Source organism: Carassius carassius, chromosome 11 (genome assembly GCF_963082965.1).
Source record: "Carassius carassius chromosome 11, fCarCar2.1, whole genome shotgun sequence".
Lineage (NCBI taxonomy): Eukaryota > Metazoa > Chordata > Actinopteri > Cypriniformes > Cyprinidae > Carassius > Carassius carassius.
The window spans coordinates 13245925-13390103 of record NC_081765.1 but is presented as its reverse complement, the minus strand read 5'-3'; the positions used below and the strand labels follow the sequence as shown (position 1 = coordinate 13390103).

The 144179-nt window shown below is 38.2% G+C and overlaps 1 protein-coding gene across 2 annotated transcripts; it reads right to left on the bottom strand.

Moving 5' to 3' along the window:
- Positions 1-43835: 43835 nt before the first annotated feature.
- On the bottom strand, positions 43836-101121 carry LOC132152794 (zinc finger protein 804A-like). Of its 2 annotated transcripts, XM_059561693.1 has the most exons (5): positions 100479-101121; positions 52247-52390; positions 49619-49749; positions 46635-48993; positions 43836-44028 (listed from the first exon to the last, which is right to left on the bottom strand). In XM_059561693.1, the coding sequence occupies exons 1-5, from the start codon at positions 100587-100589 to the stop codon at positions 44005-44007; spliced, it is 2769 nt and encodes a 922-aa protein (XP_059417676.1). In that variant the 5' UTR covers positions 100590-101121; the 3' UTR covers positions 43836-44004. The 2 variants fall into 2 exon arrangements, with proteins under 2 accessions (XP_059417676.1, XP_059417675.1); XM_059561692.1 differs by lacking the exon at positions 43836-44028 and having other exon boundaries at positions 45603-48993; positions 100479-101120.
- Positions 101122-144179: the final 43058 nt, after the last annotated feature.

The window sequence follows — 144179 nt, the reverse complement described above, 5'->3', positions numbered from 1 at the left end:
TCACACCTGCCGACCAATCAGCCATTAATCATCAGCATTATACGCTCAATGCATCTGCACTGCAGCAGCAGCCTAGTCCTAGTCAGCCTCATCAGAATCTGTCAGTGGAAGTTCAGCGAGGAAGGCTAATGGAGATTCTAGTCCTTCTGCCTTACAACTATAAAGCACTTTATGTAAGCCCTCTCCTGTTGGCACAGACAAGATCCTCTTCTTGCTATTCTAGTCTTATGCATACTTAATTTTTGATCCACTAATAAAGAATTCCATTCCACCAAATTTATCCTTCACTAACTTCTAACTACTAGAGTTTTTTCAGTTCAGTGACGTTTTTGGGATTTTCTAATCCATTGTGAAAGATTATGTAATTTTCTGCACACACATTCTGGTCTTCATGCTGAGGTGGTGGAACAGGTTTTCTCATTGTATTTCATGCTACAATATTACTGTCAATATTAACCCCCCCACACACACACAGTATTGTAGTTGTAGCTCTTTAAAAACACCAAAAGCATTTGCCCAAATGAAGGTGAACCTTCTTCTAAGCTAATATCAATATTCAGGCTGACTCTCCTGGCTGCCATTCAAGATCAGATGTCCATCATCCTGTGACTAACCAAGTTGGATAAACAGCTTGATTTTATGTTTATAAGAAACTGCCCCACACCTACAATGCCTGTTACCTTTGTTCATATGTCTGACTACTTCATCTCAGTGGAACAGACAGTGAAGACAGACACGTTTGTGGTGATACATTTTAGAAAAGCATGTGTGAATAAATATAATCAAATATAATCAAGGGCCAAGAAGCTGTGCAAGTCCACTGGGAACGATGATATTCTCCTCGTCAGAAATGAATGTTGGATTGTGCAGGGAAAGTAGTAGGTCCAGAGGTACAGACATTCATTGCTTTGTATCGGCCTGGACATGGACCTCAAAGGTACTAGATGTACATAGACCAGTAATGGTGGAGACAAAACAAAGATTTGAGGTGAATTGCATCATTCATCATTCTTGCCTGTTCCAAGTCATATTAAGTAAAACTTTCAGATTCCCTCAATTCCATCTCTCCAGTGACACTTATGTTTTCATATCCCTCCCCTCCATTGACTTTTCTAACATATCTGCAGATATTTTGCTCACAGAGCCTTTTAGTATCCTGAGAATTTTCTCCACAAATTGTGGTCATCATTTTGTGTAATTCTCATGGTCTTCTCTACTCATACCCAGATCCATAACAGCCTTGGATGTGCCTTAAATCATGTACTGTGCATCCGCCTGCATTCCTTGATGCCTCTGCCCAATAAAAAAATAAAAAAATAAATAAATAAATAAATAAATAAATAAATAAAAATAATTGTGTGTAAAGATTGTCTTTATCTTTTCTTCTGTGGTTGTAAACACACCCCTTACCAGAAGCTCTGTCACATTAGACTTTAAAATTGTTTTTATCTGTTGAAACCTATTGAAGCTTAAAGCTGGTCTCAGACTTTTTTCCCCTTTTAAGCAATATTTTAGTAGGCATTGTGATCAACGTTTTTAGCCAATCACAACCTGCTAGATTATCAGTGTATGACTTTACATTGTGTTCTACAGAATAAAGAAAGTCATAGAGATTCAAAATGACATATGGGAGAGTAAATGATGACAGAATTTTATATATATATATATATATATATTAAGTCCTTCATTGCACTTTAAAGTAAAACTACAGTATACAGCCAAAGTTGTAAATAAAACATAGATTATTGGAGTATGTTTGCTTCAACACCAAATTTTCAGTGAAGATTTTCATAGATGTGGCATGGTCTAGCCCATACCTTCTTTTATTTAAACTGTACACCTCAGTGTATAGTTATTGAGAACAGCCTCTACTTTCTTTCCTCCATCTTTTCTCCACATGAGAGGTTTTAACTCATTTAGGAACATCAGCATTTAATAAAAAAAGGTCGAGAAATGGCAGCCTGGCCCATCGGCCACAACACATTCTCCTTTCAGACACATTCTTCCTCTTTTAAAGAATGATGCAGCCTTGTAAATCCCTGTGTATGCTGAACAATTTAACAAAAGTTACATTCAGAAAGAATTCCCTCTTTCAGAAAGAGTGAAACATATACTTTTCTGACTTTGACAAAGACACAAAGAATTTGCTCTTTCATCATGTATCAACAACTCTCCTTGATATTTTCCCCATCATGCACACCAGGTATTGATGATTTCCTCAGTGTCACAATAAAAATCAATTTCTCTGTGTACGTTGGTTGAAATTGTGAGTGCCTTGTTGTTGTCTCCCCACTAGCGCTGTTGATGCTGTGTTTCTGTTGTTGTAGTTGGCAGGGGTTCTGTCACTATGAAAAGGCTTCACACCGCCTCTCAGTCTGACCTGCACACAGCACCAGTCCTCTCACAGTCTCGGCCATTGATCTTCTCAGTAGCACGGCTCACCATGACCAAAACTTAGAAACAAAAGACTTTTCCCTTTCTAAGAGACGGCCCTTAACCACAAAATGACTATGACCTCTAAAGACACACAAGTCTGACATTAAGCCCAGTGGCTGTAAGAGAAGTTGTTTTGTAAATAAATATCATGGATTTGGCTCTGTAGATCATTGTATATGTGAATAGGAAATACTTTCTTGTGATCTCATGAAAGCTAATACATGAAATAAAGTAAATAAATGAGAAATTCAAATCCTGAACTTACAATATCGTTAAATCTAGTTAAAAAGTCAATGTTAATTTTACACATTTTAGGGATGCACTGATATTACAATTCTGGCAGATATGTTTTAGGGAGAATAACTCAAATTATATTCGATTCTGTCTAAATAAATTAACTATTGATATTAAAAATGTTTAATATAAAAAAAAATATATATACTATTTTGACTGAATAAATTAATAAAACACTAAAAATACGTATCATTTACACCATACTTACTAGGGATGTAACAGTTCTTGGTAAAAAAAATCAAACCGTGCCATTCTACTTTAAGACCGAATGGAGATTTTTTATAAATTCAGTAAATTTTCAATAAATTCTATACTGAGAGAGAAATTATGGTGAAATAAGGATACTGTTACTTTTTATAGGACAAGGTTTATGTACTTAACAAGAGAAAAAAAAACTTTTTTTGATCATTTATGAAAAGTTTTAACTTTTTTATTTATTTATTAAGTTAATAATTTACTTTTTTTTTCTTTTTCTTTTTTCTCTGGTTTATTTATTCTTATTCCTTTGTCTATTTGTAATCACTCTGGGTTACACCCTCCCCGGCTAACTCTATGCACGTCCCTGTGTTATAATAACAGGCTGTGTTACCACAGGTTCAGATGAATTAGATAAACTGCTTTCCATAATAGAGTCAGTCACGGCTGTACTAAGACTCTGGAATAGAGACTGTACTATTGAAACCAAAGGATTACCCAATTCGGGGTAAGTGAACACTCTCGGTTTCTGTCTAACTCTATTAGACTTTCTGATGAAATTGCCATCATTTTCATTTTGCTCTTGTACAGATTCATGTTCACAGACCATTTCTGTTTCTTTTACAGGTATGCTCTGATCAGTGGGCGTGTCAGAAGTAACTGCAGGTAAATTTTCATTTACCTCAGGATCATCAACAGGAAAGTAATTCAAGACAGGTACACTTTCAATTGTAGAATGCTTTGGCCCAGGTGACTGGACAAGCAAGTCCTCAGTTGGAATGCTATCAACAGAGTCCTGAACTACAGTGTTTGAGGAAACATCATTCTGTGACCCTTTTTCTGTTTCATAAACCTCAATGAATCTGGTATTTGTGCAGTTAAGAGGATCTCGGTACAGCAGTTCTAAACAGCTATGATCATCAGAGTCAGATTTTTGGCTGTTCTTGTACCTCATTACTCAGATTTCTAAGAGTTGGCGGACGTTTCCGAGACCTGGACAAATCAAATACCTCTTCAGGTAACTGCAACAATTCACAAGGGAGTAAAAGATCTCTATGAAGAGTTCTTGAAGGACCATCTTTACCTTCTGGCTTAACAGTGTACACAGGAAGATCACCTGCCTTGTCCACAACAACATATACTAGTGATTCCCACTTTTCAGCCAGTTTATGTTTACCCTTAGGCGTACATTCTTAACTAGAACCCTATCTCCAGTGTCCAGTGTAGTTTCAAGAACATGGTTGTCAAAACGAGCTTTGTTCCTCTCTCCAACTTTAGCAGCATTTCTCATTGCTAAGTCATAAGTTCCTTGCAACCTAGACTTCAAATCACGCACATACTGTGAATGCGTCTTAAACTGCTCTCGGTTCTGTGGTACATCAAAAGCCAAGTCTATAGGCAAGTGCGGCTGCCTCCCAAACATCATTTCATATGGGGTAAACCCAGTAGAATCATGTTTAGTACAGTTGTACGCGTGTACGAGGGGTTTCACAAAACTACTCCAATGCACCTTATCACACTCTTTAAGCGTACCAAGCATACTTAGGAGAGTACGATTGAATCGTTCAACTGGATTCCCCCTGGGATGGTAAGGGGTTGTTCTGATCTTGTGGATTCCCATTAGTTGACAAAGCTCTTTAATAGTCTTTGACTCAAAGTCAGCTCCCTGGTCACTATGTAACTTCTCTGGGATTCCATTAGGGACTATGAAATTCTCCCAAAGAGCTTTAGCCACAGTACACGACTTCTGATTGGAAGTAGGAACAGCAACCGCATACTTGGTTAATAAATCGGTGATAACTAGCACATCCTTGGTATTCCTGGAATCTGGCTCAATAGACAAAAAATCCATGCACACCAGTTCAAGAGGACGAGTCACTTGGATATTAACCAATGGAGCAGCTTTCTCAGGTAAGGACTTATGACACACACATCTAGGGCATGTTCTGATTTTTCTCTCCACATCCGCAACCATTCTAGGCCAATAGAACCTTGACCTTGCTAGATCCAATGTGCGCTCTATGCCCAAATGCCCCATCTCATTGTGTAAACAGGTAAGAGCCATACCACACAAAGAATCAGGAAGAAACAACTGGTATTGGATATGCTTTCCCTCCTGTCTTCTCCGATAGGGGATTCCGTTACGCAACTCCAGCTTCTTTAACTCCCTCATCAGCAATGGAAGGGTAGGAAGTTCTTTCCTCACAGAAGGAGGAATTGTCTCCCCAGTCTCTAATTGGTGAATTATCTCACGAATGATGGGGTCAGATATTTGCTTCTCCATCAAATCGGTTTCTCCAAAAGTTGGAACTCCAGGAAGATTATCACAACCCTCATTCTGATCAAAACTGCATGGAATTGCATCAACATGCATGGCAAGGGATTCAACTAAAGCAAAAGGAGGATCACCACAATCAACTGAATTTGTAATGTACAATGTGTTTGTCGCATATGGCCTGAATAACCTCAGCAGGAACAGTGCAAACATCAACAAGCAGGTGATTCAGAGTGAATTGATGGATTCGCTCCTGCTCCTTCTGAGATGTGACATCATTCCTCCATCCACCCTGAGGAAGTCTGGACAGACTGTCAGCATCCAGATTCTGTTTCCCAGCTCTGTACTGTAGTTTAAAAGAAAAAGTTGAAAGCGCTGAGAGCCATCTATAGCTCGTAGAATCCAGTTTCGCTGAGGTCAATATGTATTTCAAAGGATTACTGTCGGTAACAACTGTGAACTGGTTACCATACAGATAATCATTGAACTTCTCGGTGACTGCCCACTTAAGGGCCAAGAACTCCAGCTTGTGAGCTGGGTAATGGGCCTCACTCCAAGAAAGACCTCGACTGGCATAAGCAATTACTTTCAATTGGCCATCCTGCTCTTGATATAACGCCGCTCCCAACCCTACAGTGCTTGCATCTGTGTGGAGGACATATGGAAGTTTCGGATCAGCGAAACCAAGCACTGGAGCAGTAGTAAGTGCTTCAATGATCGTTTCAAATGCCTGCTGACAACTCGCAGACCAACGGCTACCAAAAGGCTCTTTTGGATTATGGTAGTCTTTCCTTTCTTTGAGTTTACAACCCTTTCGGAGTGGCGGATACCCAGATGTCAAATCGTTCAAAGGCTTCGCGATCATGGCATAATCTTGAATAAACCTCCTGTAGTAGCCCGAGAACCCCAAGAATGAACGGAGTTCTTTCAGGTTCTTTGGGACTGGCCAAGATTTCAGCACTTCAACTTTTTCAGGATCTGTCTCCACACCATTGCTAGACACAATGTGTCCCAAGTATTTTACAGAAGCTTGGAAAAATTTACATTTTTCTGGAGAGAGCTTTAATCGATACTCTTTCAGTTGTTGCTACACCCTCAACAACCTGCGCTCATGTTCTTCTAATGTATCCGAAAACACTATTAAATCGTCGATAAAAACTACAACCTCTTACAGATGGATGTCACTCATGTACCTCTCCATGAGTCTTTGAAAAGGACTAGGAGCACTTGTGGCATTCTGTTAAACTCCCAAAATCTGAGAGGACAGACTTATCTTATCGGTCTTATGCTTATCTGACTCCTCTACCTCGATCTGATAGTAACCAGACTTGAGATCAAGAACAGAAAACCAGCGAGAACCAGTAAGAGCAGAAAAAGTCTCCTTTTGTTTTGCAGAGCATAAGCATCTTTGATGGTTTGCAGATTGAGTTTACGGTAATCGATGCAAAGTCGGACATCCCCATTTTTCAAAAAGAGGACTCTGATTCCCGAATGACACCAGCATCTAGTAACTCCTGCAGATGCTTGCGAACTGCATCATAATCCTGAGGGTGTATTGGTCTAGCCCTATGTTTGAATGGGGTTTCGTCATGTAGCCTTATACGATGTGTCACCTTATCAGTTCTACCGAAGTCAAGATCATGAAGAGCAAAAACCTCTGGCATTGACCATAGTTTTTGTGAAAACCTGTCCTTCCACTCCTCAGGTATTGGTGAGTCACCGAAATCATTAGTGAAAGGCTGGGCAGCTTTCATATGATTGCCACTCTCCGTTACTGCTTTTTTAGTGATCAAACTTTGCAGAGAATGTAATTCGGCAATGACACTTTTTGCAGGAACTGAAATGTCATGCTCAGTTTCATTTTTCATGATCACTGGGATTTTCTGTGATGTCATAGAGGGAAGTGTGACAAGACAAGAGGCACACAAAAGACCTCCTGGCAAAGAAGACTCAGTTGGAGATTCCATTAATACCCATTTATCAGAAGGTGGCTCCTGCGTACTGATTGGGCCTTCCAGAACAAGAGTTTGTCCAGCAGGAACAACTTCAGGCTTTGTACCCAGAATTCGCACAGACCCAATAATGCTATTGGACTTTTGCTTTAATATGTGTCTAAGCACATTCAGAATGGCTCTGAACCCATAAGGTAAGGTCTGACAAGAAATTTCTGACTCAGACTGACTCTCATAGGCTAAATCAAGGGTGTTTGTGCCTATAAGTACAGAAGACTGCACACTACCACTGATATCAGCAGTGACTAAAGCAAGTGTGGAAATTTTGGTCTCCGCTCCAAGGAAACCCTTGGGGAACAAAACATCAATTTCAATATACCCAAGGTAAGGTACGAGCTGACCATTTGCTGCTTCCACCTCAAGATGATGTTCAAGAGGTTTAATTTCCAAATGGGACAGATTCTTTTCATAATATGGCTGTGAAACAGTGGTCACCTGTGAGCCTTTATCGAGAAGACAATTGCAATTTTGCCCTGCAATAATGACTTCAGCTGTGCACTTTGCCCCAACTAATCCTTTGGGCAGAACAAATGGTTTGTTTCTGGTGCGAACGTGCCAATTACAGCTTCTGCTCTTATAATCGTTGGGACCCCTGATACATTCTTCAGCCCCCGTTTGTCCCACAACCGGAGCTGGTTCTAGTTTAAAGGGGCAGGATGGTATGACCCCTGAGTAGTCTCCCAGGTAGCCTGTCTCTCTTTTAGAAGTTTCCTTTTGGATGCTACCAGAGCAGGATTTGCAGCATTATCACAACTAGAGACAATGTGGCCATCCTCGCCACAACGAAAGCAGTACCATGGTTTAAGTTTAGTCTGTTCAGAAATAAAGCTGTGGGAAACTTCAATTAGGGTTGTTTGCACAGACTGTGATTTGCTCACCTTTGCAGCATGTTTAACATTTACAGACTTGGTTGGCTTAACAGCAACAATCTGACTTTGCAATTCTGCTACTTGTTTTTGCAAATCACGAACCATACTCTCATGAGAATCCTTTGTTTGCTCTTTGGCCTTCCTTAAGCTCTCAACATGTCCCTGAAGCAATGAAATTTGCTTCTTCAAGAAACCGAAGTTTGAGCTGACATCATCTCATCCGAAGAAGCATACAAGGAGTAAGATGAGGTGCGCTGCTTAGAAGTACCAAGATGCTTTTTCATACGGGATTCTTTTGTGCTTTGTTTGTCTTCGGCTGTATGCAACAGCAGCAAAAGTTCTGAAAAGGGAGGGGGATCAGTTTTCTTTTGTTCAAGCTGAAACTCTGAAATAAGGGCATTGTCCCAAAAACCCCTACAGAATTGTCTCAGCAAGTGTCGATCAGCCCCATCAGAGGACACACCACCTCTTCTTATGGCCAGCGTCAAAGCTACTTGCAGACATTGCAAAAACTGGGATGGTCTCTCTCCAGCATCCTGTAGAGTGTTCAAGAATTTAACAAACAACTCATCACCATCTTCCACAGCTCCAAAAGCTGAATCTAATAAATCAAGACATGCTCTGGGTGTAGCATGAGAACCCAGTGTCCGCACAATGTCTGCCACTGGAGGCAAAAGACTGTCAAGAATTTTTCGATATCTGACTAGATTAGAAACAGCAGGATCTTGTAGCATAAATTCAACGCTGTTGTGCCATGTATCATAATCCACCTCATTCCCTGGACGAGGGGACCTTCCAGAAAAAAAACTTTAGCTTGAGAGGAGCATGCATGTGAGAAGCAGCATCTTCACTCTTCACAATATGCTCAACTACAACACGCTGTACTTCTGGGGGATTCACATTAGGAACAGACATTCTGGTTAATGGAACAAATGCAGCATTAGTGAGTGTTTCACGGTTCCCCTGAACTTGACTGACCCTGGGAAAATCCGTTTGGATCTCAAGCATGGTATTCGCAATAGTAGGTGGTTGAACAGTTCTCCCAGATTCATCTTCATTTCGAGATACAGGTTCTGTGCATTTTGAAAGCTCCTCATTTAAGATGTCTTCAAAAGATTTATCACTCAGCATTGCAATGCGCTTCAATTCCTCCATATAGCCCTTGGTGATGCTACTAGCGACTGTTTGCACATAAATACTGGACAAAGCTTTAATCTCATACCTGAGATTGGGCTGATGTGGGCTTTCACAATTGAATGGCAGCTGAGGCTCTAAGCTCTTCAGTGCACTTCCACTCTCATACTCAATTATCACATTTTTGTGATATGGGGACTCAGGGTTGTCAATGGCAACAATCCTGCCAATGCACCCATGTCTACTAAGATGCTCAGTCAGATCATTGTCCCTCTCGGTATTTGTAATACCACTCACAATAAGTGAGTTTGGAACCTTAACATTCTCTCGCTCAATGACTTCCATTCTTACAGTGCAATGTCTCTTTAAAATTGTCTGTTCTCTGTTATTAAGATTTCTCTACTCTCTACTTACTGCTCCTGGCTGGCTCGCCAAAACTGTAGTGCCTCCTACAGGTCACCAGGGCACCACGGCTGAATGGACACCCAGGTGAGTTAAACAAGAGGAAACGTGGACCAGTACCTCTAGGTTCATAAGGAGCAGTAGTGAGAGATTAAAAAAAACAGACAACCAACAAAGGTAAGTTCAAATTATATTGAAAAATTTATATCAAGGCAAATGATAAATGAAAATAATTAACAAATTACTTCTCTTTCAGGTAAAAGCAACAAAAATGGAAAATACTGATGATCAACAAAATAATGAAATTACTGATTGATAATAAATGCAAGGAAAATAAATAAACTGAGTTCTGAGTTCTTGTTTTCTTACTAGAATGATCTGTTATTTATACTTCTTTAAAAAATTTTTTTACTTTTAGGACTTATTCCTTTTAAATTCTTTTGAAATCAAGACTTGTAGTATATTACTAATAGTTTAGTGTATAAAGTTTTGCTAGTTTAATTTTTTATTTTTACCTATTTATCTTTTAGATGTTTTAATTATTTATTTAAATCGTTATAGATTTTTAACTGGAAGATTGCTTAACTGGAAACTACACTGGCCTATTTCAATTGTTTGAGTACTCTGTAGCTTTAAATTTTAATGTGATATTCAAAGACTATTCAGCAAAAACAAAAATATTAACTTACATTGCAAATATTTCACCCAATAAACCTTATCTTAAAATTAAAACAATCCAGGCCTACTCTTGTGTTGAACAATCGACCAAAACTAAATGAGACGTTTGATGCAATCATCCATGCCTTCTTCCATCGTATTGAACCGAATAGCACATAGGAGAAGAAAAGAAGAGTTTGATGTTTGTTCACTCACAGATTTTTTTCCTCCGTCCGGGGAAAACTAGCAGTGAATCCGCTGAAATCGTTTGATGGTTTAATTTGCAATTGAGATTCACTGGGAGGCTCGCCATGTTCCATGCGGTGATGAATTCAGTCTGCGTCATCGCCGTGTTCACGTTGAAAAATACTCAAAAATAACTCAAAATCACTTAAGAAACAAAATAGTTCAGTTCAAAGGAAAGACAATGTCTTTCTAGACGCTTTATCTGGTTTCAGGTTTCAATTACTAATAGTTTCACTCAGAATGATCTCTGCCGATCTTTCTATTGGGTCTCCTCTTTCGCGCCCTGGTCACGTCATCCGCTTGCTTCACGCTGCGTCTCTCCTGATAGGTGGAAAGTGAACTCTACCTCACATTCTCTTAAAGGCAACATAACATTCAACAATGTACAATTCTCAATTCTACATTCTCAACATAAGAAAAATAACAAGAGAAAAAAAAACACTTTTTTTGATCATTTATGAAAAGTTTTAACTTCGCATTTATGAATTAAGTTATTAATTTACTTTTTTTCTTTTTTTTTTCCTCTGGTTTATTTTTTCTTATTCCTTTGTCTATTTGTAATCACTCTGGGTTACATGTACAAGACAACATTTTAATAATAAACAAACAAAAAAAATAGTTTTACATTTGTTAAAAAAGGATTTGGTTTTATACTGAACATCTTGCACTTGTAAGTCTTTTCTAGTGTGATCTGAAAATGTGGTGCATACAGTGTTGGACATTGAAGATAAATGTAAACATTTAAACTAGTAACCCTAGATATTCTGAAATGTTTAATGCTATTTAAATGATAGTTTTGGTATTTACAATATTAGTAAAAGTTTAACGTTTCTCCTAAAATAAAACTGAAGACATCTTAAGACAAAGCTGATATCTCAATGAGACATACTGTACAGTATAAGAGATTCACATAGTATCCTGACCATAACATAATCTATGTCAGAGCCATAGCCTTGTGGGCAGCACATTGATGTAAAGCACAACTGCATTTCAGACAACATGGGTTTGAATCGCAGCTAAAGTTACTTTCACGCTCCTGTTCAGTTCTCAGCTGTCCAATTGTTTCTTGTCTCTGACTTACCTGTCCTGGCCATTAAAAGTGAAAAACCCCATTGCAATAAAAAAATCAACAGCAACCTCTGAGCAGTAAACATTTTTATAATGGAGTCTTGCAAGAGATTACAGCAAGACAATAAAGAGATCTCCCATGTTTCTCACACGTTTCTCTCCCATTGTCATTTTGGATTCCTTTCTTTCAAAACTTTCTCATGTCTCAGTTGTGAATTTTTAGGAGAAACATCTGAGACATTGAGACTAAAATGAGAAATACATGAGAATCACAACTCTCCTGAGGTTAGAAAGAGCAACCACTGAGCAATAAAATTTTCCTATAATGGAGTCTTGATAGAGATTGCAGCAAGACTATAAAGAGATATTCTATCTTTCTTCCACAACATTCTGTTTTCAATCTTTTTTATCAAATATTTATCATGTTTTATTTATGTCTACTTCCATTTCTCCTAAGGAATTTTAGGAGAAACATTTGTGTAGTGTCTGCTTAGGATCATTGATGGGTGGTTACACTTTATGTATTAAGAGACCCTTTTAGACTTTTGACATATGCATATAAGTTACAAACCTGGCCCCATCGTCGACATTTATATGGGTGCTAAAGTTAAATGGTTTTACTGCTTTCAAGAAAAGGCTATATAGATCAGCTCTCTCTGGTCTCCCCATCGAACTTCAAACACATTCCAAACAGGAGTAAATGACCCCTGTGTCAGGCACCAATGGCCTGACTAACCAAGTGGTCTCTCTTCACTTCATTTCAATTCACAACACACACACATAAAAACATTTTCTTTATTTTAAACCATAATCAATCTCTTACAAATGCATCTGGTATATGGTATATTTCCCTATTACATTAGTCTAGTTACCACTGTTTATTTGTATAAGTTAAGCTCTAAATGCTAACATATACAGGTGTATGACTATATCTCTGGTTTAATGTCTTCTAGATGTTTCGTTCTTGGTATCAAAATTATCTGCTCTTTATTCCTCAAACCATGATGTACTCTATTTGATTGTGAAATGCTTCATACTATTTGTACCACATTTTGGGTAAAACTACACCAATTCTTCAGGGCAGTCATAAAGCATGCAATTGAGGTGTCACTGGGACAAAGAAACACCTTCCCGCTGAAACTAACCAAAATGGGTGTTACAGGAAAACCAGATAAAACCTCTCCCACACCCAAAAAGAGGGCTTCTCTTCAGTTGCGATTCCCTGGAGACACCCATCACCTTGGAAACCTTGCGATTCCCCTTCCGGCAGTTCTTCTGGCAGTTTAAGCAACTTTGTTGATTCACTTCGGAGCAGTCAACCCTTGGATGAAATGATGAAACTTTTACTCCTAACAGGTTTCAACAGGAATCTACGCATTATACATGCACCAGGACACTTTACTCAGCAACTACAGAACCAACGCAAGTAACCGCTATTTAGATGCACTTCTAGGCTTTGACCTCTTTTAATTAAATTGATGTGATTCTTTGATGGTTCCTAACAGGTTGTGATGTTTTATTTGTGTTTGTTTGTGTCTAGTCAGATGTTGCATGTTCCCCTGTAGTGTAGTTTAATAAACATCCATATGTATTAACACTTGGTTGTCTGTGTTTGCTGCCCACAGGATGAGGTCACTTTAACATTCCTGTTTATTTACATGCTCTGGGAAAGTCAATAGATGATTAACACTGTCCATCCTGGGGACGAACAAATCATTCCATTGTACTATTAATGCTATAACGCTACAAGTAATTCCTGAAGATGAATAAAATTAATAATAGCTCGTTATGATTATGTTCATCTCACTTTGAGCTAATTTGCTACATCTGAAATTATGTTGAAACTAAATAAGAGATATATGAGAAGTCTCCTGATCTTAGGAAAAGCAACCACTGACCAATAAATTTTTTCCTATGGGTACACATTTTTTTAAACATATTTAATAAAGAAAAATAAAGGTTCATTCTGATCTTATTCATCAGATTTCACATGCACTACAGCGTCGCAATTATTAGTTTAGAGCACAGACAGCCTGTGGTGAAACGATCACGTATGTATACAAGCCAATTATCAGATTGGGTTATGTTGGATTAAAACTTCACATTCCATTGAATTTGGAAAATTCTGCTCACAGTAATCGTCAGAATTTCTCTCCTCCTGTTTCTGAAAATGTCAGAATTTTGAAATCATCCCCCAGACTTTCATTTTAATAAGCATTAAAGTCAACTATGATTATGTCAGATTGAAAATATACATAACCGGAAATAACTGAGCAGTATTATTTAAAAATGGAAGGATGCAGTGAGAAGATGGCTGCATCCGAAAAAATGAAAAATGCTGCCTTTGGAGGATGCATTCCGAGTTAGGAAGGCATCAAGGCAAGTCTGAATTCAATGTTAGCTTCAGTTCCTGTCTCCTGAGATGCCTTCATATGGATGATTTTTTTAAGGCAGCATAGATGTATCCTTCACTGCCTTTGATATCCCACAATCCTGTGCATTCAATTCTGTGACAGTTGTCTTTGACACAAATGATTACATAATATGCTAACGATTTACAAATCTGTCAAAAAATAGCATATCATGAAATTATCAAACATATTCTCAGTAAATGGTTAATAAGTTACTAGTTAATATTTTATTAATCACTTATAAATCATTGAAATGTCAACATTACTATATACTGGTGTCAGCCTAAGACGTCATGCCCACGGGCTATTGGCTAAACGTTTAATGCATATGGAACACAAAAGTGAAAACACTTCAGGAGTGTATGTAGAAGTCGCGCTCGGATTGGTTGAATTATACAGGATTTCCGTGTTTGTCGGATTCTTTAATGTTCCACCTGGAAACAAATATAATGTGGCGCCAAACCCCTATACTAAAGAAGAAAGCCATCATGTTTACAACTGTGATGATGGGCGCTCAAGATCAACTAAACAGTGGTTCCTCTTCAGGAACTCGAGCTGCGTCAAAACGCTTCGGGGAACGCGTTAAGCGTGAGTGACTCTGAATATCATATCGAATCTGTCTTATAGAAGAGCGTGACGTCACGGGCGGGGTGACGTAAGCGACCAGGAAGCTATAAAGGCACAAGCCGCGCAGCCGGCATCAGCTTTGCGTTTTTCAGCAAGCGCTCTGTGTGTGCATGTCATTCTGTCTTGTCAGTCTTATTTATTGTTGTTTGTCACTATTAGCTCCTCAAAGAGTAAGCAATAGTCAAAGAGCAAAGCTAAGACGAGACATCTGAAAGGCAAATCCAGATGGGGTTTCAAATTGTGTGTTCCTCGCTACATCACGAGTGGGGATACACGGTCTGTGCGCGGTCTGCCTGGGATCGAGGCACGCTGTTTCAGCTCTTGAGGGAGCCGACTGCCTGCACTGGTACAAGCCAGTGTGCACGCTTCGATCCCGGAGGACTCTTCTCAAGAGGGAGTCTTTGCCAGCGTTCTTCGTGGTGTTGGTCCCGCTTTCGCCGAAGCGGAGCGGCGCCTGCACTCGCTGGGTTCGCAGATAGATCTGCTGGATGGTATAGAGACGGGCGCGTCCCTATCTCCTACCTCACCCGCCAGATCTGCCCGATCTCCGGGTTCGGAAGCCCGAGTGTTGCGGTCCTTCCCCCCCGAGTGATGGCCGTGACGCACCGCCTTTTTTTCTCCGAGGAGATTGAAACGGATGGCGTCGATGAGCTTGCAGTTGCACAAACATAAGCTGCATAAACATCAATTGCACAGACAACAGTTACACAAGCATCAGTTTCACAAGCATATTATGCCTAACTTTATAACGAGCAGCATTAATGAGGAGCGAAGCTCACGCAGTCAGCTCTCAGAAAAAATAAGGGGGCTGACTGTGCTTCTCGCATATCTGAGGACGGGTCGAAGACGGCTCTGCCTATCTCCACCTGTGTTCCCTAGATCTAGAGTTCGTTCTCGAGGTTCGGAAGCACGCACAGCGGTTCCTTCCCCCTCTGTGAACTCGCAGCTGCAGCTACTTATCTCCGAGGAGATTAATACTGTTTGTGTGGCTAAGCGGCTATTCTGAGGAATATAATGACATTTATCTCACTCTGAGAAATTATATATATTGGAGGGGCTGCTGGGCGGGAGCAGCCCTCTCAGTCTATCATCAGAGCGTTGCCGCCCACGCTCCCCCGCGTCGGGACTGGAGGCTGAAGCAACCCTCTGAACCAGGGTTTTCCCAGCCTAAGGCGGATCTGAGGGCTGTATTTCAGGCTGTGAGGACCTCAGCTAAGAAGTCCTGACACGTTTCTGTCACGACTGCAGAGGGCGGCCCCTACTGGGGTAGAGCATTACACGGTGCCCGTCTCACCTCAGTGCCCTCTGGGGGCCGGTCTGCCAACCCTGCCAGAGTTCCAGGGTGCAGCAGCCTCCAGCGAGCAATGTCCTCAGTATTTTCCGCCTGCATGGGTAGCGGAGCTGAGATGCTCGCCACCCCTTCGGGGCCTCTTACACCAGAGGTCAGTCTCGAGAGACTGATTCCCTTAGAAGATTATTTAGCAGCGTGGAAACTACTGGCAAATGTATCTCAATGGGTCCTGCGCACAGTAGAAAAATGCTACCGTATTCAGTTTGGCTCTCCACCGCCAAGATTTAACGGGGTTACTCCGATGTTAGTCAGCCCCGAGCAGGCTCTGGTAATGGAACAAGGAGTGAAAACCCTATTAGGGGAGGAGGCCATCGAGGTGGTCCCTCCTCGAGACAGGGAGTCCGGGTTCTACAGCCGGTATTTCATAGTTCCAAAGAAGGATGGGGGGTTGCATTCAATCATAGATCTGCGGGTCTTAAATCGATCAGAAACTGAAACTGAATTATGAAACTGAAGTTAAAAATGCTCACGATCACGCATGTTGTAGTTCAGATCAGGTCACAATAGATCTCAAAGATGCATACTTCCATATTATGTCAGGCTGATTGGGTTAGAATGGCAGACTTGACATGTTAAAAGGAGGGTGATGCTTGAAATCATTGTTCTTCCATTGTTAACCATGGTGACCTGCAAAGGCAGCTGTGTCCAATGTGATACCTCTTGGCCTGCTGTACATGAGACCCCTACAGTGGTGGCTCAAGACCAAGGGATTTTCCCCAAGGGGCAATCTACTTCGAACTATCAAGGTCACGCGGCGCTGCCTTGGAAATGTGAAAGAAACCTTGGTTCTTGAATCAGGGCCCGGTGCTGGGAGCTCCTTGTCGCCGTGTAATACTAGCAACGGATGCATCCCTCACTGGTTGGGGTGCGGTCATGAGTTGCCACCCTGCCCATGAACTGTGGAGCGGTCACCATCTGACATGGCATATCAATTGTCTAGAGATGCTAGCAGTTTATCGTGCACTGAAGCACTTCCTCCCAGACCTAAGGGGTCACCATGTGTTGGTGCGCACCGACAACGCATTGGTGGTCGCTTATATCAACCACCAGGAAGGTCTGCGTTCGCGCCCCTTGTACAAGCTGGCGCACCAGATCCTTGTGTGATCCCAGAACAAGCTCCTCTCATTAAGAGCAGTATATATTCCTGGGAAACTAAATATGGGAGCAGACATACTGTCGAGGCAGGGGCTGAGGCCCGTGGAATGGATATTTCACCCCAAGGTGGTGAAGCAGATATGGAGAGTTTTTGGCAGAGCTCAAGTAGACCTCTTTGTGACTCAAGAGACATCACAATGTCCCCTTCGGTTCTCTCTAGTTCATCCAGCTCCTCTGGGATTGGACGCTATGGTACAGACCTGGCCGAGACTTCGTCTGTACGCCTTTCCCCCTATTGCTCTGCTCCCGGGAGTTCTGGCGAGAGTACGCCGGGACAGGGTCCGTCTGTTGCTAGTAGCCCCATTCTGGCTGGGCCGAGTATGGCTCGCAGATCTGGTCTCGCTCCTCGACGGCTCTCCATGGGAGATACCGATCAGGACAGACCTACTCTCACAGGCACAGGGCACGATAATTCACCCTCGCCCGGAGTTGTGGAAGCTGTGGGTGTGGCCCCTGAGGAGGCACAACTCATAGCATCCGGTCTCTCAACCGAGGTGGTTGAGGCCATCCTCCAAGCCAGAGCTCCCTCAATGAGGAAACTGTATGCCCTGAGGTGGAAACTCTTCACCTCATGGTGCAGAGACCACCAGCCTGACCCAGCAAACTGCCCAGTTGGTACAGTTCTGGAGTTTCTACAGGCCAGGCTCTCTGCAGGGTTGATCCACTGCACGCTGAAGGTTTACGTGGCGGCCATTGCGGCCTACCATGCCCTTCTCGAATGACAGTCTTTGGGAAGACACCCCTTAGTTACACGTTTCCTCCGCGGTGCTCTGAGGCTGAGACCTCCAGTACGGTCCCGTATTCCCCCGTGGGACTTGGTTGTGGTGCTAGAGGCTCTTTGCAAATTTCCATTCGAGCCAATTCAAGATATCTCAGACAGATATCTGACTCTTAAAACTGCTTTTCTGTTGGCCATTACCTCTCTGAGGAGAGTATGAGATTTACAGGCCCTCTCAGTGGCCCCTACCTATCTTGATTTTGCACCTGGTATGACCAAAGTGTTCATATACCCTCAAGCGGGATATGTTCCTAAGGTGCCCTCTATCACACCACAACCTGTAGTGCTGCAGGCCTTCTTTCCTCTTCCCTTTCGGGAGCCCGACCAAGAGAAGCTAAATTGTATGTGTCCAGTTCGAGCACTGGATGGATACGTCCACAGAGCTGCCCTGTGGAGAAAAAACGGACCAATTGCTTGTATGCTATGCTCACCCCAAGAGGGGTTTTCCTGCTTCTAAGCAGACTATTAGTCATTGGATAGTTGAGACTATCAATGCCACCTATGAGTCCTCTGGTCGTCCCCCGCTGTCGGGAGCCAAGGCTCACTCTACATGGGGTATGGCGGCCTCTAAGGCCTTTCTAGCAGGTGTGTCCATGCTGGACATCTGCAATGCTGCGGGGTGGTCCACGCCTTCTACTTTTGCAAGATTCTATGGCTTAGACATGCCAGTCACTCCAGGCGCTTCAGTCCTCTCGTCCTAAGCTGTGCTCTTTGGATACACACTAGGCAGGGGTTTGGTAGTCTGGCAGCGTTGGTACTCGTCCCCCAAAGCGTTTCGACGCAGCTCGAGTTCCTGAAGAGGAACGTCTTTAGGTTACGTATGATATTCAGAGTCGTTCATGCTAAACGCGTTCCCCGAAGCGTTTCGACGCAGCTTCTCATTCCCTTGAGGAACTAGGGTTACATACGTAACCTAGAGATGATTTTCAAAAGTATGTGAAATATTTAAAGTTTGTGGCATAGAATCTTTCAAATATGTGAGATTTACACACTGGTCTGTTATTGTGGTGACATTTCCACGCCTCGAAATGGGATAACGATCGAAATGAACTGTCTGAAGGTCTGGCTATGCAAGACTAACATTGTACTATTATCTCACAGTGTTAAAAAGTACTCTATGAGTGTCAAAGAACACATCTGTCTACACCCTCAACAGTCAGCCCTTAAATTGCAGTACACACTACAAGGTATTCAAAACCTGTTGTGTAAATGCATGAATGAATCATTAACAACACTTTCTGCATCCCCTATTCTAAAGTGTAAACTACTCATCAGTAAATGTTTTACTCATCATACTTTATAGTGTGTACTACAAAGTAAGGGCTGACTGATGAGGGTGTGGACAGATGTCTTTTCTGATACATGGAGTATTTTAACATGGAGTATCTTTTCTGATACATTGGAGTATTTTAATGGGATCGTTATCCCATTTCAGGCTTGCGATAATAGTACAATGTTGACATTTCAATGATTTAGTGATTAAGTGATTAATAATATATTAAATAGTAACTTCACTAGTAACTATACTGAAAAAAATGATTAATTGAATTTACTTTTTGTGGTTGCAATTAGTTTATTTTAGCTATTTAAATAAACAAATTTAGTTGGTTAACTTTTAGCATTTTGTCTGGCTAAAATATATTGTTTGCAACCACTTACCTGTAAATCGTAAGCCTATTACTTAATAATCATTTGTGAATGTATAGTCATGTTTTGTAAATGATTAATTCATCATTAACTAATCACTTGTAAATGATTTGTAAATTAATTTTACACAAATTGTTGCATATCACTTATTACTTGCTTATGAATCGTTCATCATTAACTAATCAATTATAAAAGACTTACAACTGAACGTTATTATAAAGTGTTACCAAATTATGTCAACATGCCTGTCTTGATGAGTATCCTCACTGCTCTTGATTGAATAGCTTTTTTAACTTTAATTTATACAGTCAAATATGCCCTAAACTTAGGACATACAGAACTGTACTGAAACGGTGACTCAAACCGAACCTTGAGTATTTCAAACCATTAAACCCAAATACTTATATTGTCTGCTCGCTCTCCACGCCACACTGCGCACTTGTCAGACATTTCAACTACTAGTGACAAACATTATACATTATAAAGGGAGGTAATGCTGCTTAAATTTCATAACTCACTGTAGGCCACACCTCTTTCTTTAAGAGTACACCCCCACGTTAATCTGTACTTTGCTGTGTTCAATGGACCCAAGTGAGAACCATTACATACTGTTTTTATGTCTTTAGTAAGGAAATTACCACATAATAGACCCTGTGTACCAGGAGTTTTAGACGGTACACAATAATGAAAGGTATTTGCTTTGCCAAGCACCACTCTTGATATACAGCAAATTCAAAGAGACAGCGCATAGCGAATGTCTCCCGGTATTCATGAACGATTGAGAAGGAAAACATTTGGAGCTGAAATAGACCCTCGGTTCATGTGAGGTAATGATAGTAAAAACAGAAGCTGCTGTAATGAGTGTGGTTTGTTTTACTGAAGTCTGAAACCCCCTGGGAGACTGACAGTCTGGAGGTGAGCTGCTCCTTTGCATTTGTGAATGCCAGTTTACACGCTCATCTCAAATTGCGAGTTTTTGCCTCCCTTTGTTATTGTCAAACTTCTCTGTTGTTTAGTTTGTAAGAATGAACACGAGAGACTTGAGATCTTGACTGTGAATTTGTCAGAGACATTTTTCTCGGTGCATAAAGATCCTTTTCATATTCAGCATCCGAATGCATGACTCATGGCTCTGAATACTGCAGCAGAAAGAAGCTCCTCAACCATTTTACTAATTATCACTGATTGAATCATTTTTTAACAACTGAGCTCGAATGCAGTCAGTAAAAAGGGTGATCTGTCTAAATCATTTGCACCATGCAGAGGAAATGGCACTTTGTTAATTATTAACCTTTCCCCATCAAATGAATTTTAAAATCCTCATTAGTTTGGGTTTGGTAAAATTAACCCAAGTTATAGCCTGATCTGTTATGGCTTCCCAAAAGAAGATTAAATAATGATTGAAAACTATGTGACTTTTCACACTATAAAGAGGGGAATTTTCCCCATGTCGTCATGAAAACAAAAATAGCACCCTAACGGTTTGATTTGCCAAGGATGAAAGAGATGTATGAAGGCATGAAAATAAAGACTGACATTAGGTATAATCTGTAGACATTTAAAAATACACTTTGAATAAGCACATTGGATATGGTTTTTTGAAGTCAAGACTCATGCATTCTCTGCTAGCACTGAGCTGAAAAGGAAGTGACAACGAAGGAGAATTTGCCCTTTTTGATGTGAGCTCAATCAGCCTCCTTTAGAGGGCACTGTTTTGTGGCACGAACATATGCTTGCTATCTCAGCTGACCACATGCCCAGGACTTAATAATATCTGACAGTAAATATATAACCTTGCCATCTGCTCGTATAATGGTGCTGTGCAAACTGAAAGTTATTCATCATTAAGATGTTAACACGACAGTATAGAAGACCGTTGTCTAGACTAGGGTTTCACAGTGTACTGATAATGAAAGAGTTCACAAATGAAACAAATTGCCAGCTGAGTATAAACTTTCATTCTGTCAAAAAACCTATATAAAATAACAGACATTTAGGGCCCAATTTTAATGATCTAAATGCGCACGCGCACGGCGCAGGTGCACTCAGGGCGTGTCCAAATTTGTTGGTGGAAAAGCTGAATGCTTTTCAAGCGTAGAAACCGATCTGCTCATGTGCGAAGTTAAAGAGCGCGAGCAGATCATCTACGGGACAAGCAGGAATCCACCAAATCTCCGCGCGATGAGTCAGTTAATATATATGTGTGTGTATTGGCACAATTGTTCAACACGTCACACTGTGTACTATTTGCAGCCAGACTCTATAATGATGCTAGGTGTAACAAAGGGGATTTCAATAGGAGTCTGAGACATCATCGTAGATTTGAACCTAAAAACATTGAAACACAAGAAGCTTGAGACTCACTGGGAATCAACACATAATACAGCATCGTTACCCCGATTTCATGTCATGGACCAGATGCTCATTCATAAATGCTGAATATTAAGTGTGCACTGTTCTCTCTATTGCTTTGCTCTCTGCAAAATGTTTTAAAACCATCCAAACCAAAACCAACAGACACCTGCATAGCTTTTCCCAAATGCTCTATCCCTTCACAACAAGAACCTCAGTGCTGTACCTATGTGGGGCCAGGTTGTGGAAAGCAGAGACTATAGTGCAACAAAATTCACCCAATGTTTAAGTGGCATTTTAGTATATTTCCAATAAATTTTCTCCAAAGGGAGAAACCGATCCTTCAATATATCTGATTATTCAATAAACAGTTCAATAAACAACCTGCTACACAATGAACCACAGATTTACAAACTTTTATTTGAAGCAAAAGTGCATTTAAAAATGTTAAAGATAAAAGACTCAAGTTGTGTATTTATGCACTATTATATGGTATTTTGTATCAAAAATAGTGCAAGTACTGGGGGCCATTTATCAAGATCCATATATGTATGAATTCCTGAAAATCTGTTCTGTTAATGTAGGCTAATGCATTGCAACTGTTAACAAATGTCACTTTGCAGTTATGATATTTTGTGAAAAGCAAACAGCTTGTATTTATTTTGGCATTTAATAAACGTTTTATATGTGTGTGTGTGTGTGTGTGTGTATGATTTAACACTCCTGAGTGCAAAGCCACATTTGTATCAACATAAGGTAAGATTTGGTTTATGTGCTGACACATGTAGCATAAATTATGAACCCTATGCACTGTTGTAAATGTTCAAATTCTCTAGTGACATTTTGTTTTGCATAACTGGCAAATAACATTATACAACAACCCGCTATAACCAAACACGATATTAAACATGAGATGTTTTGAAGAGGAAAAAAAGGTCATGCAATTATTGTCTTCATCAGTGATCAATGCCTGAGCTGTTGGGCAATCATGCCCATCACTAATGCATTATCAGTGCAATTTAAAATTAGTATCAGATATTCAAGGAAAGCTTGCCTCTAATGTCATTAAATGTAATATTTAACTTGATATGATGTACATGCACAATGTGATTTACACAAGTAGGACATGTTCTTGGAATAAAATTTTTATTTAATTTTATTATTTTTTTTTTTTAGTATAGTTTAGTATAGTTTTCTGGGACAAGATGTCAACGAATCCTACCATATCCCAACTTTACCCCAGAAATGACTGACTGATAGAAACACTGTTCAAGTAATAACAAAGGATGTTGATCGAGTAGCATGTCCTACTTGTGCAAATCATGTTATGGATATAGAAACGTAGAAGGCATAATTAGTAATGAAATTATCTTGCAATATTGTGGTCTCACTGAATTAAATGAGCTTTTTGCTCATACATGCAGGCCTAAAAAGCAAGAACAAGTCAGAAATAGATCAAAGTGGCCTTGGGCTTGGAAAGTCAGAGTGTTTAAATTAAAGTCACTCTCAGTAACTCGGCATCTTTCTCTAAGAAAAAAAACAAGTTCAGTTTTTGAGTTGGTGCAGTTGCTTGTTTTCTGGCCCTTTTAACTCTGGCTCTTGAGTGCAACTGTTGTAGAGCCTGTGTTTTGAAAAGACAGCATGTATGTTGTAGGATGTGTGGTCTGTACAATTGTTTGCATTCACAATGCATGCTCTGAGCCTCTCTGATGGTCTTTTTCCATGAATTAGCTTGATGAGAGTTATGCACTGGGGGCTTGCCATGCATCCATCCAATCACCTAGAAATGTGAATTCATGTGAATTCCCTATGAGGGAAGATTCAACACCTTGGAAAATATGAGTTGGAAATTGGTCTGTGTTGTGCCCCAGAGCATGAGTGGTGTGCAGTGAACAGTAGCTGGGTCTTTATGGTCAGTGAAAAGAGAAAGTTCCATCTTCAGGGCATGGAGAAGCCGGGCCCGACCAGACTAGAGAAACATGCCGCACTCAGCCAACATGTCCACAATGGAGGTTGTTTCTGTAATTGCGGCAAATAGATTGAGTATTGCGAAGGGGGAGGAAAGCACCGCAAGGACCCACATGCCCAGCGTTGCAGCAATTGTAATATTAAGATGAATTTAACAATCCTCTCTAATTTTCTTTTCAGCTGATCTGTCTCAAGTGTTTGGTTTCTTTTTCAGTGCCCGCAAGCAAACAATTATAGTACCTATTGAACTGCATTAAAGTGGCGTAATGTGCCCGATGCAATTACCAATTCTAATAACCTTGCCCATTTAAACAGAGATGGGGAGGAGATTGCCACAAGGAACGGGTAATAGTTTGAAGTTGATCTCCGATTTTTATTGTGTTAATGAAAATGTAGTGCGCTGATTTGCCATTATAGGTCCATTGGTGTATGACATTCAGAAATAAGAGATATCATTTTTAATGGTGCAGATGGCTGGAAATTTGTCATTCTTCGGGTCATGCACTTTTGCCTCTGAGAGGAAATATGAGATACTTTAGGGTGACCAGTTTTGGGACATCTTATCTATAAATGGAGAATTATTTCAACCTGCATACTATAACAGTAAGACTGTCAGCCATGATTCAGTTAGATCATCCACAAGCCTAACACATCTAACCTCTCTTGAACAAAGCACGGAAGGAAGTCACAACAATTTGGATTTACTTATCTGCTGGTGTACAACCTTGAACTACAAAAGAGAAGCATCATCCTCTTCCAGCATTATAACTCCATTAGACAAAAACAATGGCTTCTTGAATAGTACTGTATATCTCTATCTTGACTAATATGATTATTAGGCCATTAGCTACCATATTGAGATGACAAAGATTGTGTGAAATTGCTATTATGCTGTAGACTGCCACTATTTGTAAAATACAGACATTAAGATGAATAATAAATAATTGTGTAATGTGGAGAGGGCTGGGAACATATGCAAGCCTCATTTGGCCCTCGTCTCCAGTTGATCATCAATACTGACCTTCAGCTAAACAACAGGGAAAAGAAGAGAACAGAACAAGGGCATGTTTTTTGCTCTTTTTTGGATAATTTCTTCCAGCATGGGACTAAAAAACATTTAGATAATTTTACTTATTTTATATTTTACTTATTTTAAAATATTAAGTATTTGTCAAAGCAAAAAAAATCTTAAAGAGATTCTAGAAAGGTATATATATATATATTAAAAGGTGTGTATATACACTCACTGGCACACTTTATTACACATTGCTAATACCGGGTTGGACCCCCTTTTGCCTTCAGAACTGCCTTAATTCTTTGTTTCAGGAAACATTTTTCCAATCTTCTATTGTCCAATTTTGGTGAGCCTGTGTGAATTGTAGCCTCCGTTTCCTGTTCTTAGCTGACAGGAGCAGCACCCAGTTTGGTGCAGTTCTGCTGCTATAACCTATCTTCTTAAGGGTTCGACGTGTTGTGCGTTCAGAGATGGTATTCTGCAAAACTTGATTGTAAGAGTGGTTATTTGAGTTACTGTTGCCTTTCTATCATCTTTAACCAGTCTGCCCATTCTCCTCTGACATCAACAAGGCATTTTCGTCCACACAACTTACACTCACTGGATATTTACTCTTTTTCAGACCATTCTCTGTAAACCTTAGTAGATCAGCAGTTTTTGAAATATTCAGACCAGTCTGACTGGCAACAACATCCATTCCACCTTCATAGTCACTTAAATCCCCTTTCTTCCCCATTCTGATGCTCGGTTTGAACTTCAGCAAGTCGTTTTCACCACATCTCCCTAAATGCATTGAGTTGCAGCCATATGACTGGCTGATAAGCAATTTGTTTTACCAAGCAATTGAACAGGTGTACCTAATAAAGTGGCGGTGAGGTATTTATACACACATTTATAAAATGTAAAATGTATTTATATATATGCATAACTTATAACTTATTTCTTACTGAATAATTATTAAACATATTTATTACCAATATTTGTGTTATTTAATTTCAATTAACAAATAATAATAACGCTTATTATATATATATATATATATATGAAGAGTTCAGATGCAAAAGCCTCTAAGTGCCATCTGAAATTTTCATCTAAAGTTAGGATTTTTATCAGGCTCCTATATTTATGTTCAGTTATTTCACTTTAATAACCTGGAAAAGGACCTGCATATTGCAATTAAAGTAAAATGACTCAACCTAAGCATAGGAGCTTGATAAAAATCCTAACTTTAGATGAAAATTTCAGATGGCACTTATATATATTAGTTTTCGTTTAGCTAACGATAACCACACTGGTAAACAAACAATTTAAATTTTACGGACAAAAATTTTTTATTAATATTTTAAATTATAATATTATAATATTTTAAAAATATTTTGAAAATATCTTCTTTTATGTTCTTTTATGCAAAGTCATAAATAAAGTCATACAGGTTAATACATGCTGAAAGAATGCCATTGAAGGTTGCCATTTATTGGGAAGTGCACAAGTAATACTGTATAAAAATAACATTGTTGATTGAAAACAAGAAATAATTTTTTTGAGATTTAATATGGATCACAGTTAATGTGACAGTGCCATTCAGTCTATGTCAGATATGATTACAACTTAAATAAACTTAAACCAGTTTGGAAAGCATACAAGAGTCACCATTTTAGTTAGTGGTTTCCATAGCAATTAGGTCATAGTGGTATTGGCAAATCCTAAAAATATGGCCATGTCTGCAGTGTTTATAAAAGCGGAGATTACTCTCCAGTGCACTGGGTCTAGGAGAAGCCTAGTCATAATGCTGGATTTGCACTAAGAACTCCCCACTGATTAGGTCTCAACACCTCAAGTGACATCCTTCAAGTGTAATTTGCTAAAGCCTTATCTACTGCTGCAGAACAATCCATGAGAGCATTGCTGTTATCTGTGAAAATTCTACAATGTTCGTGTGCACAAATACAAAATGTAATTTATATAGAATAATTTTAACCACGGCCATATCCCAAATGGAACACATGCACTTGTGGTTTTGCAGTGGTTGCCATGTGCAGGTCTCCACAAAGTCTATGGGACTGTATAGTATCCATCCCAATTATCATTTTGTATTTCACAAGTTTCACAAACACAGTGGCCAGTTGCCATTTTGTGTCTTTATACATAGTCTTCCAAGTCTTGGACAACAGATGGTAACATTGCTCAGCAACATTGCTCAAAAAGTTTCCCCAGGTATAATAACCTTCATACAGTAGGTGAAAAGTACCTAAATCACCTACTACTCTATTTCGGCGCAATTCTGAAGAGCAAAGACACATTTCTCAGGCCACGGAAATGGGTGACAACAGAAGCTGTAATGCTGCATTCCATTTGTATTCAGAAGTTAGGAACTTTTAACTGGAATGCCTTCCCAATTTGGTGTGTAATGCAGCACTCATTTACCACAGAAGTTTTATGTCTGAGATGAGAATGTCGTCACACCCAAGTGGACAGTGTTCTAGTAGAGAAATCAGAAAACAAAAATGAACGTGTCTATTTTTAGGAATACCAGTCAATTAAAAACACATAAAAATAGGTATTTTGCACAGATATAGTGCATGTTATACACACCATAGTATCATGTCCACAAATAGAGGTTTGGTAGTACTATGTGTACCACTGAGTTTAAAACACAGACAAACATAAGTGTTCATAAACATATATTACTAAGGTATCTGTTGTGTTGCTGCAAAGAGCAAAAATATTGGATTCTGAAGTTGGATTTGTTGTGATTCCTCAGAGTTTATGTGTCAGACTCCAAAATGCGAGGGCGTTCCAGTTAAAAATGCATACTTGGAAACAAATCGAATGTAGTATTTATCTGGATTTTGTTTGTATCACACACATTCAACATACTTTTCCCAACAGTCACAAAGTTATTCAAGTGTAGTAATTACTCAGACAGTTTGCGATTTCAGACAGAGCTCAAAATGATGAAAGATTCATTGAAAAATTCAGTCAAACCGTTTCTTTAATACCAGAGATTCGAAACAACACCTACTTTGTGCATATGCAATGATTCTTCTGTAACTTACATTTGATTTCATTGGCAGAGCAAAAGTAGACAAAATAACTGGTAATATTGTGTATTGTGTATAAAATTGTGTATTGTCACATATTTGTGTATTGAAATATTTATCACATGTTTGCCAGAGTGGGACTGAAACACAAGTACTCAGTACTCAGGCCAGGCGTTACCTATTTAGTTTCCTTAAACACACTGATTTTTCCATCATCGATTTCTGGATAATTACACATAATTACTTTTATCTGAGCAGTCCTGACAGCAGGACACTTTCTGGCTGGGACTTTCCTCCCTGGGGCAATGGGGCAAGTTTTTTGAGTGCTTGTTTTTTCACACAATTAATTAAATGCAATAAAATACTTGAAGTGCTCGTGGCACAAAAGTGTGTTAGAAGAACTCCCAATAAACACACACAGAACTCACTCTTTTACAATCACCCTTGATGGATGCTCTCTCACACTTCATAGGTCAATCATAGCGCATTTCCCCTTAATCCAGCCAACTACTTGTACTGCAGTCATTTATGCTAAGCTCTGTTATTAGTAGACTTAATAGGAAATGAGCTAGTGGGAATCACCGCTTAGTAATTATGATTGTTCTTTCAAATGAAGCATAACGATAGGCACGTTTCAACAGATCTTCCTGAAGTTGCCATGTCAATGCTGATGGAGTTAGTTTTTCATTTATTAATGCATGATTTGTTAAATTAATATGTGATAGTATTGTTAGAGGATTCAAACTACTGCTTGCTTAAAAAATTCCCTTTGAGTGAAAAGCTATCATAAAGGTTTGTGTAATAGATCTGCAACAGCATTTTTATCTCTGCAGCCTTTCAGGAGCAATTGGACCAAAATGAAGGCCATCAGCTACTGTTCGGACGCTCTTTCTTACTGCTCTGTAATGTACTTTTCTTTGATTTTTCTAAGATTTTTTACTTCAGCAGATCAGCACAGTGCTCAAACAACACATTTTTTTGGCATAAACATTAAACTAAAATCATTTTGGGACTGGAATAATACTACAAAAAAGAAGACTCTTTGCCTCCCACTGCCTATGGCTATGACAAGGCTTGCATACACTGGTATTCTACCACCAACTATATACCTTGAGAACAGATTTGAAGCATTAATAAATGTGGGTGAGCAATCCCCAAATGAGACTGAACATGGATCGTATCAGCCAGCAGCTAACATCTCTACTAACAGGTGATCAAGATCAAGCAGACAGCAGCATTCAGCTCAGAGCACAGCCAAGCCTAGGACTCTGATAGTGGGTGACTCTGTGATCAGAAACATCAGTAGCAGGACTACAACTACTGTACATGCTGCTTTCCTCAAGCGACCATCTCTGATATGAACAAGGAATTACTGAACATTCTAATGAAGTACAAGACTCCAAATCGGATCATCATCTATGTGGGGAAGAATGATATCCGGAAAGAGCTGAGCATATCACACCAGTCCTCAGGTCCTTACACTGGCTTCCAGTTATATTTAGGATTGATTTGAAAGTACTTTTACTTGTTTATAAATCACTCAATGGCCTAGGACCTAAATACTTTGCAGACATGCTCACTGAATATAAACTTAACAGACCACTCAGATCATTAGGATGGTGTCACGATCATTAGATGGAGTGCCCATGAACTTCAGTAGAGGGCACTCCAATCAGGAGTGACCTTTGGATTGTTTATACTGACTCTGATTCTCTGCTGCTTGCCCCCGACATTTGTCTGTTTCTGTTATCGATTCTGGTTATCCCTACATACCTGACGCCGTTACTGATCATTGCCTGTCTGACCATTCTCATCATTAAAGTTCTGCACATGGATCCGAACGTCTCTGTTTCATCATTACAGAAGACTTCGCCAAACCAGGATCCAGCAGCTTTATTGAACCCCAGACCAGGTATGGAGCCAGCTAAAAGTTCATTCAACCCTGTAGGTGTGCTTTGCTCCATTTTTCAAGATGGCCGACCAATCGAGCTCTTTGTGGAGGAATTCATTCAGTATAGTCACCTTTTGCCTGGGGATGAGGATCTGGTAAAGGACTGTTTCTGGAGTGGTCTTGACGCTAAGATAAGCTTAAGTTTACCAGAAGAAGACCCTAGCTGGACCCTGGGACAGTTTATTGACTTTGTATTGCAGTTTTGTGGCTCTCCCTTTACACTTGAGGAGGTCACTTCTCCAAGGTATCCAGCTCCTATCCGTTCGGTGGTCCCTGTACCTGAGCTTCTGCACAAGATGGCCGCCAGCTCAGCGCCGCTGCACAAGATGGCCACCAGCCCAGCGCCGCTGCGCAAGATGGCAGCCACGGTCGACTTTCCAGAGTCAAGTCAGGTCCCCGTGGACTTTCCAGAGTCAAGTCAGGTCCCCGTGGACTTTCCAGAGTCAAGTCAGGACCCCGTCGACTTCCAGAGTCAAGTCAGGACCACGTCGACTTTCCAGAGTCAAGTCAGGTCCCCGTCGACTTTCCAGAGTCAAGTCAGGTCCCCGTCGACTTTCCAGAGTCAAGTCAGGACCCCGTCGACTTTCCAGAGTCAAGTCAGGTCCCCGTCGACTTTCCAGAGTCAAGTCAGGTCCTTGTCGACTTTCCAGAGTCAAGTCAGGTCCCCGTCGACTTTCCAGAGTCAAGTCAGGTCCCCGTCGACTTTCCAGAGTCAAGTCAGGTCCCCGTCGACTTTCCAGAGTCAAGTCAGGTCCCCGTCAACTTTCCAGAGTCAGGTCAAGTCACCACTAACACACAAGAGTCAAGTGAAACAACAGTTCAGCTTCATGAGTCTAGTCAAGTCTCCGCTGACCATCCAGAGTCAGGTCAAGTCACCATTAACAGCCATGAGTCAAGTAAAACCACAGTTAAACTTCATGAGTCTAGTCAGCTCACCGTTGATCAGGTCCCTGTTGATTTCCCGGAGTTGAGTCAGGTTCCGGTTGACCCTCCAAAGTCGAGTCAGGTGCTCATGGACCCTCCAGAGTCAGGGTTAGTCACCGTCGATCTTCCAGTGTCCGGGTTAGTCACCGTTGACCTTCCAGAGTCAGGGCTAGTTCCTGTGGACCTTCCAGAGTCGAATCAGGTGACCGTTGAATTTTCAGAGTTGAGTCAGGTTCCAGTGGAACCTCCAGAGTCGAGTCAGGTGCTCGTGGACCTTCCAGAGTCAGGGTTAGTCGCTGTCGACCCTCCAGAGTCAGGGTTAGTCGCCGTCAACCTTCCAGAGTCAGTGTTAGTCACCGTTGACCCTCCAGAGTCAGGGCTAGTTCGTGTGGACCTTCCAGAGTTGAGGCTAGTCACCGTTGACCTTTCAGAGTCAAATCAAGTCACTGGTGATCTTCAAGGACAGAGTCAAGTCACTGGTGATCTTCAAGGACAGAGTCAAGTCACTGGTGATCTTCAAGGACTAAGTCAAATCACAGTCGTTCTTCAGGAACCAAGTCAAGTCACAGTCGATCCTCAAGAGCACAGTCAAGTCCCCAAGGATCTTCATGAGCCAAGTCAAGTCACAGTTGATCTTCATGAGCCAAGTCAAGTCACAGTTGATCTTCATGAACCAAGTCAAGTCACAGTTGATTTTCATAGTCAAGTCACAGTTGATCTTCATGAGCTAAGTCAAGTCACCATTAACCTCCTTGAGTCAAGTCAAGTCACAGTTGATCCTCAGGAACCAAGGCAAGTCACCAATGATCTTCATGAGCAAAATCAAGTCACCATTAACCTCTATGAAATAAGTCAAGTCACAGTCAATCTTCAGGAACCCAGTCAAGTCACAGTCGATCTTCATGAATCCAGTCAAATCACCACTGATCTACCAGAGCCTCGTCACATCTCAGCCGCACTTCCAGAGCTCTCGTCCTATTCTGTCACGGCCATGGAGGTCGTCTATGAGCTCTTATTCGTTCCGGTCATGGCTACGGAGGCCCTCCATGAACTCACTGCCTGCCCTGTCACGGCCATGAAGGCCAGCTACCATCTCATCACGGCCACGGAGGCTGCTATTAACCTGTTTATTTTCCCTGTTTCAGTCCCACCTGACCAGACTTGCTTTCCTGTGCCATCAACTCCACTGTGGTGGTCCTCTGCTCCGCCCTGGTTGGCCTCTGTCATGTCTGCTCAACTATGGTGGTCCTCTGCTCCGCCCTGGTGGGCTTCTGTCCCCTCTTCTCAGCTGTGGTGGTCGTCTGCTCTGCCCTGGAGGGCTTTTGTCTCCTCTTCTCAGCTGTGGTGGTCGTCTGCCCCACCCTGGTGGGCTCCAGCTCCACCTGCTCCGCTCTGGTGGGCTCCCACGCCACCTGCTCTGCCTTGGTGGACCCCTGTTCCCGAGTTAGGCCCACGGTGGGTTCCTGTTACCGAGTTAGGCCCATGGCGGGTTCCTGTTCCCGAGTTAAGCCCATGGCGGGAAGGGCCCTTGTTTCCCATGTCAGGTCCAGGAGAGGCTCCTGATCTCCATGTTAGGCCCAGTTCTGCCTGCTCTGCCCCGGTCCTCGACCACTGCACTTCCTCATGGACCTGGCCCTCCGTCCCTCCCCCTGTTCCGCCTCCGCTCCACCGCCCTCCTAGATTGGGGGGGGGGGCTATGTCACGATCATTAGATGGAGTGCCCATGAACTTCAGTAGAGGGCACTCCAATCAGGACCATTCCACATCAACCACCAGATGTCACTCGGACTCTAGCACCTCTCATCTGTTGCACCACACCCAAACTACATTCCCCATGAGTCACTGCATCACAATCACCCTGCCACACCTGCACATCATTCATCAGCCAATTTCCTTGCCACACCTGCACCTCATTTACACACACATAAAAGCAGCACACTCACTCCCACTCTCTGCGAAGTCTTGTTTAGCCAGTCTGACATTTCCGAGCATTTTCCTTGTGTTTTCCTTCTGTACCTGACCTTTGGATTGTTTATACCGACTCTGATTCTCTGCTGCTTGCCCCCGACATTTGCCTGTTTCTGTTATCGATTCTGGTTATCCCTACATACCTGACGCCGTTACTGATCATTGCCTGTCTGACCATTCTCATCATTAAAGTTCTGCACATGGATCCGAACGTCTCTGTCTCATCATTACAGATGGAGTCAGTTAGAAATACCAAGGGTTCACACAAAACAAGTGGAGTTCGCCTTTAGCTATTATGCCGCTGGATTATGCATAGCAGTTGGAATTCATTAGTCAAAACATTAGTCATGTATTTTATATATAATCATTTCCTATTTTTAAGTGGCCTAGTGGCTAGAGAGTTTGACTCCTAACCCGAGGGTTGTGGGTTCGAGTCTCTGCACATGGATCCGAACGTCTCTGTCTCATCATTACAGATGGAGTCAGTTAGAAATATCAAGGGTTCACACAAAACAAGGGGAGTTCGCCTTTAGCTATTATGCCATTGGATTATCATAGCAGTTGGAATTCATTAGTCAAAACATTAGTCATGTATTTTATATATAATCATTTCCTATTTTTAAGTGGCCTAGTGGTTAGAGAGTTTGACTCCTAACCCGAGGGTTGTGGGTTCGAGTCTCGGGCTGGCAATACCACGACTGAGGTGCCCTTGAGCAAGGCACTGAACCTCCAACTGCTCCCCGGGCGCCGTGGCATAAATGGCTGCCCACTGCTCCGGGTGTGTGCACTGCTGTGTGTGTGCGCTTTGGATGGGTTAAACGCAGAGCACAAATTCTGAGTATAGGTTACCATACTTGGCTGTATGTCACGTCACTTTTTTTATAATTATTTTATTTCCTTTTATGTAGAGCACTTTGAATTACCATACAATTATGAAATGTGCTATATAAACAAACTTTCCTTGCCTTGCCTTGCCTTGCCTTAGCAGGACAAGCAAAGCAGGAAAGCCTGAGTCATACTGTTGATTTTGTGATATTGCAAATCTGCACATGTCACTTGCACCTGCTTCCATCACGCATTACCTCAAAATACATACACAAATTTATCTGAGACTATTTAAATCAAAGTGTGTTTGTGAAATAGAGAGAGCGCTTAAATATATTAAGGATTTAGATGTAATGGAACAAAGAATATATTAAAGTAGTGAACATCTTGGCCCTTTCTTATTATTATTACTTTTATTTATTTATTTATTTTGGATGGCCTTGACATTTTGATGTTTTTCAGCTATGTACTGGAAGTGATGAATGTAAAATACCTGACCATAAAAGGGATAGTTCATTCAAAACATGTTGTTTCAAACCAGTATTTTATTGTTTGGACAAAATCAGTTTAAAAATCCTTCAAATATCTTCTTTTGTGTTCCAAAGAAGAAAAAGTCACATATTTGGAAGGTCAAAAGGGTGAGTAAAAAAATGACATAACTTTCATTTTTGAGTGAACTGTCCCTTTAACGTGTGTTGTGTTTGTTCAGAATGTGACGGATGCTGCACGAGTCATTCATGTAGAACATCTGATGACAGCTGTTCTCTTGAGGAAATGCAGAAACCTCCTCATGACCTGGAAATCAATATGTCCCCACATTGCTCCATAGTAAGATTCAAGATAAATGCAGCCAGAAACATCATTTCTGTTCAAACTGAAAGGGCCCCATGTGACTCACTCAGATTTTGTGCTAGGTCCATGGTGTTCATTGATAAAGTGCGATGACATTTATCATTGCTTGACAAATATTTGTGGGTGACATCAAGTCATTTCAGTGGAAGCTTATTTCTTCCAGAGAAATCACAATTCACAGTTCTTGCAATTATGAGATACAAACTCAGAATCTGATTTACGTGATCTGATTCTGAGTTTCTATCTCATATTTGTGAGAACTCTGAATCGTAATATATAAACTTAGAACTGTGAGATGTGTATATTGTATTTGCTGATATAATACATTTTTGTTTATTTTAAATTGAAATGCATGAATCTGGTGCATTTTGAAAGCAGAATCAAATGACTAGATCCATGAAGAAATATGTGCTCTTTTTTTTAGTAGTAGTAATTTATTTATTGGTTGCATAGATGTGAATGTGATGGTAGGGAACAATTTACACTATAAAGAATTTTATAAAAGCAACAAATGCCATTCTGTCAAGAGCAGGGAGTGATTTTTCTCCTCGTCTTTTGTTGTTTGATTATCATTAATGCCGACAGTTTACTCAAGACACAAGACGAGACAAGATTTTTACACATGAAAAAAAAAATGATAAAAATAAATAAATAAATAAATCTTCATGATCAAATACATGACTGGAAAAATTTATTCAATTAATCATCTTGTAATAAATGTAATTTCAGATCTACTTTCTGAGTATGAATTATCCTTAATCAGTAAAAACAACAACACTCAAGCACTGTAAAAGGTTTCGTTGAATTGACTGGCTTTTCTCCTGTCATTTCTTTTGAGTCTCTTCAGACCTTAGAACTGTACATAAATTATGAGCTTTGACCTCCTAAATGAACTCCTATTCACAAATTGAACATAGAAATAAAAACAATAACAAATATATAACAAAAAATAAACAACAGTTCTTTCTTAGTCATATTAAGTGCGAAAAATAAGTGCTCTCTATATTCAAAGTGCAAACAGAGACCAGTTTTTTCAAGCATGATGCAGAGCTATAGACAACAACCTATTATAGCCTACATACTAATAACAGCCTAGAAATGTTATGTCGCTCTCAAACCGCGCGGTATTAAAATCATTTTTGAATGCGTGTGCGAGTTTTACTTTAGGTTTCGATTTAACGATTGCGTGAACTCTCGGTGGTGCTGAGCGTGCATTCTACCATACAAGATATAATTTTTTTTCAGAAGCTCTGCAACAAATTCTCATTTGATGTTTCTTATGGGCAATGAGGGTCTTTTTCGTTCCTGCTGAAAAATAAATAAATAAATAAAAAATATTCTGGCCAATCCGAGGCCCCTGCACACATGGGGCCCCTTGGCTACAGCCTAGGCAAACCTGTGCGTTAATCTGCGCCTGTGTGTGTATATATATAGTTCCCTCAAGAGAAAAGCTGTCATTAGATGTTCTACATGAATGACTCGTGCATCATCCTCTCAGTTCAGCTCAGAGTTTATAATGTGCAATTGCAAGATATAAACCTGAAATTTTGAGAAAAAAAAGTCAGATTAATGAGATATAAAATCGTAATTGTGAGAGTTTATATTTTTATGAAGTGCCACAAATAAGATTCATAAAATACATTACAGGAATCTATACGTTCTGGAATTGTGCCTGATATTTCTACATGCACTTTTCCCATCAGGTTCAAATTTTTTACAAGAGTTCCCAATTTTATTAGTTTTTAATTATTTTTTTTCTCTGTCTCTTGTCTAGGCAGGTGAAGCAGGACAAGTACTAGTTCCCTGTCAAAAAGGCAGATGTATGATGCCTGGTTTGGAGTCTATATGAATTTCACATGATGTGGTGCTTGTTATTTTCATCATATTATAAAACATGATTTACAGTCAGCTAGATCCTATTTTCCATATAAAACAATAAAGGAAATGGCTGTCAATCCGTAGGAATGACTCCATTATGTTGAATTGGCCCTATTAGAGAACATTAAGCATATTCAGTCCTCTCTGAGTCTGTGTTTATGACATATGCATTCAGCCACTTCCATTCTCGCTGAGCCTGTTTTGTGGGGGAAGGAGATAACAGGCATTCCCCAGTTAATAGCTACCTCTTGCCCTTTCCCTCATCATATAATGGTGAACAATGCTTAATCTTGGTCCACTGAGTGAATACACTGAATCCCTGGGAAGCAGAGGTTTTATTTATTTATTTAATAATCTTTGTGTGTGTGTGTGTGTGTCTGCGTGTGTGTGTGTGTGTGTGTGTGTGTGTGTGTGTGTGTGTGTGTGTGTGTGTGTGTGTGTGTGTGTGTGTGTGTGTGTGTGTGTGACAGTTGCGAGGGCAAAGGTTAATTGAGTAATGCATTTTTTTTTGAAGCAGTTGAATTCTGTTCTGGCATGTTTGGGACAATTATGGGAGCAGTACTGGGGAGAAATTAGTTTGCAGTGGTCCTCTTAAAGAGCACTGCATGTTAATCAGTTTGGCCCAGTTAAAATGGCCCTTTGACTTGCACTTCACCAGGACAATGTTGGTTTTCACTTTGCCTGCGTGATGTTTTTTAATATGCAAAAGCATTCTGAAAGCATTTCATTATTCTTAACTATGAGAACGTCATATGACGAGACTTTGCATTGGTATAATTGCAGTTTATCCTTACATATACAGTTGTTTTTGTTGGTCTTGTCATGACCATTTTCTTGAGTTACCATGTGCATATTTAGGCACATATCTACAATTTGTTGTTCTTTTCATTCTGTATTCTCATGGTACATAAAATATCAGTGAGGTTAACGGGACTATTTTTAAACCTTAAGCCTTCAATTTTTTTTTTATTTTATTTTTTTTATTATGCTGCACGATTTTAGCCAGAGAAAATTCACAAGAGTTACTGTCAAAGCCAGTCAATGACACATTTGTAAATGAAGCATAGCATTACTTAAGGCAACACTATTTTAAGGATACTTTCATATTTTCCCTCACAGTTGAGTATTATTTTGCCATTTAATTAAAGATAGCCTAAAGTACTGTTAGGACCAACAGCCATAGGACTGTCCTTAGCGAGTGATATCAGGTTATGTGAAAAACTTAAATGATCTTAAATGTAAATTGTCTGTGATCTGAAAATGAATAGAGATAACAGCCATGTATGTTCCTGACACACAGTTGTAAGAGGAAGTACTTTTGATTAAATTTACTCAAGAGGAAGTTAAATGGAACACTTTAATTACTTTAAAAAAAATTATGTGGAATTAACCCAAAACAATGGATACAGCAGTTACAAAAAAAAAAAGAACAAAGAAATTAATTATAAAATGAATTGCACTGGTGTTCAGAAAGCTAAAAAATAATAAGAAGAAGAATATATAGGCCAGTATTTGGAACAGTGTTTACTTGCCTAGCACTTGATTGTTAAATCAGCTAAAACAAGAAATATTTCAATTCAGATCCAAACCACATCTCGCAGAGGTTTTCTAATAATCATGGGTAATCTAAAGGGTTTGGTGAAAATTTTAGCTCTCGAAAGACATTAAAATTATGTTATTAATATCCAGCTAATGCAATATAGATGACCCTTTTTAATGCCAATTAAATTTGTCTCTGAGTTTAGAGGAAAACTTTGATTATTAAACTGCTTCACTTGTCAATCACAAGATGTCAGAATATCTTTGATACTGTGAAATTTTCAAAAGATTGCAGACATTAACATTTGACCGTATCAACTAATAAACTAAACTAATATTCAAGAAATCCATTCGATCTCACAGGCACAGCTCAGCAAATTAACGCTACATGAATAAATGATGACACATACACTGGATAATGAAAAAAAAATCACTGAATCAAAATTTCTGAATGGCAATGTATAACTGAGACTTGTTATTGCACTTATATATCATTGCTCTTTTTGTTGTTTTTGATTGCTTCCACTGTCCTCAATTGTAAGTCGCTTTGGATAAAAGCGTCTGCTAAATGAATAAATGTAATGTAAATGTAATATGCAATATAAATTTTGCCTATTAGGTTGAGACATCTCTACTGAAAAGCTTAGTAAAATTATTAGCCCCTGACCCCAATTTTGACAGAAATCATCTCAGTATCAGTGCAGCGCATTAAGACCAGTGACAGTAGGATCAATAAAGTGATCTAAGGGGACAATCAATGCAGGGCAGTGTGAAGATAGGCTGTGCCATGAGAGCAACAAGGCAATTCATAGCTATCACAAACCATTCAGTGTTAAGACTCTGTGACCTTCTTTCTCCTCACATGGGAGATGTCCACAGCTCTCTCCTGTGACTAAAACAGCATAATACATTCCCTCCTATATAGTAAGCAAAAAAGCATGTCAAATGAGTAGGGCATATACTCAGTATCCATGATACAGTATGCAGGTTAAATCTGGATGATGCACTTCATTTGAGTTATTTCATCAGCCCTACATGGGGCTATGGAGGTGTTTCATGGGCCAGTAGGCCACAGAACACAGGACTCAAAGGAAAATGCTTATCCAAGCTAAAGCAGATAAGCAGGAAAGCATGAATATATGTTCTTTATAACAAATCATAAAAAGATTTAAGTCTTGCTGATCTGATAACACATCACACAACCTTATTTAAAATGCAAAAAGCATTTATGGTCTACAGGGGCATTTTTATAAGGCTACTATTACTGTAGCAGTATGATATACATTAATTTTATTTTCACCTGGAATTATAAAAACTGATTGTTGAGACACTAAATTCTGATTCAGAAAATTTGTACAAATATCAAGTGAGCACAGTGTCACGGCTGGTATAACCATCGCCTCTGTTGATCACTATGTGGGTGGAGTTTTGTGTCTCTCTCGTCAGCACTGATCGTTTCATGTGGTCGTCTCCGTTAATTGTTCATCAGCAACAGCTACCACTCATCACCTGCTCCCTATTTATTGCCCTGTCTTTTGTCTTGTGTTTGCAGAGGTGGGTAGTAACGAGTTACATTTACTTCGTTACATTTACTTGAGTAATTTTTGGGGGTAACGAATACTTTTCGGAGTATATTTAAAGATGGGTACTTTATACTCTTACTTGAGTAAATTTTTTGGGGAAAATCTGTACTTTTACTTCGTTACTGTGGGCGACGCTCCTCTCGTTACTTTATCTTAATGCAATACATGTTATAAATGTTTCAGTTTGTTCCAAACGCGCCGTCTACTTTTCTCTGGGCAATGAGCGATGCCCATTCGCGAATGATTCATTCTTTTGAGTCAATACTGTTCAAAGGCTTGATCAAACCAATTGGCAAACGAGTGAATTGGTTCATGAATCAGTTTGAATGAGTCGTTCAGTTCCCTGCCGCACGCGCTGAGCATCTGAAGTGGTTCACTCGGAGTTGTAACGTTTAAGAACATCAGCAGCGTTGAAAACGTGGCTGGAACTGCACTGAATTGAAATCTGCAAAGGTTATTATTTGCTAGCGATGGAGATCCTTATTAGATGAACACCGCGTGTGCTGTCTACTGTTTAACAGGTAATAACTTGGGCTACATTCGATTACAGTACACGATACCACTGTGACATTAGTTTGTTGTACGTGTGTGGCTTATAACAGAGGGGAGTCAAGTTGAATGAAGCTTCCAAAAGACAAAAAATAACCGATTAAGATTTTATTAATTTTAATACAATCACACTGGTGCAAGTCAGCTGCTAAATTCAGATTTGTGATCGCTTGCTGGCGCTGAGCCAGAGATAGATGCGTTTATACCGCGCTGCGCATTATAACAAATCACACATGATTCTTTTGAGCTTATTAAAGCATTGGCCAATCAGAGGTGTTCAGATGAGTCATCGCTAAAATGCCGGTGCTTCCTTCACTCGCTCGCTGACTGAATACCTCTTTCTGGTGAATTCTCTCGTCAGAAACAACAAAGTGCAGATGTGTGTACGAATCTTTAATTAAGATATTGATTTCACAGTGTTAACAGTTTCAGTGATTTTAATGGGAGTTTCTGAGAGTGATTGAAATCTAGACTGTCAGTGAAAATTCTTTAATAATGTAAATGTTATTTGCTCTCTTTCTGAACAATGAAAGATTAGTAGCACTATTTAAATCACATTAACTTTCAATGTTAAATTCACATTTAATATAAAGTCAGTCGTATTAAAAATGTTATGGCATGACACCTATATCTGTTACTTAAGTAAACAGACAAGCTTTTATAATAAATTGCATAAATTGGAGTAAAGAATGATGAAATATATACATTTATACACACACACACATACATTACATACATTTTATCTATATATCTAAATAAAAATAGGCTCAGTATATATGACCCAAAGTAACTAGTAACTAACTACTTGAGTAGATTTTTTATCCGATACTCTTTTACTCTTACTCAAGTAACTATTCGAGACTAGTACTTTTACTTTTACTTGAGTAAATATTTCTAGAAGTACTTTTACTTTTACTTGAGTACAGTTTTTGGGTACTCTACCCACCTCTGTGTGTTTGTCAGATTGTTGTTTGAAGCTCCCTGTTACATGCCTGGTTTCTCGTCCCTGTTTCTACTTGTTCTTCTCCATGCTGGAACCCCATCCACTCCTCTCAACACTGGATCGCTCATCTCAATTCCCGCGTCACGTTCTCCTGCTTCCTCATCTCACTACTTCCTGGACACCTGTGACTTCATCTCTCTCCATCCCGTTGTCCCTGCTGATTACTACTGTTTATTTGTGTATCTTTTCATTAAACTATTATTCACTTGCAATTGCTTCCTTGACCTTCTTACCGACCATTACACACAGACCCTACCAAATCTAATATTAATATACTCTACTGTTCATGTAATCTAAGCCCTCCCCTTATGTAGTCTTCTGTATTATTGCTATAAGTGTTCCTAGGCAATTGGAAAGCACCTACTGTTACTATAATCGACTTTGTGGTGGAAAAATAGTTTACTCCAGTAATTACTAATCATAAATGTAAGTCTTTACTGAACATAAGTCAAGTGAGTTAGTATATTACAGTGCTTTTACATGGATAATGGGTTTTAATGCACACTAGTTCATTTGCTAAGAACATGTCTTAGTCGTAGTAAAACGAATGGCCTATCAAGGCTCATTGCTTTCATATTCATTAGCCATGCAACACTGATACTTGAATGTGTTTAGATGTTTATAGTATTTGATATTTCTTTATATGATATAAATTTTTCATGCAGAGACTTCAGGCAATGCAATTTGTAAGATCGCTACTGTCAAATTTGCTCTTATTGAGGTTAGCAATAACTTTCTTGACAATTTCTTTGACTTACTGCTGGATTCTCTGTAACAGGAGCACTTTAGAAGTGCCAGGCAGTGCCTATGAAGAAAAGTTACAAAGTTGAGGTCAGATTTAAATACACACCACAGAAGGTGTGTAATAAAAACTGAAGCCAGATTTAAGTGTTTACAGTCCCTAATTCGGATGCTTCTCTCGCCATTCGAAGACGCACATACTTTCTTTTGATTCTATAATAATGAGAGTGAAATTATCCAGGAGCTCATCTTCGTTTAGTAATAAAATCCCTTCTCTAAGAGAATGGAAGCGTTAATTAAACTTTATTTAACAGCTTGACAGTCCTACATGTGTCTGCGTGTCTTGCAGTTTCCTGCATCGCTCTTTTGTGTATCCTGCATCATTCTTTGACCTTGTGAGGAAAATAAAAAAGGCAACAAACAAAAAGGATAACGAGACGGCACAAATGAGATGACTGGATTGTTAATTGCATCCCCAATATAGAATCCATCCTCTGAACATGAGACTGTGATCAACAAACAAACTAGATGACTGAGATAATGTGAAATGGTTTGATGAATACGAAACCATGATTAGACCGGTACAATGCTCAGACTGTAGAGAATGCTTTTGTCTGAGCCAGGAATTTGTTTATCCCTGTATTATTCTGGCTGTGAGAGGCAGTGCTGTACGTGGGTGTTTGTAAAGAGATGGTCCATAAGTCTGCAGGCTAGATATGCTCTGAGGAAACACTGTGTTCTAGCTTGCAAAATGTTGTAATTTGGCACATTTATATAACAAAGCCTTTATGCAAATGCTGCATGTCATTGTATGTAAAAGGAAATAAGTATGGACGTTAGTTGTTTGGCTCATTTCTCACAAGGACACACGCCCGGTAGGCATCATCCGGGTTGTCCAGGTTCAGGGAGAGGTGATTAAACACGGCGCCCAGCATGTGGACAGCAGGAAGACCATGTTTTAGCTCTGTGGGATTGAAGTAGCGGGTGCAGAAATCATACGCATCCGTTCCAGGGAAACAAAATGGCACAAGGCAGTGCTGTGACTGGGCTTATGAGTCACAAAGTATGAGGAAATCTACAGAGTGCTGTTCTGTATAAAAAAGGTCGGCACACAAAACAGCTCCTAGAGCCTGCAATTGTAGTGGAGCAGAAAGAAGGTAATGCTAACAATGGAGGAGCCTTAGAGAGAAGTGACTCAAGGACTGGAAGCGAAATAACAGCGGAACATCTGAACTAATCAGTCTTATACAAGGATAACAGAATAATTTTGCATAATGATGTCACTTTCACAGAGAGGTGAGGGCATTAGTGCTGTTGCAGGAAGTTGCCGAATTTTATGCCACGTGTAGTAGAAGCTCAAGCTTCCAATGGTCTGGCGAGCAATGCCTGAAAGTTGCTAGAAAATGACCATGGCTGTCTAGCTTAATAACCTCTGCATCGCTTGTGCGAGACCTTAAGATGAAATATTCAACAGTTTTTTCCTAGCTGGGACAAAACCCTGGATTTTCCCAGGCTTCAAAAAGCATTCATGTCTAGTGTGTTTATAGCCATATACTGTGGACATTTTCACCTGTGTATGTGGTGAACCCAAAACCTGTCTAAGGCACATCTCAAATGGACATGAAAGCAAGAAAGCACGAGCTTGTTTCTTGTTTTATTACATAGTACTTCGGCATCATTCAGTTGGCAAAGTGGCGTTAAAAAACATAGTTGTTTTATCTTATCTAAATAATTCATACATACAGAGTACCTAGCACAATAAAAACAAAAAACTGTACATGTACATTACATGATTTATAAACAGTACTGATTTACAGCATATACAGTTTTCTGAAGCATGTTTGTTCGACTGCAGAAAAAAAAAACGTAACAGTAACAGTGTTTATGATTCAAGAATTGACATTCTCTGCACAACTTCTGAATGTCTCTGCATAACCTTTTTGTCTTTGAAAGCATATGCATTTATTAAGCAATGAAATTACATGTTTTTAGGATATTCAGAAAAAAAATTCACTTAGATGCAGTTCTGATGAAATTTCTCTACTGGTACATTTATAATTTATATAATTTATAATTTAATTCTTTCTACTTCACAATAAAAATGTATTTTAATTTCATTTTTAAATATTTCTGTCTTATTTTAGACTGGACCTGGTACTCACTAAACATTGAATACAGCCTTTATCTGTTCATATTAATTATAGTTATTGTTTTTTTTCGGAGCCTTGATTTCCAATTCTTGTTCACATCAGTTCTTGTTAAAATCTTCTCAACAACAAATCCTTATAAAATGTATCAAAATGAATCAGGTAGGTGGGTTATATGTCCTAATAAAAATTTTTGCAGTTCTTTTCTGCAAGAATTTTTACTGACATCATGTGCCACACCAGTCACTGAATGCTTGTTAAAGATCTTTAAGGGGGTTTGTGCTGCTTTAGACTCAATACCATGGAAGTTACTATTCTCCTTTGGTGGCTCCTTCGAGAGTTTCGAATCTTTGCAATGTTATTGTGAAGCTGTATAGCTTTTCATTTATTAATTTAGTTTTGAAAAACAAAAACATACTGTATGGTAGCATAATTAGCCAGAATTAAGTAAGTCTACTTCCCATATGGCTATTTGCTAAATCAATGAAGCTGAGTCATTAATTATCACTTATCCTTTGAAAATGAAAGGATTGTGAAAATTCAAAGACACACAATTATATATTTTATTTTCTAACTGACTAGACTTGCTTCTGGAATCAAGTACCTTAGCAGTTAGTATTTTAAATAAGTAAATGAATCCTTCTCTTGAGTTTAGCCTCTTTCATCTGATGCAAGCAGAGGAAATTGAATCCTTTGCTAACAATACCGAACTTCTGTTTTGGAGTTACCCCAAAGCAGAATTTAAATAATTTTCAGTAAAATATTTGTTAGAATTAATCATATTACCAGCATTTTATTAACAAGGCTTGTAATGTTTCCACCATTTGTAATATGCAAATCTAACCAATAATATTAATGAATGTATAAGGAGAATTGCCTTAGTTATAAATACTTATTTTGAAACAGTAAATTTGTTCTCTCATTTCATTTTGTATGTCTTGGGTATAAATCATTCAAATTCAGAACCATTCTGACTGGGGGTGGTGGGGTGTGGGGGGGGGGGTAGTTAGGAAAAATACAATTCCCTAATAACTGCTACAGGGTGAGGGACTCCATGTCTTACAGATGTTTTCAGATAGATCTAGCCTATATTCTCTTAATCCAAGAAGGTTATGAGGGATACAGGAAACACCCACATATGAATCTGAACTTGGAAATTTTTGTGCTTCTTTTCAAACAATATAGGCAACATCTTGTAGCATCTACAATTGGAAGTACATGTCAAACCACACGTGACACATTCTCTGAGTAAGGACTACCCCCTTAACCTCTTAAGGGGTAGTCCAAACTTAACGGTTATTATGTGTTTGTTTATTCACTGTACTGAAGTTGAAAATGCCCATAATTAGCAAAATAAGAAATATAATTTGCCAATATCACCTATTACATGCTATGGGCTTTTTGATTTGCATAAAAACTACTCATATAAATGAGCACTATGGATGTGTTCAACACAGCGCTGTCGTAGCACATGGTGCATAGCACTATTTTGCTGCATTCCGCTAGCCTTCAACAGGCACAGCAACATTATATTTAAAGTAATTACTATTGTACAGGAGTGCCAGGGTGATTCATCTGTCACACGATGAATGTCTGTATTACATAAATTCTCTGAAGGTTTACTAAGACCCTCTAGGACTTCCTATCACTACAGTTTGCAAATATCAACCATGATATATTCTATTGTTATTTTGTTTATTATAATTTATTATAATTTCTTTCTACAGAGATGTGCACATCGAATGACCATGACCTTTCTGCCCTTGATCCAATAAAACTATTGTCTTTAACGGGTAATTAAAATCTGTTCAAATCTTCTGAACAACAAATTCTAATAAAATGTATCAGAATGAATCAGGTAGGTGATTATACAGCTTAATACAATTGTTGTGCAGTTATTTTCTGCAAGAATCTCTACTGACAACATGGCAAAGAAACAGCATCCCTTCCAAGCCAAAAAAAAAAAAAATCTTTTGTATGTTACCCAAGGACTACTTCCTATCTCAAAATTCTAACTAAGGGAGCAACGTTGCAGATATTTATCTCGCTTTTGCAGTATAAAATGCATTGTGTTACATACAGAAATGCCTGTAGAGCTAGAAGAGAGGCTGCAGGGGAATGACAGCAGAATGAGGGGGCAACATGGATGAAAACACTGCAGGGCGTGGCAGGGTGTGAAATGTCACAGTCATTGGGTGAATACTAGGAGGGACCATCACCGATGGTGTCACAAATGGAGGTGTCGTGTGCGGACAGATATCTGGCCCCAGGGGGAGTCGAGAAACAGACACTAGCTGTGGGTAGATAGGGGGTTGTGGGGGCATAAACGCAGCATGGTGCTGTAGTATGGTGTGACGTATTGTGATGGAGCCAGAAGGCATGGAGGACGGCAGGTGAACTGGATGGAGGACAGCAGATGACATAGGCAGATGTGCCCTGGGCAGGACAGATTTGAGCTTGGTAGGGAACACCTGCTGGTGTAGCACCTGTCCATGGCTCTGGATATGCAAGAGGCAGTGTCTCTCCATGCTGCCTGAGGGGGCCTGGAAAGATGGAGAAGGTTGGAATAAGCTGGTGGTGTGGAAGCACTCTCTACTTAACTTCTCCTCAGCCTGAATGCCTAGGTGAGATCTCTGGGGTGGTATCTGAAGGCTGTGCTGACATGATTTGTCGTGAGTGGCTTTTTCAGTCCTCTGCAGGGCTAACTCTTTCACATTGAGCAGGCAGGCCTGAGCAGCCACCGAATACTTGTTACAGCTCTTTAAGGGGGTTTGTGCTGCTTTAGACTCACTACTGTGAATGTTACTATTCTCCTTTGTTGGCTCATTCGAGAGCTTTGAATCTGTCTTCAGTAGAGTTAGACTGCCCTTGGTGCATGAAGCATTGTTTTGAGAGGAGGAGCTCCGCTGCCACTCACTGCTCTCCTCCACAGTATGACCCAGGGCACTGCTAATGGAAGTAAATGTCTGTGGATCAACCACACTGCTGTCTCCATCATCAATACTGCATGAGATTTGGTCTGACCCGTTTGAGCTGACACACATGCTTTTTAAAACAAGGCATTTCATGCTCGACTCCTCTACAGCCTTGTCCTCTGCCAGAACACTGTTCGTAACAATGGAGCATTCATTTGCAAGGCATGGGGTTTGATCTTGAACACGTGACCCCCTCTGTCTCTTCCTCCTCGTCTCATGCTCACAACAGGTAAAATCTGTGCACCCATAAGAAATCTCTCCCGGTGATTGAAGTGGGTCGTAAGACTCATCTTGCTCACTTACAGAAGCTGTGTGTCTTCTTTTCAAAGTTTGCCCTTCACATGGTCCATCTCTGTTAGTCTCTGGTAATATAGGTGTCTCCTCTCGGCGCCCTTCGGCTGCACTGGATCTCTGAGAATGATATAAATCCTGGCTGTGGGAACACTGTCCTGTGGTCGTTACCTCCCCTGCAGATGGATTATCAGGCTTTTCCCGGCTGTTCCCAAGCACCTTTTCACCATCGGCACAGAACTCATCAGAGAGAATGATGCAGCCCACTGAGCCATTTATGTCGGCTGCTGCACCTTGCATCCTGGCTCTCACCCCTTCCTCAACTACAGGAGATGTGCTGCTGTCCTCAGCCTGATTTTGAGCTGATTGCTTTGACTTCTCTAATGGATGCACTTGCTGTGAAGTGGTGCCTCTAAATTGGCTATCAAGTCCTTCCATACACTCAGGTCGTCTGTAGAATTTCTTAGATTTCACCATATTGCTCTCTGTCTCGCAGTGTCTGTCTCTCCTCCTCTTCCGCCTCCTCCGCTTCCTTTTGCAGTGTGTCCTGTAATGACGTTGATCCCTGGCCCGCATTTTCTCATCTGCCCTCTTATTTGTGTGGATCCAATCTTTGGAATGTCTACATCTGTCATTTGTTTTCAGCCTGACACAACTATCTGTGTCACTTGAATACTGATGACACTTTCTGACCTTGCCCTCAGGTCCTTGGCTGGGACTGTTTCTGGGACTGGCTGTGGATTCCTCAACGTGCTTGTCAGAGTGACAGGATTTGAAACCTGAGCAGACAGATAATTCCTCATCAGTTCTAGGCTCAGTCATCTCCTGAGTGTCAGCAGACCTTCTAATCTGTGACCTCTTGAAGTCAAAATGGAGGGGGTTGCAACTGAAAGACAGGGATGGCTCTGTCCTTGTGAAGGTCACCATCTCTGAGGGCCACTTGAAGATGGTGTAACCATCCCTGCTTAGGACAGAGAAAAAAGGTTGGCTGGGTTTTGTGAAATGGTAAGGTGTCATTGCAGCTGCATCCTCCACTTGCTCTTGTTGTTGAAGAGAATCATTCTTAGGTGACACATCCATCTTTTCTGAAGGCTCAATGAAGGTGGAGTGTCCCTCCTCTGAAATGCCACTCTCCTCGACTGTCACATCCTCAGAGGTCTCAGGTTTACATTCAGCAATGTTGCTTTTCAGACTCTCAACAGAGTCCTCAGAGTCAAGAACAATATCAGTCCTGTTTAAACAAAAAGGGGAAGTGTTTAAGAGGGAGACGGTGGGACTGGGCACATCCTCTGAGTAAACGAGCAAAGCACACAAATCTGAGGCCATTGATGAGGGGCTCTCCGTCACCACAGGCATATCTGATGACCCCTGACTTACAGCATTGTCACTTTTTTGGAAGTGCTTGCCCTGCTGTGTGCCAGTGCTGTAAACTGGCTCCTCACAATTTTGTACTTTTTCCTCCGTGGGGGAGCTAGGGAGGTCTGGCTCAACAAGGGGTGCTCTGAGTCTTTGTCTATGGCTCTGGTCCATCGATCCCTCCTCCATGCTCTCACAGAAAACTGCTGCTGATGACTCAAGCTTAACAGATGCTTTCTTTGGAAAGGAAAAGGAAAATGCAATTTTGCGTCTGAAAGTTTGCTTTTTGGCCCTCCCATTGTATGGCCACGGTGACTGCTTACTAGCTACGCCACAAATGCTAGAATGGATCTGACCCCCTTGATCTTGAGCTTCACAGCTTTGGTTCTCTTCTTGGGCATCATTACTGCAGGACTCCATGAAAGAACCTTCCACTGCCACTGTGGTAGATTTGAACATGGGACCACTTCCTGGGGCACTGTACCAGAAAAAGATTATGTTTAAAGGGTAGAGGTATGGACAGCAGTGTAATTATAGAGGTAACTACAGAAATTAATTAAAACAAATTATAAAAGAAAAATTATAAGTACAATGTAAAAACATGTATGTACACAATAAGTGTATTATATCAAATGATTGGTTTAAATAATGTAAGTACATAGTAGTTAAGGGAAATTAATATAAAATGGCTCCAAAAAAAGAAAGAAATGCATGTGCCAGGTTTATTTACATGTTTAACCAACCAGAAAAGGGGGGAACCTGATGATTGCACCATGGTATCTAAGAATACTTGAGAATATAATAATCACTTGCATTCTTAAATGTGAGCAAGGACATCTGATTTTTATACAAAGGACTGAACATGATCAATGTGACAAAATTTGATTCGTGACTTAAAAATAGTGCAGTTAATCTTGCAGCGTTCTTTTAATCTTGATTTAAAATCTTTAAATAGTAATATCCTTATTTCCTTGTTTCAAGAACATTTCAGATGGGAAAAAAGCTGATTTTCGGACATTTAAACCCCATTCTATAATATATATGTATACACTGGCACACTGTATATAAGTATATAAATAACAATTTAACAAAACTTCCCTCACCATTGCACCTCTCTGCGTTGTTCAGCGAGCTCATGTAGGCGTCTGAGAGCTCTCTCCTGTTTCCTTTCGTCCTTCCTAGATTTGGAGGCCACATTGCGGGCAAACTCTCTCTGCTTCAGTTCCTTCAGTCTCTGAGAGGGGACAAACAATATCTCATTCATTCACCAATCTCAGTATGTCACCTACACCAGGGGAGGTTTACCACCAATGTTATTATTCATCAAATCCATTGTCTGTGCAAATGAAAAGAAGCTGAGAATGAGGTTGCTAAACTCCATTAAATCTATTTATTTTAAATAAAACTCAGTGACGCTAATATGCATTTGTTTCCTGGTCTGATAGGCTTTGTGCTTTGAATGCAAGATTGACGGTAGCCGCCATGACAGTCTGATGCAATGGTCGTAAATGCATCTCAGGTAGTGAGATGTATGGATTAGGATTACGGGAGCATACAGCATCCACTTACATTAAGTCAGTTAGATAATATAAATTAACTTCCATTAATTATTCAAGGATATGATATTTATGGATGTTTAAAGACTACACTCCTTTTGAAAGTACCAAACATCTCCAAGCAACATCCAGCTCTAGAATCACATCCAATTAAACCTGAAAGCTTTCATTCGATTATCCATTAATACTTGATGCTTAGCTTTAAGACAGACGACGAGCTCTTCTGAAAAGCATCTTTATAGCACAATGAACTATGTGTTGTACTTTGGCTAGGCAGATTTAGTGTTAGCGAAAGTGGTTTCTCCAGGCAGCCAAGAGTCATCTGGCCCAACATTATGCATTCCACTCAGGTTGCACAGTTACACACAGTTCAGTGGTGCTGTAGCCTCTCCTATTTGAGAAGGCTTCAGTGATTGCATTTACCATGGCTGGGGCTCATAGTCAGGGGAACACAAGGCAGTCACATCAGATATAACTTTGTCATGTTAAAGCACTGCTCAGTGTGGAGTAGGCACATCAGGGTAACTAGTTTGATCCCATCAGGATAGGGTCTCTTTGTGCACCTGCCCTCTATCCTTCAGCGCCTGTCTTGTCGCACTCTGCTGGAACAGTATGGGCAAACTCAGGCCTGATGCACTGTGCTGGTTCACTGTTAGCCAGCCTTGCAGAAAATAGCAAACAGGTTGGCGTGGGCTATATTTATTTGACTCTCAGGTGCATTTCTTGGAGCTGTTCTTCATTGATTGTTAATGTATTCGGCGAGAGAAGCTCTAGAATGAGCTGTTAATGCATGTAGCCTGTATTTCACATGACTGGATGTAGTTACATCATTTATAGTAGGATGCAGCACTGATGCGAGAGAGCAAATGCCCAGTGAAATCCTTTCATGTACAGTGAGGGCAGACATGACTGACAACCCACTTGAGAATGAATGAAAATTTTAACACAGTAATTTTTTGACTGGACATGTATTCTTAATTAAAAGTAACACTGAGACCAATCAGAGGCTGACAGTGAAGGCTTGGCAGTGATGATTCACACACTGACAGGAACACCAGGCTTTTCTGTAGCTCTGGGCTTCCTGTAGGGCCATGAGTCTCCAATACTCCATTATATTCTCAGCAGACATGCTCTGCCAGGTCCTGAGGGTTGCTTGGAAATTGTGCTATTCATCCATCAACCCCATTCGTTGAGAAGCTGAATGGTAACGGGTGCCTATGCTGTAGAATAGTTTGAACTGTGTAGCTAGGAGGCCATCTGAATAACACAAACTAGCATGTGTAGCACCCACATTAGAGCGTGGGGGAGGTGGCTTTTTCCTTCATAATCCGTTCATTTCGCTCCTGTTGCTACTCAATAGTAAGGTCATGGGTGGAGGGTTTGTAGATGGTGTTCAGTCAATAGTTCAGTGAGATTTGTTATTGACAGCACAGCAGGCCCCACAGACTCAGTGCATTTAGTTTCTGAGTGAGTCAGAGCACAGGGGTCAGGGGTCAGGGCCTATATCAAACAGAAGGACAAGTGGTGGAATTAAAGCTTTAACTTGCTATTAAATGTTACACTGCTATTTTTAGATGTTGGCGATTCTTAAATCAACATATACTGAGTGTGGAACAGCACTGAAGTTATGATACGTTTGTTTGCCATTAATTTTTGAATGATGTTCTCTTATAATCTGTTTGCTAACTAGCACCTTACAATACACAAATATGTAAAATATTCAAATGCCTAAATGGATCTGGTTACTTACTAGACCAAATGCACTCGAATTAAGCTATTTTCAGCAAAAGTTCATGGATGTTGGCTTTATGGCTTAATGAATTTGCTGTGCTCAAGAACAGGTCAACAAAACTAGCACTCTAACTTGTTTATACAGCATGCTCCTGGGAAACAGATTTAATGCTGTCCTGTGAAAAGGGGATAAAAAACAGGAACAAACAACATCAAAGAACTAGGACTTCCGATTGTCCTGCCTGCCTTTGATCTATGGCCTTCTAAATTAAAAGTCTATAATATCACCACCACTCCACTAACTCTGTGTCAAAGTGGAAACCGTTTGTCTTGTGCTGTACATGTGTGCTACAAAATCCATTTGTTGCCATCTTCTAAAACACACTATTATTGCTAAACATTGCATCAGTGGAAGCCTCAAGGGGCAGACAACAGGCCCATTACCTGCTTGTGAGCGTGGTCATAGGAGTTGATGTGGTTGTCAAACTCTTGATGCTTGTAATACTGTTTGTCACACAACTGACAGTAGAAGTTGGCCCTGAGGTCCTCCAGGGCTTTGGCAAAGGTTTTCTCCTTCCCAGCATAATCCTGGAGCAAAAGGAAACAGCATATTTCATTAGGACAAAAGCTTCCAACGTATTTAAAAAAACGTTTGATGAAATCAGATAATTTAGAGTGATACTCTGTTATGTAATGTCCTTCATGAGTTCCTTGACTTGGGACATAGTACATGTTTTTAGAGCATTTAGACACAACAACATTCTGACAAACAAATTAATGAGAATTTCAATTATTTTTCAATTGTACACATTTAACCATTAGTGAGAAGAAATGTCTATTTTTCCTGTACACATGTTGCTGTCATGTTGATATATATTTATAATTTGTGAGGGAGAATATTTGTGGTTCTCTTCTTTGAAAATGATGCTCATAAAACCAAACTCGGCTCCCATGATGCCATCATCATTTTCTTCCTTTTCTTTAATACTCTTTATTAAATATTGATTTACAACAAATCTTAGATGGGAATACTTACTTTCACCAGGGGCAGAGTGTATTTCAAATCTAATTCCTTTAAGGCTCTGGATGTATGGAAACGTGCAGATTTAAAAACAAGACAAAAAGACACAAAAGGTCTCCAATTCAAATGACCGCAGGGAAAAGGACAAGCACTTGCATTTTAATTGGTATCAGTTTACCATAAAACCCATCATAGAGTCAAACGTGAGCCTGTCACTTCTGTGAAGAACAGCATGCATTGGAGGAATAGTAAATCACCCAAGGATGATTAAGTCAACTATCAAACTTGTCAACCAGAATGAGATGGCCAATACATGATATAGGATTGTCATCATCAGTCAAAGCCAACAAACATATGTCTGGTGTTATTACTGACATGATTGTGAGCTTTCCACAACTGCATCAAACCCATTAGACTGAGAGACAGGAAAGTCCGGCCCATTCAAATGATCTGATAGTCTGTCCCTCACTCATCTTCGGTGAGAATACGCAGCTGCTAAACATGAGTCTGTGATATGCAAAAATAATAACATCCCTCTCACTCACACCCACTGTGAGGCAGCATGAAACAATTGCTGTGTAATTGTTTTTAATAAGAGGCTAGCTTACAGGTAATGAAAAAAGAATCGCTTGATTAGCTCGATGTGCTAGGAAAAGTGACCCTTATTTTCTTTTGCTCAATTTCACTGAATGGTTAGACTCTGTATCAGGAAATGGTTTTGGGAAAATCCTCCCATGAGCATCTTTGCTGGTGCAAAGCAGGCCAATGTTTTTATAGACTTATTAGCAGCCCCCTGCATCTCAAGAAAATGGCTAAGGGAGTTTTATATTTATAAAAAAGAAAAAAAATTGGCTTTAGCAACTTTTCTACTTGAAAGTGTTTGGGAGCTAAATTAAACAACAGAGCTAATATGTGGAAAGAAAAACACACACACACACATAAAAAAACAAATGATGTGGTGTGAAGCTGTGAACTCATTTACACAGGAGATAGATCTAATCACTGCATGGGGGAAAGCAGCCACTTAACAACAACTTTGTGTCAAGCTGAGAAATCCCTCATACCTCTTTGTTCCTTTCAATATTTCAAAATAGAATGAGGTTATTCTTAAGGGCATGTGACCATAGGACAAATCTGAGGGTATATATATATATATATATATATATATATATATATATATATATATATATATATATATATATATATAGGCAAACATCATTATTACTGTTTCACACTTAGAATAACACTTAGCCTTAAATTGAAAAAAAAAAACATAATGCACCTCTCGCTGTTTTTACGAACATAATATATACCTGAAATAATTCAGAGGGTTGATAAGAGGTGTGCTATTACTTTTCCAAGTAATCTGACTACCATTTTTGCCTGGCAGACAATAAAAAGGCGATCACCCAGGGGCCAGGTCCATAATCATAGCCTGCATGTTAAGACCATGTCTTAAGAACTTATTTGACAAGCTAAAAGTTAGCCAAGGAGTAATTAGTGTGCTTTTTATGTATTTATTGGAGTACTTTTGAGACTCAAATAAAATTTGAGACTGAGTCTTTACTCATTTTCAAGAAATATCTAAAGATTCATCTTTTTGCCTGCACTTAACCAACTAACACTAGCACTTTTCCTTTTCTTGTCTTTTCATTTATAAAAAAAAAAAAAAGCCTGGCTATGTGTTCTGTACTAGACTAACTGAGACTTGTCATGGCACTTGCATACTGTAGTTGTTCTCTTGTTGACCTGACTGCTTCTATTGTTCTCATTTGTAAGTCGCTTTGGATAAAAGCGTCTGCTAAATGATTAAATGTAAATGTAAATTTATTTTTTATTAAATGTTTTATTGTTTTTCCAGATTCAAATTACACCAATCTACCTTTTATGTAACTGATTTAAAGAAATAGTTCACCCCAAAAAAAAAAAACATGATTTACTCACCCTCAGGTCATCCTATAGGTAGGTGTACAGTATATGACTTTCTTCTTTCAGATAAATCCAATCAGCGTTATATTTAAAAATCTCTTAGCATTTACAAGCTTTATAATGGCAGTGAATGGGTGTTATTTTTCAACAGTCCAAAAGAAGTTCATTAAAGCACATCCATCTATCATTAAAATAGTATTCCACACTGCCCCAGTGGGTTAATAAAGGCCTCCTGAAGCGAATTGATGTGTTTTTGTAAGAAAAATATCCATATTTAAAACTTTGTAAACTGTAATCTCTAGCTTCTGCTGTCATAGGCGCACAAAAGAGATGCATTCCGGTGGTTGGAGTAGGCTTAGTGTAAGGCTCGGTGAGAATATGGTAGTTTCACGAGAAGCAAGATTTTTATTTACCGGAGCAAAGGAATTAAAGTTTCCTTTGTGTAGCAAAGTCTCCTCTTGGCTTATATTAAAATCCTCCAACATTTTTCTTTACAAACACATACAACAGTTAGCAGAAGCTAGAGACTACACCTAAAATGCTTCGAGGAGCAATTTTCATTTTTGGGTGATCTACCCCTTTAAAAAGTTAAAAAGCAACCTGCCACAGAACACTCTAGAAACTGCATAGCAACACCTTGTGAACAGCAAATAAATCAAATACATTGAGTGGGTAGAATATTTATTTATTTTTATTTTTTTGTGACTAAACTAATAACAGAGAATTACATTAAAACACCAGCTGCTTGCATTATAAGTATGCTTTTGCACTGGCACTGGCACTTCAGTCTCACAGCACCAGTCTATCCTTCTGTTGTTTTCTGTATAGGCTATGCACAAAAATCAACAATCAACAATCAATCGAGTCTTTCCAGCACATTAAACACTATTGTGATTACTGTGTAAGTGATTGCAGACTCTGTGCATTATAAAATCGGTGTAAACAAACCTTTTAGTGGTACATTTGCCACCTCCGATGCCATAAGCCCAAAAATGAAACTCCAGTCACAGCTCAAGATTCTAGCAGCCTAGGTGTGGATAGGGGAATAAAGATCATCCCCAATCTTTTAAACGAAGTCTCAAGACTAATCTAATCCAGGAATAATTAATGCGGGCCACATTTAGAAACATTTTGCAAACTAAACATTTGCCTTTTGTTTAATATTTGTAGCAGCAGACTTCTTCAATCTGGCATTCCATTAAAACATCACAAGGGTATTTACATACAGTGGATTACTGCCTGACTTAAAACAAATCCTGCATTGGGTTGACACACTGGGGCTGTTCATATAAATAGCACACTTCTGAAGCATCACAATGCATCTCCAAAATCTGAAGCGATATTTAACATGGTTTCTCTTTTTTACTGAACATCAAGCGCGAGAACACGATGTGTTTAAGATCAAGTGGCTCTTTATGCATTTATGGGACTGCCTAACAAGGTCAACCACAAGGATGGGAACCACAAAGACACCTCACATCAGAAATGTATTGAAACATAAAGACAAAATATCATTGACATGAGTGGTGATAAGAGAGATCGTGATTGCTCTTTTATAGCACACCTGGGTTATGGGAGATTTATTTTATGTGGAGTAGAAAAGGGGCAATTTCTGAGCAGAGGGTTGAGAGAGAGTGTATTTTGGTGCAAATAGAGAAAATGAAGATGGTCCTTCACAAAATCAAATCAAGTGATTCATCAATTAAACAGTAAATTAAACCCTGTCTCAAATAACATTAATTAAAAACAACATGTTGATTAATTAATGCGCATTTCCAGAAGCCTTAGAACAATGTCTAGTCAAGAAAATATAAAATTCAGTTTCTTCTGGGATAATTTTTTACAGATTCTCGCATAATTTATTAGAAAATATTAACTCATATTGCTCACGGGCAAATCTGCTATAAATCTCATGCATATTTTCAGCCTATTCTAGTGAAGACTTTACTTCTTCTTTAATAACCAGCAGTGATGGCTTTGTCACAAATCACACAGATGAGAGCTGCTTCAAACTAAAAAATACCAAAAATTATTCAATCTGACCTCAAGTGATTTGTCACAATTATATCAAGAGCACAGCAACATGTGATTGCCCATTTTATATACATATCAAACCTGCTCAGTATTCAGCAACCCTGATGAAGTATGAACTACAGTGATACACAGATGACAGCCTTTTAAATACAACAACATCAAATAATAATATTAATAATAATAATACTTATTTTACATTTTAAATAATATAAATTATTATTAATAAATCTTACAAAAATAAAATAAAAATACTGTCAGCAGAGTCAGTAAATAATTTTAACAGTCTAATAATTTAAACAAATAATTTTGACTGGGTGCAACAAGACAATCCTATTATTATAAGGTAATAATAATAATAATAAACTACATTTTCATACAATATTAAATTTTAATAATTATAATTACTATAACATTATTATTATTGTTATTATTATTATTATTAGGTTCTGTAAGCAGAGTCAGTTCAATAATTTTAACAGTCTTATAATTTTAAAACTAAATTATGATTGGGTGTGCAAAACCATTACTAACATTAAGTGGGAAAGAAAATTCTATTGTATAAGATAGGAAAATTACTGCATATGGCTTGTTTAAATATGACACTGCATTTTCTTAATGCGTCTAATTACATTGTTCTGTGTGTTCAAACAGTGTCTATTATCAGAGTACCCAGAACGATTCAGTTCTTGATTAGCAAATTTTCTCATTCATATTTGTCTTTTCAAATTAAAATTATAATTCAAATAAACACTGTGTACACAATGTGTTCTACTTGAAGCTACAGCAAACAGTGGAAAACCACAACACCGACTGGCTGGTGGAACTGTAGCATAAATGTATTTTGACATGATCGGCTTGTTTCTACCCATTCCCACTAGTTTAAGAGTAATTTTACTCTTCTTCGAGCGGATCAGTTGTGATGGAGCATTGACTGTACTGTTTTCAATGCACACTCCTATAATAGCATAGCACACACTACACTATAACATAACATACACTACCACTTCTACAGTTTTTAGACAAGACAATGCAAGGTTCAAGCCACACTTCATGGCAATGCCAGATGAGGCCATTTTCGCTAACTGCACACTGAGTTAGAAGCAGCATAATAACCCAACAGGCTAAAGCCTATAATGCAGTGGCATTTTACACTGAAGACTGCAGAAGAGAGAGATCTCTCCGAGCAGACACTTACATCTCGCCTGTTGTGATTAATTGTATCCCTTCTGATGGGATTCCTGTTGGCTGTTTTTCTAAATTGCTGACACACACAGAATCTATCTCCATTATTGACTGAAGAGTCTCCTCTAGAGGGCATGTTGGGAGCCCCTGCATTTGTCTCTAGCTCTCGCCTGCTGTAATGTGCTCTTCCAACGACCACCTGATTATGACACATAATTGTATGAGGATTAACAAAAAGCATTGTGGGTGTCTTTTCCACCAACCACAGGATATTGATGCACTGCTCCTAGGACAATAACATAACCGCACAAAAAAAAATCTGGTTGAATTCCAATATAAATTTTTTATCAACATGCATTTATGATTTGTCATTTGTGGATTGTGGGTTTTAATTGGATTTTAATGGTACAGTGTGTGTGTGTGTGTGTGTGTGTGTGTGTGTGTGTGTGTGTGTGAGTGTGTGTGTGTGTGTGTGTGTGTGTGTGTGTGTGTATACATACATGTAAGAAGCTAGAAAGTCAGCTGAAACATCGGGTTGCATTTTAAATTGATGGTAAACCATGTGACTGTTTCCCCAGGCTTGAGTAAATTGCAAGAGATTCTTGAACTTTGTATATTGTAACTTGATAACTTGCAATGCATTTATTCTGTTGAAGGCAAAAAGAGTACATCATCTTCATTTAGCACTGGGTTTCGAAACAGCCTTCAGCTGTGTTTTGTCATGGGAAGCACTTCATATCAGCCAGGCATTACAGTTTCTGCTGAATAAACATTGCTGAGGGGATGTACAGTATCACACACTGTATAGCAGTACTTATGGTACTGAATATCATTCATATTCATAAGCTGCAAGCTCATTATTTCGTGGATGCATAAACAAGCATAGGGTGCTATTTTCACTTTTGTTTCTTCCTGTTTTTATTAGAAAGATTAAGATGTAGGTTTAGAATTAGATTAACTTTCAACAATAAATAAAACTGTCAAGAATTTCTTGAAACTTTTCTTGAACTTTTTCATGAGTAAAGACAGATACTGAGCTCAAAAGATGATTTACATTTTTTTACATGTTATAGTAACCTTGAGACTTATAATTTTCTTTAAAAAAAATCTAAATATCATTAAAAAAAGATTAAAAGCAAAATTACCAGACAAATTAAGGTTTTCATTTAATTTTTTTTTTCTTATCTTTTGGCAAACAGTTTCTGTCACGAACGTACACACAACAGAGAGATCCAATTTGCAGTGTTTTATTTGGAGAATCCAATAATCGTAATCCAGACAGGCAAGAGGTCAATATCCACAAAAGCAGTCCAAAACAAGAAACATGACAAACACTAGGTAACACGAAAAGCAGGTTGACATAAACCAAGGTTTCCATGAAACTGATAGAAACAAACAGGGTATATATGGACAGGTGAAAACGATGAAAGTGAGAACAGCTGAGTGCAATTAACAGGTGTGCAATTAGTGATGAATAGGACAAAGACTTGTGGGAAATGTAGTACCTGCAGTGGGGTGACTATATGAGGAAGTGAGACCACTAGAGCCCCTTTCACACTGCACGTTGGACCCGGCATATGGCCAGAACATTGCCGGGTCGCCTTCTGTGTGAAAGCAAACACGTCCCGGGATTGATTCCGGGACTGATCCCAGGTCAGGGACCTAGTAACTTTGCCGGGTTCAACCCGGGACGAGCGCTGTGTGAACAAAAGCCAGATCTAATGGCGTGTCGAAGTGATGATTCGCGTTATCGTGCGACTCTTTTACCGGCTGTTTTAAAGGAAGATCAACGTTTGCGACGAAAAAATATGTGCAAATTGTAATGAAGCAGAGATCAGTTAGTTCCTCACTTTCTGCGCTGACGCCGAGTTCGTTCGCTTGCTTCAGTGAAAGTATAACGTGCCTAACGTTTTCGACTCGTGCATTACACGTCACGCCCTGATGTCACGTGTCGTAACGGGATCTTTACGGGTTGTGTGTGAAAGCACGCACATATCTCCGGAAATCACTGGCAGTGTGAAACTGCAAAATCTAGCGACCCGGGAACAATTGCTGGAACACTTTAACCGTGTATTTGCCGGAATGGCAGTGTGAAAGGGGCTTAGTGGACACCCAGGGATGCATAGACCAGACACTGTGACAGTTTCCTTGTCGTAATCACAATTTTAACAAGACTTTATGAGGTTTAAAAAAAAAAAAAAACAAACAAACACAAAGCTAAATTCCAATGGTGTAGGGAAAATAAACTATTAAAAATGCTTCTTGTTTTAAGAGAGTTTAGATGTTTCTACTGGACAACTATAAAACTTTTTTTTTTTTTTTTACAGTTTTCATAATTGAAAAACAATGTTTTGATTTGTTCCAGCAAAATAAAATCCTTTCATCACACTCTGTGCACACTGTATTCATTGAGCGCAATAGTCCATATTGTACAACCCTGTGCATTAGTTCGTTTTTCATGCACTGCATTTAAAAAACATATTTTAGTTGGATTTTCAATTAATTTCCAAACACGTCAAGCAATTTTTTTTGCTTCTAGTAGTGGTAGAGAGTGGATTTTAATTGGAGGCTGTGTAGACTGTAGACACAAAGCCTGGAGAGAGAAGGATCCCTGAAGACCTGAGTAAACGATAAGTTGCCTGGGACAAGGCCGATTTAGGTGCTAGATGAGAAATTCAGCCCACACACTAGGTTTATACATCAGAGATCTCTCATAAATGTCTCATGCAAGGTTTTGTACCAAAGTGATCTGCATTGCAATTTTGCCTCTATAAGCGCTAGCTCACCAGCTGGCACTGGGAGAGGATGTAGTTGAATTAAGACAAGAGAGTAGAGGGAGATCACACACTCACACACACACTTACACGCAGGGCTGAGTCAAACGGTGGTTTCCATCTGCTTTGTGCCTGTGGATTAGGGGCAGGGAGTAAAAAAAATAATTATTTTGTAAAGACTACAATCAAATGCCCTTGACTTGCAGCTGCAATTCCTACAGGGAAGTTGCATTGACAAGGTAAAAAGTAAGAAAGAGACAAAAAACAAAGATAAAGGGTGTGGGATTACGCTGACAAGCAGTCAGAGGAGATGTGCCTCCATTTGACAGCTGCTAATTTTCCTGACGTTGCCCTCCTATTGTGATGGAGGGAGAGATGTGATAATTATCATCTGCAATCAACTGAGGTTATGAAGGGAACAGCGAATGTTTTTCTTTTGCTTTTTGGAGACACGACACGGGAGCTTGGATAAATCACAGGGAGCATGCAGCAATTAGAGGGACGTTTTTCTGCTTGATGAAGCTGAGCTTGATAAGCCTTTCCCAAATGTCTCAAAAAAGAAAAGAAAACTAAGCAGCTGTAGTCAGGTGCTGTGAAAGTTTTTTCTGAGAAAAGAAGACTGAGCATTAATGCAACCTGTCAAAAATAGAAAACATGCTCAAAGATATGATTCAAACTACACATGATTCCCTAACAGGTAATATTTGGCTTGTATTGATCCTTTGTAAGCTGAATGTTGATCTACAGTATGCCCGGGAAATCGAAGTCATCTCATGCATACATATTCATTTCAAGCATGCATTTTCATCTTAAGCATATATTTTGATAAATAATTACATGCAGGTATTGTCATTATTATTGCTCGACACTCAAGCTGTAGAATTTAATAATCTTCTTGACAGTCTTAATTTCACCCAACATGTCAATGTCCCAACACACTCCAGAGGCCACACTCTTGATTTGTTGATCACCAACTCTACCTCCATCACCAATCTCTCGGTTCACGATCTGGGCGTGTCAGACCATAAGGCCATCACATTGGAGTTACCCACTCTGTTCCCCATCAGTAAGCCCAGCAGAAAAATCAGTTTTAGGAACCTTAAAAATATCAACCCAGTCACCCTGACTACTGACCTCTGCCATCTCTTTGCTGCAAACCCCCTTTCAGTCACTAATTCTGTGGATCTCTACAATTCATCACTCAGCTCACTTCTGGACCTCCATGCCCCAGTCAAGTCCAGAACCGTCACCTTCACATGCTCAGCCCCCTGGTACACCAAGGAGCTGCGGCTACAAAAGAGAACAGGGCGTGTCCTCGAACGGCGTTTCAAGGACTCAGGACTCGCTGTTCACAAGCTAGCCTACCGGGAACATCAGAAGGCCTACAGCAAGTCCCTCAGTGACACACGGTCCCGGTTCTACTCCCAACTTTTATCAACTGTAAATCATCTCCTCAAACCCCAGACTCCTCTATACTTCGATAATATGCAGGAGCGGTGCAACAGCTTCATCCGATTCTTTAAAACAAAAGTAGGAAAGATACGCTCCATTCTCTCCAGCCCCCCCACTGTATCTGTTTCCCCGCCTCACCCCCCCCCCCCCCCCCTTCACCCTAGTTTTTCTACCCCCCAGTAATATCCACTGACCCTCAATCTGGGACTACCCAGCTCCTCTGCTGTTTCAAGGATATCACTCAGCATGAAATTGAATTCCTGCTAAGGAAGATGAAGCCATCCACCTGTGACCTGGATCCATTTCCCTCAGCCCTGATAAAAAGTCACTCTTCTGCAATAAGTCCCATGATCACCAATATCATCAATCAGTCTCTTCGGTCCGGCCATGTCCCCACGTCTCTGAAAAAAGCGGTCATCAAGCCACTACTCAAAAAGCCCAGCCTTGATCCAGAAGTTCCTGCTAACTACCGCCCCATCTCCAACCTCCCTTTCCTGTCAAAGGTGTTGGAAAAGGTAGTTTCCGACCAACTCCACAACCATCTCTTAACTAACAGTCTTTATGAGAAGTTCCAGTCTGGTTTTCGCTCTGGCCACAGTACAGAAACTGCCTTGGTCAGAGTCACTAATGACCTACTGATGACGGCTGATGCTGGATCTCCATCACTTCTCATCCTTCTCGACCTCACAGCAGCATTTGACACCGTGGATCACCATATCCTTCTACACCGCCTACACTCCTCTATTGGACTCTCTGATACTACCTTGGCTTGGTTTACATCATATCTCACGGACAGAACAGAGTATGTTTTCCTGGGTGGTGCTAAATCGGACACACACTCTGTCACTTGTGGTGTCCCTCAAGGATCAGTCCTTGGCCCCACCCTCTTCACACTGTACATGCTCCCCCTTGGTTATGTCATCAGCCGGCATGGTATATCTTTCCATTGCTACGCTGATGACACTCAACTCTACATTAAAACAAACCCAAGCCCCTCTGCAGCCCTCTCCACAATTTCCACCTGCCTGGAGGAGATAAAGGCGTGGATGACGGCTAACTTTCTGCAACTCAATAGCTCAAAAACGGAAGCCATTCTTGTTGGCACTCCACATCAGACCCGGTCATCCACCATCACCAGCATCACCTTCTCCGGACATGACATCCATCTTTCATCATCAGTCACAAACCTTGGTGTTAGAATGGATCCTCACTTGACCTATGAGGCCTACATTAAACAGCTATGCAAAACCTCATTCTTTCACCTCAGGAATATTGCAAAACTTCGTCCCATACTCACTCTCCCTGATGCAGAAAAACTTGTCCACGCCTTTGTATCCTCCAGGCTGGACTACTGCAACGCACTCCTCATCGGGATCCCAAGTAAGCACATCCAGCAGTTGCAATACATTCAGAACTGTGCTGCGAGGATCCTGATGGGGGTGCGGAAGTTTCACCACATCACACCCATCCTAAAATCCCTCCACTGGCTTCCTGTCCAGTACAGGATTGAATTCAAAGTTTCCCTTCTGACCCACCAGTGCCTCCATGGAACTGCCCCCTTATATCTCAAACAACTCATCACCCCCCTTTCCTCCTCACGCCATCTCCGCTCTGGACAGGCCTACCTCCTCCAGCCTCCGAGGACAAGGCTTCGAACTATGGGCGATCGCGCCTTCTGTTCAGCTTCACCCAGTCTGTGGAATGCTCTCCCTGTCCATCTAAGGGCCCCACAAACTGTTGACTCTTTTAAAAAAGGACTTAAAACCCATCTTTTTAGAAAAGCCTATGGCTAAAAGTGCTATTTTTATGTCTTTGTTTTCTTTTTACGCTAATTTTAAAGTTTATAGTATATAGTTTGTTGTTTTATGTGCATTGTAGCACTTTGAGGTCATTGAATGGATGTAAAGTGCGTTACAAATAAAATTTATTATTATTATTATTATAAGCTGAAATGCAATATGAACCGAAAATTAAACCAAATGTTTAGCTGCAGAACAAAAAGGAAATAGCACTCATCTTAAAATCAACATGAGTAATTATCATGTTGTACAATCACAGAAAACATGTATTGTGAGTTTGTAGCACATTTTCATTCAGTGGCACGCTTGTATAAACTGCAATTGAATGTGAGCTGGAACAAACACGATTAAAAGCAACCCACAGATGACAGTGACGATGAAAGATGACTAATTTGCTAATTCCCTCATTGGCATGATGGTGTGCTGGAAGTGTGAAGTGCAGGACTTACAGGTCTGAGTGTTTCTGCAGCTTTCAAGCTGCAAGCTTGTAAATAAGGCCATTACATTAGTGGGGTTTTTTTTGTTTGTTTTTTTACTACATGTAGGTTTGAATTTCACACTTTGAATGTCAAGCTGTCACAATCAAACTCTGCTTATTTTCTGAATCACTATTGGTTAGTTTCAGTCAAGGGGGTTTATGATATCTGGAGAAACTAGCATTCCCATTCATCGCAGTTGGTGAGTTGGCCAAGAGCTTTGGAGTTTTTCTTTGGCAACTCCCTGTGTGAAATATCACTGGCCTCAAGTATATGGAGCCAAAAGAGTCTCAATAAAGATAAATGCACACACTACATTCACATATGCACACACAGGATTCATACATGCACACACATGATTCATAAATACAAACACAGGATACACAAATGCGCACATAATTTACAAATGCACACACAAAATTTAAAAAGCACAGAAGATTCACAAATGCATACAAAATTCAGAAATGCACACAAAATTCAGAAATACACACACAATTCAGAAATGCAAACAACATTTACAAATGCACTCAAGATTCACAAATGCACAGGACAAGATTCAGAAATGTATTTCTGATGCACACACACATATATCTTGATTTACAAACTGCTTGCGGTCTGTGAACTTCACTGCATTTGTGTGTGAATTTTGAGACTCCCCTGACTTGGCTCGACACACAAATGCCTTTTTTTAAACAGGGAATGATCTGCAACCAATCAGATATCTCCCTTCTTTTAGCCAATCACAAGAACGCACTCCACGTGGGGGATTGTTTACTTATAAGCAGTGTTGGGGAGTAACTGGTTACATGTAACGGCGTTACGTAATTTAATTACAAAATTATTGTAACTGTAATTAGTTACAGTTACTACGAAAAAATGAGTAATTAAATTACAGTTACTTATGAAATTTTTAACGATTACAAAGGGGATTACATTTGAATATTTACACACATCCACATACAGATTTAACTTATTTCTTTCCCAAATTGCACTGACTATTCTGAGACATACCGCCCTAATAATTTCCGGGATGCGGAAATACAGTCTGGTTCGTAGAATCCAGTCATAAAAACGAAATGCCTAACGCGGACGGAATATGCCACATTTTGGATGAGTAAATCAAAAGTAGGTCAGTACACTTGAATCAAAATATGTCATTGACTAGTGTCTGTGAATATAAAGCCCCAAAAATTCAATATATGACTTTGCACATTCTGCGTGTCTGTGAAAATCAGGCGCGGACTGGACACCGGGAGAACCGGGACAATTCCCGGTGGCCTGGCAGCCGATTTTGCCCCACTATTTAATATCATTATTGTATAATTGCCTGCCGAATGTACTAAAGCGATCATTTGCGAATCCGCCATTTGATAATTAAATCTCTAATAAATCATGAAGTGTTAGTCATGACGCGCGCGCTCTCCGCGCCTCCGCCAAACGGTTTGGATCAGACTCAGAGTAATCAATGCGAGAGAGAGAGAAAGAGAGAGAGAGAGAGAGAGAGAGAGAGAGAGAGAGAGAGAGAGAGAGAGAGAGAGAGAGAGAGAGAGAGAGAGAGAGAGAGAGAGAGAGAGAGAGAGAGAGAGAGAGAGAGAGTGGACTGCTGGAGCAGAGAAGCAGAACTCCTGTTCAGGGTTTCAGGTCAGTTTCATCTGTAAAGATGCTTTTTTGTCTTTGTTTATTTTTTTTATTTATTCAAGCAGCAGCACGTTGCTCACCAGTCATCACTCAAAATACTATATAAAGGACATCATTATTATCTGTTGTAATGCTACAGTAGGAATTTATCTGAAAAAAAAATACGATTTTTTTTATAGGTTTAGGGGGAGCTACGACAGACAACAACACAACCCTTACGAAAATTAACATTTTAATATTTAACTATAAATCCAGAGAAAATGGTTACTATTGTTTAAATGTGGTAACCAAAAATGTAAAATTATTTTACAAATGTATTTATTTGAAAATAAATACAAATCCATTTGCAAAAACATAACAAGGTTATTTTACTTTTATATAGGCTAATAAAAGCAAGGTTAATTTTTGTAAGGGAAAAACATGACTCGTGTACAGTATTAGGATTTTTCTATAAAGATATTGTAGTATTGTAGGGTATTGTATTGTAAAGTATAGTTTTGTTCAATCTTGTGTATTAAAGTCATGAGAGAGATGGATAACAGGGCAAAATAAAGAGACTGAAGAGAAAAATGGAAGTGAAGTGACATTCAGCCAAGTATGGTGACCCATACTCAGAATTTGTGCTCTGCATTTAACCCATCCGAAAAGCACACACACAGAGCAGTGAACACACACACACTGTGAACACACACCCGGAGCAGTGGGCAGCCATTTATGCTGCGGCGCCCAGGGAGCAGTTGGGGGTTCAATGCCTTGCTCAAGGGCACCTAAGTCGTGGTATTGAAGGTGGAGAGAGAACTGTACATGCACTCCCCCCACCCACAATTCCTGCCGGCCCGGGACTCGAACTCACAACCTTTCGATTGGGAGTCCGACTCTCTAACCATTAGGCCACGACTTCCCTTTAAAGTGAAGGTGCAGTTCAGGAGATAACTTTTAATTATTTTGCATGTCCCCAAATTAAAGATTTAAACCTTTTTTTATGTCAGGTCCATACAAAAAAATAGTTTTGTCCATGAATTTGTTTGTATGAGTTTGAATTTTCCAGTCTGAATTTTTTTCCCAGTCCTTCCCTCCTGTAAATTAATGGCAAAGACATGGTTTCATTTACTACACATAGGCCTACTGAAGCTCGCAGTGTTTTCAACCTCTGCCATCTCAATATAGGAGTACACGAGCATATAAACATAATTTCAAGAACTGCTTTGTGTCACTTAATGTGCATTTTACTTATTTTGAGAAAACTATCATCATATACAAAGAGACAGCAGTTTAAAAAAAACACCAATGTTTCAGGAGTTTATTACACAGAATACGTTACATGCTTATTTAAGTTGATGTATATGCTTTTATTTATTATTCTTTAATTTTCACAAATTTAGAAAAGTAATCAAAAAGTACTCAAAAGTAATTAGTTACATTACTTTAATAAAGTAATTGAAAAAGTTACACTACTATTACATTTTAAACAGGGTAACTTGTAATCTGTAACCTATTACATTTCCAAAGTAACCTTCCCAACACTGCTTATAAGCCAACCACATGAGAGCGTTCACGTGATATGCCTGTGGTGCAGCATATTATAGCCTACTTATTTATGAAATTGTATGAAAATACAGATGTTTAGATTACAATTCAGGTTTATTTTTTTATTATTTTTTACAAAATATAAATTTAAAAATGTCTCAATACATATAGCCCAGTGACTGCAGAAAAAAAGTTAACCATAGATTCATAAATTTGCAATAGGCAATTATTTCATTTTATTGAAATATTAATGAAAGTAAAAAAAAAACTTACACCTTTTTGAATATTTAAATATATCTAAATATTCTTTTGGATGCAATATACAAGTCACTTTAATTATAATATTCGGTCCATACATGAAGAGAGAGTCAGTGGTCCACTGCTAGAGGAAAGTGACTCTCCGACTGCGAAAAGTGGGTCTCCGGATTAGGGCTGGGACAACGCGTCGAGGTCATCGACGACGTCGACGCAAAAAATACGTCGACGCAAAATATGCGCATCTTATCGTCGACCTGTTTTTATTTCTCTAAAAAACGTTTGCAAAACATTTACCTTATATGCGCTGAATATACGCGATGGCCGGATCAACATTCTGTCCAACGTTATATAACCAATCCAGGGGTTTTTCTGCATTGATCTTTTTTTTTGGCGGCTGTCAAAGCCTTATTTGATCGGTGAGTGACAGTGACAGGGCGCGTACGAGAGAGAGCCCCGGCTGCACGCACACTCACAGTCTTCAAACAACACGAGCGCTTCTTGCTCTCTCCCTCCCTTGTGCATATTAACCAAAATCATTAGACATGATAGAAAAAGGGCGGAACGCCAAAGTTTCACGTGGAGCATTCAGAGATTTTTTTTCTCCATGACAGGCTGCTGGCTCCCACTGTTAATTTATTTATTTTTTTGTAAAAGCACTCTCTGTATTAGCTTAAAGCCCTCAAGTTTACATTTACATACTGTATTCTTTCAATTGCTCTAAACAAGTATTTTGGGTGACCTTTTTTATTGAATACTAGACATCAAGTTGTTGTTATTTTCATCTGAAAGAACTTCTTTTTTCAGTAAGCTAGGCCCTATGTGTTCAGTAAGCTTGTTTCAGTAAGCTATGTGTTTTTAAGGCTTCAAGGTTTTATTGAATGCTATCTCTATAGAAGTGCAAAGTAATGCATTCTTAGTCAGTCTTTTATTTTGTAATTTTAAGAGCAATAAACATAAATTGCAATGTTAAGGAATTGATGTTTTTTTCATTCAGATATGTAAATCAACATGTATAAATTGTTAGTAGTCAATTAATGGGGAGATAATCGAAATCAAATCGGTCTGAAAAATTAATCGTTAGATTAATCGATGCATCGAAAAAATAATCGCTAGATTAATCGTTTAAAAAATAATCGTTTATCCCAGCCCTACTCCGGATACGTGAGGAAAGTGAGTCGTTCGCTTAGGAAAGTGAGTTGATCGCTGCGTGAGGAAAGTGAATCGTTCGCTGAGGAAAGTGAGTCGTTCGCTGCGTGACTCGTGAGGAAAGTGAATCGTTCGCTGCGAGAGGAAAGAGAGTCGTTCGCTGCGAGAGGAAAGTGACTCTCCGACTGCGAAAAGTGGGTCTCCGGCTGCGTGAGGAAAGTGAGTCGTTCGCTTAGGAAAGTGAGTCGTTCGCTGCGTGACTCGTGAGGAAAGTGAATCGTTCGCTGCGTGAGGAAAATGAGTCGTTCGCTGCGAGAGGAAAGTGAGTCATTCGCTGCATGACTCGTGAGGAAAGTGAATCGTTCGCTGCGTGAGGAAAGTGAGTCGTTCGCTGCGAGAGGAAAGTGACTCTCCGGCTGCGGAAAGTGAGTCTCCTGCTGCGCAAAGTGGGTCGCCGGCTGCGTGAGGTAAGTGAGTCGTTCGCTGAGGAAAGTGAGTCGTTCGCTGCGTGAGGAAAGTGAGTTGTTCGCTGAGGAAAGTGAGTCGTTCGCTGATTGGCTTATAAGTAAACAATCCCCCATGTGGGGTGCATTCTTGTGATTGGCTAAAACAAGGGAGATATCTGATTGGTTGCAGATCATTCCCTGTTTAAAAGAAGGCATTTGTGTGTCAAGCCAAGTCAGGGGAGTCTCAAAATTCACACATAAATGCAGTGAAGTTCACAGACCGCAAGCAGTTTGTAAATCAAGATATATGTGTGTGTGCATCAGAAATACATTTCTGAATCTTGTCCTGTGCATTTGTGAATCTTGAGTGCATTAGTAAATGTTGTTTGCATTTCTGAATTGTGTGTGTATTTCTGAATTTTGTGTGCATTTCTGAATTTTGTATGCATTTGTGAATCTTCTGTGCTTTTTAAATTTTGTGTGTGCATTTGTGAATTTTGTGCGCATTTGTGTATCCTGTGTGTGCATTTATGAATTATGTGTGTGCATATGTGAATGTACTGTGTGCATTAATCTTTATTGAGACTCTTTTGGCTCCATACAAGTACCGCTCATCATCTGTATTAAACATCAAACACGAGTAAAGACTTATTGAGACTTATTACATGCATACAGAGAGAACTGTTATTGGCTGTGTTTTGGAACTGACTGTCACGTTACACTCCTTTTTCACATTCGGTAAAGGAGGCTCTGGTGTACTATAACACAATTAAATATAATTTATGTATATATGCTGCTTTCAAATACACAACGACTCAAATGTTTTGGGGTTTGTAAAATTTTTTGATGTTTTGATTATATTTTTTGAAGACTGTTCTGCTTCACAAGGCTACATTCATTTGATCAAAAATACAGCAATACTGTAAAATAGCATAATTTAAAAGAACTTATCTATGAGAATGTATTTGAAAATGTAATCCAAATGAAAATGTGATGCAAAGCTGAATTTTCAGCAGCCGCTACTCCAATCTTAAGTGTCACATGATCCTTCAGAAATAATTTTAATATTCTGATTTGCTGCTCAAATAATTTTTTCTACTATTATCAATGTTGAAAACTGTTGCATCATATTTTTATGGAAAGCATGATTATTTTTTGACACATACTTTTCATCAATGAATAGGAAGTTCAAATGGACAGCACACATACTCTTTTGTAACATTACAAATGTCTGTACTGTCAATTTTTTTCTTCTATTTAATGAATCCTTGCTGAAGTTATTAAATAAAACTATTGATTTATAAAAAAGAAATCTTGCTTTCAATCACATCAGGTGAGGTTTCACTGCATGTGATTGCAGGTGTATTTGAACCACATCTAAGCCATAATATGACTTTCTGTTAACTCCCTCTACTTCCGTAAGTTTTTTAATCATTGGAGCTATGTGATGTCTTTCCTGAGAGCTTTGAGTCTGCCGCGATTCTCACTCTGTGACGGTCGATGACGATCTGAGCACATGAGGCCAAGCCACCACCTTTCATCCCTCAAATCACGCTATGGTTTTTAGTGTAGCATATGTGCATGCGAGCCACACTAAAGCACAACGTGACTGGGTTTAATCTGAGCTTGGGCTCCGCAGACGCTCTGTAATGAATGGGTAGCCTCAGTTTGATAGTTACTAGTGCTACCTATGCATCAGCGTTCTTCAAATGAGCAACATCTTCGAAGTCTCATCTCCACCACCTCAATCGATAATAATAAGAGAGACTCTGCCGAAATGAGACAGGCTGTAATTAATCCTTCAAATTGCGCCAGCCGGCCCCTGCCAGCCACTTTTGTCTTAATAATGTTGAAAGGCCTCATGACCCAGCCACTGAAACAACCATTTAATCACAGTGTGACACATAGAAACGGGCCAGGAGACACATACGTCACACATATAACATATAGGCCAAGGGGAAAACACAAAGGTCTTAAGGGTCCTCAGAAAATGCTTTCAGTCTGTTAACTCTGCAAGCAAGACTGATCTTCAGGTCTCGTTAAATAATCAAGACTGTAGGCTTGAGTGACTTCCAAGGCAACAACGTACATTGTACAATTAAAAATGACTGACAGCAGAAAGCATATTCTCTATAGATGGCCATTCAGAAGTATCCATGCTTTTTAATTTTTTTTTTTTTTTTGGTGTGTGTGTGTGAGTGGGGGGGGGGGTTGTTGTTGGGTAGCAAAATTTCATTTTAGTAAAGCAAATGTTTACTAGTGCCTGATTTCTTTATGAAGGGCTCTTAAAAGCGTGAAATGGATTTTGGAAATGGAAATGACTTTGGAAATGACAATCTTTTCCTGTATGTTGCTTTTCACAACAAATCCTAGGATAGTGAAGGGTTTGAGACTATGTATATTTTTATACTGCCAATCATGGCATTTATGATGGAGTTGGATTGGATCAAAACAACCTATAGCAACAAAAATGAGCCCTCATGAAGGCAGATTTCAAATCACTTACACTACTATTCAAACATTTCGTATCCATCAGTTTTTTTTATTATTATTATTGCAATAATATTTAACAGTTTTACTGTTTTACTATAATACATGCAACCTTGAGCCCCTTTCACACTGCACGTCGGACTCGGCAAATTGCCCGAACATAGCCGGGTCGCCTTCTGTGTGAAAGCAAACACGTCCCGGGATTGATTCCGGCATTGAACCCGGGTCGGGGACCTAGTAACATTGCCGGGTTCAACCCGGGACGAGCGCTGTGTGAACAAAAGCCAGATCTAATGCCGTGTCGAAGTGATGACGCGCGACTCTTTTACCGGATGTTTTGAAGGAAGATCAACGTTCGCGACAAAAAAATATGTGCAAACTGTTTTGAAGCAGAGATCAGTTAGTTCCTCACTTTCCGCGCTGAAGCTGAGATTGTTCACCAGCTTCAGTGAAAGTATAACATGCCTAACGTTTTCGACTCGTACATTACACGTCACGCCCTGATGTCACGTGTCATTACGGGATCTTTACGGGTTTTGTGTGAACGCATGAACATATTCCGGGTAATCACTGGCAGTGTGAAAGTGCAAAATCTAGTGACCCGGGAACGATTGGCGGAACACTTTACCCGTGTATTTGCTGGAATCGCAGTGTGAAAGGGGCTTTGGTGAGTATAAAAGACTTCTTTCGAAAACATTTTTAAAAAATCTTACCAACCCCAAACCTTTGAATGATAATGTACTTCAGGGGTGTCTTATGCTGCCCGGGCAAGTGCCATTGAAATGAACAGCAATGCTAATGGATAGCTTTCTCCAGATCTATCCATGCTATCTATCTGTAGCATGGAGAACGCCATTAGATTCAAAAGTCAAGTGTTGGTCAAATCGAGAGTACTGGCAACAGCACAAACAACAGGCACAAATAGACTTCAGATCACAAAAATAATGTTTTGGCTTTGATGACATGTTATGTGATTACCATTTGAATATCCTGAGGCCCAATTTCTTTCCCTCACACCCCCCAAGAACTGGAGCAGAGACCAAAAAGAGCAAACATGGGGGGGGGGGGGTAAAATAATTCTAATGACCTACTTCTACTTCTTCCCCCAGAGATCTCTTAGGAGCTGTATGCAGGATTATAATAACAGGGCTCTAGGTGCAGAAGAGCGCAGGACTGAGAAGGACTACACAAAACAACTTGAAGATCAGTTGGCTGAGATCAATGGGAGCTTATATTTCTGTTGTTATCATTATCTCTGAATCACATTTAATATCTGAAGAGGGTTTGCATGCGTACACACAGACACAGGAAATGATGAGGACCCGGAGCAAGGACTGATGATAGATTGGAGGGGTTTGTTGATAACGATCTTGTATAGTTGACACTTACTTGTAAAGTAGATTATATACAGTATAAAAGTCCAGTGCTGAGGATAAAGCAGTGTAAATATTGTAAGTAACTGTTAGGTTGGTTCAGTGATGTTGAGAAATATTTTTGATTTGAAAAAAAAAAAACAGTTATTTTGATGTTATAAATGTTATTATTATGATTATTATTATTATTAGTAGTAGTAGTATTATCAGTGTATGAAATATACAGCAGGTCATAACTGGTCATTAGAAGAAAAAAAAATAGATGGTGGAGCCAGATCCAACTTGTTCTGCCATAAATTTAGCGATGCTTTGAGGGAATTCACTCTCATCAAAAAATGACAAAATTATTAATGATTCATGATTCATGATAAACTAATGTTCTCATATTCTAACTCCACTTTGCAATGGGCACAGTAATATCTGTTTGATTAATTCATAAATATTTATAGTAAAAGTGGACATCAGAGCACATGGATTACCCATAAAAGAGTTTGATTTATTCAGTGATGAATGATCAGTGATCCAGTAATGAATGTGTCTCAGATAGCCTCTGCAAACAATTACTGTGACATAGCCTTGACAGGTGTGATTTAGCTGTGATGGCATTATATGGTAACTCTTTGTAGTCCCCATGAAGACTGAGGTTTTATCTCGGTAGCTGGCGAGAGAACACAGAATAAAAAAAAGGCTAAAATGTAAAAGGTTAATATATTCTACAACTGTTTTGTGAACCACAAAGATACCACAAAAAAGGACAAATAAAAACATAAAAAACACCATGTCCATATTATTTATTACTAATTACTGATGACATTTTATTGTTAAATGAATAACATTTAATCATAGTCACTGTTCAATACAATTAAAAAATAATAATATAAAAACAATATTATATTAATATAAAGTTATTTTATAATAATATAACAAGTATTATAATATTAAAATATAAACCAGCAGTATGGGTTATATCAGCTAATAGCATTGTTTAATAACGTGAAATTTGTTTTAGACAATTTTAAATTGTGAAATAAATGAAAAAATATTATTAATTTTGACATAAATTCTAATTATTATTATTATTCATTGTTTTGATAAATTATTATAATATTTTTCACAGGATTTATTTTCTTTTTGGTTATTTATCTTTTAAAACGATTTCAAATATGGTTTTGGCAAAGATGATTTTGCTGTTCTTTACATAAAAAAGCTGTCCCCATCAGTAAGCAAGTGTAAAGCTGTGCAGTAATTATGGCTGGCTGGCCTTTCAGCTGAGAGGCAGATTCTCTCAAAGGCAGTCCCCACCAAGGTCCTATAAAAAGTAAATTATACTTCAGGAGTATAATTGAGGGCAAAATTACTGAAAAAATAATTCAAATGGCACTGGAAACTATTATCTCACCCAAATAATTATTACAGCTAGCCAAAATCCACGTTAGTAACAGCATGTGCTCCTCTGTTGCATTTCCCTTGCCAGGGTAATGTAGATCATCTACATTCAAATCTCAGCGAAGGGCCACGCTAACCTCTGATAGAAATCAACCAGACGTGAATTATTCTGATTGTCATATGAATCAATTAGCTGTGCTGGAAGCCTCATTTTCCTCTCTGCAGCTTTCACAGTCAACTTGAGAATGAACACGTGTTTCAACGTTTCAAGGAAAATCTCAATCTGACAAAAGCCTGTGTATTCTCTTTTTACCACAACTGATTGCAAGCTATCTGCCTTTGTTTGCAAGTGAGAGGTAATTAAACAAGTGGGTGCCTTTCTTTTCGCACAGTGTGGTGGAAATTGTAGAAGATCCAATAATTCTCGATAGTAAATCAAATAAGTGTCATATGGAACAATGGTTACAGGACCCACTGTCATCCGCAGTTCGGATTCAGAGAGAAATTTCGTGCTCCTTTTCATTCTTTTAATCCTCACTGTCTCCATCTCTTGGGGAAGCGTTTGCTTTATCAAAACCAGGCTTAAGACAAGCAACCATGGAAACAGAAAAAGAACCCTTCTTTCCACACAAGACCTGCATTCACGTAAAGCGGCAAAGAGAGCGTTTGGAGTGGTATTTTTGAACTGTGTGTAGATGTGATCAGAGATGTGATAATGTGTCTTCTGTGTGTCTTCTCTCATCTAAAGCCTGCTTGAGCTCCACGTCCCAACCCTCAGCTACGGCAACATAATGCACCGCCAAAGTTGTCAAGATTTGCCACTGGAAAACAGATGCGCATAGATAATTGCTAGTGAAAATAATTATCTTAAAATTTGTTTTTGAGCTTTCGGAAAGAAATCAAACACTACAAGTTTGTTGCATCAAGTTTAGTTTTTTCTATCTTGCTGATATTTTACTTGAAAACAACAAAAATGAAATCATGCAATCTTCTTTGTTGCACATATTCACAAGTAGACAAAGTGGGGAAAAATCTCTGCAATGAGGAATCTACTCAGTAAGCTCAAGCACAATTTAAAGGTACACTGGATAATTTATTCATCTTGGGCCACGCTGACAAATTATTTATCATTGGGAATGAGAAGCCATCACTGAAAATTTGTTAAAATTCTATTATATAAACGACACCACTAGTGGATCTAATATGGCTGAAAACATTACTCCATGACACCCTAGTCCTTTGCAACAACAGAATCTCTCACTCTCACATGTGAACAGAGATCTTCACATTTCAGGACTGAATGATGATTATGAGCGCTCACAGCCTAGCTTACACACACAGCACCCGGACTCCTCTCATTCAGCTCTATCAAGTTAATGAAATAGCACTGCTGGGGGGAATTTGATTAAGGTTGCAGACTTTTAATCACAGAGGAATCTGAGATGTTATTTTATTTATTTATTTTTTTTTGGTAGCGGGGGACGGGATGATACAGGAGTCTCATTGTTATACTAACAACAAAAAAGAGAATAAACGCTGACTGATAAGTCCCAAGGACAATGGGAGTTAGGTGTCAGGAGCTATAAACATTGTGGCCTCGGTCCTAGCCGCGCACGGTCTGTTGTTTGGTATCCTGTCGTGGATTATTAGCAGCAGCGGGGGCAATGTTCACTGGAAGAGTCCATGATCAGGCAGCTGCATGCAGGAGGTCAGGGGAAGAAGATGAAGCATCTGGGCCGGAGGTCTCTGGGGACTTGGGGTACATCTGTACATCACTGATATCACATGCTGCTCACACTGACAGCACTGACTCAATCCGACCTAAACAACAGTTGCAGCCCATGTAAAAAGACATGTCTCTGATACATTAGAGTAATGATTTTTGGACTTTAGTGCGATGGGTTCTTTGATCTGTGCCCCATTGGCATCCAAGCAATTGTGTTTGATACTTCACAATACACACCAAACAGAAGCAAATAATTTAAATTGACAATCTTATGATTACTATTCAATAAGAATATTGAACAAAACGAGAAATATTTCTATTTTATATTATAATACGTACTACTGAAAATATCACTTTTAAATGTTTTACTGCAAACATATTAACATAACATTTACCTTACATTAATGTCACCATTTTCAAACACAATTGTGTGTGTAATTTCACCATTTTCATTTTCAGACAGAAAATAAATAAATAAATAAAAACACTGGATCATGACACTGCTGCACTTCACTCTGAAAAACCCAACACATATATTTATCTCTTTAAAGCCTTTGTGATTTGACAGTCACACTAATTCATATCACCGCTTCGGTTTTCATGTAATAAATGGTGAAATCCTATGGTTAAAATATTCTTCAAAATATTATTTTGTATTTCGCTAAATAAAGAAACTTATAGAGGCTTGGAAGACGACATAATCATTGGGTGAACTATCCCTTTAAGTCATAAGATGGATACATGTGTTAAGGTTAGGCGACCTTAGTGCAATAGCAGCCTTTGAGCCCAAAGTTAAGGCACACAACACACAACTGACTGTGAAATGTCTAAAAGACTATGGCTTTGCACATAAAGTGTTGGCCCTTATGCCTGCATCGGTTTCAGTCATTTTGAAATGTCAACTTTGTTTTGACTGCAACAATCACAGAAACTGATACAGGCATCTCTGCTGTTTCAGTGGGAAAAGAAAGCTCTCAAAATCTCCTTTTAATTTGAACTTTACTGACCTCAGAAATGGGTTAAGCTGGGAGTGTAGGCAATGAACTGTTTTAGAGGGTTTAGGAGAATGAAACTCAATTTCATACAGCTGTGAAAAGCTGAAAGAATTGTAAGTGGATTTATGAGAAACACCACCACAGTTAAAGAGAGCAGTGTATGCATAGCAATATAGTCACAAAAATAAAGCACAATGGCAGGTGTGCTGGCACATAATAGCTGTTCTGAACGTTTTTATCTTGTTCTATCAAATCTGACACACTTTTATATACTCACTGTTATTCAGTCTTATGTCAAGTTAATTTCACATTAATCGTCATTGTTTCTTTTCATGCCTGTACAGGAATGGTTTTGTACTTCATGAAAGCCATTGATTCTTGTGATTTATCATTGGAACAGATGCTTCCTGTTGTTAATGTTAAACTAAATTCAACTGCAGTGAGGAATAAATTGTACCTGATATTGATATAAAAGGCAAGTCTTGTGGAATTTCATGCATATCAAGTCTGTACTTGAGGAATTCTCATTTTACTTCTCATTCTTAACAATAAAGTGTGTAATTATTTGGTCACAAATGGATAGTTCACTAAAAAAAAATTCTGTCATGATTTGCTCACCCTCTCATTCCAAATCTGAATGACTTTCTTTCTTCTACAGAATACAAAAGAAGATATTTTGAAAAATGTCTCAGTGTTTTTGTTTATACAATGAGAGCTAAAACACACTGAATTGTAAGGAATTTGTTTTGGAACAACATGAGTGTGAGTAAATGATGACAGAATTTGCTCGGCTCAATCCAACACAGCTCAACCAATGGCATTTAGTTGAGGGTAGGACTGTCTGTTTGTCCAACCAGTTATTTTTGCAAGTTCATTTCAATTGACATGCAAGCAGTCAGTGAAAATGTGCTTTTCTGTAAGTGCATTTGGAAAAACTGGCATTGGACACTGGTGAGATGTTCGTTCCACTTCACGCTGGGCATTTATTTATATGATGTACACAGTCTGACGGAGTGAAATGGTACAGTATGTAAGCAGCTAATTATTCATCTGTTGCTGAAACGTTACTAGAATCGAGGGTCTTGACTGATCTGACAGCAACTGTGAAACAGCATGTTCAGATTTAGAATCAAATGATATTCAACATGAATTTTTCACTGGTCGTCTCAAAAGCATGAGAATAAATTCAGAGTGTCAGATGTAAACTGGGCTTTCTGCTTGAGTCAGGGAGCGTTTGCTTTCAAACCACCCTTTATATAAAAATACTTTCTTGGTTAATGCTTAAATATTAATATGGCACTACATGGAAAAGATGCTAGAGAATGAATATACAGTAGTTTATAGTTCCATATAGTTTATAGCCAAAGTGATCAAAGGAGGGTTTTTTTATGCAGCCACTTTGAAATAGAGTCTGCAATCTCGAGCTGAAAAATTAACCAATGGCAGTACTGCAATCCCAAACACAGAAAACACAACCACAGGCTAGAACCGAAAGGTCAGTGCAATTGCAGTTTTACAGACTATTCATTGAGTTACACACAGCAATGGACGGCTCTGTTTGGGTTGCTGCTGTCAACCGTTTTGATAGCATTTTGGAACAGAGATTTCATTTTGTGGGGGAGTTGTTGTTATACCACAAGTTAAAGAAGTGGTTTTGAGATCTAAGTGCAAAGGAATCACCCATCTACTCCCCTGAGTCATGTGCTTTAGAGGCTAGAACAGCAGCATTCTCTCTTAATCGCATCTTATTTTGCTTTATGGATTTATTTTTATTTTTTTATCCTCTCTGATGCTTACATCATTGAGCACCGCTGCTCTTGTGTGAGCTGAGGCCATATCATGATTGGGTTTTTACAAGACGATCCAAGCCATTTGAATCTGGTTTGTAATAGTTTTTTTTATGACCATCCTCTCCTTCTCTCTGTCAAATTGTGTGTGTGTGTGTGTGTAGCTAATCTAATTCTGCTTCAGGTCTGGGTCTGGAACAATATTATGACCCCCACCCCCAATACTTAACATTTTGCTAAGGCCACATTGCATAATAAAGCAGCAGTGAGATCAGACATCTAAAAATACAAAGTGTCAATAAGCAGGACGTACTAATTAAAAAGCCATCAGGGGACCAGTCAATCTACACCATGTCACAATTTATAAACAGTCATAATATTTTTATGTTGTAAACATGCATTCACATTGGTTCGCCTCCAACATTTTTTTTCCCCCATGACGATAATTCTTATACAAAGGAAATGTCTCCATTTGTCGAGCGGGAGTTTTAATTTCAGTTTATTCGTATGTGCTACAATGAGTGAACCTGGATATGTTTTTAATGTTTTGCTGAGTGGTTGCGGTTGTTATCAAGAAAGTATGCGGAAGGCAATGGTGACAAATATGTTCTCTCCAGGACACAGATCCATATCTATCACTTGTCAATGGCTCACTACATATAGGAAATGACAAAACCAATTTGAAAACAAATGCAGTCCTACAACTGATGCACATTATTTTCAGACATGAGAGCATTAACCTTTTAATACCACTCACCTGACATTTTGTTTTCTAACTGCTGTGGTACATACAACAAACCAAGTGAATCAAATGTTGCCAGATTCATGTTTATCAGTCTTTTTTTTTATGACAGCAAATACTCTACTACAAACCTGAAGTCTATGTATCTAAGTATTTCTATGCATAAAGTAGTTAATATTCGTAGGCCTAACTATTAAAAATAAGCCTTCGTCATTTTGTGATGTCACAAGCAGTATTTCTGTAAGACCTCTCAGGGGAGCATTACAGTTTAACCTCATTTGAATATAATCTGGAATCTCTCAGTGCCATACATCACAGAATGCTGGTGAGCAAACCTCTTGTCATTGGGTTTGAAGCTATAATGGTGTCAGACGACTTAAGTACTGTAGATGGTGGAGCGATTTGATTGTGCTGCTGTGTCACTGCTGTAACAATTTAAAAAAAATTTAAAACAGTGAGAGCCAAGAGGCCTTACATTCCAGTGTTTTTACAGTTCCAAGGTAAAAAATTGCTGTTGGGCACAACATGAAGCATGATAAAAGACACACATGTTCAATAAATAATTGCATTTATAACAAAAACTGATTAGAAATTTTTAAGAATACAAATCATGCCTACATTTTTCTACTAAAGGCATATTTCTAATTTCCAAGTAACTTTAAAAAATACAGCATGATTTACTCACCCTCAAGTCATCCTAGGTGTATATGGCTTTCTTCTTTCAGATAAATCCAATAGGAGTTATATTAAACAAGCTCTTCCAAGCTTTATAATGACAGTGAATGGGTGTTATTTTTCAATAGTCCAAAAGAAGTCCAATAAAGTGTGTACATCCATCATAAAAAGTGGATGCCTTGACAGTGAGTAAATCATGGGGTAAATTATATTTTTGGGTGAACTATTCTTTTAACTAAAAGAGGAATAGTTTTGGGACATAAAAACTACATCTGTGGATTCTTTCGAATGCATTTCCAAAATAACTGTTTATTCATTTGTCTGTTTAGTTGTTTAATATTCTTATAGGATTATTCTTAGCTTGCGCGGGTGGGTTAGTGTGATTTAGTTGTTCCTCTTAGCTTGTTTCCACGCTGACTGATAATGACTTCTTGTCTTCATCCCTGAGTGTCTGCATTCCTCTCTCTCAATCCCTCTGCACTCCAGCTCTGCTCATCTGGAACCATATTTTCCTCCATCTACAACCTCCACCCCCTTTCCCCCAATTAAGGGTCTCTGTAACATACCCATTGGAATACATGACATGGAGGCATAAAAAATGACTAGCCACACCCAAGACACAGAGACATGCACACACATATGCCCTGCGAAGCAACCCATACATGTGATGCAACAGATATTCCTATGCAGCAAAAAAAGGAAAACACTCCATTATGAGCCTCAAACAGCATGAAGCACATTCACAAGAGTAAGGAAAGATTAAATGCTGGAGGACTGAGCACTAAAAATATACTAATGCCTTTGTAACTAACCTACTCTGCTCCGTTGCAAGTCAGCAGGGACTGCATTACAAGCGCCGTCATTCTATAAAGGATAGCAATCAAAAGAACTCTGAATGCGAGGTTGCCATAGCAGAGAGAGGGAGTGTACTTATGTCTTGTGATGTGGCAGAGAGGATCAGAGTGAATACTTCAGCTTTGGCATATTTAATATGGTCATAGTTGCTCTGCCCTGCCTCTATAAAGACACACTACAAAGATCCAGCAATGTATGGAATGTAACAGATTCCGAGCCAAAGGTAAAGAGACAGCTGATTGAAAGGGAGAGCAGAGAGTGGCTGTTGTTGGCCCAGATAGCAGCAAAACAACAGAGATAATTGGATAAAAGCAAGTTTTGGTAGGGTGGCCATATCTAATCTGTCCAGGGCTGCTAGTGTGTGACGTTGGCGTGGGATGTTCCCCAAAGCCCTTTCTTTGAGATAGAGGCACTCTAATTCACTGTGCTATGAACCCTCCACAGCTTGCTCGACAAGAATCAAATTGCAGGGGTTGGGGGGGTTGTTTGGGATCAAGTTGCAATTAATTCAATTTACAATAAAGTTGCTTGTTTGTAGGACTGCACAATTAAAAAGAAAAAAAAAGAAAGAAAAAGATTGCACATCATCATGACTATAAAATATTATAAAATAATAATAATAATAACAGTAACAACAACAATACTACTACTACTACTAATTATTATTATTATTAAATAAATACTGAAAATTAAATGTAAAAAATACTGCAAAGATGAAAGGCTGCTACCATGTAAAAGAACACAGTGCCATGCTTCACTCTGAAACACAGTGCATATTGTATATTTATTCAATTAAACCATAGCCTATGTGACTCAATCACACTATGCAATTTCATGATTTCACTGGCCAATTTCAAATTAGAGTGATAACTTTAAATGACTGAATTAATTATAAGAAACAGTACTTCATCTTTCTTTAATGCATTTTGCACAATCAAGTCAGAAGTAACATTTTGTCACTGGAATTGTAAAGCTAGCACTTCATTTTGTGCAAAAAACACTAAAATGAAAACTGAACTAAATGCAGCATGTATTTTCGTCCACCAACTGCACAATTTTTAAATGTCACAAAAAGCATTGAATTTACAAAACGCTCCTGTGGATGACATGCATTTGGTTTCCAAAGAGGTTATCTAGAACACAAAATATGTAGACAAAATACCTCATTCACAGAATGCGCATTTCATGGACAAAGGGAATTTAATGTTGAATCATGAAATGAAATGCACAAAAAAATAGCATTTTGTAATTCACAAAACAACTTTAGTTTTACAAATTGTGAATGAAACATAAAGTGAACATTTGGTCAATATGCAAATGTTCTGTCTTTCTGTGTACAAAATGCATGAAAAACCCTGCATTTTGTCATTAAAATCTGAATTTCATATCAGATAATTCATTCAGCCTGCAAAATTAGTCCGATCACATTAGGCCAATCAAATATACTGTATGTAGATTATTTTAGTGCAATTATTTTTGAGATACTTATATGCTGACTGCCTGCTTCATGCACACAGTGAAGCATGCTGGGACGCAGCTGAAATGAGATGATAAAGCACCACGACTGGGCCACACGCTGAGGGTGTCTCCTGCCTTCTGGAGCTGCACCGTACCACCCAGTGCGGTTGAGCCTATAGAAATCTGTCATCCCTCTGCTGAGCTGACAGAGGGTCACATTTCAGCATGAACAACATCTCACATTTATAAAGTAATGAGAAATGAATGAGTAAATGAATGGATGTACCTTGATCTAGCAAGTAATTCAGTCTTGACCTCCATCAGATTTGTTAGACCTGACAGAAAAGGCAACCACTAGTGAGGATGAACAATGGAGCAAAGGTCAAACAAGGTGATTTTTAAGGGAAAGCCAGCCAGCATGGAGATAATATGCCAATCTGGTGCTAGTTGTGACAAAATGAATTCCCATCACAAAAGAAATCAATACTCATTGTAGCCTCCTTCCTCTTACACAGCCATTTGTCTTTTGAACAGAACCCTGTCTCTTCTTCTGGCCGTCTGCAAATTATTCACACTTATTCAGTGGATCTTAAATTCCCAAGGTGCCTGCACAGGCTTCTAGCTCCTACGAGTCCAGTTTAATCAGTAAATTGTGTCTTTTTCACTCTGTACTACCAGACAGTAGAAGAGGGGCTAGTATTGTACCCAGGAGAATCTATCAAATGGAGGAGGATTGCTTTCCCCCCTCACGTATGAGGAAGTATAAAATACACATTATTTAGATACAGGACAGTGGATGTGAAATGAAAGGAGTGAATTGATAGGTTGCAGGCTTCATGCTGGATCTTGGGAAAGCCATTTCTCTTCCATATCAGACCTTCAGCTGACACTAGCTGAACAACAGCTGCAGATATTGCACTCTGCAATTTTATTTCACTACATGTCTGATCGAAGGGTTGGCAGCAAACAAGAAGCCCACCAAGAGAAGGCATTTCTGTCTCCCTGTGGATGTCTGCCTGGAAATAACCTCACGAGAGTGATGCGAGATACTTGTGTAGAGATATTTAATTAGTAATCCAATTAGTTAAAGATGTAGCTCAGAAAAAATTGTCATAATTTACTCATCCTCATGTTGTTCCAAACCCAAATTATTTTTTTTCCTCCTGTGAAATGCAAAAATAGAAATTGTGAATGATGTACTTGTTGTTATTTTCCGTGCATTAACAATGAATAGGGGTTTGTACCGGTACAAAAAGATGGAAAAAACACCATAAAAGTAGCATTAAAGTTCTGCAGACGATTTGAGTGCTATATGAAGGCTGAAATTAACACCATTATTTTGTGATAATCTTTCACTCCAGTAGTTATTCACTGCTTTGACCAGAACATTGAGTCAGTGAGATGATCATTGAATCAGTGAATTAACCATTCATCCCAGTTTTGTGAATTGGATTAATCAACTCACTGAATAGATCTGACAAATGAATGATCATTGGCTAAGCCTTTCTTGAAGTAAAAGGAGAGCTCAGGTAGAAAGTTATTGTTTGGCTTCAGAAGACTTTAAAGTTTGCATTGAAATCAAATACAGCCTATATATTTTCTAAATGCATCAGTAATAAACGAATCACTTGTGCAGGGGTGTTTTTTTTTTTGCACTCACAATTTAGAATCAAAATGTCAACTAACCTGTTGTTAACTGGCTGTAACATCAGATGCATGTTCATATATGGAAGGAAAAATGTGTCACTCTTCCCATTTCATCACAATTTTAAGGAACCACATTTATGATGCTTAATGTACTTTCATTATATTGAAAAGAATAGCATATTTTTCATATGGGTTTGGAACAGCATGAGGGTAAATAATGACAGACATTTCATTTATAAGTAAACTACCCTGCAAAATGCATTGGTATAATGGTTTTGCACTGTTCTCCACTTAGGATTCACTACTCAGAGAATCAGACGCTTGTTATTGAGTAGCCTTCTTAATCAGTCATCAGCCAAGTGTCTTTCCCTTTTAAATCAGAGCACAAATGCCACCAATTTCAGCAGAAAAAATAACTGTGGTTGCAAATGTCACAAGACCCAAAATCAACAGTAATAAGCGCTTTGATCAATAATAGATCACGCTGTCAGGTACAAACACGTTCTGCATTAATTAGCTGAGCGTGTGGCGGAGGCTGACTCAGGTTCATGTGCTGCACCCCTGGACGTGGAAACAAATTCAATAGGCCCGATCTGATGCAAATAAGGGCTTTGATTAGCCTATGACATCTGAGAGGAGAAAGACATTAAGTTAGAGGGCACTGCTCTGGTGGATATCTGTCTGGCGTCAGCAACGTGAGAGAATTGTCTCCGAACTGCCGATGCGCAGGGTGTGATCGTATCATGAAAAAGCAGGAGAAAGACTGACAGAGAAGCCATTTGATGGCAAACAGATTATTTGAGTCAATTATGCGATGTTTGATCCTGGATTAAACACCTTAACCCTTTAGCATAGCTAACTCATCCTCCCTATAATGCATAAGTACAATCCACAGGAATCGTATAATTACATGCATATTAATTATGACTCCTCTGTTTCTTTGTCAATGAACATAAATTTGAATGATAATTTAGATTGGGGTCAGGTTTTGTCTTTGCTTTTGGGACCAAATGTCCCCACAAGGACAGTAAAACCTGAAATCACTAACATTATGGGGGCAGCCAATAGTCCAAGTGATAAAAAAAAACAGCTCAATAAACATACTAAATAATGGCTTAATAAAAATCTAAAAACAGAAACAGGTTTATATTAACCCTCCAGCATGATAAATAAATATACGCATATGTGTGTATCTAACACCATGTTGTTCCTGGAGGACTGTCACTGTTACAAAAGGATCTGCTGAATGACAGCTTGCCATTTCAATTCTTACTCGATATAAATCTGAATATGTAATCACATATATAGATACAGATGGAAAATGGTAAAATGGGGGCATATATGTAAACGATTAGCATTAAGAAATGTCTGGCTCAATGCAAGTTGAGCTCAGCTCAGCTGGACAGCATTTGTGGCAACATTTATGAACAGAAAATATATTAATCTGAAAATAATAACACAATAACTCATGATTAAAACAAATTCAAAATTGAGGTTACAGTGAGACAATTAAAATAGAAATGAATGGATTTAAAAGTGAAGCTTATAATTTAATTAAACACTAACATTAATTCTTCTATTAAATCTTGTGTATTATTTGAGCTATAAAATGGTTGTATAAGGAGTTATGTCGTCATGGCAACAAATAAAGTTTGTAAAATGGAGGATAACTTTACAAAGAAACAGTTATTATTTATAAGTGTGTCTAAACTATTTAAACAGTGAGTAACATTTTCAGACTGGGCTCATTCACTTCCATTGTAAGTTCCTCACTATAACACATATTTTTGCTTTATTCAAAGAAAAGGAGGGACACATAAATGTATTGTGTATATTATCTTTAATGCATTACTTTAATATTCAATTCTCTCTCACACACAGACACATATACACACACACATACACACAATTCATTAAGTGCACCACATGCATTTCAAGATTATGGTGAAATGATGTTGTTGTTTTTTTTTTTTGTCTATTTTTCTTTTTTTTACTTTTTTTTCAAAATTTCAGTTGGTCGATTGCAATTCAGGAGCACAAAGTCTCATAATGCCAACCTGTTCAACAGTCCCCTTTATTACCCCAGCTCTATTTTTATGTGCGTGGGTTTTAAGTCAGTTCATAGCCTCAATGCCTCTGTTTATTACTACTGCTCTTCAAAGATGAATTGCATTAGCGACGAGCGCACTCAGCCCGATACAATAACCAAGCACTACCTGGACAGGCGCCAGAATGGTTCTAACATTAGCTCCACATCGCATATGTCAGAGTCAGTGCGTGATTGGCTCTCTGAGGTTGTGATTGGAACAATCCAGAATGGCAAATCAAATCAGTTTTTACAGGGTACGGCTGTAAGTGCTAGATAAACACTGACCACACATTAATTATTAAACACACAGAGATACCAGGCTTAAAAATGTACACTGCAGATACACCTATACAGTGGTGAAGAGATGCTATCTGAACCTCACAAATAGGGCCCTTAAGTGCCCCTGAACCTGAGATAAATTTGGCCAATCGAAGAGCTTATACACCGCACAGCAAGATACTGAAAGATTGCACATCTCCATTAAACTGCAGCAACTTGTGCTCAGGTTATTTTGAGGCAAACAATCAAGGCTGTACAGTATAGTGAGCAATGTGAGGGCGAGCATCGCCCCACTTTGTGGTGACAGCTGTAGTCAGTGTGCCCTTTAAAACAAAAGAGCAGAGTAGAGTGTTCAGGCAAACGCGCCAATATTTACAAAAGTATTGTGCAAGCACAATGGATGACACAATACCTCTGGACCACAATGAAGAGGTGAAAATCCCTTCAAAGCTTCATAGTCAATAATTGTTTGTTTAATAATATAGATAAAACAATGTTTTGTTTCCTCTTGTTTGCAAAAATGACCCTTTTGTCTCAGCAGGGTCCATTGTTGACTTGCATAGAGCAGGGAATCATGCCTCTGGCAGCGATGTAGAATCCCAATGCATGTTCCCTCTGTCATGCATTTCAAAAATAAGCTTAATTAGACTTCCAGCTTTTAAGACGCTCTGGCTAATGAATTTCATTAAACAAGAAAGTGACCTGATATGTGGGCACTCTGGCAGATGAGAGGAGGGGAGTGGGTGGAGAGGGAGGCTAGTTGCGTGGGTAGTCCAACAAAGATACAGCCTCCAGCAAAGACTTTACAAAACACACAAAGATGCCCTGCAAAGCTACTCATTATGTAGACAATGACAGCCAACATACTGCTGGGAACATACATTCTCCTACATCCCAATAGGATTGTTTTAATGAAGCGGGGTTTGGAATTGTAGGAGAACTGGGAAGAAAGACTTTGGGGTCGCAGAAATGCTCCTGTCTTCTGCGAGTCTGAGCTCTCTGCTCTTACTGCGATAACTTGAGCCAACTCCTGGCACCTGCCCAGGCCTTGAGCTGAACCCGACCCTTCCCCTGGGTCCTAGCCGGCTCCCTCCCCTTCTGTAATTTTAGTCCACTACTTTACAAGCGTAGCGGAGCTTTTGAGCATAGCCACTACACATATAAACACTGCAGCATGGAAACTAAAAACAATATATTGAAAGTATCCCAACACATCTCAAGGTGGTCTGCACATTCAAACCTGCTTCATTTAGCCCTACCCCAAATACTGTATTTATTTCTAACAGGCTCATAGTTTGAAGTTTCACTTCATTAATCTATGGTACTAATATGCAACATTTAAGGGGTAGTTGAGGGGCACCAGTGACAACTTGTTGTACCCCTAAAGGTGACATTTTTGCACAAGTACCTTTTTCCTAACAGTATACAAAGTCTATACAAGTATACAAAGTTTTCCTGGCAGTATGCCAAGTATACTTCAGAGGATTTGGAGTAGAGTAGATTAATTTCATGCAACCTTTATGTCCTTTTTGGAGCTTTTGAACCCTTTTGACTTTTGTTAAATGGATAAAAACAGCTGAGAAATGTTTTGAAATATCTTCTTCCATGTTCCTGAGAGTAAAGTAAATAATGTGAGGTTGACTAAATGATGAACTATCCTATTAAAGTAAACTCAAGGTGGTCTGCTCTTGCAAACCCAGCGCTGCGGTAATGCAGTCAATTCATGAGCTGGATATTGAAAGTTGCAGGACCTAAAAATGCATTTAAATCAGTTCTGAATATGTATTAAGGTGAAAGAGGCTGCAGGTATAGAAACAGGGTCAAATTCACTATTCATCCGGAATAGAAGAGGAAATGGGAAATTATAAGGGACATAATGTTTTCACACAGGTGGAAACATTCTAGTAAAGAGGATAAGTGTTTGAAATGACATTTATGCTCTAAACTGCAGCACCACACATAGATATCCTGCACGCAGAAATCGAAACACACACACACACATGCACAGAACCTGCTCCATAAAGCTGTCTCTTTGAGCTCTGCTGCTTTAATTTACACAGCTAGCACCAACTCTATCTCTCTTCATGCTGACCATGCACGTTCCTGGGATCCTTTCACTGCCATTACCTCTGCTGTTGTTTCAAGCAGAGATTAAATAAGAGACCAGCGGAAGATAAATTCTGAGGCTCTGCTGGGCTGCCCGACCAAAAAAAATCTATGCTTTTTCTATGGGAGAATTCTAATGAAAGTATGGAGGTACGAGCCTTACAAATCACCAGCAGGTTTAGAGAATTTAAAGCTCTATGCGATCTTCAGAATCCTTTGTGTAAAGCTAAAGAAAGAACTAAATGAGGGTGTTACGCAAAATAAAGAAGCCTCTCGCGCTAATGCATCAAACGGGCACTTTTAAGGGATCTGTTTATCAGTCAGATGTGCAATTTGCGTTAGGGGAATAATGTATGTCAACATAAGATACTGAATTAATGGTCAGAGCTGAAATATGCAAGAGTTTGTTGTTGTCATAAGTCTTTTCTATCACGGTGAGTATCTCACTCACAAATACAGATCCTCAATCTTATTTCTTGTCTCTCAGATACATCTGTCTTCAGATTCAAAGCCTCACTCGGGGATCGGAATAGAGAGTCTGTATGATATTGATTACAAGATCGGTGTTGACAGAGTTGTCTACAATAAAAATGCATGAGAAGAAGTTTAGAGTAAGATTGGTGATGTCATTAGAAAGGAGCGATTACAGGGGTCATTCAGAGGGGACTGTCCTACATGTAGAATGCCATCAGGAGGGAGAGCGGGATTATGGGATAGAATGCACATGCACCATGTCCTTTGGTCAGCCTCAGAGGCTAAAAGAGATTCTGCAGTACTTCAGCATCCCAAATCAGAGAGACCTTTCAACTGTGCCTGATGCAATGTGTGCCTCTGCGGTGTGAAATATGCACATATTAAAACTTTATCTTTCAGACTGTCTCTCAGCCTTTGTGACATGATAAAAAAGGGCCTGTACACAATAACAGCTATTCTTTTCAACCAGATTTAAAATGCTATGGAGTTTATGGCTGAAACCTTGTCACAGCACTCTCTTATTTGGCACTGTGTGTCTATTTGTTAAATTTTCATCCAACCATGCACACCGCAAGACAAGCAGTTTCGCACCAGAGCGCAGGAGCACAATGCTGTGAAATTGCTGTGATCGTGGGCACGTGCAGTAAGTATATGAAGTGAGACACCACAGACTTTAAACGCCTGACAGCCAACAATGACGTTTATATCCTAAGGTCCCAATTCAAACAGTTTTCTGAACCAAACTTCAATAAGGATCGTTTTGTTATCTGCTTTGGAGTTTATTAAAGCTTTGAAACAGGGATATAATGTCAATAATCACCATGGCTACCACATGAAAGGCTGAAGGTTTTTTCTACTCTGAAGTCCAGATCATACAGTAGCTTCTGCAGAATGGGAAGACTTGATCAGGGGAAGAGATCCAAAATGATCTAACCATGAAAAGATTTCAAACATTATTAATTATTATAACTTATTAAGGTGCACTATCATTCAAAGGTTTGGGGTCAGTAAGATCATTTGATTCCTTTTATTAATACTTTTATTCAACTAGTAAATATTACATTTATCAAAAGTACAGAAAAAAGTTATATATATATATATACAAAAGATTGCTTTTTAAAATAAATGATGTTATTTAAATCAGATTCCGCAAAAAAAAGAAAAAAAAAAAAGAAAAAAAAAATAAGCACCACAACTGTTTTATAATAAGAAATATTTAAAATGTTTCACCAAATCAGAATGGCTGCTGAAAATTTAGCTCTGCCATCACAAGAATACATTACATTTTGAAACATATTAAAAGAGATAAGTTATTTTAAAATCTAAAAATATTTCACAATGTTACTCTTCTTACAGTATTTTGATCAAATAAAAGCAGCCTTTGTGAACATCAGAGACTTGTTTCAAAAACATTTTCAAATAAGACTCATCTTCAAATAAGACCACTCACAGAATATAATTACAAAACATTTTGTTTAAATATTTTGTAAAACATTTCTTATATAATAATAATCATCATCTTCAACAACAACACAATAGCCTGTAAAGATAGCAGTGTAAATTATTTGAATGTGATATACATTTCAGATGTATCATCCTTTTAAAGCAAACCGTAGTTGTGGACATTTTGCATGCCTGTCAGACAGCTGCTTCCTGTCTAACTGGGTGGTTCTTGGCCAAAATTGCAAAGTGGGCCAGACTGTATTGTAAGAAATCTGGCTCTACTAAAATAATAATTTCACACAACCCATCTTTCATTCAAGAAAACAGATACTGAAACTACTGGAGTCTCCAGATCCTCTCCATGCAGACTGGCAGTTGTGTGTAAAGCTGTGTTTCAGTCACTGCTAACCAAACCTCACAAAGAGAAACCTGCACAGTAGCTGTATAAACACATTTTAAACTGTTTCACACCATGGTATTTATGCAGCATGGGATAGTGTGTTATCCTGCATGAAAATCCTTTTATTTCCGAGAACACTATTCTTTATTTTATATCACAGCAGAAAATGGTCAGTTATGAACTCCACATATCTTGCTGAAGTCATTTTGACACCCTTAAATGACCTTACATCTCACTTCCCAATATTATAATCCAAATCATCACCCATCTTGCTGATGTTGCAGTCTTATTGGAATAGGATGGCCATTCATCAACCATCAGAAATCCATTTATCTGGACCATCCATTGTACTGAAGCATTCGTAAATAAATACAACTATTTAAAAAAAGTCTTCATGTGTTTCTACAGCCACTGTGCAGGTTTTTCTTCATGTGGTTTGGTTAGGAGTGACTGAAACGCAGCTTTACACACAACTGTCAGTCTGCATGGAGAGGATCTGGGGACTCCAGCAGCTTCAAACACCTGTCTGTTGCTCAGCAGTGGCTTTTTTCAGCTGCCATTACAATACAGTTCATTTGTTTGACAAAAACTTTCCTTAATAAATCTTCATCTGACCAAGTCACCCACAAATTTTTTGATGGTTCAATAATCTCTATTTGCTTCTAGCTAAATATTGTTTGTTTTGATGCCTTTTGCAAGACATTGCATGGTTTCATACTTTTCATCTTCAGAAAGATCTTTCTTCCTCACCATATTTCATGAGAACGGTGACTTGCTTGTGCTTAATATTGTGGAACAAACTCTTTAAGTAGTTACCTGAAATGATGTGAAAAACAACACAAACAAAAATCTGACTCATTATTGTACAGAAATCCTACTGATATGTCACTTGCATAATAATTTGGAACACGGTGTAATGGTTAGGAACAGGTGACGGGGAAGCTTCAGTAGAAAATAACACTGCCCAAATTGGACATGCCAAGACTTAATTTCAGGCAGTTTTTTTTTCTCTGATGTCTCATCATGATCTTTAAGCACACAGTAGAACGCCATCAATGAGTTCACATTCTTATCATTAGAAACTGCTCATATGCAGAGCACAGTCTTCCGGCAAAGCATGGCGAGATATTTGAAATGTGTTTGGAACACAAACACACTGACGTGCACAAATACACACAAGAGAAATGAGAAAACAAGGCACAGACACAAGTATACAATAAGGGTCACACACACACGTTGCAGTTCAATATTCAATGGCTAAATGAATGTATCAATCAGAAAAAAAGGTTTCTAAACTGTAGCCAGGAAAATATGACCAGACTGTTGTAGTAAATGTTTATGGTGATTGGGTAGTTCTGATGGATCTATTTCCTTCAGTTATTTTGTACACTTAAACATAAATCAGTCTGATATGAAGCTCAAGTGGCAGTGTCTGACCCTGACTCCACCTGCCGGATCTAAATGATGCAGATTAAGAGGCGGCTGGCAGGAGACAGCACAGCCACTGCCACCTGACTCCATTTTGCCAAGAGACGAAGGTGAAGACACTTGAATAATTAACAACCACAAATAGAGACTTTAAACTGTTTTTAACTCTTTGGAGTAGAGGAAGAAATTTTTCCATTGTTAGACAGGAAATCCACTCTTAGAAATACCTGCAGAAGCATCAGCATTATTATAGTTTTATTTATTTATTTTACATTTTGTATTCAAGTTTCAGTATAATTTTAGAATAATTTGTACAAAAAGAATAATACTAGGACACTAATATAAAACCCTTTAGCTTACAATAATGCAGATTGTATTTGAGCAGAAACTGCAAAATATTTGAAAAGAAATGCAGTGTACTGTAAGTTTAAGATAAAAGTTTTATTCACTTAAATTTATAACAACAACACACCACGCTACTTGCTGACAATGAAATGTGCTATAAATGTGTCCCTGTATTTATTGTAAATTGTAACTAGAGCACCATCACTCTGGCACCTCTGGGACATTTATGATTCAGCAGCATGGACTGGACCCACTCAGATTTTCTGTCTATCTCAGATGGTCTATACTGGATAACATCTAGTTGCTGGATTTTACCATGGATTATTAAATGCATGGCACTGAATCATTGAGTTTTTAGACCATTTGGATCATCTGCGGCATTATCTGCTGCAGACACTTTGGTGTGTGCTTTTTTTATTATTGTGGTGTCTTCAATTTCGGATATACCTGCCTGATACATCACAGCCCTTGTACTCTCTTTCTCTTTAATTAGGTAGTTTTTGACAGAATGAGCCTATGTGTGATTTATTAAAAGGGTGATCTCATTCCCTGTTTACTTATACACTGCCTTTAATGGTGACCCAAGCCATTTTCCAGTATCAAAAGGTTAATTTTTCAAATGATTACTGTTGTTTTCAACTTCAACATCTTGAATCCTGTTCAGTTTTCACACAAAAATATTAAGCAGCAGCATTAAGTATTCCACATTGATAATAATTAGAAATGTTTCTTAAGCATCAAATCACCATATTAGAATGATTTCTGAAGGAGCACGTGACTGAAGACTGGAGTAATGATACTGAAAATTCAGCATTTAAAAATATATATATATATTCAAATAGGAAATGATTATTTTTCATTGTATTTTTTAATTAAATAAATGCAGACTAAATGCAAGCACAAGAGATTTCTTTAAAAAAAAAAAAAACATAAAAAATCGTACCAATTTCTCATTTCTAAATGGTAGTCTATGTTTATTTACTCATTGGATATACACAGAAACGTACAATATCAGTGTATCGATTTATTTTAAACATAAAAACTTCCACACAGTTATAAAATACTTATGTCCTAGCTCTTGCAAGGGGACAGATACAGATGAAAAAAAAATCTGTATTATGCTGGAATTCTCACTGCTCTGTGCAAGAAACTTTGCACAATAATGGCAAATGTAATTATAATAATTATAATAAAAGCTCAATTCAAGCTCAAAGCTAAAAATCTGAAGCAAATTTGGAACAGTGTTTAATGTTACAGTATAACATTACCATCTTAACATGTCAAATTAAGTGCAGGCACAGTGGTTAGAAATCAGTCAGAATGAAACATTAAATGCCATATTAGGAGTGGGAGACAATACAAAAATTGTGTTAAATGTTTAGAGTTTAATTCATTTGTAATTATGTGTAGACATCTCATTTATTAAAAAATATAATCAAATTAACTTATATACAAAAATAAATGTACTGTATGTCCGCTAGAAACACTCTATGAATGAATACTTAATTCATTAGATCAGGTTGGATTTTGAAGGAAGAGAAAAAAGGTGTTAAGGTAGAGTGAGAGAATGAAAGAGCAGTATGAGAGGAGAGCAGAAGTTAATTGACTTGAGTCAAAGACAAAAGGTCTAGTATGGAGCACTCTAATAATATCATTGCTTGCTGAAGTATCTGAATACTAGACAGAGGAAGGGAGAGATAGAGAGAGGTAGGAGGTACAGTGAACTCCTACACACTTAACTCAGAACTAATCAGAAATACTGTGGTCACCTGGAAGACTCCACACAGCCCCTCTCTGCACCTCTTTCCCTGTTTCTCCATCTGTGCTCATTCGTAAACCTTTCCTAACGGCGGTCGTCTCTCTGCAATCGGCTCCGGTAAAGCAGGAGGTGGGCAGCAGTGAGGGTCTGACGCTGGGTTATTCAGTTTTTACAAGCTTGCTTGGTCTGCTGTGGATTTTGTTTTGGTTTGTTTTTGGAGAAAAAAGAAGCACTTCACTTCTATCAAGCTTCAAATCAAGTAAGACGAGGCAGCTGGGATGCTCTGCATTATAATATCACTCAAAGGAATGGGGAACATTAAAAGGCTCTCAGCAGTCATATTGTGGTACAACGATTGGGACTCGTTCAATTACTGGCACAAACACAGGGATCTCTTTCCAGCCCTGCACCTGTGCTTTACCATAACCAACTGCATTCATTGTACTGCATATTTCACTCTGCATTACTATTATTTATCATAAATATACAAACATATAAAGTGTTAAATAAAAATGAAAATATTCATTATTTACTCAACCTCATATCATTCCAAACCTATTTAATTTAATTTAATTTAATTTAATTTAATTTAATTTAATTTAATTTAATTTAATTTAATTTAATTTAATTTAATTTAATTTTAACAGAAAATAAGTATTTTTGCTTATATTCAAAGTCATCATGACATTATTTAAAAACAAAAAAAATGTATATCCTTAACGACAAACAGCATTGACCATATGCCCAAATATAATTAAATAAAACCAGAGATGCTGCTATGATAATAAATGAATCAATGAATACTGACTTACATTTTAGTGCACTGCTCACATAAAGCTATCATGTAGCAGAAGACTAGATTATATAGCAAGAAGACTTTGAAAGAAGAACTCTGAATGAAATTTAAAATAACTGTTTTCTATTGAAATATATTTTAAAATGGAATTTATTCCTATGATATCAAAGCTGAATTTTCAGCAGCCATTACTCAGTCATCAGTGTCACATAATCCTTCAGAAACCTTTCTAATATGACCACAGAACTGATTAACATTTTTGTGGAAACCGTGATGCATTTTTCACAGATTTATTTGATAAATAGAAAAAAATATTTAATTTAAATCCAAATCTATTTTAGTATTATGTCTTTACTATCACATTTGATTACTTTATTAAAAAGTATTTAGCATTAAAAAGTATTTAGAAAGTACCATTTCGTATATGGCAGTAGGTATAATGCATGTAAAAGTATAAAAGTGTCTGCCAAATGCATAAACATTAAAAAGTTAAACCATCAAAATGTTTCCTATGCTTTTTAAAGCTAGTGGTCACTATGAAATGTCTATATATTATAAAAAACTACATACATTTTGCGTTCTACTGGAAAAAAATAACAGCATACTGTACAGGTTTTCATCATACAGGTGAGTATAGTAAATACTGAACACTTCTGGGTGAGCTATCGTGTGCTTTCAGGGTGTGAGTGGATATGTCACAGTCTATGGTGCAGCAGTATCCGTCCATCAAGAGGCAGAGACGCTGTTAGGAAGCCTCTCTATATGCTGCCCTTCAGCTGAGCAAGGCCACAGCTCAGGGCTGGAAGGGTATTTTTACTCCACTGCTTACGAGTGCAAAACCCTCCCGACATGTACAAAAAAGTCTTACAAAGTTCAAGCGATTATATAAAGACCGGCACATCAGAGCAGCAGATTGCTCTCACCACTTTAAGCTGTTATTCTGCATTGAAACAGCAGGTAAATTATAGATCCTTGTGACCAATGACTTAAATATTTATGAGGGTAAGAGAACAACAATGGGTTGATGGCATAGGATGGCCAAGAACGTTTCATCTCTGAACTTCAGGTGAGCCGTATCCAGGAAGGAGAAAGGGTAAAGCTGCCATGCTACAGTGTAATTGTGCTATTATTGCTTAGCAGCAAGCCTACAGTGAAACCCCACTGTGCCTTTGTGCCTTCTAAGTACACAGTTTATTCAATAGGGTATTTTCTGTGAATCAGTGTGAAAATAGGTTCACCATCAGCAGAAAACATGGGATTAGCACTTTTATAAGGGCTCCTGGAATCTGCGCCGTGCCTCTTTTGTGCAGAGAGGAGAAGAACAACACACCCAGGGCAAGATATTAGATTTGTCACAGTGAATACCTCCAAAACACACACACAAACACACTCACAAAGAAACAAACACAGTGTCTGCGAGCTTCAGAGAGAATGATTCCATTGTTATAAAGTTAACAGCACTGTGAAATGAAATTGATGCAGCACTAGCAGGCAAAACGCCACGTTCAGGGTATTTAAATGAACCTGGCGTTTATGAGTAACAGAAGGCCATGAATGGAGTGAATTTTAATCAGCCGAATGAGTGTGCCACACATTTGTCTCAGGCATGTGTAAAGTTAACTACATCTGTCTGCGTTCGGCGGTGATGACAAGCCCTGGGTTCTAACTGTCTGTAAATAATGCATGCTGCATGGTGTGATATCTAAACGCTCATTTCTCCCTCGCACCTGGATGGGGCCACTCAGTAAAATGTGGTAAAAGGTTGCAAAGGCTAATCGTCTGCGCCACTACATTAATTATCCCGCAGCAGAGCTTGTGCATGGGGGCTTGGTCACTTCTAGAGCTGGATTTCTGCTGTAATTCTCAATTAGGAAGGAACTCAGAGCACGTCTGCACACACATACGCATTGTGTACCCACAATGCAAATTGTCAGAGCAGCTTTCCCAGCAGGGAAAGACAAAGGGTAAGAGGAACATAATAACATTTTGCCCTTTTTCAATCCCTTTCCTCCCACTGTTTTTTAATCTCTGTCTCTCTCGCTCGCTCTCTGTGATTAACTAGTTTGCTGCTGCCTCAGCTTTTGCACACAGGCGATGGTGATTAGGACTTCACAGAATTTTGTGCTTTGTGCTTTTTGGACAATTATGCAAATGACGTTAGCAACATCCAATCTACACAGTTGCCCACAACCCCTGTGCAATCAGCACAAGAGCTGATTATAACACCTGTTCACACTGCTATGCATCTGCCAATAGAGGCACTGCGGCCATACATACTGTATAGGTATTCAGCGTAAGGATCCTTTCCCAGAGCACAGCAGTGTCTGAATGGGGCATCACTGAGTAGAAATGGATGCTCACATCACAGCTCAGCAGGGATATGGGCTGACTTAGCAGCGACTGTGAGGAAATCAATTCCAGCGTTGAAATAACCCCATTGATATGCATATTCATGAAAGCTAAAGCAAGAGGCAAAATTCCACTCAGTGTCTGACTTTATAAGAGTCCACTGACACGGGACAGCTTCAACCAGCTACTCATTCAGTTTAGCAGCATAGTATGATGTTTTTTTCTGCCTTATTCCACCTGGAAAATAAACAAAACAAAGCAAAGCAACAAACCTAACCATAAGAAAATAAAAGGCATAAAAGATGGTATTGTTGGAGTCTTCTAATTTAAGAAACTATAGACAGGATACAATGTATGATATGAAGATTCTTTTGCTGCTCTTCTATAATTTAACAAATTACAAAACATGATGTAAAACAAAACAAAATATAATATTATTAATAATAATATCAATAATAATAGTTAAAAAGTTATAACATGTTTACGGTAAGTTTCCAGGCATTGTTAAATGTTCTGTTTTATGCAATGGTCAAATCTCTTCTCCACAACTATCGCAAGTACAATGTACTCGGTGTCAAAGTCGCTGTTATGAGTAATTACATATAATTTTCCTCTCAGCATTATCAACAGGTCGACACTTTCACTTAAACCAAGCCTTCTGATGTGGTGAGAAACCCAGGAGAGCAAGTCCCTCTAATTACAAAGATAGATTTCACTGAGTGGCAATGTATTTCATAGCAGAAACGTCCATCATATTATAAGAGTGACTATGGGAGCACTCTCACTTTCACAGTTACATTGTTATTATCCTTCCCCCTCTCCTTTCCTCTGCATCTGAGGCATGCTGAACAAATGTTTTACAGCACAAAGCTTTTCTTCTGGACTAAAATATCTCTGCACCAGGAAAAGGAGCCAGATGGCACTGCACCAGCGCTGGGATAAGCACAGCTTTCTTAGGCTGCCTTTCATTCCCTTACATCTGAGAGTGTGTGTTCAAGAGTATATGAGACTTACAGCTGCTTTATACAGCAGCATGAATAATGAACAAACTTTTCTGTTACAGTGGAGGCAGTGATGTACACAATGCTCAGCTGTAATTTTACATTCACTGACACCAGATTCTCCCTGCAACAGAGTGGGAGATGTGTCAAATCTGATAATTGCATTGAGATCAAGCTAACAACGGCCACTGAAACCTACTTTTCGTCCGTGCTCAACAAAACAATCTGTTGCTGCATTCACAGTTAAGCCACCCAAACGTTCCCTAAGTATTAACCTTTCAGCTGGAGGGGGGAGGCAGATGAGCAGCCTTGGAGCTTGATCCCAAGCCAAGAGCTTCAATATTTCATCTCCAATCATTTTTGATTCTTTTGAAAGGAGGAGGCTGCTGTCAAGAAATCTCTGTTCCCCCAACTGACAGAGATGACACGGGCAAGCTTGAGAAGGAAGCAGTGAAAGAGAGTATGAAATTTCACTTACACATTTAAAAGCTTTGAAAGATGCTTCCATTCAGGAGCAGAGCACTTTAATTAAATTACACTGTACAGCTGAATCATTCATCGTATTACTTTGTATTTATAATCCTGCTAAACGAATTGAAAAACAATCTTCAAACTGCTCACAGAGTAATTATGAAAAATAATATTTTACTAACGCTGATTTTGTTTTAAAATTCCCCTTTGAGCTGCCCTAGATATGGCAGATTTACAGCAGAGTTTGTCTGGAAATAGAGGCAGTGCAAAAACAGGAGGATTATTTCAAGGGTAAAACCTGAAAAGAACAGTTAGACTAAATCCCAGGCTGTGACTGTGAGTAGAGATTAATTTGATCCCTATCCATCTGTTAGGAATTTAGTTATGGTCAGAGCCGAACTCGCTTTCTCCATCTGCAACTTTCCTCATAAACAGGAAGTACTGAACGTGAAGTCATTTTGCAACACTTTTCCAGAGGGATTATTGCTTTGCCGTTTCACATTGATGTTCATGTTACAAGGTGATTCCTTATAACTTATAACTTCCTTATAACCCATCATTACAAATACAATTTCATCTAAACTGAAAAAAATGGTAACTTCTAAATTAACTGGTCTTATTCAAGTCAAAACTATTTAACATCACTGAATCAACCTAAATACATGATTTAACTGAAATATCATTCTTATTAAGTAGAAATAGCTCTTTAAGGTAACAACTGCAGGTTACCCCTTTTTACAGATTGGTTTTACTATAGTTATCATAATATTCATTAATTACACTCGTCTGTTTGACGTGAAGTTTTTTCACAGTACTGAAAAGTTTTTTCAAGAAGCAACATTTTCTAGCTTCAAATCCAATGCAAACACTTCCTAAGCACATGAGCAAACACACATCAGTAAGGAAGACAGGGTAGTTACCAAGTTTTTGTTGCCGTTCTTGCTGAGGGGACCTCGGAAAACTCCCTTGATGTTTCGAAAGTGTCCATTGCTGAGATGTGTGGAGCTGATGACAATATAGTAACACGCCATGGGGGACCCGAAGATTCCATGCACAGAGTCCAGCCAATAGAGAGTGAAACAAGTCCACCCAACAAGCCTTTTCGTTTGTTTCTCTCTTTCAGATGAAAGGCACAAGCTCACTTTCCCTCAGTCAGGAACGGAGAGAGCGTGCTCCCTCATCCTCTTGGATCCTCGAACATCAGTCTGTTACAGTCACTTTGTGGGATTTTTCTGACGTGCCTCTGCTTTTTGTAGTAGCCTCCAGCAATGCGTTATCCCGCTCTCCTTTTCCGTACAACGGGAAAGACAGTAAGGCAGAGCTGCTCTTTTTCGTCTTCCTCAGTCTCGGCTCTCTGTGCTGGGCTGAAGTGTGTCTGGGCTGAGTCTCCTGCTCGTTGTGCAAGTGATACACGCTAGTGAGAAAGCTCCACTGGGTCTGGCAAAGGAGAGCATGGTGTTAAAGTGTGCCGTGCGTTGCCGGTCCAGTGAACGGGGCCAATAGTGAACAAACCTCTGGTCTGATGGTGAGGACTGGGATGAGAATTGCATCTGTCACATGCTGCTCTTCCATATCCACTGAGTCAGCCTCTACTCTCTCTAGCCAACCAGGATTCAGCATCTTTTTTCTCTCACACACCCCTCTCTCTCCCTCATTAGTCCTCTCTTTCTCTCTCTCTCTCTCTCTCTCTCGCTCGTGAGCGTGTTCTTTCTTAGGAAGGAGCTGAGGCAGCAGTCAGGATCAGGTAAAGGAAGGCTGAGGTGCCGAGATAGATGCTTCGGTAGGTGTTACATCCATTATCATCCATCTTTTATCAGGTTAATGTGTTCGAGAGCTTAAAAAAAAGATTTATATGTTCTACGGACACAGATACCTGCAAATCAACAGTCCCAGGTGGTGCAGTTTACAGGCATTTGGGTTTTTCCTAATGAGGGAGTGTAGAAATCCATAAAGCCACTACTATAATAGTAATTTACATGCTGATATGACAGAACTGAAGATTCATGACTTCTTTATGAAGAAAATGTAATTATAGATGCTAACTGAAGAAAGATCAAACAGGAATTTTTAACTCATTTTATTTTAATGAAGACTGAAAAAAACAAGCTTCAAAACAGAGTGGGGCTTGAGTATTGGGAATCCTGTGTCAGAGTTCTCTGGATGCATTGCATGCCTATTTAAGGACTACACTGACTGCAGCACTAAACAGAAAAAGAAAGAAAGAGAGAACCGTACAAGCTTCAACAGAGCATGTGGCTGCATGAAACATGCCAGAGAGAGAGTTCCCTTCCCACCCCCCAATTTTAGAAGAGCAATAATGCCTTGTAACTAAGCAACACAGTTTCTGAATCAATTCTAAATTGCATACAGTAAGAGTGTCAGATGTAAGGGGCAAGACAAGTGGGTGCGCAAATGTACAAATGTGTCTTTCAATATGTTAAGAGACATTGTAACTGGTAACTTTGCAATAATTCTAAAAATTAAAATGATAGGAAATATGTTATTCATGGATTATACTAATGAAAACTATCGCGGTGGCCACAGGAAGACGTCTTGGCATGTTTGAGACTGCAGCATAATTGAGCGGAATGGAAGACAGATATCTTGGAAAGCAATGAGACCAACTGTCAATTAAAATGAACCATCAGGGGCTGATTTCAAATGGGAGAACAAATGCTGTTATTCATTTCATAAGTGTTTGAGCCTACTCTGGAAAATGATTCTTTCATAAAGAGGGAGTCTAGATATCATTAAAAAAAAAATTGGTCCTAGATAACTTTTAAACACTGCAGATATCATGTTGGCTGTTTTGTTGGAATTTTGACCACAAATTAAATATATATATATGTATATAAATTCAAACATATATTTTTTTTATTTCTACATGTCGACATCAGACAACTGGGTCTACAGATTTACAAATAAAACAGTTGATCTTACACACAAAAAACTCACAATCGATCTTACACACAAACTCATGCTGTAAAAGAACTGATTATCGATTACATTTCCATTTAATTAAATTCAGCAATATCTGCATCTGTAAAAACAAAAAAGAAAACTTTACAGATTTGCAAAAGATGGATGATTTTGAGATGGCCTATAAATTGCGTAAACAAATCATCATTCATTATTTATCTAAATGCATTTATTGACCACTGAATCATTTTGTTTATAATGAGTGTGGTGTGGACCATTTTGCTGAGAGAAAACATCAAATGCATTTCCAATAAAGAAGCATCTCTTCCTCTTAACCAGCCGATAACTGCAAACACAAGAAGACTATTATTAGTAAACTAATGGAAACAATGTTGCATGAACCGCTTTACCTTAAAGTAACATCTGATTCTATGTAGAGACATATCATTGAATAATAACTGCAACAGTAGGGAAGAGGAGGAAGAAAGTTTTCCTCGGAACTGCTATAGTTTGACCTGTCAGATGTCTGGGAGATTTGTTGCAAGTGAAAAGCTCCACTTCGTTGGTGACATCAGTGTGGTCATGCAGCATACAGTGGTATTCAGTTGAGGGCATGCACATAAGGCAGATTGGCCCCCTGTTTCCATCTGTCTTTCTGTCAATATTCATTGAGCTGCCCACCAACCTCTGCAGTTCAAGACAATGCAAAACCAGTAAAGGCTTTAGAAATAACTTACGTGTGGGTGGTTCGATTCTTTTCAGAAAACAATGTTGATATATTCTGCAATCAGCAGACTTAAGATGACTGTATCTTGGAAAGCAGGACGTGCCTGTTCATTATCAAGAAAAGGCAGTAAAAGGTGCTGTCTTTTTGTTTTTTAACATCTACTACACATACAGACACAACCCAAAGTAATTTCTCTCAGTTACTCCTCAACAAAGACACAGCTACAGTTGCAAATCTTGTAACTACAGTGCTGTTTCATGGTCTGATGATAAAGCGCAGTTGTTGGAAAGGACAGGCTTTGTTCTTTATAATAATGGCATTCAGATCTGAACAATGAGCCAAGTGCACAAACACAAAATTAGCTTTGACTGATTGCTACCTGTGCGATTGCCTCGGCGCTGCCTCCCACCCAACATGCATGACATTTCATAAACCAAAAAATCACAAAACCCCATTATTCTTCTATAATATGCAGCCATGCATGCAATAACTTTCATTTCTCTTATGTGTTGGCACAGCAGTTCCAGAAATTGTAAACATAGCAATTAAACAGATCTGCTGTCATCTTTCCCTGCGTGGTTCAGATGTAGTAGGAAAGTTTTTGCCAGCATGACAGAAAACTTTCAACTGAAGTGATGTTAGAAGAACAGGATTTCTGCTGAGAGGTTCATATTCTGGATTCCAATAGACCTGAATGGAATGTGGATTGTGAATGTGGATTAAACTGGAGGTGTCACTATATTCTAAATACAGTGTCCTTATATCCTATTTATAGCTTGCAACCAAAATGCTGTTTATAATTCACTAAAAGATTTTTATTACAAACCCTGCGTACATTTTTAAATAAAGCTAATGCACATAAAATAAGTGTTGCATTCCAGTGGAGTTATGATTTAAATTTCTTGATAAATTAGTTCTCCTGAATCAGTTCACTAAAATGATTAGTTCTGATTCGTTCACTAATCATTTCTGCAGATTAAACCAGTATACCAGTAGGTGGCGATATGTAATTCGTAGTTATTTTGATGCCGCAATTTTGCATCAAATCACAGAATCATTCACTTAACTGTTTAATTCTTAACTAAAGTAACTCATAATGTTGTGATGTAACAAAAGTAGAATTCATGCATTGTAGTAGTATAAAAGTAGTATTCATTCATGAATGAAACACCACTACTGTGTGCAGGTATCAAGCACATCCCTAGTAATGTGCATATACTGTTGAAATATTTATGGTTTGCAGTGTATAGAGTGTAATGTAGAGCATATGCAACTATGCTACACTTTAATTCTAGACTAAAAATGAGCTAAAACTGTATAACCGTGGGGTATTTTCTCCCTTCAAACTGAACAGCAGCTACGCCATGTTGTTTCGCTACAGTTGCTCATGTTGGCAAAGGGAGAGAAGTGAATCTGAAAGGATAACACACAGAGAGCTTTGTTAAACAAGGGAACTTTTTGGCAACAAAAACACAGCTCCAACAGATTTAAAGCTCTGAGCTCAAGAGTACATATGGAGCAATGAGCCGACTGCTGCTTGGGGAAAACTACTCAAACTTCACCCAGCTGACAGAAGAACAGACAATGTCAGAGGGTCTGACCAGCTGGAAGATTCTGCCCCACTTAATCTCAGACATATTTGCAGAAAGTCTCTCAAGGTGCTGGGGTATAAAGATCTTAGTGCAAGAGCAACTAAAAAAAACTGTAGCTGCTTTATAGGTGTACTATTAGTTGAAATGAATTATGCAATAATGACTTTGAAAAGCAAAGCTATAACTTATTTTCTGGCACATTTGGATTGCAGAATGTGTTTTATACCATGTGGCAGATAAGAACTGAAGCTTTCCTCTCAGTGTGCCATATGGACATCAGGCTGTGGCGTTCTGAACCGTAGCCTGCTCCCAAATTAATTAAGTCGTTAATTGGTAGCACAAGGGAACATTTGAAACTTGTTTTAACTCATGTCACAGTCTGACGTATTTAAGTTTATTTGAACATGTCTGTCATGTTGTTGCCCTAATGCTATCATGCAAGCCTTACATAATGGGTCGAGACAGCCTGTAAAACCACTCTGATGTTCTCTTAATAGAGCCACTTACTGAAGGTCAGCTGAACCTTTGATGAAACCCTGAGAAACAGAGTTCAAAGGGAAACGACTTTGATGCCACGTATGTCCATAGCCATATTAAAAGTTGAAAATATCTATGACGGTAGCCAAAGCGAAAATCACTGAAACAAACTAATTAGTTAAATGAATGGGTCCGCATCTGAGGTAAAGTCATTTTGGAAAATTGTCATTTCTAACCCAGTTTTACAGTCGGAGTGTAAATGGACTTCTGTGTTGCAGTTGCAGCTAAAATTCAATAACCACACAGTAATCACTTTACCCTTTAGAAAATTATTGATCTGGACACAGTCGTCTCTGCCTGACTTGATATCAGGGGCTTATATTCCTATGGGTGCTAATCTAGCATCACCAAAGCAGCTCTTGCTTCACTTTTGAGCAAAAAAAGTTGACGGGCCTTAGAGACGAGCAGTTTATTAGCCCAGCTTCCACGGCAACTACAAAGGTGGATACTAAAAATACTCTGTAGTGGCTGTACAAAGCGCATGCCCCTCCTGCATGCAAGAAATCTGTAAATGACACTTCACAGCACTGATGATCTTCTCTGGCGATGGAGTGATTCAGGCATGAAAGCATAAAGAATGAGTAGTTTCACACACTCCCTGATATTGTAGCGGTCTCTACTTTTCTATTCTTTTCAACACAAGTTGATTTGCATGCAAGCTGCTCTATACTGACCTGGGTGATGTCAACTGCCACCTTAAGAATAACTAGCATACTGCCTGCTATTTGAGAGTATGTGAAAAAGTATTGTGCATTACGCAAATCGAAATATTTAAATGTGTGCTGTGAGGTTGTTAAATGACTTTACTTTTTAAAAGTGAAAAGATATTGACATTGCTTCTTGTTAATTCTTCGCAATGGAAATGGAAGGTCCAGTATATCCAAACACATCAGAACTGACAGCAGATATGAAAGATAGAGATAGTGTGCCTTTTAAAAGAGTTCATTCGATTTTTACTTCAGTTCACTCGACTGTAAAGCTGTGTATACAAAACAATGTAACAAAAGCAGTGATTTTGCATTTTGTAACTTTAATGTAGCATTCCTTGAAAAAAAGAAACGAATCTTGTTACTGGGAATATCATATTTTCAAAACAGCTCAGCTACTGGCATGTTACTAAATATGCAGTTACAGTAAGTATCACTGGCATTTTATTTGGTTACTCCCAATACTGGTGTCAAACACACTATATAACAAATTACATAATAATAGATTTATGTGATTCAGATAAAAATTACACTATGAATGTATAACAACAGTGGTTGAAATACATAAATAAATTGGAAAATGCATAAGTAAATACCGTACAAACAGAATTCCTGCAGTGGAATTCCTTTTTTCTTCTTCTTCTTCTTGCCATCTCTTTTATATTCAAGTGATAGTATCCCTTTTATAGTAGACAAGCTACATTAGCATACATATTGTGCCTCCATTCAGAGTCTCTGAGGAGAGCAAACATGTATGTTAAAAATACATCACCTCAATCTGAATCAGCCTCATGTAGAGACTTCTGAATCTAGAGGAAGCAGAGTCATCCTCTTAACAGTCAGTGACACTGATGAGCTCAGAAACATTTTTTAGAAAAAAAAAAACAACAACAAATGAACACAGGCCAGTTCTGCACATAAATTACTGTGAAAGGGTGATGCAGTTTTGTTGGTGAATAAAAGTGATTTATAAGTTGTTTTAAAATCTCAAATTCATCACTGCAAGAATGTTCATCTGAGGGGGAAAAAAGCAGATATATAATATCTATCAATATTCAGAGTTTGTATGTCAGGGTAACAGATTAATGGTTTGCTACTTGAACAAGAAATCAATTGTGACGCAGAAGCATAATAAAGTGAGCTGGGGAGACACCAAAAAATGAATCAAAACAATATTGATTGTCTAAAAGCCATTTCACATTCACAGCAACACACAGGCAAACAGTCTTTCCCATCAATAAGTTTTAATGAATGTCTCGCTTAAAAAAATGTAAAGTATATTTAAATTATAATAATTCAGTAAACAATACACAAATATACTTATATACGTATATACACAGATATATATATATATATATATATCTGTGTATATGCGTATATAAGTATATTTGTGTATAAGCTCTGATTACTGAACATTTTTACGTTATTTGGTGGATTTTACAATACTTATATAAATAGTATTGTAAAATAAATATTACAATTAAATATCAAAATGCTTTTTAGAATACATTTTTAATGAACCTCTTACCTTAAGTTTAAGTGTATTTTAATTATATTATAATAAATATATAAATATTAAAAATAAAATAAAAAGCTAGAATGAACTTATTTTGCAAGACTTTTCCTTTATTCCTCCCTCAATCGGGCAAGCAAGATCGCCTATGAAGATGTCTAGGTGTATTTAAATTGCTTGTATTTTCATCACCATTTCCATGTATTTCCATTTCCAAGTCCTCTGAGGTTTTGTCAGTAATTGTAGAGATGAAACTGGTGTGGAGACACCTCCTTGTCCTCTAGGGATGGGTTTTTTCTGCAAGCACTATTCTGTCATTGTTTAATATCCATACACCATGAGCAAAGCCTTCACAGGAAACATGCCAGCTTCCATGTTCCTCTAGAAAACCCTAAATCCTTTCAAGTGGTTTAAATTCTAATTGCACCAAATAATTCATTTCACATGCAGGATTCAGGGAATACTCCCAGAAAGCATTTTTAGAGGGATTTTTGTAATGAAACAAACATAATGTAAGTAACCCAACACAAATCTAAAAGACTATTATGCGTTCTGTTTACGGAACATTGTCACATTATTTGGTGGCTTTTGTAGCATGTTTCACAGAGTTTCACCTCAGCTATCTAAATTGTGCATGGCAGAGTGAAATAAGTAAAATGTTTCTATTTTAACAAACCATTACAAATCTGAAATTTACCAGCACAGTGCAAGTCAAACTTACTCAAAGACTCAACTCCTTTCAAATGTTGCCAATTAATAAAATCTGTGCTCGTAAGTGAACCTGCTCATATCCACTGGGATTTAAGCCTTTAACAGTTTACTGGCTGTTAGTCAGGCTTCTTGCCACGAGTCCAGGCTTAAAAACATCCTTTTCCTCTAAGGCAGCTGGGATTTTTTTTTTTGTTTCTGCATCAACAGGGACTATATGATAGCATCTCCCCCGGAGCTCTGCCCTATCTTAGTTCATCTCATTCATCTACCACTGAAGGGAGTGCTGATCCTCCCAGCTGGAGCTTTTGGAGGTGTTCATACACAGCTGTGTGTGATGGAATATTTGCACCTCCCAAAAACAAAAATACTGACCACAGAAATTTACATTGCAATAACACCCCCTGGGCAAAAAGCAGTCCACTAAAGAGCTTTCAACAAACACTAAGAGGATTTGCAAGCATCCATCAGTGACATATACACTGCTGACAGATTTAACTTCATTTTACTGTAATGTCTCTCTCAAGGCGCTATGTCTTTCTTCTTAGATTATGATGGATCAATATCAGTTGATTGGAGAGTTGTGTTTAGAGATGTCTAAACATACTTTTTGTTGTGGAAGTGCTCTTTGCTGTAATTGCTGGGCTCCTGTGTGTCTGCTGTTGGAGCAGAGGACCTGTGCTGTCTTTAAATGATTTTCATTGACGTAAGATCTAAATACCTAATGTAGCCTATATATAATCATGGTTGGTATTCATCCATTGCCAACAAGACTGTTATGGTATCCATTCAAAGGATTGGCAGCTGTTTCAATAAATAAATAATTCAGTGCTTTGGTGATTTATAAACCAATAATCAATTATGGTTGAAAACCAACAAATACCAAATGTAAAAATTTTATACCACTTAGTCCTAAATGACAAATTTTATTTGACAAACTATTTTAAAGGTTCCAAGTGAATTTAGACAGCATAACATTACTGATTTTGAGATTTGTGAAAGATTACATTTGATACTGTTAGTAAATTAATAAAATAAATCACTTATTTCAAACTTTAAGCCTTAATTTCAGCCTTAAATTTAAGTATAATCAACTTGGTTGTGTCATTTCAACTTAAATTATATTAAAATGACTTAAAAAATAGAAAAGAATTTTTAAAAAAGCTGAAATTGCTTAACTTATTTTGATGGGTTAATGTAAAAATATAAGCTGCCATGATTTACTGATCATATACATTTTTACAGTGTAATGTTATTAAGGATTCTCTTCACCCAAAAATCTGTCATAATTTACATCTACTGCAGAAGAATTTGTAACCTTCATTGTATGTAAAAGATGACTGAATTTTCATTTTTGCATGACATGTTCCTTGAAGTCAGTGTTCAACAACAGCAAACGTAGTCTAAGTGTAAAAAAAGGGGGTAAATGCAGGATCGATAATCAGTATGGTACAGATATATTATGCATCCTACAAGAAATCAAAAACAACCTTATATTGGCTTGCTAAGTGTACAATATCCTGGGTCAGTGCTATAAGGTAATGACAATAGAAATCTATTTAAAGAATGGGAATGAAGTGTGTTAAAGATCATAGCTGGAAACGCAGATTAAATAGAAACTGAATAGAAAGTGATATGTGACCTATTAAATGGTTGAGTTTCTGTATAACCATTGTGCCCATGTGCAATGCACTTAACCCCAGATTACACCAGGGGCTCTGCTCCCTATCAAGTGTACTGTAAATTGCATTGGTTAAAAAGCATCTTTACATTATCTAATAATAACCTTTCTATAGTCCTGACAGCTAACAAAGAGTCTGTTATCAAGAGTGCAGAAATTCTGTAAATATGCAAATAAAGGAGCTTTGTGAATAGGCTATAATTGCCATGTATTAACCCAAGCAGCACACTAAGTCGGATTGTCGTGGTATTCGAGTCCCAGAACAGGATTTGACAGAGAGGAATATACTGTATCAAGTGATAGTAAGTGGGAAAATATCTATATTAAAGATGAAAGAGCTTTAACTGCATATCTCTTGAAGCTCTGTGTGCCTGCTTTTAAATGAAACAACACAAGCTTTGAATATAGCACATATGTGCGAGTCAATAAAATGAATTGACTGGAGAGTAAAAGCACTTGAAGAATTCAATATGCAAGATGATCAACTGTGTGCACTACAGTGGCACATATAATTTCACAACCCATTTCAAATAGCATTTATATTATGATCTTTCACTTCTGTTCATCAGAAGGAAATAAATACAGTGAAGCTGTGGATCCATAAACTGCAAAAAAAAAAATCTATTATCTAGGCTTTTTTATTGTGTTTTTCAGTAAACATACACATCTAAACATGGCTGATTATTCAAAGCTGGAACACCTTATATTCTGATTAGATAGTTGTACAGGAAAACATGCTAAAAATACTGAAATGGTTTGCCACAGTCCAGCTGACTAGTTCTAACATACCAAATGGTAATTGTGGAGACCTGTGTCAGTACAAAAATAGCTGCACTCACTAAGCTCATCAGCAAATCAACCCTTTATGAATATACTGTGAGCTGTGGCACCGATTACACCAGGCAGCTAAGTAAAGCGGCAATTACCTGACATCCCAAGAGATCTGGAAAAATACCCACTTGCGAACGTGGCACAACAAATCTATTTCATAATTGTCATTGTATCTGTTCATATGACAATTAACATCACGTTAATGAAATCGGCATCACTAAATTATCTCAGTTGGTACAACTGCTACTCTGATGGGGGACTTGGGGCATACAGTATGCATGATAAATTATCCAACAAAAACATATACTTTGCTACTGATGAAGAGCCGATGCATGAAGTGGGACGGTACTCACAGGAACAGAATACCAGCAATTCTGGGCTACTCTTTTCAGAACCGGTATTTATTCTTAGATACTGCCAGGTCTCAGAAACTGTCAGCACTCTGCTCTGTTCTTGCTTGGCAAGACAGTCTGCCCTCTTGCTCCTACTAGACAAAGACTGTTAGTCACACAAGCCAGAGATTTAACACTAAAGTAGGTGCATATTGTAGCATCATCAGTTCTATTACTTCTGTGATGCATATGTGGAGTTTCTGCACAAGGGTGCCCTTCAGCTTCCAGTAAAAATTAAAAAGACATTATGTGATTATAACACTCAATAATTCTCTCAAAATAAATTTTAAGTAGACATATAATAATCCACATATTTCTCCATTGTACAGAAGTGTATAAAGCATTTTTTGTTATTAATTTGTTTTAAAAAGTGCATTTTAAATTGTAAATATAAATAAATAATACAAACTGATCAGAACCAAACCGAACTGAAAACTGTGGTTAAACTCTTTACACTTTTAAAGAGTTGGATTCTCATGCTAAACATTGCCAATGTTTCAAAAAATGCATGTATGAAATGTATGATTTGCATGTATAACAGAGTATTTATATTACAAGTACACTATGGGTTTGTATATGTTCCGTCTTTATATATATACAGTACAGAGTTTGGAAACATTACTATTTTTAATGTTTTTGAAAGAAGTTTCTTCTGCTCATCAAGCCTGCATTTATTTGATCAAAAATACAGAAAAAACAGTAATATTGTGAAATATTATTACAACTTAAAATAATAGTTTTCTATTTGAATATACTTAAAAAAAAAAAAATTATTCCTGTGATGCAAAGCTGAATTTCCAGCATCATTACTCCAGCCTTCAGTGTCACATGTAACATCCACTCTATCACATGATCATTTAGAAATTATTCTAATATTCTGATTTATTATGAGTGTTGGAAACAGTTCTGCTGTCTAATATATTTGATGAATAAAAGGTTAAAAAGAACTGCATTTATTCAAAATAATAAAAAAAAAAATCTAATAATATACATTCTAATAATATATTTTCTTTACTATCACTTTTTATAAATTTAACACATCCTTGCTGAATAAAAGTATTGATTTTATTTAAAAGAAGAAAAAAAAATTACTGACCCCAAATTACTGACCAGTAGTGTATATTGTTATCACAAAATATTTATATTTAAAAAACATAGCTTCTTCTTTTTTTTTTTTTTTTTTTTTCTTTTTTACTTTTTATACATCAAAGTATCCTAAAAAAGTATTACATGTTCTGAAAAAATATTAAGCAGCAGAACTGTTTCCAACTTTGATAATGAATCATCATATTAGAATGATTTCTAAAGGATCATGTGATAATGATCCTAAAAATTCAGCTTTGCATCACAGAAATAAATGATAACTTAAAGTATAATAAATTTAAAAATAATTATTTTAAATTGTAATAATATATCACAATATTAAATTTTTGATCAAATAAATGCAGGCTTGATGAGCAGAAGAAACTTCTTTCAAAAACATTAAAAATAGTAATGCTTCCAAACTTTTGGTCTGTACTGTATATATATATATATACATACATGTTTATATAAACATGGCCCTTGATGTTTTATATACAAGGCCCAGTTCTATGCTGGATTTGCACATTGTTGTATACTGAAAGATCCTGGTTATGAATTCAACGGCACGAGAATGTACAGGTAAATACAAAAGAAACAACAATAGAGTGTTTTTAAAAATCCTTTTGTGCAGAACTACTTCCTTCTGCCACAGATTCAAATCACAGCTTAGCACAATCGTCCATTACTAATTCAATAACATCACTTTAGAACTAACAAAGGCATGTTGAGTGGCTCCATTGAAATTTATTCTATTAGTGTATTAAAAGCAGTGTATAATGTAGAAAGATGTACTGAGTGAGTGTGATTACCTGCACCTGATACAGCATTCATTCTTTAGCTCAATCTCATATTTACAATAAAACATTAGTTTGAATGACCGCTGAGGAATGCAATATCTTTATCATACTGTCCTTTCATCTGTAAAGGGTGATTTTTGATGACAGCGCTGCTCAGTGCATTTGTTGGCTGCGTCTTACAAGGTGTTGTTGAAAGTAGAAATAATTTCCTTGTTTACAATGTTGTAGCTTTCAAAATCAACTATAAATAATTATATAAATAATGTAAATAATAATTTCCCACTTCAAGTTCAGGAAGATTGATTATACAAATATCCACTGAGGGGTTACAGTTTTGCAACTGGAATATGATTTTGTGGATTATCCACTTAAGATGTCATTACATTAAGTGCACATGCAGCTCTTCTCGTGGTTTTCAATACAGCATCTAGGATTTGGGCTCAGTAGATGATTAAAAAAAGTCAGTGACATAAGGAAAGGTCACAGGAGACTGATGGTGCAGTAATGGGTGAGATAGAGAGAGAAACACACCGGGAATCAGATGTCAGTGTGTTCAGGACTGAGTGCCTTCCTTGGTATAGACAGCAGATCAATGCCTGTGGTCGTGTATGGAAGGTATGTGCGGATATAAACAATACAGCCAAATGCTGCAGTGAAGGTGACTGTTTAAAAATGACCCTGATCCTACTGGAAAGCATCCCCCTCTTAAGCCCTTTGTACTCAGAGAGCATAAGATAACACATTCAAACACAGAAAGGAGGCATCAGCCTTCAATCCCACGAAAAAATCAAGAGGAAGAGAGAAAAAGAAATCAATGCAAGACAACCTGGAAGAAAACAGGAAGATACTTACTATCTCTCCCTGATGCAACCAATACCTAAAGTGATAGGCAGTGCTTGGGCTGCAGTCCCTGGCTCAGACAGACTGATCAATGCCTAGTGTCCCACATTAACTCAAGGACCCACGTTTCTTCTGCCAGACTGAACATGATATTCTGTGGTCAAAGAGTTTCATCTTACAATTCATCTCGCAACAATGAAAATGTTTGATTGTGAAAATCCATCTCCAGTCTAGACATGGGCATCCAAAGAAACGCTTGCCAAAAGAAGGTTTCTTGATGGTTCCATTTACTACACAAACAAATTCAGATTTTTCATGGTTCAGTAATCATGGATTGGCATTGTTTTTGGCATGGTTTGTTAAATGCTTGGTACATTGCTATTAGGAGTACACAGATTTTAAAAAAAAAACTGACAAATATATATATTTTTCAAATCACAATGAAACAAAAGTAGCAACAGAACTATTCTTCAGTTTTGTTTTGTGCATCTGAGTGTATTGGATTATCGGGGAAAATATGTATGGGGTATTTGTTCTATTTATCAGTTGTTGATTGTACACAATCAGACTTGCAGTTGAACCTAATAAAGGGTCAGGGTTTAACCACACTAAATGATTGGAGAAGTCTTGCATTTTCAATCAAAGATCAAGTTATAACAGGGTTAAAAAACTATTACAAAAACTACATTGATGAAACATTCTTAATACAATCTAGGACATACATTAACAAAATATTATTTTCATTCATCATTTATTAATTAAACAGCACTTAAAATATCCCTTTTATTACCAGACTTTTACTTGGGAAATCTGTCATTATTTCTGTCACTTACCCTTATCCAGTAGCGTGCTTCGGGGATTAAAGTGCCCCTGCCCATTTAATCGCCAACGCTAAAATGCCCTTTGGGTCCTATTGAGGTGCCCCCAAAAATGTATTTCTATCAAAGACTATTACTTATGAGTGGGAGAAACTATAATGCGCAATATATGCCCCGCTGTCTTAATGAAAGAGCCAATCGCTGATTGCTAAAGTCACTGCGTCACTGCAGTTGCCGTTATAAGCCCGAGTTCCCATAGAAACCTGAGACTTGCACTTATGACTGCAAGTGAGTATTGGCTGGTCTAGCCAGAAAATAAGTTTCTTTAAACTCTATTTGTGCATAAGGAAAAGCATTTATGGGGCAGTTCATTTCAGTTTTTTTTGCTGATTTGAAATAATGAAATTGTGATTTAACTGTGATTTAACAAGCGGTTTTTGAGATTTCAAGATTCCCCCATTCATGTAGATAGGACTTGGTCTTGGATGTCTGAAACAGCTGCCCGGAGGTGTTACAAATACAGCCACTGAGTGAACAGACTTTCCTTGAAAGGAACTTTGTTTCTACAGAGGGGGACCCTTGTAGATCCTTCTTAATTTCATTGTATGGACAAAAATATTCTTCAAAAGTTTTTTTTGTGTTCGTACCAATGCAGCACAGTCTTGCTACTGTTACACATATGTTCTTTTTTTTCTTAATTTTTAATACAACAGCTGCAATTACTTAAGTAAATAGACACCTTACAATTCATGCCCATTTAACATTTAGGTTTTCATAACTGTCATTAGATCTCAGATGAACTGCATTCCAAAGCGTGGACGGCAAACCGAGACTTGTGTTAAACAACTTGATTCATATGGATTTCTTTTATGATGTCTTTATAAACTGTATGAAGCATCATAGTTTTAGCGGAATGGACTTACAATGGAGAGACAGCAATATAATAAAAAATGTCAAATATAAAATAAAAAGTCATACAAGTTTGGAATGACATAGGTGAGTAAAATAACATAATTTTGGTCTAAACTAACCCTTTAAAGGTACAACAGCAAAAAAAATAGTGTTTAATCAGAGGGGAAAATGGTTATGTGGTTAGCACTTAAATATAACTATTTAGTACCTTGACTATTATTGCAAATTCACTTCACAAAAAAAGGGGGAGAAAAGCATAGAATATCTTCTCTTTAAAAGAAGACAATAAATTGTGGGACATTTTGGCAGTATTTGGAAGTATGAAAAGAAACAATAGGCTCAAACTGAACATCTACAAGTAATTCAGCTGTTCCAAAAGCACGCCCAGGCCACACAGTCATTGGCCGCAGACTTGTGAGGTGGCAGTGACCCATCCCTGTTAATGGAGGAAGAAACAGCCAGCTAGTGTGCACTAGACAGATGGTTCCTCTCCCAGAATACATCTCATTTAATGATCTCATTCTAGTGGGTGTCATGCTCTCCAGCTTTGCTGTTGCTGGCAATTCTCAGCTTGAGTGTAGTCATCTATGTATCATATAATTATAACGACCTGCGTCCGGCCCCGTGTTCTCACGCTGGATCTCATGAAAGCAAATGGAGCTTTATGGTGATAATGCTAGAGTGAACATATTCCTCGTCTCCCTCGCCTTCAAGCACTAAAATATTGTGCCCGTGGTTAACCATCATAAAAACAGAATAATAAAGGAAGGGATAATGAAAAATAATAGCTTGATACACTTATGTAGCTCCTATCTTAAAACAAAGTAATTACACACTCCAGTCACCATGCTGTTGAAATGACACAAAGTATATACCTCTCCATAATACATATTTGCATAGAGAAAATATCATCGGCCATCAACAAAGCTGGACTCAATTGCTCTCCAGCAAAATGCATCAGCCTTCCTATTTGTCTTGGTAATAGCTCTAGGTAAATCTTTTATTCCCCACACAAATTACCACAATAATATGCCCTGTTAATATATCTAGTCAGGCCTCAAATTTAAACAGGGACATTTCGCTGAATGGAGGAATTTTCAATTGCAGGCAGATATTAGATTATTCTCTTGTTGATGGCCTGATGTGCTCTTTTCTTCCTTTCGGATTTTGGCTCAGTAATGCGCTTGTGTGGATATTTCTTTCACCACACTCTATGCTGCTGACTGCTGAATAGGCAGGAAATGGATGTAATTTTATGGCAATTGACTGAATCAATAATCTCTATTTGTGGCTGCGCATTGTTGTGGTACGTCTTACTGCAAATGAAACCTTTATGAGAAAACTGAATAATAGCTGCTTTTTAAAAGCAGTACTGTAAAACCTTTTTTAACCTTCTTTTGAAATGTGGAAAGTATCACAAGCAAATCTTTTAATTTTTTTAGCAAATAGATATAACAAGAGGTTTCTACAAAACTGAATTAATTTACATATGTATTCGTGCTAGAGAGGGAAATGGGCACATTTGCATTGCATGTATACCATTATGTTTCATTCCTAATTATTCAAATCCCTTCATAAACAGGATACTTGTAACTCCTAATCCAGATCGAACAGGAATCCCAGCAAAAAAAGCACTAATCTTAAATACAGCAAAGGCTGACTAGAAAAGTCCTTTCATACTGTAAGAACTGCATTAGTCTTCCTGCACATGAGGTAGACAAAATGCCTTTTAAAGTGCACCACCATTTAATTTTTTTCTGTAATGCCAAAGCTGTAATGCCAAAAATGTTCAGCATCATTACTCCAGTCTTCAGGGTCCTTCAGAGGTCATTATAATATGAGGATTTGTTGTTCAAGAAACATTTCATTTAATTATTAATGTTGAAAACAGTTGTGCTGCTTAACATTTTTGTCAAAACCATGACAATTTTATCAGGATTCTTTGATTAATATACAGTTCAAAAGTACATAATTTATTAGAATTATAATTTTTTTTTTTTTGTAACATTACAAATGTTGTTACTGTCACTTTTCAATTTAATGTGTCCTTGCTAAGTAAAACTATTTTTAAAAAGTTAGTGTACATATCCGCAGCTTTTCTGATAAAATAAGGGTGCAACTTTGGTAGAAATATAATGTCAGAGCAAAATAAAAAAAGTATGCGTAGAGCACTAGTTAGGCTTTTACACCACCAACATTCCAAGTAATATCATTGTGTTTTTGTGTCATTCGGAGGACCTGGAGCCCCAGGAGAAATTCCATTGATATTTAAAAGGGAAACTTTTAGAAAAAATCTATATAATCATGTGTGGTTATATACAGCGAAAAACCCACATAGTGAAAAGTCAGATATGCTGCTCCAGTGTAGTGTGTGTAATATATGCAGGGGTTACACAGAGGCAGGTATAGAGCTAAATAGGAAATGATGGTGCTACTGTGGAACATCAATCAGCGTTCCTTCACCAAGAGTGCAGATGCTGCATCTTCAGTGTGGCCGACTACAGTGATGAGAACAACTTTTATGCTGTGAGCTGACAGGTAAGACTGAGTGCATGCAAAAGTGTCAGGAGAGATAGGGAAAGAGAACGAGTGACGGAAACAAAGACTGAGGGCCCGTGAAAGACTGTCTTTGTACATCATCAGCACGCTTCATTTCAAGCACTTTGCTGGCAAGACGCGTGAAGCTGTCAGGAATCTTTACAAATAAGAGTGCATTCCAAATCAAGATTGGACCACTTGGGCCCCTGGGCCCTCAGGACTGAGGGAGGGGGGAAAGAAAGATAGTCAGAGCAAATAACAAGTGAGAACAGAGAGGCAATGCCGCAGCAGAGTGAATTGGAAGTGAGGTAGCTCCTGGACATACTTTCAGGCTTCTAAGAGGCCGTTTTTATTTTATATTGATTTTCAACTGCTTTTCTTGCTGTCTTGTTATTTGAGTTCCAAACAATAGGGCATTTTACCCAGAGACCACCAGGGTTAAATCAGCTCGCTATTTGATTTAAAATGCACTGGGCCTTATAGATCTCACCGATCTATGCCTCACAACACAGATGAGCTACAACACCAATCTGTTCACTCATGCCAAGTGAAGTGTTTTACACATTTTGAGATATTGCTAAACCAAGTAAAAATTCTTCCAGCAAGATCCAATATTAACCCTTTCGAGTCGATTAACGCGGATACGCGTTTTGAGTCATTTTCTCCTGATAACCCCGAAAAGACCTTAAATTACACTTTCAGTTTTAATCGTACAGATAAGAGCAATACATCAATCGAATCTGTAAAGGGTCTACTTTTTTTTGGATACAGACATAATGACAACAAAACTTTGTGCACTTATAAAATAAAGATAACAAACAAGGTGTGCTGTCTGCAGCCTTTGTCTGCGCTTATCTTCATTTACAAACAAGTCATTAAAATGAACTGTAACTCCGTGAATACTCAACGAAAATACATGGGGGAGATATCTATAGAAAGCTTGACATGTCTATTTTTAAACTAAACAAGTGCCGCCGAAAACAGATATTCTGTGATAAAGTAATCCATATGAAAACAACGCGATGTCGGTTTTTCAAGTCTCCCTTCATTATATCTAATGTGCCCACGCCCCCTGCGCTGAACGCGCTATTCAGATTCAAACTGAAGCGCGCGGCTTGAATACGCCCATAACAGAAGAAAAAGCAGCGAGCCTGTTCTTCAAGTGTTTATTTTACTGTTTGCTTCGCGATGAGAGGAATAAGACATAATTCACCCCAAAAAGATGTCATGTGGTTGAGGATTTGAGAAATGGATTTCCTCAGAAAAAAAGAATGCAGCACTTTATTCAGCAGAGATCATAAACATGAGTAAGTCTCTTTTTATTTATTTATATAGTTGTACTAGTTTTCACATAACGTGTAAACATTTTACTAGTTAGACTTTTTCCAAATACTTTTTCCAAACTATAATTCCTGACTAAATGTATAGTAATCAAGTGAAACATTATGAAGTTTCAATAACGATTGGATTGTGTGACTGGAGTAAGGATGCCAAACAATTTGTTTGAAAGTCAGCTTTGATTGTTTCTAATAAACTGTTTAACTGCACCCCCAAGTGGATATTAAATTATGTTGTGGGATAATTAAATATATTCTAAATAAACTACAAACATAAAATTATATAGATTTATTTTGTTCTTGCATTCTCTCTTGTAACTCCTTCCTCTCAGTGGCACAGATGACTGAATGGCTCATTATGCAGCTCATTATGCAGGCCTTTGTCTTCTCAGGTGTAAATCACAATGATATTCATGGTAGTTGACGCCTACTCGCATATGACTTTTACCAACAAAAAGTGTCTTAGAAAATTTAAATCAATATATTGTTCTCTGTGAGTGAGTAAACAAGATGATTTTCACATCATTTAGAAAGAAAAATTCTAGGCTACAAGCTCCAGTTCTCAAAAATCCCGGGAACCATTGTTCTTTATGTGTTTTTTTGCCTTATTCAAGTGTTTTAACATTTTTAGTTTTTCACTAACCACGCATAATATTTTTTTTCTCAAAAACACAATCATGTACATACATGCATTTCTTATATTATTATAGCCCAGTTTGTGCTGATTACAGTGAGATTAGACTTTACCCATTTAGATATTTATAAGAAACTGAAAAAAGCACAAATGTCAGGGCATGACAAAACTTCTCCAGGCCCCAAAAATACCCTTAGACTCCAGAGGGCACACAAACATAATAGCATCAGGCCTTTCCTCAAGTACAAAAGGATTGAGTTGTAATCTGAAGTGCATGAATTATTTTGCTCCATTAACCTATTATCTTGACTCAGCCAGAGTGATGATCGCCAGATCACTAGTTTCACTAAACAACAGAGAACATGCTCTTCTACCAGCTGGTTCCCAGGGGGTAAAGAGCCAGATACCCTACTGCATGATCATAGTTAAGAAGTCATCCAGACTGTAAAGCAGTCTGATCCATTACACTCCCTACAGATATAAAACAGCCTGATGAAATACTTAATGTCTGTGCCTTGCATTGTCTCCATCTTCTTTTTCATTAAAATGATCTATTTTTACTTTCTTCACCATTCAATAAGCTGGCATCAATGTACTGTCTCCCAAATGACATTTCCTTCAGTAAAATCTGAAAAACTGTTGAGAAAGCCAGTGTACTATGAATGCTCATAGCTCTTTTATTGATCCCATCTTGCCCAGGCTCATGCAGATTCGAGCCCGTCTCTCTCCCTGCAGCAACCAAAGGCATCATACTTTTTGCCACTGTCGATTTTGTCCCCACCGCTTTATGAAATAGCTTGCAGCAGGGATGCATCTAAAGCAGAGGAAACAGCTCGCTTCTCCAGCTCTCAATTTGTTACAAAGAAACCACAAAACAAAATGCAAACAAATGTGTCCTCGCTCCAAACATACCAATATACTGCAGTGTTGATAACTCTAGGGTTAATTAGAACTCATATCTCCTCTTTCTCAAGGCAAAACATTACCACTAGACCACAATCTCAAATTTAATATCAGTTTACTAATCTATGCATTTATCCAGTGACCTACAAAATCTTGAGACTCACAGCTGCAGAAAGATTTCATGAATATTTAAATATTTAAATATATATTTTTAAGAATAATAAAATTAAGTCAGCAAGAACGATTGCTTCCTTAAATCACTCTGTAACTTTACATCAGAAAAAAAGTGTAAAAGAATAATAATAGAATAGAATAGAATAGAATTGCTACAGACCATAGACCTACTACATATCTCAAAATCATTATATCACATAGACTTTTTGTTTATTCAAACACTAAAATATAACCCTTAACTATTAAATTGTGCAAAATCTAATGGGTATTCATGAGCTAAACTGTTGTGATGTCACAACATCTGTCCCACCTCACAACTGTCGTCAACTATGTACTTTTTAAAACCAAGTGAAACCCAAGTTACGAACAATGACAGAACTTGCCACAACAGCAGCTGTTCACTTGTTCGATGGCTGTATAAATAAACAGAAGGTCACTGGTGGTGAGATAAATATTGTATCTGCTGTAATACAGAAAAGCTCTTCGTCCTAATCTAGCAGACAGAGCAATCACAACAGTGCAGTAGACAATCCTTTCCAAATAAATGCTGCATGAGTTTGTCTGAGCTTTGGAGGAACTGTTCTAGTTTTGAACATCCATCAACAAGAACACATATTATTTTCAGTCTCACACACCACCCCATGACAGGCATGCTGCTACGCTACAATTCTGAAGGCAGTTCATGAAAATTGACTGCAATGTGCTCCTTTTCACTTCAGTTCAACTCAGTAGAGGAGGTGAAGCACTTTAAATTCATGTGAAGGGCAGTCACTCTCCCGGTGTGTGGTATAAAATTGCATAACAGTAATTTATCAGGTGCCATCTCTTAGAGACAGAAATGAGGGCTGGTCACGTGATCTATCAGCAGCTGGTGGATCCTCCCCCACACTCTCGCTGCTGCACGTGGAGCCATCAGTGCCATATAAATCACCTCGGAGACACCAGGTCGTTTTTCATTTCTAGCCAAGTGGCAATTTTGTAGTAGACTCCAAGCATGAACATTTTGCACACCGCAATATGAGTTTGTGTCGTTTGTGAATGGAGTGATTAAGTGAGCATAAGACCTCCCACCTTCCACTGAGCGGTGTACATCAACCTCTGTGGATCTGTGAGGCCCGGGAAAGAGGAGGAAAGGACCTTTTGAGAATTCCAGGCGAGGTTAAATGCATTTTAATGGGTCTCATTCACACTGTACTTCAAAAGAACGTCATTTCAGGTGCGGAACCACTGGCTAGTGCTGGCTGAAGGCGAGGTGCTCAATTTCGTCTGAGTAGCGAAACGAATCAATCTAATTATGCTCGTTGCAGTAAAGAACTTGAGAAAACTTAGTGGGGCTTCTACACACATTTCAACACCAGAAACACTTTGAGTTTTAGCATGAGATGAAGCACAGCACAAACGGATGGTTTTCTACAGATGTTTTTTTAGGTTTATTTATTTATAAAAGATTCAAAAAGAGTAATGAGTTTCAGTGTATTAAAAAAATAAATAAATAAACAATTACTAATGAGATCCGACTTGTCAGCGTACCTAGTAACTGTTACTTTCATTTTTTTTTTAGCACTTTCAATTTTATCAGTGAAAAGTTAGCATAGTACCCACGGCTATGCCCGTGCTTCAGATAAGGTGAATGTCAGTTTGCAATGTTCTGCATGACTATGAACAGTTGCCCTCTCTCCATGCACTTATTGCACAATAACTCTGCAATGATTTCAAATCCATTTGAGTTCAAAACGGAAGCAGTTCATTTTTCTTGTACATGTGCTAATTATCGGGAGGTGGGCACTCTGTGCTGCAGCAGACACATCATTAAGTTTTAACAGGACCAAAGGTTATCCAGCCTCCAGTGATTCAGACAGATTGGCAAGGTGTGGGCACTTAAAACACATCCATTCCATTTAAGATTAAGTTTACACCGAGCGCCTCCCCCTGCTTTCTTGGTAGAGTGCTAATGAAGTCCCTATTTAGTGAGATCATCTATTTCAGTGACACCTGCTAAAATAGCCTGCTGCTTTTGTGTCTCAAAGCAACAGCTCAGAGCAGCAATTCCTTATCTGACCCACAGAGGGCCAGTTCATGTCCCGTTTTAATTAATAAAAGCCATTGATTGATGGTAATGATCAATGGTTAACACACATCTTTGATTTTATGACTTCGGCAAATGAAGTGTCACTGATAAAACTTAATATGATGGATTTCTTAAGTGGGAGAGGCAGTAGAGCGAGTTTGAGTCATCATTCTCAGAAAAACACTTTGATTGCATTCAAATGTGAACTTCTGGATCCCCTCATTTCATTCTGTGCTATTAGCTGCTGCCTGCTAAGAGCAACTGCTGAAATCCAACTTTCAGCACAGAAGTGTCAAGCCTGTGTCCCCTCCAATTTTTTAGACAAGTGGAATTACAATGTATCCTCCAGCTGACCAAAGTTTGATAATCCATGATAATCATTATGGAAAAAAGTGTGACAGAATTAAAACTTTCATGTGTCTAAATTTGGTCAGTACTATTCAATACTTTAAATTGAAAATTTGTTTAAAAAAATGAAACGCTAGTTCAAAATAACCGCATTTATTTGAAAAAGAAATTTACAGTTATATCATAAATGCCTTTACTGTCACTTTTGATTTTAGTGTACAGTATATATAGAAAGGTCAGAATATTTATTATATTATATTATATTATATTATATTATATTATATTATATTATATTATATTATATTATATTATATTATATTATATTATATTATATTATTATATTATATTATATTATATTATATTATAAAAAGTCCATGATGCCCCTGCTTCTGAATAAAGTTGAACCTCTCAAAGGCAGGGGAAAAACCTCTGTTGAAAAAGCTCTATGCATAACCCACTGGTCAGAATTATTTATTGCCATGTTAAGAGGCATCTCCAACTGACTATTGTGAGTTGGGGGTGAAGGGAATGATCTTTATACATTTCTAGATTTATTTCTAATTTTTTCATCAATAAACTTCTAAAACAACATTCCCTCAACTCCTGCTTTCTGTTTTATCTCTACTCCCCCCTCTGACACAAAAGAGGAGAGAGTCGCAGTGTAGGCAGCAAAACAACATCAAACCTGGTGCTGTGCCAATATCTGTCTTCATACCAGCACCCATGAAAGCAGACTGAGGCACACAGGCTCAGACCAGAGGCTATCTATCTGACTTTGGTGTGATCAATAAAACTCTTAAGTACATGCATAAAAGCATACACTGATTTTCAAACACTCTGATTCAAGCATAAAGGAAACTGTTATAAAGGGAAATCTATGAAATATGCAGCACAGTACACACAAAACTTTCTTTCTTTGATATTTTAGTTGTAGACCTTCATCAGAAAGCAACAGGAAACCCGAGTTGACTGTGCTTCCATGTAGCCATTTCTAATTTATGCTCGGAGATCTTAATTTTAGGATTACCCAGACTACAACACTGATTTAAACAAGAAAAAGAAAGATGGGTTAATGTTACCTAAAGCTTCTGGATGATTTTAAAAGGTGCATCCGTCCAAATGTTGGTAACTGCATGCTTTTGTTGACTTTCTGCTCAAATGATATTTTCTTTGAAGCTATTTTTGAGTCTTTGAAGTTATTTTTGAACCTCACTTTGAATTCCTGCACTCCAATCAAGATCCACAAGTGCTTAACACATAATGGACTTCATTAAAAGAGGAATATGATGACAGAAAAGTTTCCACTGAGCATACTACTTTATAAGTACAGTGTTACACTGAGCATACTTTATAAGTACAAAGTTACACAAAACAGTCTAGCTAATAGAATTATAACAATGGGTAGTACTATAGAGGGACAGATACCCAAAAATAAAAATTCTGTCATTTTTTACTCCCTTGTATGTAAGACAGATTTTATTTTATTTTTAATTTTTTGTGAGCAACAAAAAAAATGTAGGGCAGGGGTTCTATGCATCCGTTGTTGATTGGATGCATTAGTCTATTTCTCACAATAGACTAATGCAAGCTTAGTCTATTGTGAGAAAGTGGCAAGACTTAAGCAGCCTAAATGACTGGTGAAGTCCGGCATTCATCCCCAGAGAGACATCTGACATTTCACTAAAAGATTAAGTTGATATTTGGATAAAAAATTATTAGCTCAAACTTATTTTGTGCTTCTAGCAAAGAGTGGATTGGTTCACTTGCTGCTTGAATTGAGGCAACACTGTGATCTGTAACATCACATTAAAGAGACAAATTACAGTATTTATTGTTTGAATTTCTTAAGAAATAACACTGAAACATTGTTACATACCAAAAGTAACCTCTTCTGTCTTGTCTGTTGGTGCATTGTCAGTGTCCTGTTTGCACCGTGATGTATTTTTCACTGTGTGAGAACGTGATGTGTAGCGTGAGAGAGCCATGGCTTGTCAGACGTAGCAACAGTAAATAAAAGGGACAGGTTTTTGCAAAGGGTAAATGTCATGCTGTCTTTAAGAACACAAAGGATCATAAAAGTTAATTAGGTCCTTTATTCCAAGTTTTCTGAAGCCAAAAGATACTTTTAAGTTATAAACGGACAAAAATATTGTTATTATTCACTTATAATCTTTGCCTTAGTTAACCACTTACAGTGAGTTGAATTCAAACATTTTAACAGCCTGATTCCTGAACAAATCATTCATAATTGCATCAACCAATTTACTGAAAAGATCTGACTCAGATAAATGATTTGAGTGCTGTTCTGACGGGCAGTTCGGAGTGGTGTGAGATCTCCCAGTGTGGCCATCTTCCAGTTGGATGCTGTAGACTCTTACAGCCAATCTGTCAGCATTTACATACCAGGACAGTTCATCTTGCTTTCTTTCTTTCTTTCTCATCTCAGTCTATCTGTGTTTCTCTTTGTCTGCACCCTCATGCTCTTTCTTCCTTTTACCCAAAGTCTCACTCCCCCTTTTCATCTTTCTTCCCTCAATCTGTCTCTTTCACACCACGGTTTCATGAGCAGGTTTTTAAGCAGTTATTGTACTGCTGGTCCTCCCTTCTCAGTTCCTCTCAGTTCACAGCCTTTTAGAGCAGAAGTATGAAAAATCATGACAATAGAGCCAAAGGAGTTTCCACAAACAGCACAAAGCAAGTGATAACTGGTCTGGCTGTGTAGCTGCGGGGCTGAGTGAAGGCCTGGCTCTCTGAGTGAATAATTGATCAGGCTCTCTGGCCGAATTGAAGGACTTGCACAAGCTGTCTGTTATGTGATGTAGGAGTCAAATGGCATGTCAAGGAAAACAATTAGAGAGTAATGGAGAATATGTGTGAGAGAGAGAAAACGAAAGAGACACAGCAAACACTGAGGAGAACAAAGGGTGAAATGATACATTACAGCACATGCCATGTAGTAACTGCAGGGTTTCTATAGCCGAGCTCACTAAGAACTCAGCCCTACTCTCTCTCTCATTAAGACATCAGTGTAATCTGGCAAATGTAGCATGACGACATGCGGCAAGTAATATCCTAATGATCGCACAATGGGCTTCACAGAGCCTGCAGAATGTCATCAATCTCAGCCCACAACACTGATGACAGATCACTGGAGAAAGGCAAACAATTAATAATGCAACACAGTATTGCGCATCCAGAGATGTCTATTCCCAAACAAGATACAAATGAATACTCCCAGAATGCTGTAATTAGATTTTTGTGATTGGTGTAAACTTTGATAGGGTGGATTTGTTTTTCACAAAGCTAGTGATAAGCTGGAGTTGAGTAATGCACAATTAATATAAACTCACTACTGTTCAAAAGTTTGTTAGTGAAAAGCTTAATTTTTAATGAATGCTTGCTGAAAAAAGTATTAATATCTACATGTATACCTTCAAAAAACAATTGAAAATTCATCAAGTAAACATTAATCTAAATAAACTTCCCTTTTCTACTTAAAATTACAGTTTCTTTGCATTTCAATTAATATTAATTCTACTTATCTACATTCAAATTTGAACGACTTGCAATTCCACAGACTGTTTGCTACCTCATTTATATTTAGGAATTGAATTGGTAATGATTTGTTCATAATTTAATTATTATACTGCACATCTGCACCAGCATCAACCACAGTCTGAAACAAAATGATGCCATTGGCAGCAGGACTAAATTAAAATATTAATCTCTAGAAAACTTTTCCCGTCTCTGTCTCTCCTTGATTTGTGTTGATCTCAGAACTCATGCTTTATAAATATTACAGCAATAGCAGGCATTGACCAACAAGCCGGTCAGCCTCATCTTTGTGTCTGAATGACTATAAAACAAAGAAATGAGAGTGAGAGAGAGAGAGAGAGAGAGTAAGAGACCGCTAGTAGGGTATATATCTTTCCATGCCTCGCTGCCCACTAACAAGTTTAATGCTTCCACAAAAACAAAGGTGCTCAGTTACTGTCTACACTACAGAGGGAAGTCAAAGAAAATATACCCTGGGGGCAAAAGCAAAGATAAAATACAACAGTACAGGTGAAATACCGCAGGTCCAAAAACTCTCTGTACTGCTAAACAAAAGACTATTTTCACAACACTGTTTTGATTTGCAACCCTTGTTTTGGAGCTGTTTTAGTGACAGAGGATCCATGTCTCCCTATATCACTAATCATTGTCCACAGTCACTGCCATTGCATGTAAAATAGCAACTACAGTAATAATTCTCATTTATGGGTATAGTGTACCTTTAAGAGACAGTACATACATATTAGAGTACAGTTACTATTATGTGAAAAGGTGTACATGAAGTTAATAGCGTATCATCACCCCTGCCATAGAGACAATGGGGCTCAGGGGACTAGTGTCTCCCTTCTGGAGGTCCTGGGATGGCGTGACTTCTCTTTCAATCAGCGAATGACGTAGTGTCTCCATTTGAGACTACCTGAATCTACGTGTTACACTTAATAATCCTATCCACACCATTTTCATTTTAAACAATCTCCAACAGTGGTTGGGATTTTAGCGTTAGAAGATTAAGTCCCCATTAAAACATTAATATTTGGTATTTTTAGTAGAAAACTAAACTAGCAAACTAGTTCGGCACTATGCTTAAATTGGGATGTCAGGGGCAAGGAATCTATTCATTGCTCTGAACATTTCCATTTAAAAATGACTTGGGTGATGAATGTAAAACTTACGGCGTGTGCAGATGGCCTCAACATGACGGACTACTCAGATCCACAATGCATTTATCAGACTTTTCTTGGGGAATATTTTTTTCTCGCCCCCACTCTCTCTCTCGGGCACAGCTCAACCTTGCCCCTGAAGCTTTACGCCTTATGCCTTATGTTGTAACTCTGTCTTTAACCTCGTTCCCCAACTGCAGGCGACTGATAAGAGCAGATGAGACCCAGGCTCAGAGGAATTCCTGCCACACCACTGAACTCAAACTGCTGTTCAATGCAAAATGCAGCGTGAGCTTAGCACAGTCCCGCCATCTGCTCCCAGCCTGAGCTTTTTATCAGGCCTCTGAAAACCCCTCAATTACATGCACTTTTCTCAAGAATATCACAACTAATATCAAAATCCAGATGTTCATGTATATTCTGGGAATCTTCAGCTCACTATTAACTGAAAATTCAACCATTTTCTCTGCAGAGCTGCTATCTTTATGCTTGATTTTGCTAGGAATGATTATATGACACTGACAGATATTTATTTACATCCACTCTCTGCACTTCCGTCTTTCCATCAAAATAAATGGTTTATGGTTTAACAGTTGAAATTACAACAGCCATACATATTACGGTTGTAATTTTACAGTCATAAGTGTACAATAAAATTATTACTATATAATTTTTCTTAAACGTGAAATATATATATTTTTCACAGATAAATATAGTAATATTTATTGTTTTGTTTTTTAGTCATTTTTATTTTTTATTTAATATTAGTATTTGTAGTATTTACATCCATATTGATTTGTAATCACAAGATCTTACCCCACTGGCCAGTCCTACAAACAAGCACAGCAATCACATTTAAATCGCAATCTAATCTTTTGTCAGAAAAAAATTAATTTGATTTTTATATATATATATATATATAAAACCAAAAACAAAATCAAGATTCAAATATGATTCTCAAGCTTTTCTTGTTTTAACCATAATTAGATATTTTTACTGGGAAACAAGACATACCACGATAAAATGTGGTGCAACTGTTTTGGCTCCTCAGTGGTTTCTTTCTCTATATAGTGGATGTAGATCATTAAAATGGGGCACCAGTGGGCATTCGAAGCTGATATGAGGTGTGCATTGTGTGTTAGGGTTGATGGCCATGGTGAGGCTTTATCAGAAAAATGAGCAGATGTGTGAGCTGTCTGTGTATTGATCTACTCCTTTAAAAGAGGTTTGTTGCTGGCTCCTAAAATCCTTCTGCAATAAGAGGGGAACAGTGGAAAATTACAAACAAATTTTTTTTTTTTTTTTTATAAATCTTTGATCAGTTAATTAACATTGAAAATATAACTGAATACACTTTATCTGAAGATCCTTTACTTAATTACCTTTGTTGTTTTGTTTGCTTTATAAAAAAAAAATTAAAAAATTGCAACCACATTAACTGTTTATTATAATGATCAAGTAGGTATTACAATGATGATATCAATTATTTCAAATGGAAAAAAAAGGTAAAAAATGTTTTTGTGGTTCAGACCAATTTGTCCTCTTCCCAGCATACACTGGGACATGAATAATTAATGTTAATGCTTTATTTAACACATTTGACAATTTTTAAATGGCTGTTGATTTTCTCATCACATTAAGTAACATCTTGGTTACGCATGTAAAGGAGGGAACAGAGACATTACGTCGACACTGACGTTAAGAGGTCTCACTTGGGAGTACCAATCACCTCTGAGTAGTAAAAAACAGGCCAATGAACATTGTTCAGCAGTGCAGTTCGAGGTTATAGCAGGAGGGATGTAATGTCTCATGACTGTGGGTGACATATGCCCCAGGAGAATCTGAAATTTCATCAGTGGGACCATTGTTTTCCTCCTGAATTCATGCTTAATCTAAATTAGCAATTGTTAGAATAAAAGTAGAGATCTCATGTTAACTTGACATTTTACGTTTAGTATTTATTTAAATTAATTAAGTGAAAGAATTAAGATAAAAAGATTTCACTTTTAAGTCCTCTTAAAAAGTTCACCTTTTAACAATTATTTTCCAAATGAGGAGAACATAAGAGAATCAGGGTCTAGACAATAAAGAGTAGAAGAGCAATGGCATCGAGTATGTAATGTATGTAAGTGCTACATTTGCAGTGTCACTCTGCCTGAAGGCACAGGCATCCCTGCTGCCCAGCACAGCTTGTAGATCAGTTAAACAGTGCTCTGCTCCCATTCATTACCACACTATAGTGACAGTACCAAGCACTTCTATGGGCCTCTTTCTTTCTCTCTGCAGGATTCTCAGGGCAGGGAACAGCCCTACAGTTCTGCAAACACCATTTAATCCTGCTTACATATCTGCAGGATGCCAGGCCTCCTGCATACAGCTAGAATCACCAGAGGGCAAAACATTTGCATCAAATCAAACACACATATGCCCAAGCAACCGTTTAGGACTGGAGCAAGTAACTGGTGATGCATAAGATATGTTCACTTTTAAATGGTGAAAAAATGTTAGACAAGCTTTTTAACATCTTGGCTAAAATTTACCAAACAAATACTGCATGTGTGGGATAGCCAAATGTGCAAGATCAGTGATTTACAACTTTTATACAGCCCCATTAGTATGGCATCACTTTAGTAAAACCAAACTTGAAATTAGCATTATCAATAATATTATTTATGTCACTTTTAAACCAAAACTGAACCAAAGAACCACCAAGTAGAATAAACTACTGTTCGAAAGTTGAGGGTGTGACAAGATATTTAGCATGACAACTGTTTTCAACATTGAAAATAATAAGAAATGTTTCTTAAACAGCAAATCAGCATATTAGAATGATTTCCGAAGGATCATACGACACTGAAGACTGGAGTAATGAGGAAAAATTGACATTGTAAAATATATTCAAAATAGTAGGGTATTTTCAAAATAATAGAATCATAATCATACAGTTTAAATAATAATTGTAGTAACATTATTGTTTTCTGTATTTGTTTATGAAATAAATGTGGTAGTGGTGAGCAAAAGATACTTCTTTCAAAATCATTAAATATATGACCCCTTACTGACCCCAAACTTTTCAACATAAGTATTGTCAAGGGGGTTTCATTTACACAAATGTATAAAACTTTAAAACATGTTGTTTTATTTCTGTAATAATACTGTAAAAATCATTACATTAATCCCATTTAAACCTCTATTATACAATGGCAATAAAATGACCATATAATGAAGAAATGTCTTTCAATAAACCAAAAGGTGTCTTGGTCATACTACGTTTAGGCAGTTATTTATATTATATTTCTTACTTGAAACACCATACAAAAGATGCATTTATTATCTATTATTAAGCATAATTTTTAAGTATCACAACATTAAATAAAAAAACATAAAAATAATAAAAGTTCAAAATTATTATAATATTTTGGAATATTTTTTATTTTTTTTATTTTTTTGTATTCTAAAATCAGTAAACAATAGAAAGTTAATCCATTTCACCGCAAATAAATAATTTACTTAATAATAATCTGATAGAATGACATTAATCAGATTCAGATTAGTCAGATTATTTATGTTTTTATTTAAATAGAAATTGAGTGACACTGTTCCTCAGACAATATATACTTAAAAGGGTATTATACAAGAAAAGTCAAATGTCAAACACTGCTTTTATAATGTGTATGACACAGGGCTCAATCCATCCATCTATCCTCCTCCATTTATCCGCTTCCGGTTCACGGTGGCAGCAGGCTAAGTAAGGCTGCCCGTGTCCATATAGTACGTACTTTTCCCCCACCCTCTACATCCCTCTCCTCCTGGTAATTAATATATAGGGGCATAAATATAAAATGTTGAAATTAAAAGGATCTGTTTAGAAAACCTTTTCAAGTACCCCCTGGGACATATACAGTATACTACTGGTTGGGGAATGAGACTGTGTAGACTAATGTTTACTGATAATATTCATATGAGGATGCTTCATTCAGGCTTGAATGATTCACACGGTTTGAGGCATTTAGATTCAACTAAGAAAGAAAGCTTGTTTTACAAGTCTGTGAATAGATTTAGGTGTTCAGAAATCGCTGACCTGACAGGAAAAGATGAAATACTGCACTCTCAGCTTTGTTTGAGCCAGATACTCCTGGGAGGGAGAGATCTCCATCTAACGTTCTCCCAATTACATCTGCATGCTTTGTGGCATTGAAAAAAAACTCAAGCAAATACTGTGAAATGAGAATTTCTTTTACTTCATATACCAGAGGTGTTTGAAATGGACACAAAGTAAGGGGCAAATGGCAAGTGCTTGACATGCCGGGCAAATGTCACTGTGTTTATAACCTGGAGTGGAAAGAGAGAGAAAGAGACCAGCGAGAGACCACTACCACAGATGGTATCCAGCGGCCTGCAAAATGTCAATGGGTTTTAACCTCGTTTGACAAAAGCAGAACATATCCTCCCAGAATATGATCCTTCAGTAAATGTCAGGGAGGCATTTCAGCATCTCTCACTATCCCTTGAGACACAGCATACAATACACAGCAACAACACGGACATGAGCAGCAACAGGCGCCAACCATTGTAAACAGATTAAGTTGTTTAGTCATAGCATTCAAATTTAAAGGGTGAAGAAGCCTATAAAAACACATCTAAGGTATAGTAGCTACGACTTACAGGTCCTTCTCAAAAAATTAGCATATTGTGATAAAGTTCATTATTTTCCATAATGTAATGATAAAAATTAAACTTTCATATATTTTAGATTCATTGCACACCAACTGAAATATTTCAGGTCTTTTATTGTTTTAATACTGATGATTTTGGCATACAGCTCATGAAAACCCAAAATTCCTATCTCAAAAAATTAGCATATCATGAAAAGGTTATCTAAACAAGCTATTAACCTAATCATCTGAATCAACTAATTAACTCTAAACACCTGCAAAAGATTCCTGAGGCTTTTAAAAACTCCCAGCCTGGTTCATTACTCAAAACCGCAATCATGGGTAAGACTGCTGACCAGAAGGCCATCATTGACACCCTCAAGCGAGAGGGTAAGACACAGAAAGAAATTTCTGAACGAACAGACTGTTCCCAGAGTGCTGTATCAAGGCACCTCAGTGGGAAGTCTGTGGGAAGGAAAAAGTGTGGCAAAAAACGCTGCACAACGAGAAGAGGTGACCGGACCCTGAGGAAGATTGTGGAAAAGGACCGATTCCAGACCTTGGGGGACCTGCGGAAGCAGTGGACTGAGTCTGGAGTAGAAACATCCAGGCGTGTGCAGGAAATGGGCTACAGGTGCCGCATTCCCCAGGTCAAGACACTTTTGAAACAGAAACAGCGGCAGAAGCGCCTGACCTGGGCTACAGAGAAGCAGCACTGGACTTTTGGACAAATTTTGCATGTCATTTCGGAAATCAAGGTGCCAGAGTCTGGAGGAAGACTGGGGAGAAGGAAATGCCAAAATACCTGAAGTCCAGTGTCAAGTACCCACAGTCAGTGATGGTCTGGGGTGCCATGTCAGCTGCTGGTGTTGGTCCACTGTGTTTTATCAAGGGCAGGGTCAATGCAGCTAGCTATCAGGAGATTTTGGAGCACTTCATGCTTCCATCTGCTGAAAAGCTTTATGGAGATGAAGATTTCATTTTTCAGCACGACCTGGCACCTGCTCACAGTGCCAAAACCACTGGTAAATGGTTTACTGACCATGGTATTACTGTGCTCAATTGGCCTGCCAACTCTCCTGACCTGAACCCCAGAGAGAATCTGTGGGATATTGTGAAGAGAAAGTTGAGAGACGCAAGACCCAACACTCTGGATGAGCTTAAGGCCGCTATCGAAGCATCCTGGGCCTCCATAACACCTCAGCAGTGCCACAGGCTGATTGCCTCCATGCCACGCCGCATTGAAGCAGTCATTTCTGCAAAAGGATTCCCGACCAAGTATTGAGTGCATAACTGAACATAATTATTTGAAGGTTGACTTTTTTGTATTAAAAACACTTTTCTTTTATTGGTCGGATGAAATATGCTAATTTTTTGAGACAGGCATTTTGGGTTTTCATGAGCTGTATGCCAAAATCATCAGTATTAAAACAATAAAAGACCTGAAATATTTCAGTTGGTGTGCAATGAATCTAAAATATATGAAAGTTTAATTTTTATCATTACATTGTGGAAAATAATGAACTTTATCACAATATGCTAATTTTTTGAGAAGGACCTGTAGGTTCGGAGACGGGTGCATTTGTGCATTATCTTATTGCATGTGGTATAAATGAGTGTTTGATGGACTGTGATAATGGGGTCTATAAATAACTGCTCCCATCTGTTCATCTATCAGCCTGCCTCATGGCAGCACATATGACAGACCTTTGCTCCAAGAATCAAAATGTTGAGCTCCTTAACTTGAGGAAAATTTTTTATTTTGTTATTATCATTTACTTTGATTTATAAATGTCAGGAGCTCACGCCATGGCAGCTAAAATGCCTGAGAAAATACAGAAAGATGTGAGGCAATTGGTCAAATGATGTCATGACCTTTGGTAATGGATCAGCGTGTCAGACATATCAGACTACCTCTCTCTATCAGCAGATGTTAAATGTTCTGTAAACGTCTTTCTCCTTGTGTAAGGACATCAGTCTGTCTGAGACTGCTTCAGTGGGGATTTCATATACTTTTAGCGTCTTCAGAAAAACTGAGCCAAGGATCTTATACATTTTCAGTCTAGCCCTTTGTTGGTTATGTTGAAGCCTTGTTGTTTGGGGTGTAATGGCTGAATCTAGGAGGGTATCAGTTAACACACACACATACATACACACACACACACACACAAAGCCAGCGATGTTGCAGCCACTGCTGAGATGGCATTGTATGTCAGAGAACGCTGTAAACAGCACTTTTCAGAAAAGCCAAGAACAGCACTTATAAGGGCAACACTGACCTCAAACAATATGGCAAAGTCAGAAAGAAAGAAAAAACAGTTTACATATATGCATTTGACAGACACTTTTATTCTAAAGTGACTTACATTACACTGGTAAACAGGTATACAATTTGATTGAATTGAACCTATGACCTTGGTGTTGCTAGCACCACACTCTACTGTTTACGTACACTCTTAGGAGGAATACTCAGGAAATATGCACAGGAGGAGCACTCTCAAAATATTCGTGTAGCTCAAACAGTCATGCATGATTTTATTTTATTTTATTTTATTTTATTTTATTTTATTTTATTTTATTTTATTTTATTTTATTTTATTTTATTTTATTTTATTTTATTTTGTTTTGTTTTGTTTTATTTTATTTTATTTTGTTTTATTTATTTTTTTTTAAGAAATGTTTCTTGAGAGTCAAATCAGCATAATAGGGTGAAGGTTTCCATGACACTGAGAACTGGAGTATTGACTGTTGAAAATTCAGTTTTGCCATCACAGCAATAAACTGTGTAAAATATATATACAGTGACCTCCACTATTGGTACCCTTGGTAAATATGACTAAAGGCGGCTGTGGAAATAAATCTGCATCGTTTATCCTTTTGATCTTTCATTAAAAAGATTCACAAAATTCTAACGTATCATTAAAGTAAAACAATTGAAAGTGGGGAGAAAATCTCATGATGAAATAATTGTTTTTCTCCAATGCATGTTGGCCACAACAATTGGCATCCCTAGAAATTATTTCTATTAAATATATTCTATTAAATTATTATCTCTTAAGTATATTACAATTGATATTTACATTTTTTAGCACACCAGGGTGACTAGGAGCATGAAATTGTCCAGCCATGATTTCCTGTTCCACAGGATTATAAATATAACACAAAGGCCAAATACCCATTAATCATCCATCACAAGGAGTAAAAACAAAAAACATAGTTCGAATGTGCAGAACAAGATTGTTGAGCTTAACAAAATAGAAAGTAGCTGTAAGAGAATAGCTAAACCATTGAAAATCCTTATTTCCACCATCAGGGCAATAATTAAGGGGTTCCAATCAACTAGAGATGTTACAAATCTGCCTGGAAGAGGACATATGTCTATATCGTCCTGATACACTTTTGAGCAGCAAAGTACCCCATGTCCAGGGTTAAATATACTTCTGGATCTTTTATGTTGTGGGCCTATTTTACTGTTGGAGGTCCTGGTCATCATGTTCAGATACATGGCATAATGTATTCAATCAGATACCAAAAGATAAAAAATCTAAACCTGACTGCCTCTGTTAGAAATCTTAGAATGGGCTGAGGTTGGATCTTCCTTCAGGACAATAATCCAAAACAAATATTTGGGGGAAGTCGTGGCCTAATGGTTAGAGAGTCAGACTCCCAATTGAAAGGTTGTGAGTTTGAGTCCTGGGCCTGCAGGAATTGTGGGTGGGGGGAGTGCATGTACAGTTCTCTCTCCACCTTCAATACCACGACTTAGGTGCTCTTGAGCAAGGCATCGAACCCCCAACTGCTCCCCGGGCGCCGCAGCACAGATGGCTGCCCACTGCTCCGGGTGTGTGCTCACAGTGTGTGTGTGTGTTCACTGCTCTGTGTGTGTGCACTTTGGATGAGTTAAATGCAGAGCACAAATTCTGAGTATGGGTCACCATACTTGGCTGAATGTCACTAATAACACTTGCAATCTTTGTATGGAGTTTAAAAAGCAAGCAAGAAATATGAAAATGCCAGCAAGTACATCTTCTATCCAAAATCATTTGCACATCACATCAAAATGCCCATCATGTTATAATTATAAATTTTGAACTTAGGTAGGAGCTTCCTAAGAGACAGCACGAGCAAAGGTATTATCTAGAACCGCAGTGGACTGTAGAACAAACAAGCTCAAACTACAGTAATTCATCAGCGAACACTTCTGAAACCATATTTACTGTGTGCAGAACTCTAAGCTACTTATTATACTTTTGTTTACACAGAGAAAAAACATGAAAGGAGATAATGGAAGTACCTCAAAAGGATGAAAGAGGCATGGCCATTGTCTTTAATTAGGGTATTAGGGATGGCAAATTAATTGTTACACTTGACCAGAGCAATAAAGTGAACTCTCAGAGATAAAAGCTGAAGGTTTGTGGGGCTACTAATGTAAATATTAAAACCTCAGTTCTGTGACACTGATAAAAACATACAGAAAAGACAGTGACTCTCTTTCTGATGCTGAAAGAGTAAAGATTGAGAACAGAGTTATAAAATATACTGCAATTGTGCATCCCCTAGCTTAGGCATACTCATTAAAAACACAATAAACAAATGTAAAAGTACCCATTTCATCAAGGACAACTTTGTCACAGATGTATTATTTATAAATCACCAAGATAGAGAAGGGAAGAAATGCTTAAAAATTGTAATAAAGAGCATAGCAGAATCATGTAAAGCACAGAAATAATCTGCATATCCTTTGAAAAGGCACACACAACACAGTGTTGTTTTGAATGGTTATGATCTACTTTCAGGCTGATTTAAAACTAGTCCTAATTTAAAAAAGGTCAATGAAAACTGTGATTTTATTTGGAATAGGCTTGCTCTAAAATGTAATTCATTATGGAATACATAGCATACTGTATGTTTACCTCTAAAAAAAAAAGAACAAAGAACTATTATTAACAAAGTTTGAGAAAAAAACACAGCAAGTGAACAACTGCACTGAAGAAAAACGAAGGTTCATAAATTGTAAATGAATGAAAAAAGTTCTCGAATAGACCTGTATGTAATCCAGTTAATGAAATTGTGTTGTGTATCTGTCTAAAACTTCCATCTCATGAAATCTTTCCAGAGGCTTATTTCGGAGGTGACCTCGTAACCAAGCGGGACTGATGAAAAAAATTATTGCTTTCTGAATCTGAGCTCTGCCTCGCAAGTCGAACAAACCTTATCATATAGTACACAAATCCACAGAGAGATAATTAAAATATCTTCACAAGAAGGCGGCAGCCCTCACCTGACCCTGTCAAGAGCTGCATATCAATGCTTTTGACGTCTGTTCTCCCTCGTGCACAGATGCCGTTCAACTTGGGGGATCTGCGCGGTTGTAATGAGGTGGTCCGCAAAAAAATAATAATAAAAAAATCTTAAAAATCATTTGCTTACATTTAAAGCAGACAGGTTAAGAGTCAACGGCATGATTCATGCTTGCAAATAACTTAAAAAATTCATAAAGATGGCTTTTGAGATGACATGCTGTGAAATCATAAGTGTGAAGGCTTCGAAACAAGGACACAGACTTAAAGATTTAAAATGCTATGGCACTAGCGATGAAAACTTAAAAGATATTCAATTCACAATAGTGCTTCGGCATGCTCATGACTTCACTAAGGTCCTATGCATATGGGCTCAGGGGAGAGGGGCAAATCATTTGGTCTCGGGTCAAACAGAAACATTTACAGCAGATTGTGTTTTTTTCCAAACGCACTCAGTTTCCCATTAAGAGAATGTGCTTTTTCGTGAGAAAATGGCCCATCGAAGAATCCATAATTGTAGCCTGCTGCCATTATAATGTCCTATAAGCAGTTTCAGGTATAGCTTGCAAGCTGTGGTGAGAAAGTCACAAAGAAAAGGACTTTGAGCCCTTCTTGATTAGGCATCGTTCCACTCCGTAATGCCTTTTAATGGAGTTTTTATATGGCTGTTCTGCATGCATATCAGAGGTGGCTATAAGACAAGAGTTACTTTAATGGCTCATCAGACCCATTCTGAGCCCCACTTGACCTGAGGAGCTACTGTGTATTATAAGTAATTTGGTTTAATGATGCAAGAGGACTTGTGTTATTGGATTTCTTTCATCTGTCAAACCTGTGGTTTTGATGATATTGCATCTCTTTTACCACTGTATGGCACTCGAACTTCAAAAGCTTTCAAACGTGGCGTTAGTGAATGCTTTTGTGATGATCAGATACGCACCAATGTAACAGACAAAAAAAGTTATAATCTTCAAGGGCAGGAATCTAAATAAAAGAAAAAAGAAAAGAAACATAGGAATGAAAAGTGCTGTGAAAAGGCATTATCAATTCAGCTGTGAATGTCACAAAACTCTGTTGTGAACCACAAGATGGGCCCTCAAGTGGTGTAATATTTTCCATTCATCTTTTTATGTTACTTTTACTTTGTAAATTATAAATCTGCTGGGTTCCAGGGGGTACTAACATTGACCTGTGATGTACATAAAACAGAAGCAACCGATTCTAGGAGGAAACTCCTTTCTATAATATTTCATTTACACTACAGAAAAGCCATTTACCAGGCAAAAAGCACTCCTACAGCATCTTTACAATGTGAAGCTAATCAATATTCGACTATGAGATTACTGTTTGACATGATTGAGATTGAGAATCTGTGTAAATACATTTAGTTAATCTCTGTGTGACATAAAAAAGTCTGTGTAAACACACAGTATATTTGCTGCTTAGGTGCAGCTTCTATGCAGAGTGCCATAGAAATCGCTCTAGACAGGCCAATTTAACCGTAACATAATTGGCTCATAATGCCGTGAGGGGGTGCTCCATACGTCAGGGTTTGGCAGCAATGAAACAAGCACTAAAAAAGGATGAAAATCATCATGAGAAGGTGCACCCTATTGCCACAGTGTACATAGATAATGACAAATTGCTACAGTACAAACAAACCATTAGCCTTCAGAAGTCCAGAAGAGAAGCACTTTCTTAAGGCATTGTATGAAGAAATAAAGTCTTGACTACAGATTTTAAAGAGCTAAATGTGTATATCAAAACAACTCAGGATCAAGTATTACCATGCTGTCTGAGAGAGATGGAAGATACCATATCAGTTCATCAGAGCCATTAAATAGTGCAGAAGAATAAGCCAAATCTGATTTTTATCTTAAGCGGATCTTAAGCATGACGATAATATGTAAATTTCCCTTGGTAAAAAGAAGAATGTCACCTTCATGGTAACATGTGCTCAGATATTTGCCTCTGGAAGAAAAGCAGTCTTGGTCCTCTGACCCATAGGAATCTTAGGAGACATTAGGACGAAAGGAGGTGTTCAGACCTCCCGACACTGTAGTCAGTGCTGATTTAGAAGATCTATTAGGACCTGACAGGCATGTAACTGCAAGTGCAGTCATTAATTTTAATTTAGTCCCCTGAATATACCTTCTCTGTTCATTTAATGATGAGAAACGATCCACTTTTTCAAGGATTCTGGTTAATTTGGTTGATTTAATATTGATATATTGTCACCATGGGCCACCCCCATGCCTTTGTGGGCATTAAGTCTATTTCCAATAGTTCTCTACTAGATACACACAAAAGACCGCTTGAAAACAGACACTGAATTAATTCAATAATGTAAGTTCAAACAGTCTGTCATTAGTTAAATAAAGACACTTGTGTTGTAATCTCTCCCTGCATCTTTGTGTTTTGCCATTTTGGTGCATTTGCAGCTTGTGGTAGTCCTCCAGTGAGACTTTATTTAAATCCCTGTTTGCATACCAAAACACAAATCCTTAACCATATTTTACTGATTTGCTTTGAAGGCCATACTGTACATTGTGGCAAAAAAAAAAAAAAGTTAATGGGCACATCAGCATAGACTAATGCAGTTATGCACATTCTGCTGGGAATAATTACAGTTAATGTCAGCTCTTGCCAAAGGAACTGTTCAATGCAATTCCATGTGGAGGCTAGCTTTTCTACAAAAATAGAAAAATAGAACAAAGTAGGTAGGAACAAATGAAAGTAATATAATATGACAATACACTAGAAAAAATAAAATAAAAATTATAACAATTAAGTAGGCAAGAACTAAAATAAAATAAAATGGCAATACACACAAAATCACAGATAAATCACAAATCAAGAACAGCACTTATTGAAGAGATTAGTTTTCATTCCTCTCTTGAAGTAAGAGATATTGGAGATTCTTAGGAAGAGAATTCCATAATTTGGGGGAGGTAACTCTGAATGCCCTGCCTCCAAATGTTGACAGTTTAAAGTGGTGTATTATAAGATAACAAGTTGAGGACCTAAGCGGGCAAAATGGGGAGTAGGAGTGAAGCAGATCAGAGATATATTTTGGAGCAAGGCAATGGAGAGCTTTGAAAATGATGAGGAAGATTTTATATTGAATACGATAAGGGAAAAAAAGGAGAGAGCATTACTTGATTTACTGCAAGACTTGATGAGATTAATGCATGTACTAAGGTTTCAGCATCAGTGGAGCTAAGCATAGGATGCAGCCTGGCAATGTTGTGGAGATGAAGAAAGGAGAATTTTGTGAGAGAAGAAATACGTGAAGTGAAGGAGAGTGTGGAATTAAAAGGGATTGCTAGACTGCAGGTCCAGGTATACTTAAATGTCCACTTCCGTCTCGCACACAGCCACATCCGGACACTTCATGGATCGCTGCGGACCACAGATGCCCGAAGTATACTTTGGCTTTGGCTTAAGTGCAGGTTTGACCAGTACACCATCAATCTCCAATGACAGATCACCGAAGGTTCTGGTATTTATATTGACAAATAAAATTTATATAAAATTACAATCAGTTTATTTGACTTCTATTTTCAATCATAAGCTGGCTTATCTAGGTACAACACCCCCAACCCCAGTTTTTATTTATATTTTTTTTATTATTTATTTTTTTTAAATAAAGAAATAAAGAATTCTGTGGGATCTGGTTAATGGAGATTTTACCAGGTCAAATAAATTATGACTAACAGAGAACAAGACATTGCTGTACCACAAATAACAAATATTTCATTATATACAGTATATATATATATATATATTTAATTTTTTTTTTTTTTTTTTTTCTATTAGGCCCTGCACTTACTGCCCCAGTAGTCTGTAATCTTGCTGTTTGTCTCAACCAGAGTAAAAGAGACATTGTAGAGGCTCTTTTTGCACAGTGATAAGTAAATATCAGTAGTGTGTATCGAGCAGTGGTCAGCAGATGAACTAGAAGTCAAGCAAGTCACTACAGTAGAAATCAGACATTAACATGTCATTCTCCCAGCCACATTATACATCACCCTATTCCCTATACGTCTGAATTACATCCAGCCCATATTTGTTCATGAAAGTTCTCATCCACTACCATTCAAAATGTAAACCTACATCAGTTTAATAAAGAAATTCATCATTGTTAAAGTAAATGCAGCTCTCATTTAAAAAACTCAGATGATTCACACGGATGTAGGTCAAGCCATAATACTGACTGTATAATAAATTGTGCTCTTAAATGTCAACTCCTCTTTGTTTATAGTGCACTGGATGAACATTTTTCTTCTGCACACCATCAAATTGCCCACAGAGGGATTCACATCCTCCTTTCCACAACTGAAAAGCGCTAGTATTTATGCTAGCAGCTGTCCTCTAACAGCAGGGTCTGGAAAAGCACAACCCAGGACTAGTCATTAACTGAAGCACAGCAGATAGCTAGGTCAGAGAGATGTGAAGGTCAAGGTCCTCATCTTAGCAAACCCCAGCATTGTGTTGACTCCACACTTACATGCAGTCAGTGGGTATAGGCACCCTATCAATGGCAGATTAAGCTAACACATTCACTGTAATATTTTAAAAGTCTTGATAAGTCCCACACTTAATACAATGCTTGATTTCACTGCCAAGCAGCCGAGGTTTATCTACACTGCAGATGTGGTTTCACTGGAAGACTTAATAGCTTTAAGTGGCTTGGTATTATTCCCATTCAGTGTGCTGACTAAGCCACGGGCAGACTTCCTCAACTGTTCCAGGATCCCCCTGAATCAAAGCTTCTAATGTAATTAAAGGGTAAAAGCTTTTGAAAACAAATTCTACTCTGTCATGATTAAGATTTGGCAATCCTGTTTACACTGAAATATCGTCTACGTATAAAGGCAGTGGAGAGACCAAACACTCCCATTAACTCATCCTTAAGAAAACGGTCTCTGTTTTCCATTTGAGGAGCACTGGGTGTCTAGGGAAAACAGATCTAACGATCTCTCCATGACATCACCAAAAGCTGCAGCGGACCTCACTCATACAACCTCTCCTTGGAGACATCTTGTGCTCGCAGATCAATTGAAATAATGAATATGTTTTTGTAGCAGATCAGTCACTGCCACTTGTACATCTTGAATGAGGAAATTAAAAGTTGGTGGCAGGGGGGTAGGGAACAAATAGGGGAAAATGGCTTACTTGGATGGCGTTCAAAAAATGTTCCTGGGGATAATAGAGGAAGAAACAGAGGCTAGATTTTGGCAGTGTTGGCTGTTACAAAAATCCTTTCTAAGTCTAATCACCTGGATAAATGAGATGGATATTGATTTGTTTATATAAGCATTAGAGGTCAGTTTCAATTAGCATATGGGAGTTGCTTGGTTAGGCAGTGTTTATAACTCTCCAAAACAATACTCTGAAGACTTTATCAGGACTTCAAACATTTGCTCCACTCTGCCTTTAATTCAAGTAAAATATGAAAAGATTGGCTTGGATTTTGAAAATACAACAGAAATGGCCACTGTAATGACTTCTGAGATTGAAACTATTGGACAATTGGAAACTATTTTATTGTCTATATTTATATTGCTGTGCAGCACTTTGTGACTCTTCCTTGTCTGTGAAAGTTGCTATACAAATAAACTTTGATTACTTACTTAAAACTGTTTTCAACATTGATAATAATAAGAAATGTTTCTTGAGCACCAGAATAATGGCTCCTGAATATTCTGCTTTGCCATTAATAAATGCCAGAAATAAATTACTGCTTTATTAGAAGAAAACTGCAGCATAATTAAGTTACTTTTTGGGACAAACCTCTTGTTGAGACATAATTACAACTTTAATGCACTATGCTGCAAAAACAAAGTTACTAAAACTACACTAGGTTCTGAAATGTATGGAAAGTATATT

Bases quoted from the DNA above. Each gene is read 5' to 3' on its own strand.
- LOC132152794 (XM_059561692.1), bottom strand. From the start codon at position 100,589: ATGGCGTGTTACTATATTGTCATCAGCTCCACACATCTCAGCAATGGA. The intron at 49,750-52,246 runs GTAATGGGCCTG...GTCCCCTCTCAG, and splicing joins ATGACCACGCTCACAAGCAG to AGACTGAAGGAACTGAAGCA. The intron at 48,994-49,618 runs GTGAGGGAAGTT...TTTCTGGTACAG, and splicing joins CAACGCAGAGAGGTGCAATG to TGCCCCAGGAAGTGGTCCCA.